This window comes from Brachycentrus maculatus, unplaced genomic scaffold, assembly GCF_059751285.1.
Source record: "Brachycentrus maculatus isolate JH-2025_06_01 unplaced genomic scaffold, ASM5975128v1 h1tg000169l, whole genome shotgun sequence".
NCBI classification, from domain to species: domain Eukaryota; kingdom Metazoa; phylum Arthropoda; class Insecta; order Trichoptera; family Brachycentridae; genus Brachycentrus; species Brachycentrus maculatus.
Window position 1 is genome coordinate 943,286 of NW_028280922.1, and position 144,179 is coordinate 1,087,464.

Consider the following 144,179-nt stretch of genomic DNA (forward strand, 5'->3'; position numbering starts at 1 on the left):
TTAAATGCGTAGTCCACCTGACGAATGTTTAGTTACTATGTATTTACAAATATAATTTAGTTTTCTAGGGTTAAGTACCTTTATTTTGGAAGCTATGAAGAGTCGTTCCTCAATGGACTAAAATAATAAAATGAAAAGGATATTTTCTGGCGTTTCTCATTGTATGTGATTATGATCCAGGATTCTGACCCCACATACAAATGAAAAAGTTTCTTCTCAATAAAAAAGCATCTTTCATCTGACCAACAGATGTCTCTAGTGAAATTCTAGCGATTGGAGCACAATGTTTCGAAATTGGATGATATTCATATATATAGAACTTCCAAGAATTTCAGTGGTGTGGTTTTCAATCATGGTTAGAATTGGTGAATGTTACACATGTGTAAAATGATCATTTAAACCAGCCTATGACGGTCGTAAGATGTGTAAATGTCCAGACTTCCATATTCTTCTTCATCTACGTTTAGATGTCAAAAAATAAGATTAAATTTCATTCATTGTTTCAAAAACACAGTGCTCGACGATGGAAGTAATAAATATATATACCATATTTATATATTTCTTTTTTAAAACGTGAATTTGTGCAGATATTATTCCGATAAATATGTAAGTTCCACTGCAACGATATTTATTTATTTCCTTTAAATAAGTGCCAGGGTAACATTTATCTCAAAGGTAACAAAAACAACGAGTTAAGGTTGGTCGGTGTAAACAAAATTCTTACGAATCCAAAATGAGTCAGTTCCGAGAATTCTAATTTCTCGACGTGTTAACTAAAAACCGTGGTAGTTTTGCCTTAGGGTTAACGATCATAGGGAAAAATATACGTGTAACATACCTTTATGTATCGTTCGCCTTTTGCAAAGCCTGGCCAGTCGAGAACCTGTATCCTGCCGGTAAACAAGAAATCAACTAAACAACACGACACAAGACCGCGTTAGCAACAGGAGGGAGCAAAAAACTATTTGACATTCGCGGCCGGATAGGTAAAACTATCGTAAAACTTTATCAAACTCGATAATACTCAAAGATAAGCATCCAAATCTATCTGCTTTATTATTTGGATGTGTATTTCTTTCAGTTTGTACGAGTTTTTTTTGTTTTTTTTTTAGTGCACTCTTTCCTCGCAAGTCTCGCGAGCCACCCGCGCTCTACCGGCGAACACCTGTAACTGATCAACTATTGCGACCTGTGATAGACTGAACTACTCGTGATTTGTCATGAGGTAAATAACGGCTCCGAGCTAAAAAGACCAACAAATTCAAACAAAAATATATCAGTACCATATATTTGATTCGTATTTTTACAGTCACCCGCTTTACTGATGTTAGTAGTTATCTAAATGTAGACAGGTGCGAACGCTTGATCTTCGATGGGTTGATCTTTACTACTCAAGGCAATGCGTACTATTTCAATACCCTCATCAAAATGTTTAAATCGTCATTACTAATTTTTTTAAATAAACCGTATATTTGTATCGATTTGCTGTTGAGGTGTATTGAAAATGTTCTTTACGTTTTTGGCGTGCAGATTCGACCCGAGTTGTTGGTTATATTCTCGTTTAGCGGGATAGCCGGTTTTACATGTTGCGCTGAGAACTCGTACGTTTGGTATATATTATTTTGTGTTTTTTTGTGCATTCGTACGCTACTTAGAATTGCATTTAATTATTTCCTAGTGTGATGCAGGTTGTGTACCCCTTGTAAGTGCAATCTGATATCGTATATCACGATGCAACGCACACTTTATAATTTATAGCGAAGCAAGTAAATAGTACGTAGACTGGTAATATTATTTCTGATCGGAAACCATTTGTAGGGGAATATTCTCAGGGTTGAACTTCGCTATTCGTTTCTAGAAATCGTACGAATACCAAATCATGTTTAACACGTATACATGATGCAAATTCGAATAATTTGTTTCAGACCCCCATAACAATTTCATCAATTTTGAACCTGTATAATCAAAGTGAATAGTGTACCAATCCGAGTGCAATGGTCACAGCGCTTGGGCACCATACATGAGGTCGCAGGTTCGTTTCTCGGGGGTCATTATGAACGTACGTAATATTTCATCGTATATTTTTATTGAAAGTCTTCAGGGGGCTTTAGAATCTACTTACCGCTACGTATATTCACTTATCACGAAACTTGGCACGATCAGGTATGCCAAATACTTAAAAGCGGTCAGGTTACGAGTCGAAATAATCGGCGGGTATATATGAGGAGATGCATCAACGTGGAAGAGGCGAAGAATGTTTTCAAAGACAAAGTGGTATGGCGTTCTATTCCCTCTGCCTACCCTTGCGGGGAAGCGGCATGATGGTTAGTTAGTTAGTTAGTTATATTCACTCATCACATTTCTTAAAATAAAAGTTGTGTCGGGTTGTGGTCCCGTGGTTAGTGTCGCGGACTCTTGAGTTAGAGTTTCTCGATTCGAACCCACTCTACCACAATTTGATACCTATTTCTAATAACGAGCCGCTTAGGCTCACAGAAATAGTATGGAATTGAAGCATTTTTGTATATTGTAAAAACACAAATATCTATTTTTATTTGAAAGTTGTTTAGAATAAGGTATTTTTATGCTAGCTATGGAAACAAGGCGATGAAACAAATATAGAGGACATGGGAATCTGCCGCTATCGTAAGTTGTTGCATATCGCGCACTCCTTTCAAGATCAAAAAACTTGATATTTCAGGAGAACGTTTTTAAAGTTTAAAAATATAATACAATGTATTAAAAATAAACATCAAGCCGCTTATTGAACTTTTTACTGTGCAGCAGATATTTTTGGTAAACCTGAAGGTTTTTTTCTCCATTTGAAAAATATTTAGTATATTTAAAAAAAATTAACTAAACAATACATTTTCTTCAAAATGCAAAAACAACACTTTCTGCCCTGTAGCGGGTAAATATTAAGTTAAAAATATGCCTCTTTTGCTGGGATATAGTACATTTTCTGAAAATTGACGATTTTTGATTTATGACGTTCTTGAAAGGAGTGAGCGATATATGCAGATGTGTCTTGGACGGGTCGAACGACGAATGAAGAAATAATGGGGAATGTGGAGGGCAGAAGATGTACGGATAGGAAAAAGGAATTCCTTGCTCAGCAAAGGTATGTAAAAGTGAGGGGGTATATCGGGATTCGACGAGCTGATGACTCTCTGCCTTGACGAGGGATCGTTCAAGATACTCGTTCAGTATGACGGCCAACCTTCATTTATAGGAAAATAAGTAATAGAAGAAAAACAGGTGTATCCATTTAATTTTTTGCATCCAATATATTTGTTTATTTTAAAATTATTATATGCACAGTCATTATGGGTACAGTAGCCCTTATTATATTGTATATTTTTCAAAAATCAATTGAATGTCGATGAAAGGAATTCTTTTTTTGTTTTTGAATATGTTAAGGTGGATATTGACCGGAGCATTTCGTCGTAACATAACGTCGTAACATCGCTCGCGGCGAGCATCAGCGAGCATCTGAAACTATGGATGGAGCGCTCGGCTCGCTGTACTGACTGCCTGAATGCTCGCATCGTAACGTGTAACGTTACGACGAAATGCTCCGGTCAGTCTCCACCTTTACATATAATAGATTTAAGTTTTGGGGTGATACATTTTGGTGGAACTGCATTTTATACAATATAATAACAACTACATACTTATATAGTTTTTCCAAAAACATTTTATTTGACCAGTGACCGGGTTTCACCGTTACCGAAATAATCAGACTGGTGTGTGGCTAGACAAAATTCTTTATTATATACACAACAAGGCAGGGCTGAATGTCATGTCATCATTTTATATTTAAAAAAAATACATTAAATCATGGTTTTCAACCCTTGTTGTGTATTTAACATAGAATTTTATGTCGCCTCCCACCAGTCTTATGATGCCTGTAACGACGAAACCCGATCACTGGTCAAATAAAATATATGTGAAAAAAACTACAAAGTTATTATTTTATTATTTTTTTCAACTTTAAAAAATATATATACTTAATACATATATTTTTGTAAGTTGGAGATATCAACGCGCGGAAATTTGAGTAAAAACTGGTAAAAATAACTTTAAAACATTGTTAGACAATATGTTATCATTATCACACGTCAATAATTGAAACTAGGGATCCTCAAGTTCTATCGCGCTTTAAGTTATTTAGTAGGCTTTGTCTCGAAATAATACAAACAAATAAAAAAAATCGTATGACCATTGTTCTGTTTCTCTTATTTTGAGCACAGAAAAGATCTGATTTGCTTAAATTGTGTTATTATGATCTCCGAGAACAATACTTCATCTCGCGCTTAATATGGGAAATAGAAATGTAGAATATAATTATGTATTTTGTATCTATTTAGGAAAGCACAATGACCATTGAAATCATTTGAATTTTGGCTAGTGCGCAGTACTGTTGCAATATGCTTGGCAAGAAAGTACAGCTACCGCGTATATTGTCAGATGCTGCCAATTTGAAAGCGTCTTAGTGGATATTTATTGTAAAATGAAATGTGGGAATATGATGTACCTGTCAAACCTCTTTAATTTAGTCCTGGATCATCTGGATATTAAATTATCCTGATGGGAGAATATTACACGTTAAGGTATTGATTTGCATCTGGGTTGCGTTCTAGAAAAGTGAAGCGTATATCGAAATATTTTATCTAAATCGATCATATTTTCACAAAAGTTCTCAAGAGGTGCATACCTCGACCGTGGTCTTCTTCTCTGCTCGTTACCCTCATTGCTGAGGTTCGTGACCCCTCTGCTGACTTCCTCTGGAACTTCGGACAATACTCCGCCATTGGTCCCAGTATTGTGCAGCCGATAGATTTAGAGCTCCCGCAAGGGAGAGGCCTGTGGTCTTTTTATATTGTTTCAAATTTTCAATAAATTACGCAACTTAGTTTAAAAGAATTGCTTTGCAAGAGTAGATCTGTCAGGGAAGCCTATATGCTTCTGTATCAGATCTGGGCATGCGGTGGGACAGCTTTCAATGTGTTCTCTTTCACCTGGTCGGTCCATCGGGTCTCTAGCTCTCCGACCTTCTAGGCCGGAGGTTATGACAAACCTCTCCAGGTCGTCTGGTGGTCTACGAGCAATGTGGCCGAAAAACTGGATAACTCGTCTTCGGCAAAGAAGCGAAAGATGATCCGTGATTCTCATGATCTGCAAGATCGATGCGTTTGTTCTCTATATTATATCATATGAAAAGCTAATTTTTCTTCTTCCTTCTAATAAATCCTCGGATCTGTTTGTTCCATTATCCGTCTCTTGTGATGTAGACTGCCACATCGCTTTGGAGATCTTGCAAGTGGTCTTCTTCCGTCTGGGTTCTCTTGAAGAGCATTTGGACCAGTCTATTTTCTTGGATTCTATTGACATGGGGATTCCAGAATCGTGTTCCACATGTGACTAAAACCCCCGTATTATACATTTTCCCAATTTCCGTGTTCCTTATTTGGTATCTTAAGGTGTTTCCGGTTATGCACGGCAATGTCCTCATTTCTGAGGTTTTTAGAAGATATAAAAAGGAACAAAATAACCTAATATGCCATTAAAGTAAAAATCGTTTGAAAATTATAATTACTTACATATTTAAAAATGACTTTTTTAATGCACGTGACAAATATTCTTCTTCTTCTCTTGAACTTTATCTGCACCCAATTGTGCAAAGGGTACTGCATCGATTCGATGCAGTATCCCTGTAGTGATATATGAAGGCATATTTTTTAGTTTAGGTTCTAACGCACTCAATCAATCAATTGGATCGAACAACCTTCACTTTCCTATATATTTTGACCCCTAAGGAATCGAACCCAGGAGCTCATCCGCGATAGCTAAACGCTCTAAAATTTAATGATATACAAAATATTACACGTATGTAATAATAGCAAAAATAATAATAATAAATGACATTCTGTCGCAAAATCCCCGTCATCAGTGGCGTGCACAGAGAATTGATCAAGGTAGGCATTAATTTAATTTAATTTAAATCTACGACTGATATTGTTTTTAAGTGATAGAAGTAATAACTACCTTAAATTTGTATGTGTACTCGTATACATTATGTATTTTAATTTAAATTATAACAGCTTTTGTGCGGTTTATTGCAATATAGAAAACAATCCTTAGAGTACTTTTTGAATTCAGAGGCTGTTTATTTTACTGTAAATCCATAATTTTCTGCATTTTCTGATAATCCGACCGTTTTTGAGTTCCGACCCAATCAAAACGGTGGCGGATTAGAGGGGTTCTATAGTAAATAAGAATTTCGATAGATGTCAGTCCAATGCCACTAAAAATTATTATTGGTTTGCGTCTTCACTAATAAGAGTAACGAATTTTATCGCCAGATGTCATTTTTAATTTATATTTAAAAAAATATATATTTGTGTTTTTTTTATTATCATTTACACAAATATTTCCCTTCCATACTATTTCTGTGAGCCTAAGCGGTTCATTATTAGAAATAGGTACCAAATTGTGATAGAGTGGGTTCGAACCGAGAAAATCTGACTTAAGAATCTGCGACACTTACCACGACGGGACCACAACCCGATTATCAAACGAAACCTTGTGTTTTTTTGTAGCTTCTTACTTTCATTGTGAGTAATTTGCCTAGAATTTTCATTCATGAATTACATTAAATTATTCATTCGTTCATTCAAACCCTGAAAGGGACTGCAACATAGAAACGCAGTATTATCTTGATTTTTAACACATGAAGGAAATGTGATCAGCCCTCCATTTCAGGTACCAGTCCAGGGTAATAATGAATAAATGTTAGAGTGAAATAATCACTTTTATTTATTTGACCCACCTTTGGGAATCGAACTCGAAACCTCCAGAACGGTAGCCGAGAGTGCTGACCATTACACTACGGTGGTGGACATGAAATTATAGTAACTTTGAATATTAAGAGTAAATCCACTCACAAGTAGGCTTATGCCTAAGTAGTGTGAGTGGCATAGGCCCATGCTGTAAAACTTATAAAGTGGAAATCCAGTTGGAGCCATGATATGCGTGTTACACAAGCCACGGCTAGATTTCAGTCAGATTCTAGTTTCAGGACGTTATTATTAAACCATATCCGCTCCCTAGGTATGGAGTGAGCTCCACAAACTGTCTCCAGGCTTTTCTGTCGGCTGCCAGCTCCCTTGCATCCTCCCAAGTCAGATCCGCGTCCCGAAGTTCTGACGAGAACTGCCGACGAATTGTCAGCAGTGGTCATCCTGGGCGGCGCGAACCTGATGCCTTGTAAAAGAGGCAAGGTTGATTAAGGCTCTCAGGAGGCATGCGGAGTTCATGGCCTAGCCAACTGAATCACCTTTTCTTGACGACAGTTGTGACCAAGATTTGCTGCGTCCTACATTCCTCACAAAGTCAAAGCACCGCACGCCTAAAATTCTCCGCAGACACCTATTCTCAAAGATTAGTACACGGCTGCTCTGGGCCCTTGTAAGGTGCCATGTTCACAGCCGTATAAGAGAAGTTTCAGGATGTTAGGTAATTAAGTTAAAAGCTGCTTTCTTTGTTGTCGAAATCTCTAGATAGTGGATGGGGTTGGGTAGGCGAGTAGCATTTTGGTATACACTGGAGGTGGATAAAGTTCTGTCGCAAAATTTCATTTAAATCTCAGTATTCCTTCATTTTAACTTAATTTTCTCTCAATCCAGGTAACATTTTACATATTTTTTTTTATTCAAACACCATTTTTGCATTGAAAAAATAAGTTTTTTTCTAAATAATTATATGTTTTTGAAAAGACCTAAAAAACAAAAAAATTCCTTTTTAGTTTTATACTGACATTTGTTGGTGGAACTATACTATATAGAATAAAATAACAACTATTTCATTTTTTCCACGTGAACATTATTCATGTGCGGGTCGGTTGCTGGTTAAATGAAATTCATGTGGAAAAAATTAAACGGTTGTTATCTTATTCTATAAAAAAAATATCCAATATACACATTCTTTAAAAAAATCAGGCGTGAAAAGACGTGTTACCTCTTCGGCGGTTGGCCGGCAAATGAGATCTGTCTTTGCGAATATCCTCTTAACATGTGGTGTAGTTAGTCCGACTGCCAAACTGACTGGTTTTAATCCCTGTTAATTATTATTGCATGAGCAGGGTGTGCAGCGCTGAAGACTTTTTTTTATATCCTTAGGTTGCTGAAAATGATAGACTATTGTTTTTTTTGTTTTTCGTTTTTACAAATGTAATGCTGCATAGTATTGGATTCAGGAAAAGAATACCTTTGTTATTAGGAAGGTTTGAAGGGTGGGGGTTTGAATGAAAGTTCTGTAATTATATTTTGTTATGTACTGTGTTTTATTTGTCATTAACATAAAAACGTAATGCTTCTTTTGTAATACAATATAATGTTACTTTAATCATAATAGGTAAGTCACAGATTCTAGTTGTTGATCCAAACTACTAGTTGACATAACTATTGCCTCGGTAAGTTACGCACAAATGTTTAGCGACTCCGGAGTCGGAGAATCCTGATAACCTTCACATCGAGGCTCCTTGTTGAACAATTGTATAATTTTATTAAAAATGTCTATCAATGTCTAGCTCAGGATTGAATTGAACTCTTAATATATAATCCTGGACAGATCTTAGTCGGTTAATTTAGCTTTCTGTCGGCCTTTTCAACTATAATTTGACAAATTTACTTAATTTTTGTATCATTTAGAACATGTTTATTGGCCGCTCGGACCGGTCCAGTTTAAATATTACTAGCGATTAATTTATGGCTAAAAATGAAGAAAGGTCCCTTGGTAAAATCATGGTCACTTAACTAAGAACATAAACTGATGTTTAAATAATTTTCCAAACAGTATAAAATTTGTCGATGCATTTATAAAACGGTATAATAATGTAAATCCCAGACGTACAATTTGATCTATTATTGGTAAGGCTCTAGATAAACGGGAAACGGTTAAATGACCATGCCGGTTGTATTAGGTTCTTTGTATCACTATGCTAGAACCGCAACAGTTAAAGTATAGAATGAAAAGTGATAATAGTCGATGATTAATCACATTACATATACTCTAGATTAGAAGAGATTTCACGAAATGTTCATAGCGAGGAAACACTCCCGTGTCCAAATGTTTGCTACAAATACATCCGTTTCTAGAGACACGCGATGTTTGTATTTCAAAATAAGCGAATGGAAAACACGATACTTGTGAATTTATGGAAAATGACGAAGCGACTCGGGCGCTCCGGCTCGATGGGACGAGCCGGCCCGGAGCGGAGACATTACCTTACGTCGCATAATGCCCGAAGTAGGTGCACCCGCCGCGTGAGCGGATGTCGCGTCCTGAATGCGAGTGTCAGAATGTAATGATTGTGCGAGGCACACGCCACCGAACCGAGGCCGCGAGATGTGCGCAATCCGCCCGTCGCGTTGCCGAGGCACCGTTACATTATTAAAGTACACAAAAACAATGGGAAATGAACAGAAAGCGAGGATTACAGCACATCCCGGCAGCCGTCGGGTCGGTATCGTAAAGCTAAGTACTTTATATTCGATAACATTTTGGTTCCGACTGCTAAAACTATGGATTTATATTTTTATTTTGTTTTATATATATATATATAATCTTCCATAATATGTAATTTCTATATAAATTGATTTATTCATTAATAATACTAAACTAAACTGGCCATTTAATAAGTATCCGCCATGTTTTCTCTAATTATAATAGTATTCTTAGCTAGGAATAACTATATACAAATAATACAATTTTAATAATATTTTTGACAACGTCGCAAAATAATTTAAACCGAACCTTCGCACTTTGATATTTAAATAAGAAATATAATAATATTCGTTTCTAAGAACTCTCCAGCCTCGGCGAGGGCGAAGGAAGATGTACAGATTATTAGACTATGTCTTATAGGTATAAAATGCAAGTTCTTCAAACCCACGAGAATATCCACTTCACCACTCGTACAGTTCTCCCGGACACAGTTTAGGAACTATTATCCTTCCCCTTACGCTAGCGACGCTCGAGCCGACGCCGCCGCCTCCGTATGTACAGGTGCGAGTCGGGCGGAGCCGGGCCGAGGACTAAAGTACACGTCGGTTACTCTATCCTAGTTTGTTTAGAACGAACGACCCCGGGAACACTCGGGAGCGTTCTCTTCGCCTTCTGAGGAACTTTGTACGCGCGTAACATCTGTCTATGGCCACTGTTCACCGGGTCTTGCGCGCGGCGCTACATGAAGAGCGCGAGGATGTCGTCGCACTCGGCGTCGGAGATGGCCCGCGGCCTGCGCTGGTCCCGGAGCCCGGGCTTGGGACCCAGTCACTCGAAGAGCGCGAGGATGTCGTCCGAGGAGGGCGCGCGCAGCGGGTGCGAGTGCGCCGAGGAGGAGGAGGAGGGCGGCGTGGCCAGCAGCTCGCCCAGCCCCGCGCCCCCGGGCGGGTCCAGGTAGGACAGCAGCTCCATGGGGTCCACCACGTTGTCCGGCAGCAGCTGGGGACACAACCATCTTCTACATCGACCGTTCTACTTCTCTACTCCGCAGGACATATCATCTATCATAGAACATAAGTCCCGCTAATGAAAAATGTCAGCCTATCTCCATAAAAATATACCAATTTACATCCTTCAATAGAGTAGTACTTGTGATTTTATTATTTACAAAAATACTTCTATTTCATACTATTTCTGTGAGCCTAAGCGGTTCATTACTAGAAATAGGTATCAAATTGTAGTAGAGTGGGTTCGAACCGAGACGCTCGGACTCAAGAGTCCGCGACACTTATCACGGGACCACAACCCGACACTTCGATTTAACATTTTAAGGAGTTATACCTAAACATTTATTTCAGCTGATAACTCGTAATATACATATTTTGCATTACAAATATCTCAACTTTCCTGATGTAGGTATAGTTTAAAATGCTTATTCTTTGAATTGTCAAATTCGCAAGAATTTTATTTGTTGATGACAGTAAGCTGCTAAAATGTACTTGACTGAGGTAAATACAGCACATATGGTTAGGTTAGGTTATCAAAGTGTTTATCCTGTTCCATATGTACCAATGAAATTCTTTATTGAATAAATATTAATAACTGAGAGCATATATGTATTTGGCTTATATACCCATTATGTATTAACTCTCAAGAAATGTGAATTAAAGACTATGGTCCTAAAAGCATATATGTATTTGGCTTATATACCCATTATGTATTAACTCTCAAGAAATGTGAATTAAAGACTATGGAAATATGGCTCTATAGCAGTGTGTTGCATATATTCTCATGAATAAGAAAGAAATAGGTAAAAACTAGGCTGTTCCTTGAAATAAATAACTAACTAACTAACGAACCAACCATCACGCCGCTTCACCACCGCAGGGGTAGGCAGAGAGAATAGAACGCCACACCACTCTGTCTTTGCAAACATTCTTCGCCTCTTACACGTTCATGCATCTCCTCATACATACCCGCCGATTGTTACGACTCCTAACCTGACCACTTTCAAGTATTTGGCATACCTGATCGTGCCATCAAATAAATAACACATGTATGAACTTACATTCAACCCTTCATTGGTCCCCTCGCCGTCTATGACCGCAGCGGGGTCGAAGTTAAGGTCTGAGGGGATGTCCACGTCGGTGAGGGGGGCGGGGTCGGGCGGCCCCTGGGCAGGGGGCACGCTGGGGGGGCCCCCGGGCGTGTGCGCCGAGCCCGGCGTGTGCCCCCCGCCCCCGCCGCCCGGCGTGTGCGGCGTATGCGGCGTGTGGGGGGTATGCGGCATCTGGGAATACAAAGAAACATAAATACCTTTAAGACCAGAGGGAAAAAACCGAGGTAACTCGAAGAATTGCGGAACTAAAGTGGAACTGGGCAGGTCATATCGCACATATGGCTGAGGATAGATGGAGGAAAAAGGTGCTCGATTGGAGGCCTAGAACAGGACGCAGAAGCGTGGGTAGAGCCCAGACAAGATGGTCCGATGACATTAGGGAAGTGGAGGGCCTGCGCTGGAAGAGAGTCGCGTCCAACAGACAACTGTGCAAGTCCAAGAGGGACGTCTTTATTCAATACTGGACACAAGAAGCGTCCTTGAGGTAGTATTTTACGAAAATTGTACTATGTATTTTAATTATCCAAATGTATTATTATTATTATGAGAAGAAGGCTGAAGTAAGTTATTATGTAGTGAGAGATGTTTTCTAAGGGACATATGTAAATTATCTCTATTTTTAGGCTTCTTCTTCTTTTTCTTTATGAGCCCTCTGACCTCCACTGCTGGATATAGGCCTCTTTCCCTTCTTTCCATTTCCTCCAGTTGGTTGCTGCTTGCAGATAGTTTCTAACCCCCGCAGCGACTATATCGTCGGACCGTCTCTTTTGGGGTCTTCCGACACCTCTTTTGTTCTCCCAAGGTCTCCATCGTAGAATTCTCGAGTCCATCTTGTAGGCTACAGAATAATAATCTGTAGAGGTTCGCAGCATTTCTGTGACTTTTGTCATTATGATTAGTATTGACATACGGCACGGAAACAAGAGCCGACACCGCGAGAACAAAAAGCCTTCTTAGGACATCCGAAATGAAGACTCTACGACCCATTGCAGGCCTAACACTTCGCGATAGAGTTAGAAACTCCGAAATAAGAAAAATCTGCGACGTTGAAGATGTTGTGCGATGGGGAAGAGAAAGAAGATGTTTCTGGAGAAATCATGTTGGAAGAGCGAATTCGGATCGAGTGGTGAGGATAGCAGCGGACAGCAGCATAAGCGGGATCAGACCCCCAGGAAGACCACCTAAACGATGGAGGGATTAGTATTGGTTGTTACCTGTTCATTGAGACTCTTCTCCATGGCGTTGAGCGGGTCGAGGGAGTTGACACTGTCACTGAGGTGCGACAGCGGCCCCCCTCCCCCCGAGTACTCGTTGCTGCCCGGCCCCGAGTTGCCGAACTCGTAGCCGCTCTGCCCGTTGCGGTGCTGCTGTTGCTGGTTGTAGGAGGAGCTCATCATGGAGCCGCTGGCGATGGTGTTCATGTCGGGCGGCAGGTACGGAGACAGGGCTTGGTTCATCTCCCAGTTGTTCATGGTGGGCAGGGTCATGGAGCCGGGAGAGATCGCCTTGCCGCGCTTGCTTATGCACATGTCATTGTCATCTTCCTGCTGCGAGTATCAAAATTAAAAAATATTAACACACTTAGCGGGAAAGATATTTCTAACTGTCTGGTCGATTGATGCTTAACGGCGGGAAGGGTAATTTTACCTCCTGCGCCGGCCTCATTTCAAAGGCAGAAAAGAAGGAATTATCCAATGTTTTAATATGAATATTATATTAATTATTTATTAAAAATTAAACACTTGTAATAAACCAATTAATGAGTTTTATTTTTACACACTGTGTAAAAATAAAACTCATTAAGTGGTTTATTACAAGTGTTTAATTTATAAAAAATAAAAAACATGTCATTCCACAATGTTAATGCCGAATCAATAAATTCGCCAGCAGTCCGCCGGCATAAAAAATAACCACCTGAAATGGTTATATTTTCATTATAAAACGGATAGCCCACCGAGATGGGCCATACTAGTATGATCTAGTATTTCAAACGGTAAGAAGATAAAAAATTTATACCGCAATAATAATTGAATAAAATGTGATGCGTTGAAGTTTGATCTTTACCTTAATGCCAGAAGTAGCGGGGTTCTTAGCTGCTTTCCAGTTGGCTCCGCTGTCTATCGTGACTTCCTCAACATCCGAGTTATTCAACGTGTTGAGGATCCCCCACATATACTGGTCCACTTCTAAGCCTTCTAATTGGGCGGGTTTACTGAAACAAGAATACGTTTATTGTAGCAACCAATGAAATGTGGAAATACACATGTCGAGAGACCAAAACTAAGTCATTGATAGATAGAATAGAAGGTTTTGTATCTATGCCACGCTTCAGTAATACATGATACTGCTACGAGTATTTAAAAGAGCTGCGTATTCTAGACAAATTGGATCATTGATAGATGGAATAGAAGGTTTTGTATCTATGCCATGCTTCAGTAATACATGATATTGCTACGAGTATTTAAAAGAGCTGCGTATTCTAGACAAATTGGATCATTGATAGATGGAATAGAAGGTTTAGTATCTATGCCATGCTTCAGTAATACATGATACTGCTACGAGTATTTAAAAGAGCTGCGTATTCTAGACAAATTGGATGAAAGACGTTTAACGCTTTGGCTACAACAACTGCCATGGGTAAGTGATCTTACAACCTAGCAACTAGCGCACTAAATTTGACAACCGTGTATTTGCTGTTACAAGTCTGATAGCGTGTAATACACTTCCACCGGCAGTTAGAAACAGTGAGAGTGAAGTGATATTTAAAAAAATAAAAATGCATTTCTTTGTTTATCATTTTGCCAATTTCCTTTTCCCCACTTTGATCACAGTGAAGCTCCCTTGAGGTAGTATCTGACGAAAATTAGCTATATGAATTACTGAAAATCTCCGTGAGTGGTTATATACTACCATCACTAACATTTTTGTGAAAATCTAAAAGTGTCTAACCACAAATTAAATGCTTTTAAGGCCCAGTATTTATTAAATCGCAACATAATTTTCTCTAAATCCAGGTAACATTTTACGTAACTAACTTTTTTCTTAAAACATAATTTTTGCATTGAATAAATAAATTTTCTTCGAAATAATTATGTGGTTTTGAAAAAAAAAAGAGTTATTGAAAGTTCAGGAGTTAAATAAAATTATAAAAATACTTTTTCCATATTTAAATATTTTTTACATATTCTAAAAAATAAAAAAAATATCTAATATACATTCTTTAAAACAATTGGGCGTGAAGAGACGAGTTTCCTCTCCGGCGGTCAGCCGCTGATTGAATTCTATGTTTGCGAGTAAGGCCTCAATATTGCAAATTATTAATATTAGAAAACTTGACGGGATGTATGCGTGACACGTATCAGCCCTGCCCAGCAAATTGCCTATACAAGCTGACTCCAGAGAAAGCGTTAAAAATCCGACTTACTTGCAAACGGGACACCTCCATGAACCTCTTTCGCAGTTGAGCTGCAGGTAGGATTCCAGATCGAAGCACTGTATGTGCTTGCAGTCGTGGCCTCGCGCGGGCAGGGTTATCCGCTTGAAGGTGATGGGGCACTTGAGGGAGACCTTGAGCGCGGTCTGCTCCACCGCGTCCCGGTCGCGCTCCTGCATGCCCGGCCCGCTGGCCCCGTTGGAGCTGGTCTGGCTGAAGTTGCGCTTGATCTTGGCGATGCAGTGGTCCGCCGTGAGCAGCCGCTTGCGCAGCAGCCCCTGCAGCACGCTCCGCACGCTCGGCCTGTGGACCAGTTGCAGGACAAACAGGTGGGACTGGAACAAAAATATTAAGCCATATTGAAACTCACCGTCATAATTCTTCTTCTCCGTCTTATTCCTCATTGATGAGGGTGTGACCCTTGCAGAACCAATAACTCTTCTCCAGTTATCCCTTGACTGCGCTGCACGTAGCGCTCCAACCACCGGGGTGCCTGCTGCTGCCTTAATTTGATCGGTCCATCGTGTGGGGGATCTTTCTCTCCCTCTCTTCCCCTCCAGGCTACCGATCACAACTAGTCGTTCCAGGCTATCCTCGTTGCCACGCGCAACGTGTCCAAAGAACTGGAGAATCCGTCGAATACAGATATTGGCCAGCGTCAAGCCATCCAAGCGTAGCATCCACCGTCATAATAAAATGCGTAATATTTTAACCCTTTCCACTCTGACCATTTTTTCTCATAACTGATCAGCTACTCTGATCAAAAAAATGCAACATTTGTCTACCATAAAAATAAATATTTTGGTTCCCTTATTTTGGGACACTCTGTCTGGCAATTCGTATGACCATGTAGATATACTTGGGTGATGGAGAAATCAGTGATTAAAGTTATACCTGCGCCGGGCCAGACATTGTGGCCCACGGAGCTGCCTACTAGAATCATATGGGCCAGAATGTCTGGCCTACAGAGTGGTATGAGTTAAAATTAAAATATAACTTTGTTTTAAAATCACTATGATATTTTGTCGGCCTCCATACTGTAGTGGTCAGGTTATGCTGGAGGTCCCGGTTCGGTTCCCAAAATAAATATTAGTGATTTTTCAGTCTAATATTTATTTAGTATGACCCTGGACTGGTACCTGAAGCGGGAGGCTGATCACCTTTCCTTCGTGTATTTAACGATCAAGATAACTCTGCTTCTATACGGTGCAGTGCCCTATGCACCATTGGGTGTGGATAACGGTTAGAAGTAGAATTAATATTTTATTACAACTCAATTATAATGTCCAATTTAATGCCTAACGGCCAAAATATTTTGAATTTTGTTAAATAGATAGTGTTTTAGTATTAATCGGCTTCGAAACCGGTAGACATTATAATTAAGTAATATTATAATTTAATCAAATAATAAAATATTTATAGTGATTTTAAGACAAAGTTATATTTGAATTATAAAATGGAAAATCACAAAGTTATTGCTTCAAATATAAATTATATGCATAATATTTTGTTTAGACAGATGTCGCGCAACGCAGCAAAACAAAATTGTTGAATGTCACGGAATAACCGATATCAACAATAAACTGTTTAATCAGTCAGAATATATAATTACTCAAATATTTTTCAACTTATTACACATATTAGTAGTACAGCCTTACACAAGCAAACAAGAGTACGAGTATGTAAGTCCGATTTCCCTAACCATTGCTACTATTCTCCTTTTTCTATATACTTTTCCTCATCCATCTCCTTTCCAACATCCCAGTAATGTCCTTCCCCCTGAGCTCCTTAACTTTCGTTGCCTGTATCCCATCAAATTTAACGATTGCATCCCTCAAAAGCAGAATTTTGGAAAACAAATAGAGAACAAATTATATGTATACAAAAGGAGAATAGCAGTGATAGTTAGGGGCTTCGGGGTTACATACCCGTACTAGCCTGTGTAACTTACACAATGCTAACACATGTACGAGTAAATTGATGCCAAATGATATTCATACAAATGGATTCACAAGTAACATTGGGTTTCTGCACAAAACTACCGAAAACCAGACAAATATTCTTGGTTACTTATTACGATTAGTATATAAGTGATTTTTTCATTCTACTATTAATTCAATATTATCCTGGACTGGTCCCTTAAGCGGAAGGCTGATGACCTTTTCTTCAAGTGTTAACTATCAAGATAACACTGAGTTTATATGATGCAGTGCCCTATGCATCGGGTGCGGATAAGGATTTGAAGAATCTTCTTCTTAAAACCCTTATCCACACCCCAATGGTGCATAGGGCACTGCATCATATAAACGCAGTGTTATCCTGATCGTCAACACATGACGGAAAGGTGATCAGCCCTCCGCTTCGGGTACCAGTCCTGGGTAAAATTGAAAAAATATTAGAGTGAAAAAAATCACCTATATTCATTTGACCTCCCCTGGGAATCGAACCCGGGACCTCCAGAACGGTAGCCGAGCGTGCTGACCATTTCACTACGGAGGCAGACATTGAAGAATAGTATGAATAAATATTTTGAAGAGAGCTATAGCCATTTTGTTGTAATATCTTCTTCTTTAAACCCTTATCTGCACCCGATGGTGCATAGGGCACTGCATCATATAAACGCAGTGTTATCTCGATCGTTAACACAAGGGAAGGTGATCAGCCCTCCGCTTCAGGTACCAGTCCAGAGTATTGTTGAATAAGCATTAGGGTAATCTTGTAATTTCAGGGGCTGGGTACTCACACAACAGCAGGCGGACACGGTGATCTGGATGGTGTTTCTGCCGGGCTGGCAGACGTCCTTCAGGTAGAGGGGCTTATGCGAGGTCTTGTTCTCCCCTCGGTCGATGATGAGGGGAGTTGCGTTGACCGAGACTTGAACACTGGCGGGCCAGTTGGTGTTCATTTGCCGGTCTTCGTGGTGGAAGCATTTCAGTTGTAACTCCAGGTCCGACCTGCGAGGAATATCAAGTGTTGGTTATGAAAAGAACAGGACAACAAAAACGGAGTCTGAAGAAGAAGAAAACAAGGATTTAGATGTATAGAAATCTAAATTTGTTCATAAATTTTTTAGAAGACCCGATCAGTGTAAATGAATCATTTCATTAATTGATTCGGCAGTCACTTTGTGGTTATATCTATTTTACTTGCGGTATTTGAAAATTATGTGGAATGCATCAAAACACGTGACACAATGGATTTTAAGAAATAGTGGTATTTACCAAGTAAAACTTTAATTTAAAATGCATACATATTACCACAGTTACTGCTGAATCAATTAATGAAATAATTAAATTACATTGAATTTGTATCATCAAGGGTAACGATGATTGCCACAATGTGATGACTGTCATGCTGGCGAAAAACTTAAAATCCTAGTGTCGGGTTGTGGTCCCGTGGTTAGTGTCGCAGACTCAAGTCAGAGTTTCTCGGTTTGAACCCACTCTACCACAATTTGATACCTATTTCTTATAATGAGCCGCTTAGGCTCACAGAAATACTGTGAAATTAAATTATTTGTGTAAATAACAAAAACACAAATATTTCTCTTTTTAAAAAAAACAATAAAAAAAGTAGAACTTAAATTATAATGTACATTCTTAATTATTTTAGTGTAAAATTTAAAACACTTAAAAGCATATTTTTGGGTTTATTAATGTAAACACAATTAGTTTCGACAACTGCAGATGTTCTCAGAACAGTTGTGTAATAATAAATTCAAAAAGTGGTCGTATACAAGTGTTTTATATTTTATATTTAGATCATCTGTTATTTTACAAAGTTAATGGCAAACCAATCAATCATATAACTCCATCACTGATTACTTGACGTTGAAAAATGTGGTAAAAGAAAATATTTAGTCAAGTTGAGTGGCCTGAAATATTGGGTTGATGCAAAAGTAATGACCGTTTTTTATGATCCCAGGTAAAAAATTTTTTTTTCATAAATTATGAAAAGTATCTTCTTTTTTATGATTCCATTGTAAAAAGGATGCTTTCCCTCTCCTTTCTATTCAGTTTTGGCCTGGCCAGAGTCCAGTAATAACCCCTTGTATTTTTTCAAAATGTCGTTCGATAAAGTGCATTTACGTCATTGTTTACTTTATGAATTCCGTAAAGACAATACCGCGAGTGTGGCAACCAAAAACATTTGTGAAGTGTATGGAGCAGATGTCATCAAAGTTCGACAGGTACGAAGATGGTTTGCAAAATTCCGATCTGGAGATTTTTCACTCATTGATAAACTACGTACCGGGCGGCCATTGAAGTCTGATGACGACGAATTAAAAGTCATAATTGACACCAATCCACGTCTAACCATCAGGGAGATTGTGTCAATGATGGGAGTCAACCAAACAATCGCATTAAGACATTTGAAGCGTATGGAAATGGTTTCGCGGTACGACGTTTGGATACCTCATCAATTGTCGGCTGCCAATTTATTGGATCGTGTTTCAACGCGCGTTGCTTTGAGTGCGAGACAAAAACATGAACCTTTTTTGCATCGTTTGGTGACGGGAGATGAGAAATGGGTCGTGTACAACAACGTGACAAGAAAAAGACATTGGACTATACCTGGACAAGCCCCATTAACAACTTCGAAGGCCGAAATCCATAAAAAAAGTTATACTTTGTGTTTGGTGGAATAATAAGGGTATTGTGTATTTTGAACTCTTGGAACACGATAAGACAAGTACAGCAGAACGATATTGTCAGCAATTATCCAAATTGAACATGGTCCTTCAAAAGGATAGACCAGAATTGGTAAACAGAAAAGGGGCAGTGTTTCATCACGACAACGCGCGACCACATGTGGCTATGATGACCCAACACAAGCTAAATGAGTTAAATTGGGATGTTATCAAGCATCCACTGTATTCTCCAGATCTTGCTCTTTCTGATTTTTATTTATTCCAATCACTGCAAAAAAATTTAAATGATGAAAAAAATTATTCAATAGAGCAGGTAAAAACATCCCTTACTTCATTTTTCGCATTAAAATCCACGGAATTTTATACTACTGGTATTAATAAGTTTATAGAAAGATGGGAGAAGGTTATAAGAACTGATGGAAATTATATAATTTATTAAATAAATAAAACATAAGAAAAAAAATTAAGAAAAAAATATATGTAAAAAACGGTCAAAACTTTTGCATCAACCCAATAGTTTCAGTTAGCATTATTGGTAACAGGAGTGTGACCAAAGTGAGATGATGCATTTCTTTGTCATAAATATGCAGTACGGAGAATGATATACTAACCTCCACATCAAAGTTTGATGAACCGTGGGTTTCAACTGAAACACGTGATTACTAACAGCGAGATTGTGTTCTAGTCTAAAGGGAGGTAGAATGATGCCATCTCTAACTGGGAATGTTAAGCGCAGCTCGTCATCTGAAATGAAAATCAACAAAATAATGAACAAATGTATCGGACTCGGTTACGTACAACAAAAATACAGCGAGAACAATAAAATAAACTGCAAACAATGAACAAGAAACTGTTATGATCTTGGCAATGGCTTTCCCAAGAATCATTGTCAGACTACCAGACAATAACACCTGTGGGAACTAGCGACTAACAAGAAACGAGACAAGCCTACGTACGACACTTCCACTATGTCCTACGGACGTTTTGCTTCCGACTCGCGACGAGAATTTTATTTGTCCATTGTTAATGACAAGTACAAACGAACGCGAATGATAAAAATGAATCGGTGACCTTTTTCAATGTATTTTTGCTATTGCAAATGTGAGAAAACTCTATCAACAAGATAAAATTATATCTATTTACACACTGCGACACAATAACCGAACTTGTTTCAAGAGCGTAGCAACTAGTGACTAACGCTTCATTTAGATAAAAGTAAAATTACATTTGACAGTCATTCTTACTACATAATTGAAATAAACAAATATTTCGACGTAGGACATACTTTTGATGGCAGATTATCATCTCGCAAATATGAAATAATTATATTGCAGAAAAAAATAAGCGTCTACTTTAGTCTGTTATATTCAGATTGAGAGGCGACATTGGCCGGACAGGCCTGCCAATATGTATAATATTACGGATGGGGAGGTACTCACTCTGCATGGGGAGCGGAGGCTTGAGCTCGCTGAAGTTGGGCTTGACGTCGGCGTTGGGGCTGATGTAGGGGGGCATGCTGCCGGCGGGCGTGAGCGGCGGCGTGGGGTTGCCGGGCACCGGGCTGTGCTGGTAGGACACGCCGCGCACCTCGCCGTACTGCGCGCCGCCCGCGTAGCCCTGCCCAGCGGGGTAGGCGCCGCCGTTGGTCTGGTGGTGGCCCGCGAAGCCGCCGCCCATCCCGTTGCCGAAGTACTGGCCTTGCGCCGGGTAGGGCGGCGTGCCCTGGCGCGCGCCGGCGCGCATGGCGGGTCCGAAGGCGCCCGGCCCCAGCGCCTGCTGCGGCGGGTACTGGCCCTGGAACGGGCGCGCGCCCCCGTAGCCCGCGGGGTACTGCGCGGCGCCCGGACTCATGTAGCCCTGCTGCCGCTTCTGGCCCATGTGCATGGCCGGCGACGGGTAGGGCGCCAGCCGCCGCGGGTACGACCCCATCTTGCCCATCTGCCCCAGCTGGCCCTGCATCATGCCGCCCGCGTGCATGCCGCCCATGCCCATGTTGGCCATCTGCGCCATCGGGTTCATGCCGGGCCCGGGCCCGATCCCGTTCTGGCCCATGGACCCCATGTTGCCCATGCCCCCCATGCCGCCCATGCCGCCCATGGAGCTCGCGTTGGGGTTGTGGCCGCGCTGCTGCCCGTAACCGTTCATGTTGCCGTACTGCGGGTTGCCCATCCCCATGTTATTCTGCATCTGGAAGAGAGACACGGTCAGTGGGGAGCTCCTTCGGCCGACGGCGCGCGCTGCTAGGCGAGAGCGAGGATAGGTAGTTACCTGGTTGAAGGATTGCGTGTCCTGCATGGTGAGGCCTGCGGGGGAAGCGGCGGCCACCATGGCCGAGGGCGCGGAGGCGGGGGGGGCGGGGCCGGCGCCGTACTGCGTCTCCCCGCCCGCGTTCATGCCGCCCGCCGCGGGCATGCCGCCATACCTGGGGACAGAAAGCGCACGGTCAGGCAAGGCGAGAGATCGCTGTCACCAGGAGCGGAGGACGCTCAGGAGACATACATGTACACTAGTAGAGCGTATTTATCGATTCTTATCCGATTAACTAATAAGAGACAAAGCGGGCAGAATCGATCGGCAAAGAGACGCATTACCATAGCAGCTAACCAAACACCCGCGGCTTCGAGTTCCGCGGGCCCTCGCTCTCCAGCCACCGAGTATTAATAGCCGGAGCGGGTATGTAAACCGACGGCATGCGCGAGGTGTTCTAGAAGAGATGCGCGTAATTAATATAGCTAATAATATACGCGACTTATTACCACCTCCCCGAGTGCAGTCGGTACCGTGTCGCTTCAATGTCGCGAACTATCAACCGATCGGTAGCAGTTTTCTCGAGGTCTACAAGAACCTCGCGGCCTATCCTTGCCAGTACGGCTAGGTAGCTCTCGACAACGGGAGATTTAAAAAAATACAATCCGTCGCACGGCTGTGTAGGAATAACGACTATTTTGACAGATGGAACGACATAAAATATCGGAGAATGGTAATTACGCGAGGTTTTGTGTACATAATGTCCGTCGGAAAGCTCCGTGGCGGATTGAAGGTTAATGAAGCGCTGTGCCGTCTAGCGGACGCGATGCACCTACTGCTCGCGCGGTGCCACCAATATGAAATCGGAATAATTTATAGATACAGAAATCTAGCGACTCAAACTGCGGAAAGAATAATTTACTTTATCATCGGAGCATTCGTGTTTTTTACCCAGCGCTGCATAACATAAAGGCAGCGTCAACAATCAACACAAGAGATATTTTTGCATTTTGCTCTATTTTATAAACTGAGTTAGCCTATCGGAGAACTCACTACTCGCTAGTATAATATGTTAAATCTACGGCCGATTTTTTGGTACATTATCGTTTACGCTACCTGAACCTTATTCGAAGAATGGCGAACAATGATAGGCACCCAAAGTGCGGTAGTATTACACATACATAGATGAGCTGAGAAATTCACAAAAAAGAGTACGTTTAGCTATAAAAAAATATCTTTGAATGAATTCGGTATGTACCGCAGGTAAATGTCGGACGTTCTGTTTTGGTTTCGATTGTGCGGTGAATGGTCGCGTCACAATTTCTGCCGATTTGAAGCCTTTCGATCAGTCCGCGATTGAAAGTCTAGGAAGTTACGTAACGGACGAGTAATGATACAAATAATGAAACAGTTATCGCCGCTGCTCCGAGTCGTGTCGCTCTATGCGCTTTCTATCTGTTTATCATAGAGCCGAGCGACAATTTGTACGTTCGCTCTTCGGTCGCTTTACGTCATGTTTGGTCTGCTTCGGCGGGCAAAAAGAAATTGTGTTCCACATTCGAATTGTGGCGTAATGGCGTCGATTCTCTATCGGCCACTCGGCTGGTCTGTTCGTTCCTGCAACGGAATACTCGGCACTTATCGCGAGTCTAAAGACAAATCAATTTCTCGGGATAACTAACTTACGTAACATATACGAACAGTTCGGTTCTCACGCTCGCGCCGAATTTTTATCGCGAACCGTTTTATACTTCATATAGTCCGGTGTTTTTTTTCTTGACCGTTGCGTTAATGGTCGATTTTAATCGATATTTACCACTCAAATTAAAACCACACCTCTGTTAGCACAGAAAAGGACTTACGCGTACAATGGTGTTCGGAAAGATGCTACCTTATTCATTTTGAACGTTGCATTTACTAGTACATTTCTCTTTTCTGTAATGGATTCACTGGATCCAAACAAAATTGGAGCATTAGTAACATAAGATAATAAAATTATCTTATGTTACTAATGCCGCTATCGTCAAATAATCTGGAATTGAAGTCTCGAGAAAACGTGAGGTTTTATCACCAAAAATTGTAAGAGAACAACCGGTGTCGCGCATTAACGCAAAATGGTGTCATTTCATCTCGTCGCTCGCTTATTGCTTAGTGCAAGTGCCCGAGCCGTCGCCGTATGCACTTTGGTAATTTATCAGCTCGCCTTGACGGAGTAAAAATGCCATAAATACGGTATTTTTTGCCGAAACAAAAAGGCGATATTTGGGACACGGTCACGTCGGCAGGACAGATATTTAGTGTATGCTCTCGACACGTACACACAACCGTAATACACATTAAACTACATTTTCTATATTCATCTACCGCGGTACTCCTCTCTCTTTTACACTCGTGGAAACCGCGCGGAGAAATCAGAGCGGGAAAGAGGAATGTCAAAGTCATTTATAAATTGTTTAATACTTAGCCAGTGCAACTGCGAGCACGTTAATAAAAAAATACAAAAATATCATTTCAGAAAATTGTTTATATAACGTTTAAAAAAAAAACTCAATTCAAACATAGAATACGCCTTAAAACCTTGTAGTGCTTACGTATCTACTGAATCCTAAATAGATGCAGAAGAATAGAAGAGACCTTTGTCAAAAATCTACGTCAGTTGTTTTCGAGTGAGCCATTAAAATTTAACTAAATAACTTCTGCTTTTTAACTATGTGTGATTAAATATCAATTAATCAAAAATAATTATTCTGGTGAAAAAAGTCGTCTTTGTAAACCACATGAAGGTACAACAACCCTTCAAACTAAAAAAAACTCTCGGTAATATTAATACTTATAGGAAGTAAGTAAGAACCAAGAACGGACCAAATATTATTTTGGTCAAAATACACATTGATATATGGCGTATATTCTCTGAACGTCTGAAAGTTACATAAATAACCAAAAAGTGTTGACATTCATTACTGTTCTTCGTCAAAGGGTATGTTTAATTTTCTTTTCATTTTATTTACAAATTACACCTTTTAAAGCGATCGGGAAATCAGCGGAGTGGTTAAGTTTGACGTTCGAACGCGCTCAGTTTTCGATTTCCACGGCGCGGGCTTTTGCAGGAAAAATGCACCGCGCACGCGCGTAGGTACCCACACTATGTATTGTACGGAGGTACCCGTGTAGCTGTCACTCGAGATTTCTTTTCTGCGAAAGGCGATTCTTCGATTTTCACCCATGTGCATTGCAAAAACAGTTGCGATTGTATGGTACACCCACAATACGTGTGTGTATGAGGCAGAAAGTATTGTCGCAAATTCGAAGTGGCCAATACTTCACTATCTACTTATTTTTAGTGTTAAAATAATTTTGATTTGACGAGCGGTAAAGAAAGAAACTCGAAAATTGTCTGTTCAATTTCCCTATGCTCCTAAATATAAATTTTAATTTTAAAACCGCCTGAGTCAAAATAAAGTATTAATAGCAATATAATGGAGTCGTATACATAATAACTTTAGTTTTTCTAATAGAAATTGCGTTGGAAATCATGAAATAAACATGAATAAATAATAAAATGAACGGAAAACCAAATTGCATCGCGGTATGCGAGATATTTTATTTACTTCAATAAGAACGCGTCCAAAATTTATACGAGAATATCGATATTGACTTTTGAACTACATGTTGGTAAGTAGGTTCATATCATAAAGGTCGTGTAGAATATTACGGTCCGAGTCGTAATAATACGAAACTAATAATTAACGATATTGAAACGTGTTTTTCAATCGCAGTCCGTAATGTTGGGCCACCATTTTGTATCTTCGTGAAAGATACAATGAATTTTCAAGCCTAGAAATGTGATCTGGATTATTTTTTGATGATTGTATCCATATTACTTGAATTAGGTACCTACGTATGGTATTTATCTGTGAAGAAGGTATGTTTATTTGTATTTTTGTCTTTGACTTGAGCTTTGATCTTTCGCTTTTCCCCTTTTCCCCTTTTCCTCCCTCCCGTCCCTCTTCAAGGTATTTATAATAAATGACATATGTGAAATCTTGTAAATGGAATGTTACAAATACCTGTTTTTTGTTACTCATTATTGTAAGTGTATTAATGTAACTATTCTGTAAAATTTCCAAATAAAATAAAAATATTGCTAATAATTTTGCTCAATGGAGTCTTAATAAATATATTTTTTGCCAATTTATAAAGTACTAATTGGTGCTAAATATTACCTAAAAAGGCCTTTGATAAAGATGAATACTGAAATGATTGAAGTTAGTTGAAAGAAACCGAAATATCAGCGCTGGCAATACTGAAATGCACGTGTAACGCACACATAGTTGTACTACCTACCCCGTTTCTATTAATGTGAGTAATTATCGACCGAGCACGCGATGTGAACCGACCTTAAAGCGTCGCCGTTCTAATTTAGAAATGCCAGGAAGCGACGAAGTCAGAAAAAATGGGATACCATCGACAAAAAAATATTTACCCCAGAAAACATCGGTACATAAGGCTAATTCTGTAAATATCTTCTATCATCCAGTTAGGGGCGAGTTTTTGTGCTCTAAAAAGCGATACATAAAAAATGGAGACAGTCTGACATTCTGAAAATCGGTGTTAGTAAACGATTATAGATTTGGGTATATTTAAGGATGGAAGGAGAAAACTTGAAAATATAGTGTGGGGTAGTGGTTAGCGCGTTTGGCTGTCAACCTGGTGGTCCCGAATTCAATTTCCGGGGGAGGGGTTAAAACAAATATAAGTGATTTTTCACATTGATATGTTAGCGCAATTATGATAAAATTGCCTACATGTGATTAACAATCAAGATCACATATATTCGATTCTGTGCGGTGCCCTATGCACTATTGGGTGCGGATAGGGGTAAGAATAAGAAAAAGAAAAAAATTGTGTTATTGGGTCCATCTAAGAAAACTTACATTCAGACTGGTCCATTAACAAATGATATCGAAAATTTGGGTTGTGGTCCCGTGGGTATGTCAGAAGCTCTAGGTTCGAATCCCTCTTTGCTACAACTTAATTCCTACTTTCAAATATTATCCATTAGGCTTAGTAAAAATATTTGTGTGTATCACAAAAACAAGTATAATATTTCTTGAATTAAAAATCAATAAAAGTATTGTCGATTGACACTGTTTATAAATAGAACCGACCGTTTAAAACAGTCAGGCGTTGTACAATTAACTTCAATCTAATTATCGATAATTATATAGACTTGTAATAGTAATAATTGTTTAGAGACAGGACTGCTTCGCGTTGCGAGGGTGAATGTGTCGTTTTAAGTCTCCTCTAAGGTTTCCCGGTCGACGAGACGATACGACTTAGTATCATAATGGTTGAAAGTGGTCGTTCCATGTACCTATTATTTGGTTATTTGGGTACAGGATCGTTCCAAAGTGGGTATATCTGCAGACGAAACAACAAAAAGTAGTCGGATTTTTACCTGATGTCTTTGGACCATATAACTGTATACGGCTGGGATCGTCAACATTTTAAATTGTATATAATTTATATTTGAATCACCAACTTTGTGATTTTCCATTTTATAATTTAAAAAAAGTTACTTTTAATTATAATATTTAAAATACTGTTTTTTAAAGAACATTCACAAGAAGGGTTCAAGATAACATCAAAACATACAATATTACGTTTTCTTAGATTTTCACGACCACTTGATAATCTTGAGTTTTGTAAAGGATTGCAGATAGAAATGGTTTTAAAAAAGTGAAACTGTTACATTAATATAGGATTTTTTTCGAAACAGTTCTTTACTTTTTTTGGTTGTTAGTTATTGTCCATTGTCGTCGATTCAATTTGCAATGAAAATTCTAGCCCTCATCTCCAGCAATGCGTTTTTGAATTCAGCTATGCAAAGTGCATAAAGATCAGGTATTGTCATGCCAGTTACAAAATAAAAGTTCTAAATTGTTGGCCAGTGTTATTTTACAATAATGTTGATGATTTCTTGTAATAAAAATATGTGTTTGCGTTCTCAGTTCGACAGTTAGGTACCTCAGAAAGAAGGGATGTTGTCATGTATTTGTACATTTGCCTGCTATATGAAAGGAGGACGGCACAGGACCCGAAACTCCGGAAGGGCAGATCAAACAAAAAATATTATTATGAAGATGTGTTCACTGAGAAGGCGTAAAAGAAAATATTATTAAATAATAAGAAGAAACGACACGGTGCTCTGTTTCATTAGTTCGTATTAATATCGGGAAAACTGTTAATTCGATTTCTATCGATACAAAAATATGTTTATAATAAAGATGTTACTAATCGATAATTGTTACTTTTTCGTCATCCGATTGGGATGGTATTCATTACTTTTTCTCGGCTTGTATTTCTTTCCAGCTAACATTTTTGACGTCAAATTGTCTAACATATTAGAAGGTAGAAATATGCAATGCACGATCCAAGAACCGAATGAACGACTTCTTTTAAATAAGTCGTTGTGTAATTCGGTTTCTTAATTCGATCTCCTGATCTAGTCTATAACAAACAAACAATCGTAGGAGTGATAAGTTTCAAAATATCTTCTAACCCTTATCCGCACCCATTCATGCATAGGCCACTGCATCGTATAGAAGCAGTGTTATCTTAGTCATTAAATACACGAAGGAAAGGTCATCAGGAGTGATATATTTCAAAATATCTTCTAACCCTTATACGCGTCCAATGATGCATAGGCCACTGCATCGTATAGAAGCAGTGTCATCTTGATCGTTAAATACATAAAGGAAAGGTCATCAGCCTTGCATTTCAGGTACCAGTTCAGGGTAATATTATATAAACATTGAGCTGAAAAATCACAAATATTTATTTTGACCCTCTTGGTAATCGAACCCGGGACCTCCAGCATGGTAGTCTAGGGCGCTAATCACTACACAATAAATGGGTAATAACAGTAATAGATTGTCAAAGGTTGATAAGAAAATAAAGTTATCCTAAAACATGGAGACAGACTAAAGTATGATTTACAACGTTTTCTCAATTATCTTATGGCGCAATAGATACGTATTACGTGACTAATTTGATGCAAATATCAATCAAAGTAATAGAATCAGTTACACAAGGCGACCGGAAGTAACAAGAAGACAAGGAAACGTAAATCTACTACCGGTAGAAGGTAACATTTAGCCTTACCGCACACGGGTGAAAATGAATCAAATCGAATGGAAAATATGTATTCCGAACTCGAGGTTGGTTCACACAGAATATGATTTTATTACATATTGACAAAGTATTACTATTTTTTTACTAGGCGAACTTTGTAAATAAAAATGATGAATGAAATAATAGATTTTTTTGGAATTAAACAAGTACAAAGAGAAACTAAAAAAAAAACTTTATTTGTAGAATGTGTTACACACTGGGCCAGGAGTCGAAATAATCGGTAGGTATGTATGACAAGATGCATAATGTGGAAGAGGCGAATAATGTTTGCAAATACAGGGTGGTATAGCGTTCTTTTCTCTCTGCCTACCCTCGCGGAGAAGCGGCGTGATGGTAAGTTAGTTAGTATGTGTTACGTAGGATATTCCTCCCTAAATGAAAATACGTTATTCCGAATTCGGAATACGGGAGTTTTCCGCGTGCGGCAAGACTAACGCTAAACAATTTCCGCACAGTTGCAGAAAGACAAATAAGGAAATTATCGAGAAATATTGTAATCAATGGAAATATAGAAGCACTTCAGTGTAACACTATATGTCGACACTAAAAGCCAAATGCGACAAATTTATGCAAAATAACATAATATTTTTTTAATGAAGGTTGTGTAAAAATTTATGAATTATTTAGGTTAATAAGATCCACGTTTGAATATATTTATTATCCCAGTTAAGGTCAGTGTCTTCTTCTAATTATTGAGAACCTTGGGTGGATGTGATTATCACAAAACTATGCGATGTCAAACTAGTCGTGGTTGGCGCTAACGATTAATTAACCAACTATTTCGGCGCTTTGCTAAATGTATGGGTTATGAAGAAAGTCATTTTGATAACTGATAAGAACTGATGTACAAAATCGAAAAAAAATCAGGTGTTTCCTAATACTTAAAATGATTCAGGAAATATAATACGTAAGTAAATAAAGTAAATAATTATACAAAAGTTTATAAAATTACTATGTTGCGATGCGATGCGAAGATTTACATTTCAATTTGAAAAAATCCACAAGTGGTTTGATTGGAAACATTTAAGCACTAGGCCCTCGTTTTCATTAAATATGTCAAATTTATATTTAAAATATTATGTGTATTTTTTATCAATTTGCCACATTTTGAGAGTTAAACATTTTTCTCACAATATAATAATAGCTCCGGCCTCCAGAATACAATGGAAACCGACAATAGGTTACAATCCCTAATATTTAAACAGGCCGACAAGCCAAAATGAGACATAAAAACGCGGAGGATAAAGCCTATTTCGGCGTAGACTAAATACCTGCCAACCAAACAAATCAACAAGCCAAAACGACTCTTAAATACGCACAGAATAAGGCCTAATTTGGAGTGCGTTGTGAGGTCTTGTACTCGATAAAAATCGAGGAGCGAAAATGACACTTGGGATCATGACGCGTAAGGGATTTTTTAGCGTGGGATCGGGAGAAAAAAAATCAATATAATGTTACGCTACCCCTATTTTAGGCGGGAAGTGGTAGTTTTTTTATATTATTTTATTTTGTTGTATTTAGCATCATGTGAACTCGGTAGTTCTTGTATTCCCGTAGAATGTAGGGTGGGATAATCAAAAAGCCCTTCATAACTGTAAACATACACAAATATATTAAATACTTTATGTTTTCATTAATTGATTCGGCCGTCACTTTCTTGAAATATCTATCAATTTTAAATTTAAATTTTACTTGGCTTATACCACTATTTCTTAAAATCTATTGAGAGACGTGTTTCGATGCATTTTGCAGCATTTTCAAACACCGCATGTGAAACTAAGTACCTATAAATTTTAGCTAAATTAAATATGTGTCCTTCAGACTTTGAAGGATGAAGAGGAGGTAGGACATGTTCCTTACGTTTATTCATTTGTTATTTTTTATCAGTGGGAATAGTTACAGTATATAAAGTAATAATTAGCCAATACATTATGAATTGCGTTAAAAAGATAAACATTTAAAATTAAAATTTTATTATTTCCTTCACTTTACGACCGAAAATATACTGGCAAAAAGCATTTTACATAAAATTTGCTTAAGTTTATAGAAAGTAGACTGATTATATCAATATATTTTTTAAAAACAAAGTACATTTCAAACAATTCTTTCATCAAAACCATTAAAAAAAAAAACACTTAGACTAGACGAAATACCTGTTACCTTTTTTAAAATAATATAATTAAAGTGTAACTTTGTTTTAAAATCACTCTAAATATTTTATTATAACTTAATTATAATGTCTACCGGTTTCGAAGCTAACCGCTTCTTTATCAAGACTGAAAAATTAAGTATTAATCAGTCTTGATAAAGAAGCGTTGGACATTATTATTAAGTTTTAATAAAATATTTATAGTGATTTTAAAGCACAGTTACATTTTAATTATAAAATGGAAAATCACTAAGTCAGTGCTTCAAATGTAATTTTCATTTATATTTTTTAAAATTGATAACATGATAATATCTCGAGACTATGGATCGACAAACTGTCTCAAAACGACAGATATAAGTATTTTCAAGACTATTTTAAGAATATTTTCAAGACTATATTAATCCGCCTCCGTTGTGTAATGGTCAGCACGCTCGGCTACCGTTCTGGGGGTCCCGGGTTCGATTCCCAGGGGGGGTAAAAATAAATATGAGTGATTTTTTCACTGTAATATTTATTCAATATTACCCTGGACTGGTACCTGAAGCGGAGGGCTGATCACCTTTCATTAATGTGTAAACGATCAAGATAACACTGCGTTTATATGACGCAGTGCCCTATGCACCATTGGGGTGCGGATAAGGGTTTTATTATTATTATTATTTTAAGAAGTATAGTTAAATTTTTCTACATGGATGGATATAGCGTTCAGGATCGACATACACATTTCAAAGAGATTTAGATAATTAAAAGAGTGTTCAAATTTGTAGGCACTTTGTTACGATTGCAAGATTGTGTGTTATTTTTAGTTACACTGGCTGAGTTTATTATTTTATGTAAGGCTTTAGTTGAATGTTTGTTTAAAAGCATAGATATACAAATCTGGAGTAATCTGGAACATTCGATGATAACGGAGCACATGAAATATAATGAAACGTTTCGTAATGTACAGGTACAAAGTACAAACATCAAAGAAAATGCTTTTTTTCAAGTCTTATCAACCGCGTTGATCCGGACCGGTGTTATTTGCATTATATGGGTGCGAATAGATTTTTAAAGAAGAAAAATTATATTAAACAGAAAACTGGCATCTTAAATTTGTACAATTTATGATAAATTTCTTTATTGGGACAATATTTTGTGTAAAATAAAAAAATATCGACGCTTCTGGGATAATTTCGTAAATTATTTTAGTATTTACTGTCTGCAAATCTAGCCTATTTTTCTTCCTGGCTCATCCTAGCTTATCGTCTTTGTAGTATGTTGGTGTCAGCCCTTCTCGTCCTCAGGTTATAGGTCCTTCTATAATGGAAAACATCACCTAGGCCATGCCTTCCAATCATGTTATCTTTACAGAAAGAATCCACGATTTTTTTGGTCTTCGTGATGTCTTTCGAGGAAGATCCATGGCGATCACCTGGTTCACAATATGTTCAGGTTCTCTGCGTCCTATGTACCCATACCATCTCAATTGCCTTTCCTCTACCTTACTATTGATGCCTGTTACATCCAGGCCTCCACGAATGCGAACTCTTTATTTTGTCTCTAAGGGACACTCCAGCTGACCATCTTTTTTCTATTATATCACTATCTAGGCTGATATGATAGAAAATAATTATTTGTATATTTAATATAACGCCTCCGTAGTGTAATGGTAAGCATGCTCGCCTACCGTTCTGGAGGTCCCGGGTTCGATTCCCAGGGGGGTTTGATAAATATAAGTGATTTTTTTCACTCTAATATTTATTCAATATTACACTGGACTGGTACCTGAAGTGGAGGGCTGATCACCTTTCCTACATGTGTAATCGATCGAGATAACACTGCGTTTGTATGAAGCAGTGCCCTATGCACCATTGGGGTGCGGTAAGGGATTTATTATATTATAATTATATTTAATATATATTTTAGGATTTTGTGATTGAGGAGCTGACCTTTAATTCATCGGTTTTGTACTACAGTGCGATGGTTATGTATTGTATGTATAATTCATACGTCATAGATAAGCCAGGGGGGTTCTGAGAGTTAGGGGAACAAAATTAACCAAATAAAGGATCAATTGGTTTCCCTTAGATGTGACGCTAATAGGGTGGTGTAGTTTATAGTCGACCTACGCCAGAATAATACTTAATAAAACACACCGATTTGCTCAACGATAAACAACAAACTGTTTTATACTTATAGACATTTCAAAAGTGTAAAACCAAAACTAATACAATCTTATCCGTCTCACCAATAGATGTCACTGGCGTAAATTTTAGTGATTATTGTACAAAGTTTAAAAATCGGATCATATTTATAAAACTTAATACGAATAATATAAGTAATAAAATTAAAAGGATATTTTCTGGCTTTTCTCATGAATGTAATTATAATCCAGGATTCGAACCCCACATACAAATGAAAAAGTTTTTTCTCAATAAAAAAGCATCTTTTATCTCACCAATAGATGTCTCTAGTGAAATTCTAGTGTTTCGCACAATGTTTCGAAATTGGATCATATATATAGAGTTTTCAAGCATGGGTAGATTGATGAATGTTACACGTGTGTAAAGTGATCACTTAAACCAGCCTATGACGGTCGTTAGCCCCGTAAATGCCCAGACTTCCATATTCTTATAGACTATAGTAATAGAAGCAGAGGAAGGCAGGGTAAAACCTCATGATAAAGTATTTCAGATACTTGAAAGTGGTCAGGTCAGGATTCGGAATAATCGGCAAGTATTATGAAGAGATGACCTCATGTGGAAGAGGCGAAAATTGTTTGCAAAGACATATTGGTGTGGCGTTCTATTCTCTCTGCCTACCCCAGAGCGGCGTGATGGGAATAGTAGGTACTATAGAACAAAAGAAGAAGATCAGCATGATGAAAAGATCATCATTAGATGGCAAGGGCGTTCGGTGCTACACACTCGTACGCGTTTCAGCTTGCATTAAATTATCACTGCCCATGTATAATATAAACAAGACCGCGTAAAAGTATGCAGTGATATTTTAATTTTAAAAAGTATTTATTTGTTTATAATATGAGAATATTATGATTCTTTATAAACAAACATTAGTTTGACGTTTTTTGTTGGTGTTTTTAAAATGCTCCTGAGCACAAATGCGTGTGTGAGCGTCGCTCACCATTGTGTGAAGGCGCACACATTTACAAAACTTAAAAAACACAAACAATGCAGGCATATATGTATACACAATACACAATAAGCATGTATACGTGTGTTGACGAAACGAGGGGGGCTCGAATAGTCAACGGGTCTCCCGACGATATGGTCCGCCGCTCTAATAAAGGATAATTAAAAGGAATTGAATTAATTAAACTTTGAAGACTGGGCAATGACTTTCAAACGCACCCTAAATCTCAATGAACCCGATTATCAAAAAAATATATAAATGAAAAATCCAACGTTATTTATTGCTTGCATTTTATTGCGCGCATTAATATTTAACAACGTAAATAATAAGCCCAAAAGCATCAACAAAACTTACGAGGCGATGACTTTGAATTACGGATTTGATAAAAAAAATATTTAAAAAACTAACCATCACCCCGCTTCCCCGCAGGGGTAGGTAGAACGCCAGACCAATCCGTCAATTGAAAAAAATTTAACACTTGTATAATTCCACTTATTGAGTGTTATATCACTTATTTGTCATTTTTTAATCTAAAGGTGAATAGTAAAACTAGCGAGAAAAAATGATATTCAAATGCCAAGTTTTCCTCTGTCTTCCTCTGCTTCTTTTACCAACCACATGCGCCTCATAAATTTGATAATAAAAGTATAAATTTAATGCATTGTCGTGAAGCATTTTATTTTCAAATATTTGTTTATATTATATTATAATTTAGAATAGGATGATAGGTCAGGAGTCAAAATAATCGGCGGGTATGTATGAGGAGATGCATGAACGTGGAAGAGGAGAAGAATGTATGCAAGACAGAGTGGGGTTGTATTCTCTCTGCCTACCCCTGGGAGGAAGCGGCGTAGTGGTTACTTAGTTACAATAGGATAACGCTACATCAATTCAAAACGTTACTCTATGGTAGAACCAGCAAAGAGCAAATGCTGAGTAGTTCTTGATTGGCCCACACTAGATTATGCCTCCTGTTCCCAACACAGATTTAAATAAAATATCTTATTTAGTTAGTGATCTATAAACCTTGTAAATAATAAGCAAGGTAAATAATAAATGCAATTCCCATCTAAAAAAAAAACTCCATGATAAAAAGACATATCGCTTACACCTTTCAAGAACGTCATAAATCAAAAATCGTCAATTTTCAGTTCTGCATGTTTTCTGAATGCCCAGAAAATGTTCTATATCCCAGAAAAGAGGCATATTTTTAACTTAATATCTACCCGCGACAGGGCAGAAAGTGTTGTTTTTGCATTTTGAAGAAAAGGTATTGTTTAATTATTTTTTTAAATAAACCCCATATTTTTTAAATGGAGAAAAAAACTGCAGGTTTTACCTAAAAAGATCTGTTGCACAGTAAAAGTTCAATAACTGGCTTGATATTTATTTTTAATACATTCTATTATATTTTAAAACTTTAAAAACGTTCTCCTGTAAAATCAAGTTTTTTTGATTTATGACGTTCTTGAAAGGAGTGAGCGATATGACTGTCGTCTGAATTTTGATTGCCAGTAATGTCGTTGAAATAGGTGCTCAGTATCTACCCTAAAATTTGTTTTGTTTTTTAATATCCATATCCGAAATGTTTACAATGAAAACACTTCACGGATACGGGAGTTAAAAAATGTTTACACGCCAGTTGTTACCATGTGCTTATTAGTAACAAATTACACTAACCATAGCTAACGTACTGCCACCCGGTAACCGTGAACTGGCGCTACAGTCAACGCGACTAGAGTACGTGCTCTTATCAACCAGAGATGTGTGTTAACGTTTTGTTGATGTGTGTTAAATTTTCACTCATGAATAGCATGAAATCATAGTAACTTTAAACATAAAGAGCAAATCCACTCACAAGTAGGCATAGGCTGTGAAACTTATAAAGTTGAAGCCTGAGTAGGGACATGATAAACGGTATTGCATAAGCCGTAGCTAGATTTCAGAGTCACTTGGACGTTAGGTAAAAAAAAAATTATCAAATTTTGGGGTACTCACTACCAAAAGGTAACTTTTTCGAGTTTGACTGTAAAAATATATCTTTATTTTCATTCTGATTTATGATTATCATATGGCATTCATATCATCAATATTTTTTTATGACGATTTTTGTATTTAAAAATATTAAAACTGATATCGCTCACTCCTTTCAAGAACGTCATAAATAATAAAAAAAACTTGATATTTCAGGGGGAACGTTTTTAAAGTTTAAAAATATAATACAATGTATTGAAAATAAATATCAAGCCACTTATTGAACTTTTTACTGTGCAACAGATCTTTTTAGGTAAAACCTGAAGGTTTTTTCTCCATTTGAAAAATATTTAGTATATTTAAAAAAATACTTAAACAATACCTTTTCTTCAAAATGCAAAAACAACACTTTCTGCCCTGTAGCGGGTAAATATTAAGTAAAAAATATGCCTCTTTTGCTGGGATATAATACATTTTCTGTGCATTCCAAAAATATAATATGCACAACTGAAAATTGACGATTTTTTGATTTATGACGTTCTTGAAAGGAGTGAGCGAAATGAACTGTCTAGATTCAGACTGGCATCTAAAAAATACGACTCATAACGCGTAATTGACGATCAAGTCAACACTGGATTAATCCAACGAAGTGCAGAAAGCAACATTAGGCGTCGATAGGGGTCGGAAGAATGCCGAAGTTATCGCATTAATTGAAGTTACGATATTTATTTTGGTAAAAATTAAACGTAACGGGTTGCATAGGGGAAAATCGTCCCGAGCTGTGTGTCTGGAGAGGGGAGAGGTCCTGTGAATCCAGACCCGACACATGTGCGTCGCAGCACGATGTGTGCAGCGAGCAGTATGCTGTATGCAGTATGGGGGACCGGCGGTGGTGTGCTAAGCTGTGGCACATGCTACTCACTGCGCAGCGGTCGGCAACCCGCCGGCTAGAGAGCCAATCGGAAGACGTGGACCAAAGAGAGAAAATCGGCAAACATAAGTCGAATCCGGCTCGAAGGACCAATATTCACGTTAACACATTTGTTTATTATATATACTCACGTATTTATGCGTTTCAGAAACCTTGTGTACCGATGGTGTGCACATTTTTGTGCACTTCGATTACCTTCAACTAACTACTACTACCATCTTACCGTTTATCCGCAGGGGTAGGCAGAGAGGATGGAACGCTTCACTCTTCTGTCCTGACAAACACTCCTCGCTTACTTCACATCCATACATCAGTCATACATGCCCTCCGATTACGCAGACTTTTGACACCACCAGATTTTAGGTTATGATTACTCTATTCGTCAATTCTTGTTCTATTGTCCCGTTTACAATTGCCAAATACGCTTTCTTAATATATTAATTATTTTCTTTCTCTCGTTATCCATTCGCTCCACATGTCTCTTCTTAATCTTTTAAATTATCCCTAGTTCAGCTTTAAATTCCTTTCTTATATCTTCGTTTTTAGTTCTGCCATACAATGATTTCATATAATTCTGACATACCTTCAACTTCATTTACAAAAAATACGTCTAAAACGTCTCATTTCATGTCTTGCTTTGCTGTGTAGAGGATGTGTGTCACTATAATACAAACATATTATCGATTATTTTCTTTCATCATTCCCTCGATGCGATCTAATATTGCCCGCGTTAAAATTACATTTCTTTAACAAATTTCACCAATGTGTTAATATATCACATATTTAACAGCTTGTGAACTTTAAAAATGTGATAAAAATATGTAAGCTAATAAAATAAATGGCAAAAAATGAGTCGCTGTACGAATTTTTATAAAATGATTTTACTATGTGGATAATTCTATTTTAAAGTTGTGGGAGATTTGATGGACCAATAACGTATTTTATTACCGATGTTTAATTACTAATAGTAATTATGAGTCGGGTTGTAATCCCGCAGGAGGAAATCGAGTTTAACGGGAACAAGGGATCTAATTAATACAGGAGTTTTACGTGGTTTCCTCTCAGCAATGAGCAAATGCTACAGCAAAAGTTCCTGATTGGCCCACACTAGATTATCCCTTCTGTTCCCGAAACAGATTTTAAAAAAATTGTTAGAAGAAATAAAAATCCACAAACTTGTACATAATAAGAAAAAATGCAATTCCCACCTTTAAAAAAACTAATTAATGCAGGCATTTCGAAATTATACGAGTACTGCGTCAATATGAAGATGCTCATTATGTTTTTCGTTTAAGTTGTACTTTGAGTGAAGGGAAAGATTATCCACCCCAAATAGTCAATACCGCAGAGCGGATATATCCGAATCGGAAGGGGGAACTAAATATAAATTTAGTTCAACGCGTTTCAGGACGCCACAAACGTCAATCTCCTTCGCGTGAGGTCGACTCGTTCCCGCGAGGTCAAGATTCCAATACTAGGCGCAAATAACTTAAAAATCAAACATATCCGCCGAGGCTGAGTTAATATTTCGACTAATATCGAGCACAATGTTTATCGGTTGGATTGTAACGATTTTGAATGAGGCTATTTCGATCTGCGAAGAATGGGCAGTCGTCCAAATCTAAGGACTTCAGAAATATGTTATTAATTGTTGCGACGCATTCATCGGACTATTGGGTGTTGAAGGCGATGGGCTGACGGAATTTATTCTTCACGTTTTGGATAGTAACAAAAAACGCGCTTATAGTGTCAGAAATGAAGACTCTAAGGAGCATATCTGGCGAGAATCTACGAAATCGAATAAGGAATACCAGAATGAGAGAAATATGCGAGATCGAATATGTCGTTAGGTGGGGAAGGCAACGAAGACAATGGTACGCGCATGTGAGGAGAATGAAACCATCCAAACTCCCCCAAATTACACTACACGGCTAATCTCAAGGTTATCATCCAGACTCCCTGGAAGACCACTAAAGAGATGGATCGACAGCTGGGAATCGACATCCCAGGAGCCTATCCCTATTAAAAGCAGCCCGCAAGGCCTACACCAAGAAGACGACGTTTTGGACGGCAGCGCCTACAATGAGAAAATCGAGTGTTTAAACTACTACGCGAGACCCGAGTACGCGCGAGCAAGTATCAGACTGACAGCTGGTTCTGATTTGATTAATTCACGATTGTGTTGATGTGTCAAGTCATGATCATGACAGGCCGTGAATTCCGATACCCGGTAGCTGTCGACTGGTTCGTCAGCACACGGGTCTTGCCTACATCATCCGATAAGAACAATTTTGATTAAACTGCCGATTGAGCACTCGAACGGCTTGACAGTCTACTAACCTTTTGCGACTATCAAGATACACGCTCGGGACTCGAAACGAGGTTAGGCTGTTGCACAAAACATTCAAATTACGATCATATAAGAGCGATTCGCATCTGAATGAAATCACACGTCAAAATATTAGACGAAGATTGCGCAAACCTTATTATTACAAATCGGCCGATACGAAATTAATGGAAACTTCGCAAACTCGAACATCGGTCCGACGGTATTGAGTATTGGAAAAAAAATCTTATCGACGAACGCCGCTGAACTAAAGACCCTGCTCCAGTTTAGCGATAAACATATTATAATATAAGTAATAAAAACGCGAGTTTAGCAGCGAGACGAAATAATGTCGATAATGTGCACCGAGTCAACTTCTGAGGTAAAAAAATTGAATGCAAGTGTCACGTGACGGGGCATGTTAACACAATTGTATCCGATGATACTCCCGGCTAGAGGTATAAACAAAAATTGTTGATGTTTCACGCGATTCTTGTTTAACAAGTAATGGATTGCACATCGCAACACGGGCTACTGTATCTGTACTGAATCGTTCAGCTTTTTTATCGTGTCATTAGCGTGCTATTTATAGTAGTAATTTGGACTAAATCGAGTGTGGTCACTTTGTACGCTCTATTTTGATGTGAACCAACCCAATATCGGTACGCCGAGTACTTTGTAACATTCTATCGGTCATTCGCCAAAACGTGGGAGTCTGAATAATTGATAAAACAAATATTTTGAACAGATTTTCCAGTATGCGGCACAGTTGAATACACCCATCTCGAAGGTCGTAAATATTCCTTTCGAGATTTTTGTTTGGCGCGCTGACAAAAGGGCCCAACCGGGACCGACACGGCGGACCGGGAGAGGATCAAAATATTTGTGCTCGCTTCGGGACTGGTGGTCCTTTGTCCCTATTCTGGGAAAATGGGATCACTCGCTCCGCCCGGGAAGCGAAACGTCGCATGTCCCTTCCTCTGCCGACGAGACACTGAGCCGTACTCGCCAGATCGATAAAGATTAGTTCGGCGTCAAAGGAGATGGTCCGCGAGTAGAAAGTACACGGAAATTAGGGACGCGTCCTCGGTATCGAAGCCAGAAGCGAAGGAAGCTTCGATACCTTTTGATAATGTGCAGCGATAAACGGGTTTTTAAAACCTCGACTGGATGTCATTCATGAAGCTCGATGAACCATGTGTGTGTATAATGGTATGGTACAAACGTTTTGTTCGAGTATTTGAACAGAAAAGGATGAATTCACATTCTCACAGACCCTTGTGAAACCGTGGCGCGATGGAGACTTACTTAAAAGCTCGAAACGCTTAGCTTGTTATAACACAAACAAATAATAAATTCGACAGAATCGATTATTGAAATTTCTCGGGAAGTCCAGGAGCAAAAATAAAAGTCACGGAACAAGGTTGACTAAATGTCACGAACTCTGAAGGATCGGGTCGAGGCTTGAAGGCAATAGAATCAGTTGTACTCAGTAGTGATCGGTGATGATGAATAATGCTCGTACTAAACGAACCGAATGCATTAAGTGCTGATTCGAGAAGGCCGATACTATCACTCAATTACAATTAGAAATAATAAACAATAAGAGATAAGAGTGCCCCAAATACCGAGACAAGGTGAAGTGGGTTTAGGCTGTATCGAATTCGAGTAAAACTGATTCAAATGTAACGAGAATGATAGTACCAGGTATTGCGAAATGGTCAGATTTTTACAATTATTATAAATTTAGTATGAAGATCCTGACATGCACAATATTGATAATAATTATATTTGGCTAATTTAAAGTGCCATTTTTACAAAATGTCGTCTCACATCCTCTCCTTGCCACCTTCACATCCATACATCAAGCCATACATGCTCTCTGATTACGTAGATTTTTGACAAGATGCTGGGTTCTTATTGATCTAGTCGTGCCTTTTCTTTTTCGTCCTTTCGTCTTTTTCGGCCGTCTTCGTCCAGAGAATCTATTTTCTACATGGATTTATATGAGTTTTAATTTTAACAGAATTTGAGATTACGCATAATAAATAATATGTAATGTATCCTACAAAAAATATTGTTTTTAATAGGACATTAATAAGCGGATCGCATTACGCTCATTGTCTGGGGATCATCAAATCGAAATGCGACCGCATCAAAGTTCTCTGAAATAAATTGGATTAAATCAGCACCCTTTGTCTACACGTCTACAGTAAACTTTAAGTGACATCGAGTGGAACGGAGCAAGACAGGTGATGCGGAGTCCAGGAGTGAAAAGGGCAGATCATTTACTAGGATTTGATCAAATTGAAAATTGGAGCCAATAAACAAATCACACCTTTTTTAGTATCTCAAACAAACCTGATCTTCTGCGAACAAGTAGCGAAGATGTACAAAGCAAATAAGACAAGCGATAGAGAAAGGTGCGAGGCTGTTGTAGGCCGTTTAAGTCATAAATGAGGTAATGAATGTATACTTTTATTAGGTGCCAGGTCCCTCGAAGGAATGCACCTGAATTATGTATTAGTGCAGCCAAGCAAGACGCCCTCGCACCTCCCTGCATTTGAACCCATTTAAATAATAAAAAGCTCCTCAAGACGGAATTCTCAATATGGGAACGATACGTTTATTAATATTAGACCCATGGAACAATCAAATAGGACCGTGTGAACACAATTGTTAAAGAAACTCAAAACCGTCGATGTTAATCAAAATTTTCTCAATATACTAACCATCTCAGGGGCGCTTTAATTTTTTAAAACTTATGGATAAACTTAAAAATAAAAAAATACTACGCTTTATCAGTCTTTTCTAGAGTATAGGATTATTGGGGTGATACGAATATGTAATGCATTATTAAATAGTATAATTTTTCCTCAAAAATGAAAAATTAAAATAATACTTAAATTTACGAGGTGGACTCTCACAAAGGAAATATTTACCCAATTACATTTTTTGGCAGTCAAACATATAATTTTGTATTAATTATTTTTATTATTATCTATAATTATTTTGTTTGTAAATAAAAATAATACTTGACACTGGCAGAAACATCCCATCACTGGGGCGAGTAAACAAAAAATAAACTACATATTTATAGATTTCGCGTTTAATTTGTAGAGCTCCATTTTAATGTGTATATTAAACGTTAAAATAAAACAGTGATTTTTGGAGTCATTGATAAATAAAATTTGTGACAATTGTTTCGCCTCGTATTTCGGCATTCTCAAACAAGACGGAAAAATTGTCACAAATTTACTATTCTGTAAAATTCCCAAATAAAAAAATTAGCATAATTAAATTAATATGATTCCTTGAATGTTTTTCGCAGATACTTTGTGGCACATTTTATAAATTTTATAAAATAATATCTTTTAAATCACATTTTCATATGGTGTACGCAGTGCGTGGAAGTTTTTGGTATCGTAATAGAAGGGTAATTAACTATAACCTAAGTATGAGTATTTCAATGTTTTAGAATTAGTACATAAACCCTGATGATGACAAGGTTCTTGTCGAGACCGGTTGGAAAAAGTGTACCAATAAAAAGGATTAAAACAAAGTATTTCCATAAATATTGTATCCCTTAAATTAAAAATGAAATATTATCTGTTAAAACTTATTTATCCTCTCGGTATTTATTGTTACTTGTCACGTACGACATCGGCAAATTGTCACAAAGGACCCCCAATCATCGTGCGCTTCGCAGAAGTCCCGCCAAAGAATGGCCTCAGAGTCTGGAGAGGTCAGCCCTGCGGACGCAAACGGACAAGAACGACTACCTGATGTGCTTTGACATACTATTTGACAGATCTTACCGCGCGTCACAATGCCGTCCCACGGAAACTTACCAGGACTGAGAGAAGGGACGCATTGTCGGAACATGTGCGCTTACGTGCAATTTTAAGAAAAAAAAACCTACCTACCCAGAAAGACACTCCGTCTAGATGTTTAGACTAACGCGCACAAAAAATTTGACAAAATTATTTTAATGATATTTTCAACGGAGATGTTCAAGGGGTGTTTTAAGGTTTGTAGGTACTGACAATATACAGTACTTATAAAGTAATGTATTTTTTCACTCATTTATTTATGAAATGGGCTGCTCACCTTTCCTTCATGTGTAAACGATTAATATAACACTGCGTTTATGTGATGCAGTGCCCTATGCACCATTGGGTGTGGATAAGTGTTAGAAGAAGAATTGTGTATAGTTTTTTTTCCACTTTTATTTTATTTGACCAGTGACCGGGTTTGATGTCGGTAACGACGAAACCAGGTTTTAAGTCAAATGAAATAAAAATGAAAAAAAAACTATGTATGTAGTAGTTGTTTTTTTATATAATGGGTTATTTAGATATATATTGAAGTCTGGGTATTCACAGGTAATGACTTGTCATAGTCGGGATTAAGTGATCACTTTGCGCATTTTGGATCATTCACCATGAAAGAAACTTTATGCTATTTAAAGAGTCAGAGTATAGTCCCGTGGTTAGTGTCGCGAACTCTTATTCAGAATTTTTGGGTTCAAACTCAAAATAATATGATTCCTATTTGTAATAACGGGACGCTTAGGTCAATGAATATAGTTTATATACACAGATATTGAAATATCTGTGAATATAGAACAAAAAAATCCATATATTACCATATATTACTACTTTAATTAACTCGCATATATAACATGACAAATAAACTTACGTATTTATTTAATTTTTGTATAAATGTAAGATTTTGGTCAAATTATTTGAAATATTTTTTAATACTTAAATTTAAACTCAAATCCGTTATTTGTACGAATATTTAAACACACTTGAAACGTTGTTGGTGTAACGATGCATTGAGAAAAATATCAGTAAGTCTCGATTTATAGTTAGTAGACGAAATTTAATTACTTAGACCCTGAACGATCTGGAATTGAATTGAGAAATATATAAAAACAAATCATTGACAAACATTTGAATAACATCATTCATGCCCAAGGTATCATTGCGGAATACGAGTGTATATGAGGAACGTCTTCTTCGTACCAAATAAAATGTATTTCATTGAAAGTAAATTTGAATAATATAGTAATCGAGTATAGGCAGCACGGCTGTCCAAACTTACAACACAGTAAGAGACATTTTTTATTTGAAAAACGTTTTTTTTGCATTTTTGGACTAAGTAGACGTACCCCCATAACCTGCTGAAGCAAAAAAAATCGTTAAAATACAGCTAAATCCTAAGATAGCAATTCTTAAAAAACGCAGTAAGTACACTTTAGTAATCAAAAGTCTACTTAAATAAAATTTTAAAACCAAGTAAGTCGAATCGCCAAAATTAAAACGTGGTAAGTGTTTGTCCCTTATTGTGTTTTGAAATTGTCAATGTAATAAAATTGTAGAATTACCCTATTCAACCTAACAAAACAAACAAAACTGCATTAATCGCTGCCTAACGTTCAATGATAAAGATTGAATAATATAAAATATTAAATATGATGATATATCGCATCTTTTGAGCTAATTTTCATTAAGCTCACTCTTATAGTTTTCTTAGGGCACGCTTTTAAAGTGGTGAACACGTTTTTTGGCTCTCCTGTACAATTTGTCTCGTGTCCCTTACTGTGTTTTGATGTGGGACAGCCGAGCAGTTGGGTGCGTGACATGATATCGGTAATGGAATGCGAGAGAAATTAATGTATTCACTCTGTGGTTGCTTTCAAAGTGAAAGAATATTGTCCAGTGGAGATTATTACATATCATGTATGAATGATATGGAAATAAATTAAACACAAGATGATTTGGCCATTCTCCTCGCGGGTTACCACTCTAAAAGGTACAAATTGGCTTCGGTAGTGACTGTACTGTATGCCAACACACAACATAAGTACTATACACACTCGATCTGGTAAAAAAATAAGGAAAATCGTAAAGTTTCGACGTCTCGAAAGGGTTGCCCGAATGAATCACGAGAGAATTATCAGGTATATCGCTCACTCCTTTCAACAACGTCATATTTCAAAAAACTTGATATTTCAGGAGATCGTTTTTAGAGTTTAAGAATATAATAAAATGTATTGAAAATAAATATCAAACCACTTATTCAACCTTTTACTGTGCAACAGATCTTTTTAGGTAAAACCTGAAGGTTTTTTCTCCATTTGAAAAATATTTAGTATTAAAAAAAAATTCATTAATACAACACTTTCTGCCATGTAGCGGGTAAATATTAAGTTAAAAATATGCCGCTGTTGCTAAGATATAGTGCATTTTCTGGGCATTCCGAAACTGAAATTTGACGATTTTTGATATACTTATGACGTTGTTGAAAGGAGTGAGCGATATAGTGCTTATTTTAGATGGGAGTTGCATTTATTATTACTTTGTTTATTATGTACAAGGTTTATAGATCATTAAGTGGATTTTTCTTTCTTCTAGCTAAGAACATGTTTTATTTCAATATGTGTTGGATAAACCAATGTGGGCCAATCAGGAACTTCTCAGCATTTGCTCATTCCTGGGAGAAAACCACGTAAAACTCCTCAGGAGAAGCCTGTCTGCTGACTGTGGTCATCAGTCCTTCCATTCCACTAAAAGAGGGTTCGGCATTTTGTATCATAGCTTGGTTTATAGTACCAATGTCCTCCACTATTTTTATCATATTAATATAAGTATACAGTGATTAATATTAACGTGAAACATGTTTGATAATAATGCTGAGGACATCGAAACACGTGTCACAATAAAGTATAATAAAAGTGGTATTTACCAAGTCAAAAAAAAGACGTATACTTGTATTAACACAAAGTGACTACCGAATCGATTAATGAAAATATACTAATATCGAAATAATAATAATCCATTTATTTTTTGTATATCATTATCATCATCATCCTATTATTATTATTAGTATTCATGTCTTTATAAGCGCCCTTGAGGTAGTATTTTACGAAAATGGCGCTAAACAAATTATTATTATTATTACTGTTACTACTACCATCACACCGTTTAGTTGCAGGGTAGGGAGAGATGATGGAACGCCACACTCTTCAGTCCTAACTAACACTCCTAGCCAGAAATATATTTTATTGGGTATAAAATTTATTTTACTAGACAGTATATTTTACTCTAAAATTTTATATTGGCGTAATTTTCTTTAATTCTGACCCTAATAATACTAAAAATAATAAATTTGGAAAATTTATATAGCGCCATTTTCGTAAAATACTACCTCAAGGGCGCTTCACTGTGAATGAATTGGGGAAAAGAAGATGGTGGAAATGATTAGCAAACTAATGTGTTTTTAGTTTTTTTTCTAAAGATCATCTCACGCTTACTATTTCTAAGGCATGAGACAATTCAAAAGGAAAAAAAGTAAAAATAAACATTTCAAAAACCATTGAAGTTCATTTAAATCGATGGAGAGACGGATTCACAAGTCAGTGGTTAAGTGTTTGTTTGGAGATTGTGTGCAGGGTTCAATTACGTCGACCATGGAGCTGCCATGACGAAATTAGACACAGGCAATGTAACTATGTTGGTTGTTCAGGATTGTGTTTGAGGTGATGCGACAGTCTGTGTGCTCAGGGTGGAGGGGAGGGGCGGATCGATGGGGGAAATTACACACAATAGACATAACCCCTAATCTATGGCTAAAGTGAAGGGAACTCGATGAGATGAATCTATTCTACTACTTATAAGTTTTATTGTTTCATAAATTTTTATACATTTTTTCAAAAGCTCATTTTAGCCATTATAAATCTTGATTAATACGAGATATTGAATCCATTGTATCTCTTGTATTGTATTGTTTTTGGAGATCAAACTTAATAATTTAATATTAATTATCTTCTTCTTCTAATCCGCACCCAATGGTGCATAGGGCACTGCATCGCATTGACGCAGTGTTATCTTAATCGTTACTTATATGAAGGCAAGGTGATCCCTCCGGCGCTTCAAAGACCAGTCCGGAGTAATATTAAATAAGTATTAGAGTATAAAATCACTATTTTTTAAATATTTATTTTGTATACATATTCTAAAAAACAAAAAATGCAATATACACCTACATTCTTTGAAAAAATCGGGCGTGGACACACGTGCAGCCCTGACCGCGGCTGGACGGATTCTGATTTGATCGATTGAGACAAGCTTGAGCCTTAAAAAGAAGCGGTTAGCTTCGAAACCGGTAGACATTATTATTAAGTTATAATAAAATATTTAGAGTGATTTTAAAAGAAAGTTTCAAAACGCTTCAAATATAAATTAAAAATAATATCCCGTTACGTGCATTACTAAAATACATCGAAATAAGAAAAAAAAAAATAATAACATAAGCGGTAAAATAATGAATAATTTTGGAATAGAAGGTTGTATTACAAAGGTTTAGGATCCCCGGTAGTCGAACGGGTCCCTCCCATATTACAGAGTCATTGACAACCCCCGGGAAAGCTACCCTCGAATAATGAAGGGCTCGCACTATATCCGTGATCAATACTCGCCTAGCGCTGCATACAATGCTCGTTCCGTCGACAAAACCGTGATTCTTCAATCTGTTGTATCGAATAATGTACCCTTTAGAGTACTATAGTAGAGCATTATATCCAAAAGGGCCAATTCAACCCCTGTCGGCTTGCCGTACGAGCGGCCGACCAAATCTGCCTTTTGCCCCATTCTCTCGCTCGGGTATCAAGTCTATCCGGTAATAAGGCTCGCAATGAACTAAATAGGGGATGAAAAGATGCATTCAGCAATTAAGGGGTGAATTCTGTGTTTACTCTGCGATCTCACACTACTGATACTTATTTAGTTTTATTATTATTGAAGTTAAATTATTTATGATTTTCATATAAATAAAAAAAGCTTCACTAAATTAATATTACATATAATTATTATTAACTCCTCATTAACTTTTGAGCCTTATCCACTTAGATCTAGGAGTGAAAAATATTTTATAGGATACAAAACTCGAAAGTGAAGGAGTTCTGAAATGCTTAAGGAAATTACTGCTATATGGGGAAGGAAATGAAGGAGGAATAATATAAACTACACGAGAGGAAAATGAGAATTACAATAATGGCTATGACACTCAAGGTTGCATACCAGTAAGTGTAGCCTTTGAAAGTTGCAAAGATAATTAATTATAATTAAGAGAATAAAAGTTTTACTGTTTCTAAAAATCTTTTATGACACGTGTTTCGATGCAGTCCGCATAATTTTCAAACACAGTATGTAAATGGTGCGGAATGCATCGAAACACGTGTCGCAATGGATTTTAAGAAATACTGGTATTTACCAAGTAAAAATTTAATTTAAAATGGATACATATTACCACAAAGTGACCGAATCAATAAATGAAATAATTAAATTACTTGAAAATTTTATCTATATCATCAGGAGTAATGATGATTGCCAAGATGCAAAAAATGCCAACTACACAGGGCATAATAATCTTATTTTAACCCTTTATTATCAATTTTACTAAAACGCCATTACATGTCGCTCACTCCTTTCAAGAACGTCATAAATAAAAAAACGTGAATTTTGAGTTGGGCATGTTTTCGGAATGCCCAGAAAATGTATTATACCCCAGCAAAAGAGGCATATTTTAAACTTAATATTTACCCACTACAGGGCAGAAAGTGTTGTTTTTGCATTTTGATGAAAAGGTAATGTTTAAATATTTTTTTTAAATATAATAAATATTTTTCAAATGGAGAAAAAACCTTCAGATTTTACCTAAAAAGATCTGTTGCATAGTAAAAAGTTCAGTAATTGGCTTCATATTTATTTTTAATACATTGTATTATATTTTTCAACTTTAAAAAGTTCTCCTTAAAAATCATGTTTTTTGATTTACGACGTTCTTGAAACGATGTATGAAAACCAAACATGAATCAAGAATACAAACATATTTCAATGAATGTTTAACCGCATTTCAGACACCCTAATAAAATGTTTTCGTGTTTTTTTTTCACAGATAAGTAAGTACCTACCCTAAGAAGTTAAAAAGGTATTCACGGATGGAATTAAGAGCTCTTAAGCGTGAAATACAAAACAAACAGATTACAATATTTATCAAGTAAAGAGGGGAAGGTGTGCTGCAGGAACTACGTTTACATTATTAGGAAGTATCAAGTTCAGGTAAAGTAAGCCGAATATTATTGTAACTACAGCAAGACTGTGGAGAATTGTGTATAATGGATATGTACTTGCTTCAAGAAGCATTAAGTGCTCGATTTGCGGAACACAACGATACTTATCAATTTTACGCGGTGTCACAAAATTCACGGTTCCAGCATCTTTTTATCTGTCACAAAAAGGTACATCAATCTATCAAAGTGTTGCATGAACAAACATGATTTTAACAATAGAAAATACACGTTGTCTGTTTATAATGTACTGCTGTTTTTAAGAAAAGTATTACGTACTGTGTTTAAGCATTATCGCTACAATTAAAAACGTGTGTTGAGATGGTTTGGGCACGTGAATCGAATGAGTGAAGAACGAAGAGAACCAAACAAATTTATGAGGCGAATGTGGTTGGTAATAAAAGCAGGGGAAGACCGAAGAAAACTTGGCATGATCGAGTATTTCAAATACTTGAAAGTGGTCAGGTCAGGAGCTGGAATAACCGGCGGTATGTATGAGAGATGCATGAATATGGAAAAGGCGAACGTTTGTTTGCAGTAAGAGATGGTGTAGCGTTCTATTCTCTCTGCTTACCTCTTCGGGAAAGCAGCGTGATGTTTTTTTACTATTTTTAAGTATACAAAAATTATAAACTTTTAGAAAAATAATTGTTTAAAATATGATAAATTAAAACAAAATTAATTCAGAAAACGTTCTATCCAAACTCTTGTACTGTCTCTGTATCAACAAGTCAAAAAGAAAATTAATATATAATGAAAAATATTTTTCAAAAAGTAATATAATATTTATAATCGTGTATGAAGATCTTAACTGTGAGTGTTATTCTGAAGCTCTAGTTTAATTTCTGTCGATAGTAAACACGGGCCCAAATTCACCTAACGATATTCACTTTTCAGTAAGGCTCCTGTCGGAATAAGGGGTTCGAATGTTTACCGGAGGATGCAATAATAGGGCGAGTTCACACTGGCGGCCTTTCGATGGGAAAAAAATGCAGCGCGAACGATTCTCGACTTAACCCTCAATCTTTGTTGCCAGTAATACGAAACTGTTTTGAACTGGGGTGATTAACTTTGTGCTACATTGTGTGCATTTAAAACCCCTTTTAACATGTAATAAAATGCTACAAATTGAATTATAACACACATAATATATATCAGCGATATACATCTTTATACACTTGTTATAAAATTTAAAACATTAGACTGCATATAAACATTAAATTATTTTTTATATTATGGAATATAAAAATATACACACGAGCGAGGGATAAGTAAATAAACAATCAAACGATTTTTTTAGCTATACATCATAAATGATTCAATTATATAAGTGAAACCTTAAAATAATTTTATTGATCTATAAAAGGATTTTCCACGATTTCATGTGACATTACTTTATATATAATATGTTATCCTGGACTGGCATCTGTAACGTAAGACTCAATTCAATAAAAGTTTTGATGTAAATTAGGCGATATACGAGTACACAGGTAGCAACACAGTATTATACTATTTTTATTTGGGAGGAATATGTTTAGTATATTATACAAATTAAACTGATTTTTAAGATAGCTATTACTAATACTCAAAATACAATCTTACTTTAAACATTTTAATTATTTTTGTTTAAATACACCATTCATAAGGTAAATGAAATATTTGTGAAAATACTCTGTCACGATGCCCCTTAAAAACAAACGTGATAATAGCCTATTGATGATGACAATCAGTATAACAAAACGTAAAGTACAGATCCCACAGTTGGCCACCCCTGGCTTAAGCTCGTACGAGAACAAGAGGAACAAGCCACGCTATAGAGAGCAGGGGGGATAAACTTGGGGCTCGTGCTCTTCTATTGTCCCAATTTAGGTATTCAAATTGTTACCCAGACACATCACCTGCCCTCTCAAAGCAAACCCACCGTTAAAAATATTATGTAGCGCTAAATAATGGTATTCAAAATATTGTGTTCAAACAAGCTGACACATATGCGTACATTTTTATTCATTGCCTCATTTTCTGTTAGACAATCTATAATCGATAATAATCGTCAAAAACAATCAGTAATTTCAAATTTGACTTTGTGAGGAATGCAGGTATAAGACGTAAGACGCAGCAAATCTTGGTCACAACAGTCGTTAAGAAAATGCGATACAGTTGGCTTAGCCATATACTCCGCATGCCTCCTGAGAGCCTTAATCAAGCTTGCCTCTTTTACAAGGCATCAGGTTGGCGCCGCCCAGGACGACCACCGCTGACAATTCGTCGGCAGTTCTTGTCAGAACTTCATTTCTTCCAACGGAAAAGCCCGGAGACAGTTAGTGGATTCCATACGCTCCACATAGGGAGGGGATATGGCTTGATAATATAATTATAATTACAAATCTCAAAAAAAAAATTGGATGACTAAACGACATCTTAACAGTTAGTTTGGTAACTTGGTATAGATTCAAACGTATAAAGAAATATATAGAAATTCTGAGTTTATTTCTGACCCATTTCATGAATTGAATTGATAAATTTCAAATAAAAGTCATGGAAATCATTACATACATACTTAATATTATTATAACTAGGTTTATTGTAGATCAAGCAATAATTCACAAAAAAGGTGAGCGTCGTTTTGTTGGCATTATCGAAAATGGCGGTAAACATCGCCGATACAAAAGTTCGGAATTGAATAATGCAGGGCGACAAAAGCCGCGTATTATTAATAATAATAATAATTAGGGCTCACGCACATGGCGGCGAGGGGGGCGATTTTTTACCCCTTCACTTTGCGAGAGCTCCTTACTACACTCTGTCGCTTTAGGGTTGCGTGAATGAGTGCACACGATGGGAATCGGAATCGATACAAACTATTGATTGCGTTCTCACAAAGTAATCGCTTAGCAAATTTACAAAACTAATAACGGAAAATTGCTACGGTCATATCGATGTTGGTTCTGTAAGAGATCCTAACTAGCTAACCATCACGCCTCTTCCCCGAAGGGGTAGGCAGAGATAATTGAACGTCTTTGTTGACAACTTTCGCTTCTTCAAAATTCATGCATATCCTCATATATACCCGCCGATTATTTCGACTTCTGACCTGATTAATTCATTCAAGTAATTGACTTACCTTATCTTGCCAATTTTTCCTCGGTCTTCCTATGCTTCTTTTTGAAACAGCATTCGCCTAATATATTTATTTTATCGTTCTTTCCTCACTCATTCGTTCCACATGTCCAAATCATCTCAACACACCTTTCTTAATTTAATCGATAATGCTTACCTCAGATTTACATTCATTCCTTATTTCACCGTTCGAATAGCTATGGATCTATTTGTGATTTTGTGTAGAAAATAAAACAAGATTTTAAAAACGAAAATAGGCAGCAAAGCTTTTGGTGACATCAGCGCGTCAAATTTGTCACAATTGACAAATAAGATCTTATGCAAAACTGATGCTACGATTACATAGTGTTATATACTGACAAAGTGTTGATATTATATGTAATTACAAAAGTAGCAATTTTCTTATTGAATATTGACAAGCTAGACAAAATTTAAGATTAGCGGGCTAAAAGTGTAAAAATTGTCGCAATAATAGAAAATACAAGTCACCGAGATTGTTTTACGCGACGTTATGGCATTATATGTATGGTAAAAGCGGGCAATATATAAAAATCGATAAATTATGTTGTATACCAGTCCGATGAGAGTATTCACTATTTATTCATCATATACGATTACAGAGCTTACTGGCAGTGCCTAAAAATACAAATTTAATCACACAATCGATAAGATACTATCAACCCAAAAGCTTATCAAATGATGATATATATTTACGTTGAGTGTTGCGAGGTATAATCATATTATATAAACTAGCTAATCAGTGTTAAAAATACAAAAAGAGAAATGGTCGACCCTAAATTTCGCCATAATTAACGAACCAAATAATAAAGGAATTATTTTACTTACTTACTTACGTATAACCCTTATCCGCACGCAATGGTGCATAGGGCACTGCATCGAATTGATGCAGTGTTATCTTGATCATTACTTACATGAAGGCAAGGTGATCACTCTTGCGCTTCAGGAACCAGTCCAGGGTAATATTAAATAAATATAACAGTGTAAAATGACTAATATTTATTTTCACCCCCCCTGGGAATCGAACCCGGGACCTCCAGCACGGCAGCTAAACACGCTGACCATTACACCACGGAGGCGGACAAAATTATTTTAGACGTGTAAATACACCTAATTCAATTCTTGCATCGTCTTTATGATGTAATATTTTGAATAACGCGAGCCATGACAAGAATATAATATATGTATTTTTATTTATTGAATATGGTAACAAAACTAAAAAAAAATCATTTTCTAGACATTTCTACTTTTACAGTCTACTAAGTTGTATTTTATTGTTTAAAAAACGCATAAAAATCAATTTTGTGACGGTTGTTTTGCCTAGCTATGGCATTTTAAAAAAATGAAGAAATGAAAGAATGATTGAAAAAAAACCTGATGTTTTTTTAACAATAAAATACAACTTAGTAGACTCAAAAAATCAGTTTTTGATTTAACATTTAATAAATAATTCATATGTACACTCACACCCACCCACCCTCTTCTTCTCTTTTCTCTCTTAATTACAACACTATTCGTAACATATATGTGAAATTATTTAATTGTAAAACGTCAGAAAATATCATTTTCATTTTTATTATTAAGCTTATAATTTGACCAGATAATTTATTAACAACATTGTGAGTGTGTCCAAATACTTAATAAAAATGAGTATGGTATTTCCTGGCGTTTTTCATGTGTGTGATTATAATCCAGGATTCGGACCTCACATATTTAATTGGCGTTTATCATTCTCAATCTAACAATTTTTTGTTTATGTAAAAGCTGCAAACAAATAAAATAAAATAAATAATTGTCAAGATCGATCGATGTCCTTTTCCGTATGTCATGATCCTTTCAATAAAAAGTGAGATTACGTCATCGCCAGATATGAGCAGAGGGCGGCCACGCATAAGGGTGTTTACAATATCGAACGAGAGGGGTTGCCTTTGCTTTCCGTTCTGCGGCAGTTGTCCTGACGAACAGTTAGCCGGGCGTGCGTGTTGCCGACAGGGTCAAGCGCGAAGCCAACAAACAAATCGGCGTAAACCATTAATGCGCGGAGATCTGACGTTTCGTGCACGAAAAACGTGTTTATACGTTGTTTTTTTTCCTTACTCAATTACTGTAAATTTGACCACATTTGCGCGTAACACGAGCAAAACATACATAGGCCTATTATGTAATTACGTATATCGTGTAAATATAATAATTCATTCAGTTCATGTGAAAGACCACACCCTTTTAATAAGTAAAAGATTTCAAAGCATGTTTTATATTTTTATCAATATTTGAGGCACTAATGTGCAAGTACCTGTCCGCCTCCGCAGTGTAATGGTCAGCACGCTCGGCTACCGTACTGGAGGTCCCAGGTTCGATTCCCAGTGGGGGGGTCAAATAAATATAAATGATTTTTTCATCTAATTACCCTGGACTAGTGCCTGAAGCGGAGGGCTTATCACCTTTCCTTCATGTGTCGATGATCAAGATAACACTGCGTTTATATGATGCAGTGCCCTATACACCATCGGCTGCGGATGAGGGTTTGAAAAACAGTAGTATGCCAAAAAGAGTTAAAATGCATATTATTTTTTAACATCTCAACATAGATGAAAAAGAATATGAAAGTCTGAGAATTAACCGGCCTTACGACCGTCATAGACTGGTTTAAGTGATCACTTACGTGTGTAACATTCACCAATTCTACCCATGATTGACAACAACACTACTGAAATTTGTGGAAGTTCTCTATACTGTATGTATATATATATATGATCCAATTTCGAAACATTGTACTTGAATCACTTCTATTGGTGAGATGAAAGAAGCTTTTTATTTTTAAGCTTTTATTTATTTACATTGAGATGTCAAAAAATAATATGAAAAATAACTCCTATAATTGCAGATGATCCAGATTTCTGAACGAGTATTTGGACACACTCAAAATGTTGTTATACTTAATTATTATTTTTCGGTGTAGTTTGGTGGTTGGCAGCCCTGTTATTCAGGTTAGGGCATATGCAGGCTGTGGACATGTTAATTCCCCCAACGGTGGACACGGTGTGCTCCGAGGGTCTGAGTGTTGGTTACAAGAGGGTAGCACGCGGTCGATAACTGGGCTATCCGCGGCTCGAAACCCGAAACGACGATCGCTCGATAAAACCAGTCGTGTGGCGGGGACTAATTGAATGCACTAAAGAGGCGATAGTGATCTATTGCACGGTAATTCAACAAAGTCACCGAATCGAGCAAAAACAATAATTGTCACGAAAATTATAAATTAAAAAATGCGATTGTAAAAAGCGCTGATAAGATAAAACGCCATCTTTATAACGAATTCGAAAACCAAAACAATAAATCACCGATTTGTTCTAGCAATTTATTAAACTGAAAAAGTTCACACGAAAAGCAATTTACTACAATTTTACAAGCCAAACTACCTTTCTTCATCTTATGAGGAGATGCATGCATGTAGAAGAGGCGAAGACTGTTTGCAAAGACAGTGGTGTGGCGTTCGATTCTCTCTGCCTACCCCTGCGGCGAAGCGGCGTGATGGTTAGTTAACAGAGCCTAGAGTTTTGTAGAGTAGGCAGAGAGAATAGAACGCCATAGCGCTCTGCCTTCGCAAACATTCTTCACCTCTTCCACATTCAGATATCTCAGAATAAATATTTGTTTTCTTTCAATTTTTTTTATAAATGTCAGACCGTAATTAGTTCATTTAAATGACCTGTTGACGGAATGCTTATTCCGAAACCGGTAGTCACGAGTTGGTGTTTATTAAAGAATGCTAAGGAGTTTTAAATAAATATTAGACTGAGGATTGAACCACTTTAATTAAATTCTACTCCCTGAGAATCGAACTCGAGACCTCCAGCGCGGTAACCAGAGGCGGACAATATTATCGAATTAGAAAAATAGCAGTACCAGGGGTGGACTGAGATATATTGGTCAGACATTGTCTGTACAACGAGAAACAATTAGCTCTCTCTAACGGAACCGGCGAGTGAGTGGCCGAGGCGAGTCACGTTCGTACTACACTCGTTTACTCGGACCGCCTACGCGTCTCATTCACGCCCGTGTAGAGCACGTGAGGAGGAACGAGACGATGATGCACACTGTGGCAGTATGGACACCGAGGAAATGGACCCTATTAGCGTCTAACTTGATCCAAATTACGGATCAAAAATGATGATCCAAAGGTGTAACGTTATGATCTTTAGGTCAATATACTTATGTGTTTTTTTTTGTAGGCAGAGAGAAAAGAACGCTATACCACCCTGTCTTTACAAACATTTATCGCCTCTTCCACATTCATGCATCTCCTCAACATACCCGCCGATTATTTCGACTCCAGACCCGGTCGCTTTCAAGTATTTGACATACCTGGTTTTCTCAGTCCTTTCCTTTGATTATTTTTCCAACTACATTTGCCTTATACATTACTTTAACTCACTCATACGTTCCACATGTCCAAACCATCTCAACTCACCTTTCTTATAATCTAAGTAAACATCCGAAGGTTTGTGCGTGTGTGTGTGTTGTCTCCACATGCCCACAGCAGCGCGGTGCAAGCGGACAAGAAAGATGGACGATAAACAAAATGACAAGCTATGCGTGAAGGCGGAACGGAGCTCGGGATAGTGACTAGAACAGCGCGGGAGGTAACTGATCTGCGGTTTCGGGTAATTCTAGATTAATCCATTGTCTTGTCGCGTACCTACGAACGAAATATGATAACTTCCACTGCGACCGTTCGCATGAATAACTCTCCACTGTCGCAACTGTTCTGTACCTCTTGTCACGGTCGCGAAGCAAACGCGGATAAACGGAATCTTTGACTCGATTACAAGGTGTTATTACTCCACGCTTTTCATACGTCGACAACTCGATTGATATTACTCCACGCTTTTCATACGTCGACAACTCGATTGATATTACTCTACGCTTTTCGTACGTCGATGACTCATTTGGTATTACTCTACGCTTTTCTTACTTCGATGACTCGAATGCTATTACTCTACGCTTTTCGTTCTTCGATGACTCGAATGATATTACTCTACGCTTTTCGTTCTTCGATGACTCGAATGCTATTACTCTACGCTTTTCGTTCTTCGATGACTCGAATGATATTACTCTACGCTTTTCGTTCTTCGATGACTCGAATGCTATTACTCTACGCTTTTCGTTCTTCGATGACTCGATTGCTATTACTCTAAGCTTTTCGTTCTTCGATGACTCGAATGATATTACTCTACGCTTTTCGATGACTCGATTGCAAGGTGTCATTACTCTACTCTTATAACATACTTCGATAACTCGATTGATATTACTCTAAGCTTTTCGTTCTTTGACGACTCGAATGCTATTACTCTAAGCTTTTCGATGACTCGATTGCAAGGTGTTATAACTCTACGCTTATAACATATTTCGATGACTCGATTGCATATATAATCAAAGAGAAATTTCTCAAATGTATAAATAATAAAAATCCTTAAATGAAAAGATCTACATCTCTTAGTGAAAGAACGCAAGGGAATAGGGTGTAGGAAAAGGAGAAGTAACAGTAATGGCTTGGGCACTCAGGGTTGCATACCCTTATTTGTACTAGCTTGTGTAACGTATATACTGCTAATGCGTACGAGTTTTTGTATTTCGGAGGAAAATGTGATACAGATGAAGTAAGTGAAAAAGAAGAATACCAGCGATAGATAAGGCACTCAGGGTTGCATATCTCGTACTTATCAACTCATTAATTGGGAATATTTTAATTCGTCATATTGTGTATCTAAATGATTAAATTTGAGTCGCTACTTACAAGTCACATATTATGCTTTCAAATTCAAAGCGACTGCGGTCAAGCATTGTTTTTAAAACGAGTAAAATATCGAATTCCGTCAAATAATGTCAATATTGACATTGTACAACCGCGACCGGAAAACTTATTATCCAAAACAAACCACAAGCCGAGCGCGGAGGTGGAAAAATCATTAATTATGTATTTAGAATTCAACACCAGCAAGCGATACGAACGGCAAATACAAATGGTCGTCTCGTGCTGCCACCGGTCGCCGCTAGATGGCGCTAGTGCGGCGCTACGGAGATGAGCGCGGGAAACCAACTGTCAAAAAATGAAAATCTGACTTCACAACAAAAACGCGCGGTTTACAAGAAAGAATCTTGGATAGTTTTCACGATTGTGTTACAAAATGAATACGATATACTTGCTTTTAGAAAAAAAAAAATACAATTTCGAAATTTGTATATGGTATTATATTAATTTCTAGGAGTGCTATTCTTTTTCGGAAAATAATAAATATACATACTTGTATATGTACATATATCTCTAAATATACTCGTAAAGCGTAGTTAAAGTTTGTTTTAATATTTTCTATTCTCTTTCAACCTTATCCGCACCCGATGGTGCATAGGGCACTGCATCGTATCGATGCAGTGTTATTTTGTCGAAAATTACACGAAGGCAATGTGACCAGTCTTGCACGTCAGGCTTTTACCAGTCGAAGGTGATAATAAATAAAAATGAGAGTGAAATTCAAATTTCGTGCATTAAAATAATTGTTAAAAAAAATATAGAAATTGTGAAAAAATTATGTTTTTTATCGCTCATTTTTTTCTACAACGTCATATATGAAAAATCGTCAATTTTCAGTTGTGCATGTTTTCGGAATGCACAGAAAATGTACTATATCCCAGCAAAAGCGGCATATTTTTAACTCCAATATTTACCCGCTACAGGGCAGAAAGTGTTGTTTTTGCATTTTGAAGAAAAGGTATTTTTTTTAAATATACTTAATATCTTTCAAATGGAGAAAAAACCTTCAGGTTTTACCTAAAAAGATCTGTTGCACAGTAAAAAGTTCAATAAGTGGCTTGATATTTATTTTAAATGCATTTTATTATATTCTTAAACTTTAAAAACGATGTCCTGAAAAATCAAGTTTTTTGATATATGACGTTGTTGAAAGGAGTGTGCGATTTATGTATTTTTCGTTATAGTATCAATCTTGCTTTCTTGGTGCATAAATGTGTTTTTATATGCAGCCATGTAAGGTCTCGTAAGGGACAGATGAGAAGAATATGTCAATTAATATTATTTACAAATGCGACATTCAAACGGTCGATTCTAGCACAAACACACGCGATTTCCAATTGCAATAGAGGCAGAATGCACATGCAACAACAATACCGATTCAACCTTCACAACACGTCGCACTTCCTCAATTCCCCTATCAATAACTGTTAACACAGCCAACTGTAAACTGTACAATCACTCGCAAAACTAAACCAATGGAAATTACGTTCAGTACTGTTTGTTTATTTATTTGGAAATTTAACAGAACAGTTACATTTACAATAATGATAAACAAGAAAAACAGGTAGTTGTATAATTCCATTTACAAAATTTCACATATGTCGTTAAATATTATACCTGGAAGAGGGAGGAAGGAAAACGGGAAAAGGGAATAATCAAAGCTTAAGACAAATTATGTTAAAATTCGGACACGCCACGATATAAATATCGACTTATTAGTACTATGTACACGATCGCAGTGCTGACAATGTCTAGTAGAACATCAAAATTCCCATATTCATCTTTGACCAATTTTGACTTACATACATGGGAGTATTACGTCTGTGAATGAAAAACCATATAGTGAGATATTTTCGCTAAGGTCTTCGGCAATAATCTATCGAGGCGTGGAAAAGAAATAATCCAGGAAAAATTCGATGCTTTTACATTATATTTTCAGAAACACAGTACAAATTGAAGCATTATCTTTTTAAATATACGAGTATTTACTACTACAAGACTTATCAACAGCGTATTTTTTTAATTGATCGATTCGGCAGTCATTTGCTGGAATATTATCCATTATCTTTTACTATGTAAATACCACTACTAATAAAACTGTATTATGACACGTGTTTCGATACATTCAAAATCACTATCGGCGAATAAATGTTAAGAAATCGTTCACGACTTACTCAAGGTTTTATTTTTAATTTTTATTATTAAACTTGTACTTGGTAAATATATTTTTTAATCACAAATTTATTGCGACACGTTTTTCGACGGATTCAATATCATTACAGTGTTTTATAATAATGTTGAATGCATCGAAACAAGTGTCACAATAGATTTTAGTAAGAAAATAACACGATTTTTTATTGATGTGAAATCTGATGTTTTCAAAACACCCACTGCATTAAGAAAATAGATCAGTTTTACAAGAAACGATCTCTTGTATATTATATTTTAGGGGTAAAAAAGTATCACTTGTCAGGTAAGTTAGTTGAACCTATGATTTATAGTATTTTCGTCAGATATGTGTTTTTTTTTCAATTTAAATCCAACCACGGTAAAAATTGACAACCTTGTGATGTCAAAGAACGTGAAATTATGATGCTTTCACACGATACAAAATTGAAAAATACAGAATTTGTATAGGAAATCTACGGGAATCCAAAAATGATATTTCCTTTCTTGCTCAACAATCGAGGCGTGGATTTGGGTCAATATCGAACAATATCAATGAAATATTAGCTAGTAGTTTGCCGTATTAAACGACACGAATTATCAAGTGCCCGTAGATAAGCTTATCTTAGCATTTTTAGATAATGTGTATACAATAATACATACTTATATACGTAAGGAACAAGGCGATATCAGAGTCGTAGCTGTGCCTTATCTCGACTCGCTTATTAGGTGCTGTATAAATCACACCGATTCTAACTCGGAGAACTATTTTGCTCGGTTAGTTTTTTAAAAATGAATGCATAAAAATCAATAGATAATACATATTTATCACTTTTTCAAATCTACGAGAGAGATTACGAACAAAAGCGTTTTTTAAAAATGTACTTAATATCTTCAAAGATTCTCAGAAGTGCTTTTACGCACTAAGACCAATTAATTTTGGCTAATTTAGGGTCTAGAACAAGCGAGTGAATTCGATCGGATTCATACCTTGTGACTTCAGGGAAATTATTTAACTTCAAACATGTATATACTTTTTAGGCGTTATATTATTTATTATTATTACAGTTAAAACAAATATTTGTTGTAATATGATAAGTATATAAAAAAAAATATTTCAGTTCAATCCTATTAAAAGGTAAGTCTAAGCGGTTTGTATTTGAGAACAGGAATCAGGTTGTAGAATGAACAGGTCCGTTTTTCTTTCTATATTTGCGATTTTCCTACATAATATCCTCAAATCCAAAATTTCCAATGCTTTTATTCAGAATTTATATTTTTTTAAATGGTCAGATTACGAAGGGATATATTATGCTTAGTAAGCGTTCGAAATACATTATAAAGCGTTTTAATAAAGACGTCAAGGAATTTTGTATTAGCATTAATCCGAATATCAAATGTTTAATGCGTCATATCTCGCGTATTTATTTATATAGAGAAATATGGAATTGTATCGATAGTCGTGTGATTTTCTTCGCTGATTAAACAACGATAATACGCTATTGAAATGATATGTCAAATTCAATATGCCTTATCGGGAGAGTTGGAAAATCCAAGAGAACGTACGAGTGTGTGGAGGAACGGTATCAGGTAGCGATCCCCGAACTGCGCGTCGTAGTACACTACACGGAGTACTGCAAACACGCCGCGAACCATGACGGGGCTCTGAGCGCAGCAGATAACGATAAGCCCGCCAAGGTGGAATTTTATTTTGCACTTGTCACGACCGCTCGTTGGATGTGACAAAAAGCCTAATAAAACGTCACCATTAGAATCAAAACTTCCGTTAGAAGTGGAAAACATTTACCGCAAAACGAATTATACACTCCGCACTCTCGGTAACAGTAACTTAGAAGAAAAAAAAACCTGCCCGTGCGAATTTAAAAAACAAATACGAGCGAACGAAAACAACAATTAATAACCATTTAATGTTTATTGATAAACTGTAAACTCGTTATTCTTATCAGCAAATGTGAAACTAAGGTGAAAAATGAGTGCGCTAGGAGTAAATTGCAATATGTATGTGGCAATAGCAAAGATGAAATAATACTATAAGACGGTAAAAGGGGAACAGAAGATCAATATCAATCATATTCAGCTTCGATATTTTAAAGTAAAGGTTACAGGTAAAAGGATGAAGATAAATTCAAACATTACGTTATCTGTTTGAAAAATTGGAGCGTTCTGATAGCCATCAGGTCATAATGCAACGAAAGTGCATCCATATAAGTCTACAAGGTCTAATATTTAAGACGAATGATAGAGGATATCACGAACATCACAAAATTGGTATTGCTCAGATTGAAGCAAGAGATTGAGCAGTTTAATGACATGGTGAGCAAGTGATTGAGAGTAGTACAATTTTAGGCAGGATGCGAAATATGAAAGGAAGAATAAAGTCAGATTGCATGTAAATCACAATTCGGAAGAAAACAAAAGAAATTCAAGGTGAAAATTGAGGTGAATTTTTTTATCCAGTATTTTCATTAACTGATTTGACAGTCGCTTTGTGGTCGCATCTATCCATTTTTTATTTAAATTTTACTTAATAAATACGATTATTAAAAAAAATCTATTGTGATACGTGTTGCATGCATTCAGCATCATTTTCAAACACCGTATGACGTATACGGTGTTTGCTAATGATCCTGAATGTATCGAAACACGAGTCACAATAGATTTTAAGAAATGGTGGTATTTAAATCTAGTGTTTTGTTAAATAAATACAATTAATTAAGAATACTCTCGAGAGATAGTCGACATCGTAGAACCTGACATGGCATATAAAGAAGAAGGAAAGGTGTATCTTTGTTTTGTCCTCCAGCAAATAGTAGCAGAAGTAAAACTTAAATAGTTATACATACATGCTCATTGTATATCAAAATCCAACACAATTTGAGGATTAAAAGGCTAAATAAGTTTGCGGATTGGCTGTATCCTGTCGAGACGAGTTAAAGATCCGTAGGAGACGAGAGCCAGCGCTATGCGGTGCAGGTATGGAAGAGTCGAGTTCAAGACGGGGAGGTACTCACCCGGGCTGCGCGAGCCTGTAGCCCCCAGGAAGGTGGTGGTGGTGGTGCGAGGGGGTGGGGGCGGCCTGAGAGGGCGCCGTGAGCCCCCAGACTGTGGTCACCACACCGGCCCCCTGCTGTGTCCCGCCGCTAGCGCCGCCACCCGACCAATCCCTGCAATCACAACACCACCTGTTTAGAGAGTGGACATCACAGAACTAGAGATACTGCACATAAGACACAAACAATACACAAATACCACTCTTACACTTTACTAAGAGAGATATACAGACCAGAAAGCTGGAAGTAAATATACCCAAAGGAGTGATCATCACGTCAAAAAGAGTCTACGATAATAAGTGATTAAATTATTTGAAATACAAAAATATTTCCATAAATATTGTACTATTTTTTACAATATTTGACGACTTCTTTCGGTAGACTTATCATTACATTTGAAGTTAAGGGTATGATTTGTTTAAGAGGCTGAAAGTTTCAGGCTCAGATGTTGAAAACATGATAGTGTAACAAAAACTATACAGGTACGTTTATATGATTAGCTTTGTTTTAGAGTAGGTACATAGATAGTTTCTAAAATACATAATGGAAAGAAAAGCTTTTTTAAACACATCAACGCGGTTACTCGTTTGCGTCTAGTCAGACTTAAAACTTAACAAAAAGGTTAGATGATACGAGCAGGGTTATATCCACATATCGCTCACTCCTTTCAAGGACGTCATAAATCAAAAATCGTCAATTTCCAGTTGTGCACGTTTTCGCAATGCCCAGAAAATATACTATATCTCAGCAAAAGAGGCATATTTTAAACTTAATATTTACCCGCTACAGGGCAGAAAATGTTGTTTTTGCAATTTGAAGAAAAGGTTTTGTTTCATAATTTTTTTAAAATAAACTAGTTATTTTTCAAAAAAACCTTTAGGTTTAACCTAAAAATATATGTTGCACAGTAGAAAGTTCAATAAGTGGCTTGATATTTATTTTTAATACATTGTGTTATATTTTTAAACTTTAAAAACGTTTTCCTGAAAAATCAAGTTTTTTTATTTATGACGTTCTTGAAAGGAGTGAGCGATATGTGATGTGGTTATTGACGTTTTGCTAAGATGCAAGAAATCACCGGGTCCGATTCATGACTGAGTCAAAATTAGTGGATACGAAATTTAATATCATTTGATTAAAACACGTATCTAGAGCAAATTAAGATGTAACTAATGGGTAACTGCTAGTTCTCCATTTACCCGACTGGGATGGTATTCCTCACTTTATCGTTGTAGCTTAATTATTTCAAGTATTTTTTATTATATTCGGAGCTAGGTACGAAATACGTCAAACCTACTTTGTGAAGCGTCTGACGGGATGAGAAAAAAACTAAAAACACATATATTTGCTAAATCATTTCCACCATAATATTTTCCCCAATTCATTAACAGTAAACCGCCCTTGAGGTAATATTTTACGAAAATGGCGCTATATAAGTTATCTAAATTTATTATTATTAATATTAACTTTAAATATTCTAATCTGAAACCAAATTAAGCAGCTTCTTCTCTTAAATACTTCGTATTTCAATGTTTTTTTTAAAATTCGATCACCTGTCTTCACAAGACTTTTATTAAAAGCGTTTAATAAATATCCATAATAATGTTGCTTCTAGTGCATTAATTTTTAATCGTTGTAAATAAAACAAATACTAAAAAAATATATTTATTACATTTTTTAATCACATTTTTCTTTCTTTGATGATGGTCATTAGATTATTTATTTACAACATTTTTAGGGGTGCCCAAATCCTTTTTTACAAATTCAAGTCTCTCCACTTAGTTATTTCTGCATTTCGACATCTCAACATAGATCAAAGAGAATATGGAAGTCTAAGCATTTACAGGAATTATGACCTGTCATAGGCTGGTTATGATAGGTCATAATCCATGTAAATGCCCAGACTTACATATTCTTCTTCATCTATGTTGAGATATCAAAACGAAAATATACGTATAATTGGAAACGTTATTTTTGGTGCCCGAGAACATCGCACAATAAACGAAAGAATTTGATAATTAAACTATTCACTCATTCATTTAGACCCTTATCCGCACCCAATGGTGCATAGGGCACTACATAGTATCGACGCAGTGTTATCTTGATCTTTACGTGAAGGCAAGCTGATCATTCCTGCGCTTCAGGGACCAGTCCAGAGTAAAAGTCTGTTAAAATCACTAATATTTATTTTCACCCCCCCTTTGGTACCGAACCCAGGACCTCCAGCACGGTAGCTCAACATTCTAACCATTACACCACGGAGGCGGGCAGATAAATAATTAACACTCTCCTTATCATTCATAGTTGACTTTGTATAATACCACTTCAATAAACTTTAGAGTGTTATATTACCATACCACAAAGTTAACAATGCTTTTAAAATACAAAATAAATTAAACAAATAATTAAACTAAGCGAATGACATTGTTTTTTTTAGATTCTGGAAGTCTTAAACCGTAATGCACAAAGAGCGAACAACACAACTAGAAATGCCTGTAAACTAATTATGTATCTTCATAAAAAAAAATGGTCTTGATGCGTTTTGATCGATAATGCATATAACCTCGAAAGCACAGACGAAAAGGAGGAAAAGATACGAAGAAACGAGCTCTATACACGTGGGTGTTGACCCAATGGTCTTCCCAGAAGAGACTAGAGGAACAAGAGAGATGCTGGATGTACACAAACAACACAAGGCGTGATCAGAAATAAAGCTTTTTGAAAACTTGCTTTCGCGTGGGCGGAAATTTTGCACTTCACATGTTATTTTCTTTGTGTGTCAATGCCGTTTGAAATATAACACGAGATATTTGAAATCAGTATTGAAATATAATTTGACCGGAGTTGAAAAATGTTGAACGCCAAAAGTAATATTACCCATTTTGAACAGAGAAATTCATCATTATAATACACGAGAACGTAATAAAATACATGCGGAGCCGATACACACAACTTTGTTTGGAGTAAGGTCCTTGCAATATATTGCCTATATCCAAATTAACCAGCTTCTTGACATATATATGAAAAAAAGAAGCCAGCCAGGTATCCAAAATGAATTAACTGAAAAAAGCATGGAGTTGGCAAAATGATGCAAGTAGCCCGAATGCAGCCAAAACGCGATCTCTCAGACGAATGTGCGGCAAAACGATGTGTGATAGATGTTCGAATGGTGAAATAAGGAAGGAACTCAAAGCTGAGATAAGCATTATCGATAAAATAAAGAAAGGTGTGTTGAGATGGTTTGGACATGTGAAGTATGTATGAGGAGATTCGTGAAAGTCCACTTCTTCAGTCTTCCAAGATGCGAAAAATGTTTGCACAGACGTGTGTGGCGTTCTATTCTCTCTGCTTACCCCTGCGGAGAAGCGTTGTAATGGCTGTTAGTTATGTAGTTTGCTGATTCAATTTTGTTGGACTTTGAAAATGTTAAAGAATTTAAAAAATATATTTCGAGGTATTCCTGTTATCGCCCGATCTCTAAACGTTATTTTTTTAAGAACAAATTAATCAATTAAGTATGTATTTATTTTTACGTGTTAACTAAAACGTAGCCGTCATGTACGATTCAATGTCAATATGAAAATAGGGGCGTGTCTAAAAAAGTCATGTTTTTTTTCAATTTAAATGTTTCCAAGGCAATTAATGTTTTGACAACTACCCAGTATGTTTTTACTTCAATAAATACGTACAATTCAGTGAAAAAAAGATAAACCTGAGGTAATTAAATCTTTACTTTATTTTATAATTCCATAACTCAAATTTTTCGATTACCATTTTTTTATTAATAAAAATAAGAGATTATGCTTTTAGCAGATTTTTTTACAGTATTGCTTTGTCGGGAGTTTAAGAACTGTTTTCTAACTCAAATACAGTCAGTTTAATTTAAAAAATTGTCTTACATAGCGAAACAGCTGACAGAATAAATAAGATTTTTCCTGTGATTCTATCCATATAATCGTAACAATTATTTATTACATTAATTTCTCCCATGTCCTTAACAACTCCTTTCCCGCTCTTTTTTTATCTGCCCACTTATTGAACAGATATCCAATAAAAGGTGAAATAAGAAAATATTAAAACATGATTGTTTTGGTTAGAAGAAATTGCTTTGCAGCGATTAGCCTGCTAATGTGCTGTACAAGAAGCTAAAATAAGTCATAAAAAAATAGTAGCTCAATTATGCATAGGGCACTGCATTAGACAAACGAAATGTTAAGTAGATTGTAAAGTCCTGCGTCTTGGGGTGATATTAATATTACAGCGAAATATATCTAATATATATATTTTCAACCTCTCTGGGATCGAACCCGGGACTTCTAGTACGATAGTCAGACATACTAACCATTACACTAAAAGGCAGACAAAGTTAGGAGTAGCAATTCAACTAATGACGTTTCATTGCTAAAAACATTAAGAAATGTATATGGCTAGTTGTATTTCTAGTGGTGAAAGGGTTACGAAGAAAAGGAAGAAGAGCGATATCAATAAAAATATGGTAATTTTGCAAAGTTGGCCTAACAGTGGCATCTAGCATCGAATGTATGACTCTCACTCGAGTATGGAATTGTTTGTTGCGGAATGTTGCCGCTTTCTCCACTCGGATAACCATGTAACAGATCTCTTTACAGTGTTGAAATCACGAATATCGCCACAAACACAAATCATCCACATATTCCATTACGTCCACACCAATTCCGATCCAAATAGCAAATCGGCGAACAGGATATTCCACGAGGGCCTCGTGCTATCTGACTTCGACAATAGGGATGTGCACTTATCGCCCGATTAAACTACAAATCGATATTATCACTAAATTCGAAGCTATATTGTTGACAACCAAATTAGGAAGCTCCGACAATAGAGATGTGCCCTTATTGATTTTACTACGAATCGATATTATTCCTTAAGTAAACAATTATCAACGTATTTGCTATTATTGATATTGTTTGCAATTCAAACTTGTCCGTAAACAAGTGATTCACAAAAGGTCTAGTGTTATCTGACTTCAACGATGGGGATGTGCCTGTTATCGGTTAATTTTTACTACGAATCGGTTTAATTAGGTAAGTGAAGAATCAGTAGTTATCGACACATTTAGTATTGTTTACAATCTGAACGAAGATTACCAAATTGAAGACTACAGTATCTACTCAATGAATTAGGGCCACCCATTATTTTTTTGAATACTCTGAAATCTTTTGGATTATTATATTTATTTTACATAAATACTTTAAATTTTCTATTGACATCTAATATCATGTATATTACCTTCAATAATATGTAAAATATACCTGGATTATTTAAGCCTTTACAAAATTTCAAACCCTTTTTTTGAGAAAGGTCCCTAATTAGCACAGGTAGACAGATAGTTGAATGTTCAAAAAATAGTCCTATCTCATTTATTAGTGAAGTTTCTTGAGTTCTAGTTGTTGTTTTGTTCAGAGAGGTTATATAGTTATCGTGTCTTGTGAAAAAAACTTAATTTTTAATTTTAGTTCATAAAGTTTAAATTTTTTTTGTAAACACAAGTGTTTTTTTTGAAAAGGACAAAATGGGAAAAAGTAAAGACATTTCTGAGGAAAAAAAGTCTAGTGTTATAGTGCTACTGAAATTAGGAATACTATCTAATAGAGAAATTTCAAAAAAAGAAAACGTTTCTCGTCAAACAGTGGACAGAATTTCAAAATCAATAAAAAATCAGTCACCCGCCACCAGCAATCGGCGAAAGAACTGTCGTAGGATTAGAAAAACAACACCGAGGACTGATCGAAAAATCGTTCAAAGTGCCTTAGAAAACCGCAGTGCATCAGCAAAAACATTAAAAATAAAATTGGAAGAAGAGGGTATAAATATATCGGTATCAACACTGAGGCGACGTCTTTACGAAGTAAATCTGAAATGCAGGCGCCCTGTAAAAGTACCAAAATTGACACCACGAATGAAAGCGGATCGATTAAAATGGGCCAGGCTACATCGAAATTACTCGGTAGATGATTGGAAAAAGGTATTTATTTAAATTGAATTTTCAACATATCATTTTAGTAAATAAACTTATATATTTGAATTAAACTTAAATTTTCATTATTTTTCAGGTCATCTTTAGTGATGAGTGCCGGTTAGAAGCCGTGACAGAGAGCCGTCGATTCGTCAGGAGAACACCAATGGAACGTTACAATGAGGCCTGTGTGGTAAAAGTTATCAAACACCCCCCTGCAACAATGATATGGTCATGTATTATTAACAATTTACCTGTTCCGTTGTTTTTCGTGGAAGGAACAATGAACCAAAATTCCTATAAGCAGGTCCTCGAACGAATTTTATTGCCCTTCTACCATACACTCGACCCAACAGAAGGTCCATACACCTTCATGCAGGATGGGGCACCTTGCCACCGGGCTAAATCAATAATAAAATTTTTGTCTAACAAAAATCTGCCTTTGCTCCCCTGGCCTGGAAATTTTCCGGACCTTAATCCTATAGAAAACGTATGGAGCATGTTAAAAAATAAGGTATACTCATTTTTAAATCCGACAGTAGACTGTCTAAAAAAAATATTCAAAAAATATGGTCAGAAGACGAAGAAATAAAAAAATGATAAAACAGTGCATTTTAAGTATGCCAAAAAGAATTGAGGCAGTTATTTCTGCCAAAGGTGGAAATACTAAATACTAACTATATTTATACGAAAATATATGCATAATTTAAGCGTAATAAAGTGTTCATGTGTAAATAAAATTCAATGTTGTTTTATTCAAGGTTTTCTCTGAGTTATTCCTGTTTGAATTGAGAAAATGCGCGAAATTCTGCGTGGCCCTAATTCATTGAGTAGATACTGTAAAAGCACTAAGAAAATACTAATGGACTCGTGAATTAGAGAATAAATAAAGGGGTTTAGCGATATATATTTTTTAAATTACGTGGTGTGAATTTGTTGCTAATATTTAATACACATATTAAATGAAAACACGTGCAACGAAAGTGTCACATTATATTATTATGTCAAAATCAATTATCAATAATACACAATAACGTTTTTTTGACGATAAAATGAGGATATTACGCATTTAAATTTGTACTGCAAGACAAACAATAACAAATAAGTGATCTTTTATTACACCTTAATTTCCAATGCAATATAAGTATGTATATATTTTTAAATCATGTATTTATTTAAAAACATGTTAGTTTAAGTTCATTTAATTTTTGAAAGAGACAATATTGAAATGCTTCATTGGTGAGATTATAAAAAGAGAATAGTAGATCTGTTTACTTTCTTTTAGATGTTACGTAAGTCCGTAATGTAGGCATTTCCGATGCGCTATATTAGGAATATAGATCTAGCAACGAAGGTAAAAAAAGAGAAACTCGTGAAGAAATGAAGGCCAACGGCAGTAAACGTTGCCGAACACGCTTCGGACAGTGATACGAACATTCAGAGATGATACTCAACAAGTACGAGCAAAAGATAATTTAATTTATCATAGATAAATAGAAAGTAACACATCGCTGATTGAAAAAAAAACAGTGAAAATCAAGATATCGTTATTCGGTACCGTATGATAGGTTCATTAAAAATCTAGTACGTTGATTTATGGAAACGAACAATCGCTAAACGTTCTGGATCCCAAAAAGATTTAAATCGGTCGGATGAATCTTAATTTTGCAATAATAATAATCGATATTTATATGGCACCATATAAAGAACTGATAATTAATTTTTGTAAAGATAAATAGTAAAATATCGACCGATCTCAGGTCACGATTAACGAATTGATATAATAATGTAGCCCTGAACTTTTAAATGTCTTTGGTAAATAAAATACGTAGTGGAATGAAAGTAAAACTGAGAGATTTCGTCAGAAATGACAAATGTATAGCTGGAGGTGGTATATTCTTAATGCGGTGTGTTATGGAGGCTACGGGCAATGCGAGCAGCGAGCAGCGAGATGTTGGGAAACTGTTCTGTGGAGGTACAAGGCTTCGGGTGACCGAGAGGCAGAGGCAGTATGCACTGCGCTATTATCTCGACTTGACCCGCTCGCGTTCTCGATCCAATCAATAAAGAATATAGAATTGGAAAAAAAGATCTAAGGATACATTACGCGATCATCTCTAATTATGATCGGAATGGCATCACAGCCGAGGAAGACGAAATAAAATACCGCGAATACTAGACTGTTATATTAATAGTGGGAACAGAAATCGAAGTACTTAAGGAAGAAGCGTTCTGTGAACAGGTTATCTCGGATGCCTGCGACTGGTCGGGTCAAGAGCCTGAACAATAGACGAGCGTGGAAATGGTGTATAATACAAGTATCTCGTACATACCATATGTATGAATATTGTACAAATGCGGGAACACAAAGTCAGATTTATACAAGTAATTTTTCCAAGTAATCTATTATGAAAACAATATTTGCGATATTAATAAGTTTAATTAGGCAGACGGGTTCAAAACTGCTGGAAAAGATTATCTTCAATAATAATCTCTAGAATTATTTTGCGGCATTCTTTTATTGTCGCGTTCTTATCATACAGCGTTCTGAGAATGACAAGCACTCGATTTACATCGTATTAACCCATACCGCATATACTTAAGTAAGCACCTCATTACTGTACTTTTTTACTCGCGCGTTAAAATAAAAGGGTACTATCGAAATGACTGCAATGAAATCTCGTAAGCCCTAAATTCTGCGGCTCGGATAGTGACATTTGTAGCGCATGCGCGTTTCGGGAAATTTTCAATATTATTGTTTTTTCTTTTTTCGTAAATTTTTAGCGTACATTTGAAAAATATTTTCGTAATCAAAATTTATGGAAAAACGTGGTAACTGTTCTCGACTTACATCCAAAAGGGTATTCCCAGTTACATCACATTTGCGAAATACCTTTTCCTTTTATCGTGATTTCGTAATAATTCAGTAATTTTTTATGGCGACGGTTAATTAGGGTGAGAATTGACAAGTGTAGATATTCTACATGTCGATAGGCTGATAGTGTAGCGGCGTAGCGTGACGTAGGACACATGTATATATGTTTTTCATGGAAAACTCACTCGTCATCGACGATACGAGTGACAGTGCATTTTTTGCGAAGATGCCAGACCTGTTTTATTCGAAGCGTAAGGTTATTTTCAAGGTTCTACGGAAAATTTGCATAAATGTTTACGATATTCACGTTTCACGCTATTCTGCATCGTTCGATACGATGTTTATGGCTACCCGCAAACTCTGTCAGCGCGAATCAACATGAAACCTTCGTGGATTGTTGAAAGATTTGCTAAAGAAATTCGTATATTTGGGTTTCATTAACCTAGATCGAGGACTTATAACGCAAAACTGTAGCGGTATTCGAACGGAATATATTAATTACAAGTGGTATTAGTCGGTTTGGAAATAATTAGCCTGGCTGGTAACAAATCGGCTGCGGAGTAAATAGTCGGCGCGTGTGTACTCCACGAGGAAGCTCTCAGACCTTGTCACCGATCACAGCGCCGCATGCTAATTACTTCGATCGAACTAGAAAAGAGCTACTAAAACTAGTCGACGGAGTAAAAAGAATACTATCATTCATTTCCCGTCTAGACTAGAAGAAGTCGATACGAGTCACTCGGTGACGAGCCGCTGCGCCGAATGTCGGTCTCTGTCGGATCGCCAGTTATTAATCGTCGGTTTACGACATGGGATCGCGTGTCGCACACCGCACACCGACACACTACGGCATTACAGTCGCACACGAGCTCGCTGTTGTCAAGGATTATTTGCGAATAATGTACGAGTACTATATAAGCACGCGCGTATCCAGCTCGGCGTATTCTCATGACGGCGAGCGAGTTACCTACCACCGCGTAGGAAGAGACGGGCGTTTGACCGCCGTTTTTCGGTACATTACGATTTAAATCGAGCCATTTTGTAGAGTGGCTGATTGTTCGCGAGCACACCTGACGAAGGCGGTGAGCGGTGAGATCTGATTATAGTCGCCAGTGTTGAGCGCACTCCGCTGACTGAGTATTATTAATAAACGCATTCCACGCGTTGACACCGATGCGTTTAATATACTTATTTGTTACTATCAAATGCACCTTTAAAAGGTTCAAATTTATTTATGCAAATCTAATAAGTAAATACCGTCACTTCACTGCCTAATTTTTATCGTTTAAACTTAAATTTTCCCGTGTAGCAAAACGAGTTATCATTAAGTTCCGACCGATTGATCGGTCGTTTTTAACATCTTAAAAAAAGATACTTTACTACTTATCGTAGAATTCCACACACGATTATCCGTAATCGACGATAGTTTTGAGATTCTAAGATAACACGTCTATTCGACAATTTAATCATTACTTATCTATATTGAAATTAAAATCAGCGAACGAGGCTATTGTTTACATTTTCGGAGCGATGTTTTCATTTGATTTAAACTCGCGTAATGCTAATGTCGTAAGAAATACATTAAAACATCACATCAAATTACTAGGTCATATTTAATCAAAAACCTAACAAAAATATGCTACAAAACATTTGTAAATAATATTTAAAAAAACATAATTATTCAAACAAGAACAACATAAAAAGGCACTGAAATTCCAGGGTCACATTTTCTTGTTTTGAAACACTTAAAGCACTGTTCACTGTCACTAGCTGAAAAATGTAATTCACCATTGTTTTTCATAATCAGCATGCTAAAAAAATAAAGTAAATTAACTAAAACAATCGAAGCACCATAAAAATTATATCACTACTTTTACTCGCATGCAGAATGATTTGAAAGATCAATTAGAGACTATTTACTAGAACTCACTGGTAAATGACTACACTAAAAGGTGGAACTTTATTCAATAACCACAATTTAAAATATTACTTATATTTGTTTTGAAAAAAATATATACTTTCGACATTCCACATTTTGGAGGCGAAACGAACGAATCGCAACCAAATCGATATATCGATTTCACATTCACGTTCTCCCCATCCCTATTTCGAATCATAATTTGACAGATTGAGCTTTTAACATTCGAATGGGATGAAGGTTTATTTATTTATTTTAATCAACGTGCTTTATTTATGTAGACGTTAGATGATTTAAAAATAATTATATATTTATTCACCGATTAATTTTTGACAATTTCACTGAACCTCACTAAAAAAATAAACAATTATTTCTTCCGAATTTTTTAAACATAATTTTCATTGCATTGGATTGATAAATAAGGTTTTTTTTGACAGCTGCCAGTATTATTCTTGTAGTTACTGCAGATGGCGTTACCGATCAAAATACATATTAATTTGCAATGTTTTGAAAGCGTTCGCTGTTATTTATGAAGTTTTTTCTCTCGAGTTTGTCGTATCCACGTGCGATGGCAAAAAACAAAACAACTTTTGTTGCCTGTCGAAATATTAAAAACATTAAATAATATTTATTATAAACATTCTAAATAATAACTAATTTTTTTTAGTAACTTTGAAACCGGTGAAGTCATGTTTGTGTTTTTTTTTGTTATAAAAAGTTCAGTGTTTATTTTTCTGAATTAAATACAGAAATGATCGATTCTGTAACGAATTTCCAATTAACGAAACAGATTTTACTAGGACTCTTTGAGTTGCTAAGATTTCAACAGGTTATGGATATTTTTTATCAGCGAATGATAACGGTGTTTTGAGTGCTACTTTTTGCATAATAGGATTATCGCGGTTTATCTTTTACGTTTGTGAAACAAACTTGTATTATCTGTTTCACGTGTAAACTTTACACTCTGGAAAAATTTAAAGTGCATTATTTCAAGATTTCGTTTATTATTTTGTAAGCCATCAGTTTATTTGTTTGTAACTAGAAACGATTTTTAAACACTATTTATTCACGATATATTTTAAATTGTTGAATAAAATTCCACTTATTAAACGTATTTTTTTTAAACTCACACTCGCGCTAAAATCGTCGATCTGTGGGAACACCAACGGTGGATTATCCAACACTATGAAGATACACTGGAGTTAGCATTTACTACAACTGGAGATGTGTCAAGGAAGGAGGAAGGAGGAAGGAGGTGGGTTGTCAATGGAGATAATTCGGAAGGTGAATTGTTAACTTTTCGCAGTAATATTTACTCCGATTTAGGGTTTCTGGAGGGAGAAAGGATGGATCTATCGACGTATAAACACGACAGGCGCGACCCTAATATCGTCTCCCGTGACAGGTGGCGAGTGGTCGGAGGGAAGGCCGGTCGGACAGGAGCCCCCGGGACCGGGAGGGATGCGGAGGAACGGGTGGGTGCTGCGCCCCTTCAGCTCCGGGCAAGTTACTCCATATACCTGTAGGATGTATATCCCAGCATTTGAACACGCACATAAAGAAGTGGCGGTCGCTCCCGTCTCGGACATTAACGGGTCCAATATGAGTCCATTCGTATCACCGGCTCATCGCTCGCGGATATATTTTGACTCGTACACTTTTTGCGCTCGGGCTGACGAAGTATATCGCGATACGCGCTCCGGCGTGACGTGCGCACTGTACGCGAGCGAAGGTAAAACTGGCCGTCCGTCGGGTGCGGCGGGGCGGCGGGGCGCGGGGCCGCTGAGGGGGGAGGGACCCCGTTTCCCCTTCGCTCCATTCCGTCGCCGGCCACACAATATCGGTTATAGCGGGCGACGTTGCCGGCTCCGCGGCTCGCGGCCCGCGCCCCGCCCGCCGCCCCGCGCGCGCGCTCGGGCGCGCTCGGCCGTCTCCGGCACCCGCGCCCCGCGCCCCGCCCCGCGCCGCCGCCCCGGAGCCGCCACTGCCGAGTCGGCCGCGGCGGCTCGCGGCGGCCGCACGGGGGAGCCGCGGGTCGCGAGCCGCGAGCCCGGAGCGTGCGTGTGTGCGGCGCGCGTGGCTGTGTACGTGACACGGTGAAATTGCCGTGGCCGCGATGACAGGCGCCTGCCCCTACACGGAACGCGACTCCCGACTCCCGCACACCGTGCGTCTCCGTCTCGGCCCGAAGGGCGCACTCGGCCAATCCGAATGTTTCCTCCCGTTACGAAAATCCGCTCCAATTATTAATTCCGCTTGCCCATTCGACACCTGAACATCGGGGTCATCGTTCCCGAGACTGTCGCGGTTCGGACAGGACGCTCGCGGACTAGGAATGATGCCTTACAAGGCCGCGGCGAGTGGGAGGCCGGGTCCAGCCGTCAGGCAGCAGGCAGCAGCCACCGGCCGCGGATCCCACTCGCCTACGAGACTCATTTACAGAATGCCTTTTATTTGATTACCTTGACCAGATAACACTATGTAGGACGTAGGTGCACGTATTGATTCTATTGATCATGTAACAAATACCTGCCTCTCGAGATAATCGATTCGTCATCATCCTACCTACCTGGTGATGATATTGGTGAAACATCGCTCGCCGAGTACCCACAGCCCTGGGAGATACCTGAAGCTAATACCTTCGCAGAAAGGTGTCTGAACTTGAAAGTCTGCCCTCCGAAAGACCAAAAATTATCTCGAGTAATGGCTCGTGGTATTTAGCGCTTTCATAAACCATTTACGTCTTCGAAAGTCCCAAAGGTTATTGGAATCGTTTTCTGAATGCCTATGAAGCAAGACCATGGCTCTGAAACCTTCAACTGCGTCTAAGCGTTTCTATAAGCTACCAAACGACTACAAGTATCCCTACCAGCAACCATCATACTTCAGAAGCTATATATACCTTTTCGAGACTGAAATTCAAGTATTTTTTTCCTATTCCTCCTCTCGCACCTTTTGATGAATGGAAGCTTCAAATGCAAATCAAATTTGTTTGATATTATTTTTCGCATCTCGATTTCAAACCTCAGAGATGAGAACACTTCTTTACCTAACCGGAAACACGTTACGAAATCGCGGAAGATACGGAAGATATCATGAGGTGGAGACGATAACGAAAGCGATGCTGAATGAGCAAGTAAGTAGAATGTCAGAAGACAGACTTTCACGTATCGCCCTTCAAGGAAACCCCGGAGAACGTAGGTCTTCGGATAAACCCCCGAAAAGGTGGAGAGATAACTGGCAGTCGTTGTCCTAAGAGCAACAAGCGGCAGCACAGACAGATTCCCAGGATATATTATATAGAAAGATGAAGAACAGAATCTCATCCATTTTGATAAATTTTCAATTGAATGCTTCTATTGTCTTTGGGATCTTTAGTTTTCCCAGTCCAGACCATCTGGCGATCAGTCTCTGTAATTTGATGACTGTACTTTCACTACTACTATTACTGTCACGCCGTTTGCTGAAGGGAAAGGCAGAAATTATGGAACTCCACACTCGTCTTTCCCGATATACACTGCTAACTTCCTCTACATCCATGCATCTAGTCGAAAATCGTGCCAGATTTTATGCTTTGATTGATTTGGTCATGCTGAGTCTTTCATAAGTTCCGATCCGTGACGGGTGTCCTTTGTGACCCCAAAAATACCAGCCAAGCTTAAGGGAAAAGTCTACCAAGCATTTGTCAGACCCGCACTACTCTATGACTCCGAATGCTGGTCTATGTATAACACCTACTCTAGGCAACTAGAGTCTGCTGAAATACGAATGCTTATATGGTCAGCTGGAGTGTCCTTTAGAGACAAAATAAAGATATATTATTTCGAGAAATAAAAATACGGTGTGTTCTGATCCACTCACATTAGTGATAATGTGAACATATCGTTAACGAGGCGATTGTCATGGATCTTCCTCGAAAGACCAAATAATTCATGGATGCGACAGAGAGATAACATGATTCGATGGCATGACCTAGGTGACGTTGTACTCGTATTTGATAAAAAGATCAGAAAAGAGAGAAAAGTTAAAGACACCGTATAGAAAACTCTATAGTACTTTGGCCATTTTAGTGGGGAAAATGAGAAATAATAAGCTTTATATTACAAGGCAAAGTCGATAGTACGTCTACGTAGCATTGGAAGAAAACGTATTTCTTGGCTTCAAAACTTAAGGGAGCGTTCGACTGTTGGACAAAGTCGATGTCCGGAGCGGCTGTAGACAAAGAGAAAATTGCCATGATGATTGCCAACCTTCAGCGTGGAATCACACAGTAAAAACATGAAAAAGTAAAGCTCAACTATTAGATCACACATAACAATCATTCCAAGAAGTTACAAATAAAGTACTGCAACAGTATTTTAGAAAATTTTACATATAATGATTATAAATAAAATGTAATTATCTATATAAATCTATGTAATAATCTATGTAAATAAAAATGTATTAAGTTATTAAGAAGTCTCAGAGTAAGCTATGTATATAGGTACTTCATAAATTTCTCAATTGATGCCACCACAATCAGTCGTACTCCAAAAGCCCGGCCAAATGCCAGGTGGTGAACCCTGGGATGCTCAGACGCCATCTTCATTCGTATATAGATGAGGAATATTTCATTTCAAGTTGGGACCTATAAAAAAAACTTTGAACAAAACAATGTAACCCTTTGTCAAGTTGGTCTGTTATGTTATACACAACATACCGACATTTAAGATCACACTGTAATATACTCGTAAATCACAAATGAATAAACAAGACTCTGGTCATTGTTTGGTATGAGAATTAGAACCAGAGGCAGTCGAATCGGAGCTGGTGACATTGACCTTATAAAACTTACGCATGTAATCACAACCGGTTTAAATCGAACAGCCTGAACTCCCGGCGTCTCCACCTCCACCGCTGGGTCTCCGTTGCAATCATCACAATTATCACCATTTGATTCTCGTTTTAGCAAATTGGATACACAGGTGTTGGGAGAATTCTAAAATTAATTGTTTGTGATTAAGTCATCTCGGATGCCCACCTCTTCTTGCTCGCTGCCGGACGCGGGCGCTGGTTGTCGCATATTTAACAAAGTATTTCTGAAACACCACAAGTTTGGAGAATTAGATGAGTTGAATGAACCGCTGCTAATTCTCTCTCGTTGACAGATGACTGGCCCATGAAAAATATTAACAGTAATCTCTGTAGCTAGTTTAAATGGCCACTTGAAATGTGAACGCAAAACAAAAATATACATTTAAATAAATCAAAATATTTGAATTTTTACTTTAATTCCTTTATTTTAAACATAAATTTTGATGAATCAGTTGGACATCCATTTTATTATTTAATCTATTCAAAAATTAAAATTCTTGTTAATCAATAAAAACAAACATCAAGATAAGAGAAATGTGCGAGATCAAAGATGAGAAAGGCAAATGATTTGCGCATGTGTATGCAATTTTGATTTGCATATTGAAACCATGTGAAGATGCACCAAACCCTAATAAAGCATTTGACATTTGCTTTGGACTGACATAATTTAAGCAACGATCAGAGCCTTCACGACCTTTACGATTTGGCATATTAATTACATAAAGTACCTACCTATGGCTTTACCAGTATGATTATGTACTGGCCGATGAAGCAATACTATTACCTATTACTATTAATAACTCTTGAACCTAATTGTCTATCCACGCGTTAATGCACAGTCTTAATATTGCCCTTGTCTTCCAATGTAATCATGACACAGTTATAACTTGCCTACTTACTTTATGCTTCGCCATTGTAAAACGTAATTTCACAAACTAATGCTAATAAATAATAATAGAATATCAAGAAGATCATTCAACGTTAAGAATAGTCGTGACGAAGATGTTGTTTAAAAAATACATATTATCAGAGTTCTTCCCGCAAAAGTTGTAGGAAATTGTTGGGATTTAAGTATTTAAAGTAAAAATTATTATCATCTCCAATAACGAGCTTTGAATTCTCAAATATTGTTATAATTTATTCTATGCTTAATAAATGTCAAGTTTGCAATTTATTGTTTATATCATTATGTTCTCTTACGTGTATGTATTTTTGTGTTGTTAGTGTCCTTGTCTAGATCTCCGCATGTGGCATTGTAATGTTCTCTTGGTATCTCATTAACCGCACAACAATATCGGTATCGTAGTGATTCGAGATATTGCGAACAATTCGAGTCATTTGGATTTTGAAGCATGAGCGACCATTGTTTTTGTCGTGTAGTTTAGTAGGAGGGCTAGAATAGAATCCGAAAGATTGTTAAAAAATCTGAAGCTATTATTTAGAATTTAGACGATGGGAACCGAATTTCCGAAGGTAAGAGAAGTGAATAATTTAAATCAGCCGAAGATTCCGTTGATGATTGTAGCTAATTTTCGTCAACGTCTCGAGAAACAGAAGTTTAACACAATAGCCGAGAGTTTTCTCAGGGCATTCAACGCGTCGCTACCAATAGTGTTGTCCAAAAATGAATAAGAAACATTCTCATCATAACCGCTCTATATATCCCAAATTGACGCTGCATGTTTTATCCGACTGCGTCTCTTTATATTCTAATTCTATATTTCTTTTTTTCTTTTATTCGTCTCCCGGTCACACAGAGTAATGAGTTCCCGCGCAATTTTACGGCTCCATTGTGAATATTGTGAACCGTTGTCTGTTACTGGTTTCTGTTGTCGTCTCTTGTTTGTGACTCGATCCGTTATGTATGCTAATCGGACGGATGGCGGATGGCGGATCACCGACGGCCGAGAAGAGAAGAATCGCTTCGTCAATATGGAGCGATACACCACAGCCGAAGTGTTTAGGAAACCTTCAAATCTGCGACGTATGTAGACCACTGTTCCACCAGATACTATACTGTAACCACCAAACAGTAATGATAACCCGTTACTTTCATAAATAACAGGCTTTGTTTGTTTTGCTACTCTCTCTATTTCTGTCCGTAACGCGATTCTTTTAATCAATTTCTTCTTCCTGTGTCTTATCGTCAATTGATGTTAGTGGCATTGGTGTTCGTTCACTACGGTACGCAGTCATTAACGAGTTTTTACTTTTTTCATATCGAACAAAGTAATGTGTACAAAATTTATCTCTTCTTATCAAAAAAAGCTTGATTCAATTTCTTTTAGATACGTCATGTATACTATTAAATTGATTACATTGGATAATACTCGAACACAACGTATTTGTCAATTTACAAAAAGAAAGACCGAACATTGTTCTTGTTAATTGATTGTAGTTTTTTATTTGATTTTTAATCAGGACTTCGGACACTTGACTTCTTCCTTGAAGGTGATCGCTGTTATGTCTGTAATTAATTAACTCTCTTTGTTATAATATGAGTAGGTACTATTATTATTATTGTATAAATTGTTTCTTCACTTACGTAGTTGGTTTTCAATACATTATGTTAATTTACAATAGCTGTTCTCCGTCGTCAAGTTTTCGAGAGTAAACTAAGCGCACTTGACAAGATGAATTACAAATTATAATAAATTAGGTTGTTTGGACATGTGGAACAGATACGTTCTGACGGAATGGATACAGAGATAATGTGGAGAAATGGTGAGGGGAAAAGAGTCATGGAATCGTCATTTGAATGGAGATAAAATAATGAACAGTTACCGATACACTTACGAAGTCCACTGGTACAGATCAATGACGTGTATGCAAACTGGGCTGATAATATACGATTGTCGTTATTATAATTTTGAGAGAATTTGATTTTAACAAGTTCATACAAGTACATCCATTTTTTAAGTGAATTTTTTCCTTAGATGGCGATTCGATAATCGATAATTAAAAATGCAATTTCAAGAAGTGTCGGAATTAAGTGTCGGGTTGTGGTCCCGTGGTTAAAGTCGCGGACTCTTAAGTCAGAGTTTCTCGGTTCGAATCCACTCTACCATAATTTGATACCTATTCGTAATAATGAGCCGCTTAGGCACACAGAACTATTATGAAATTGAAATAATTGTGTAAATAATAAAAAAACACAAATATTAAAAAAAATAAGAGACTTTATATTGAAATTTCAGAACGCGTCACGTTTAATAGTCACATTTCGTTACACGAGAGAGAATAAAGATACAACGCAATAAAACATTGCATTATATTGCTGAAAGCTCCTGATATCTTGCATTGACAATTCCTGGCGTCTTGCATAATGACGAGCTTTTTTATGTAAGTCCCGATTATTTTCATAATAGCACTGAAAACTCTTGAAATCTTTCATAATAACGTTAAAAATTAATGATCTTTTACATAATAACACTTACAATAGTAGACTATTTGAAAAATATTTTTTCAAAAATTCCTTGAACTTTGCAATATGATGCTGAAAAGTCCCGATACCTTTTGATTTTCACTCTAATATTTATTCAATATTATCCTGGACTGGTACCTGAAGCGGAGGGGAATAACCTTTCCTTCGTGTGTTAAGATAACACTGCGTTTATCTGATGCAGTGCCCTATGCACTATCGGGTGCGGATAAGGGTTGTGAAAATCAGCTTTTGCTCGTTCTGATTGTCAGTTTTCATAGTACGAACCCGGTTCATACGCATTTCATAGTATGAAAGGGAAAAATTTGCACGAAAAAAAACATTATTGCCAAAAAAGATTCATTTTTTAAATGTGCGAAATATCAAATTGTGCGAAAGTCGAATGTGCGAAAGATGGGGTCTGCCTGTATATATAATTTTAATAACTACGATATGTTTCTAGATTAAATCACAATACGACACTTTTTGTTCATAATTTCAACTACCACTTGTTCATCATAAATATTATTTTACGACTTCGAGTGAGGGCAATCTTACGTCGTGATTTTTCATCAAAAAAATCATAATAATCGAACGATTAATACAGAAATTATGAATGTTTTTGTTAAAATGTGTATTTTTGCTAGTAGTACAAATTTGTATGGTTTTTCAGGAAAGTCTTTAAAAAATTGTAAGTAAATAATGTTTTAATAATAGTCGACTTAGCCGATGGTTCGCATTAAAAATAGCTGATTAGTCGATCGAACCAGAAGTCGATGCATCTTTAGTAATGACTTTCTGTCTTGCAGTAGCTGTAAACAAATTTCTGCTTCCGTTGAAACTTAATTTGCGTCTGTTCCCGGAATTTCATCTACGAGTATTTAGTATCTAGGCATTCGTCAACAAAATTCCCATAGTAACAAATCATTGAAATTTCTCAGAAACAATTACAATTTCAAAGTTATATAACAAGGGTGCAAGGAAAATGACAAAAAATATTAAAACCAAATAATAGTTATTTCGATACATTTTAAAATTATATTTATAATTATGTATTCTTATGCCCGTTTTCTGAAATCTCGTGACGAAAAGTGCATTTAAAAAGATAAAGTGCATTTAATAAGCCTATTCTCATCCCCTGCATCCGACTCAGTAGTGTAATGGTTCTGGAGGTCCCGGGTTCGATTCCCAGGGGGGGTCAAATAAATATAAGTGATTTTTTCACTGTAATATTTATTCAATATTACCCTGGACTGGTACCTGAAGTGGAGGGCTGATCACCTTTCCTTCATGTGTAAACGATCGAGATAACGCTGCGTTTATATGAAGCAGTGCCGTATGCACCATTGGGGTGCGGATAAGGGTTTTATTATTATTATATTCTCATCCCCTGCATACTACCGCCACACAGTTGAAATTGTAGTTTTTCTAGTAAATCAACGTTGCTCTTAATCACAATTGTTCTTAAAATCATAGTTTTTTTACACGAAAAGAAATTTTCAAACAAAATAAGTGGAAAACTAGAATATTTTTTTATCTCTCGCATTTCCTCTATGTTTTCGTACAGTCAAGAAACGCCACTTTGACAGTAACTTTTGTTTTAAGTGTCAATAATTCATATTTATTAAACTTATTTTAAATTATATTTCCTTTAACTGATTTCAGTACACCATTCACTCTGTTTCAAGATTTCACTCTCCTTTCTATGTCTTTATCAAGTTTTCCTTCCTTAGAACATATACTTCCCAAATATACGAATTCATCCACCTGTTCCAAAATTATCCCATTTAATACTAATATATTTTACACCCAAGTCTACTTGTCTCTTTCAAAAACCTTCAATTTTGATTTTCAGCATTCATTTCAGCAAATCATTTTCCTTGCACACATTATACACCGTTGTGAACTGCGCCCGCAGGTCTTCTATACTATCAACAAGAAGCACACCATCGTCAGGATACAAAAAGCAACAGACAGTCAAATTGATAATTTCAGCTTCAATATTTAAACCTTTCTGAGGAATGGTGACAAGTTAGTGAATCTAATTGAATTGTGAAATGTAGGAACAGATTTTAAGCTGAATCAAGACATATCGCTCACTCCTTTCAAGAACGTCTAAAATCAAAAATCGTAAATTTTGAGTTGTGCATGTTTTCGTAATGCCCAGAAAATGTACTATATCCCAGCAAAAGCGGCATATTTTTAACATAATATTTACCCGCTACAGGGCAGAAAGTGTTATTTTTGCATTTTGAACAAAATGTATTGTTTAATTATTTTTTTAAATAAATTTAATATTTTTCAAATGGAGAAAAAATATTCAGGTTTTACCTAAAAAGATCTATTGCACAGTAAAAAGTTAAATAAGTGGCTTGATATTTATTTTTAATACATTGTATTTTATGTTTGAACGTTCTGAAAAATCAAGTTTTTTGATTTATGACGTTCTTGAAAGGAGTGAGCGATATGTACCGTGAAGTATCGAAGGAAGGAAAGAACGTGCGAATCAATAACGAAAAAGTCATTTAATGCAATGTTATCAATAATAATACAACACGGAAATAAAATTGTATAAAAAATGCTTGTCAGAAAAAAGTCACTTAATTGTTGTATCTATTTGTATGAATAACAAAACAAAATAAAATAATGGTTTTAATATGTTATTGTTGTTAACCCTTTAGCATATAGTTGATCTAATTGTTGTGCTCTACATACTTTAAAGCATACAGCAATCATCCAAAAAAAATCAACGTATTTCAGCTACTAATTTATTTTCCTGATATTTTAACATCAAATCTGACGCTAAAAAGTCCGAATATTTGGTACAACGTGCTAAAAACTCCCACCTTGAGTAAAAACTAATATTTTCTTATAGCTTGCATAGTGAAATTTAATATTTGAAAAGTTCTTCAAGGTATGGACATGTGGAACGAATGGATAACGAGAGAATGACTATATATTAAGCAAATAGGAAAGGGACAACAGTACGAGGACGTACTGTTGAAAAAAAAGACTTTGGTAGTATGGTACATGCTGTGGTAGTGATTGTCCTGACGGAGAGACGGGTACGTCTCGAAACCGGTAGACGGTGAGTGGTTATATAGTAAAAAATAAATAAGTAAAAGTAAAGTTGATATTTAACGGATGTAGTATGCCAAAAAGGATTGTTCGAATATTTGTCCTTCTAATTTTGATGTTTTAAATTTTTGTTCCGAAAAGTTAAGACAGCAAATATGATCCATCTAATTTTTAATTTCTTAGAAGCAAATACGTGTTGCTCGAATATCGCTCACTCCTTTCAAGAACGTCATAAATCAAAAGTCGTCAATTTTCAGTTGTGCATGTTTTCGGAATGCCCAGAAAATGTACTATATCCCAGCAAAAGCGGCATATTTTCAACTTAATATTTACCAGCTACAGAATTTTGAAGAAAAGGTGTTGTTATTTTTATTATTTTTTTTAAATATTTTAAATAATTTTCAAATGGAGAAAAAACCTTCAGGTTTTACCTAAAAAGATCTGTTGCACAGTAAAAAGTTCAATAATTAGCTTGATATTTATTTTTAATACATTGTGTTATATTTTTAAACATTAAAAACGTTCTCCTGAAAAATCAAGTTTTTTTTTATTTATGACATTCTTGAAAGGAGTGAGCGATATGTGGTCTTTCTAATTTTTAAGTCTTAAATTTTGGTCGGAAAGGTTAAGAAAGCAAAAAAGTGTTGCTCGAATATTTGATTACACCTGCATAAATTATTACGTGTGTATGCAAAACACAAAACAACTGTTTAGTGCAAATAATATGGCAACTGGCAACATTCCGTTAATATAATAATACGGCGTTGTCGATCAGTCGGCTGATTGAAAATATACCGCGCAGTTGGCAACACCGCTAGATACGTGATGTACCTACATTTTGATATTTTTCCATTGACTTGTAAATGGTTACGTTTCTCGTATCTCGTTTATTCGCGATAATGAATTCTTTCTCTACGCTGACAGTGCTCAATTTCCAGCAAAACAACGCCAACAGTTGCATATACGTACTCTAAACATTCAATAGGGTATTATCACTCGGGAGGAATATCTAATTTAACATCCTCAACCTATAAAGGATTGTATAAGACTCGTTTTGAGTTTATAACAGCTGACATAATAAATATTTTCATTCATAATTTTCTATTGCAAAATTCGCCTTCGATAAAACGTTGTTTTCGTAAGTTGGTAACGAATGACGTCACAGAAACGAATCCACACTACTACTATTACAGCTCAATAAAGCAGATACATAAAGGGATACGCCCCATAACACACCCGATGACGTAAAATTTGATGACGTATAGCGGTGTTCGTTTTTCGTTTTATTCAAATATCTAAAGTTTTGACCTTAATATCTCCCTTACTTCCCTACAGATTTCATTAAAAAAGATAGCGATAGTCTTGTGATTAGCCGATAATAAAACATGAAATTGATCCATTTATTATATGATGGATTTTTTTGTTGTTATTCTGACATTAATAATTTCTAAAAATGGCGGTCAGGAAATGTTGGCATCGTAGAATTTTTTTTCTTTTCAAATTTGTACTAATTAGTGACCCAGCGATCGAATCAACGAGAGACTCGTTCACCGAATATATTGATCAACTGATCCAAGTATCATTTTTCCTGAACAAGAGTTACTCGAATCTGAGATCCATACATTCCTCCCTCTCGATTCATTTATACAATATAATAAATAATACAGAATAAAACATTTATTCAACAAAAAACGTGCTAAGAGACTCTAAGTAGCATTTCTGGCAAGAGTCTACGAGATAGAATAAGGAACACCAGGATAAGAGATATGCAGATCAAAGATGTCGTTAGGTGGGTAGGGCAACGAATAAGACGATGGTATGTGCATGTGAGGAGAATGGAATCATCCAGGCTCCCCCACATTGTATTGCACGGCCAACCATAAGTTAGATGACTCCCGGGCAGACCATTAAAGAGATGGATTGACAGCTGGGATTTGACATCGCAGAAGGCTGATGCCTCTCAAAAACAGGCCACAAAAAAGAAGAAGAAGAAGAATATGAAGGAGAAGATTATTTTATGTATTAATTTTTAAATCAAACACAGATTTTTTGAGTCTGCTAAGTTAGTAGACTTAAAAAATCTAAACTCAAAAAATCTGTGTTTGATTTAAAAATTAACACATAAATTAAAATGGAGTTTTACAAATTAAACGCCAAATTAATAATAGAAGATTACTTTTTGTGTTAAAATGTAGTTAATAATTAAAGAAAATAAGTGAGTTTTGCTGTTTTTTTTAAATCATGATTTTATATGCATCTCATTTACAAGGCAATTTCACAGTACCACTTATTTTTATTCATAACGTCTATAATAGGCAAAGTTTGTATGATAAACTATTCAATAATAAAATGATTAAATTAAATTAAAAAGGGCATTATAAACTATCGGTTCGCTCTTTTGATTGATGAAAAAATCGTGTTTCTTTTTGTAAAGTCGCCTTATTTTATTCGCCAGTTAACGAGTTTTAGGACAACTGGTTTTTGACGAGCTAACATGCTGTCAGCAAGTAGTACAACATAAATATCTAACTGTTTACTGTAAAACAAATTTTTATATTGCAGTAGGTTAATTCCAAACACGGCAATAACGACTACGTTTCGAGTTCAAATTTCTGCACAAGCAAATACCGTATTTACACTCTCAGGGTATTGATTTCATAACAATTTAGTAGACTTTAAAAATCAGTGGTTGAATTGGTGTTTAACATATAAATTATCAATTTTATATTAGCTTTTTTTAATTACGTAAAATACAGATATCTTTAATTTCATTGATTAATTCGTCACTTTGAAGCAATATCTATCCATTTATAATTTAAATTTACTTGGTAAATACCACTGTTTCTTGAAATCTATTGTGACACGTGTTTCGATACATACCCTATCATTTTATACTGTATTTGAAATGATTGGAAACATGTTTGAAAGTGATGCGGAATGCATTGAACCATGTGTCACAATACATTAAAAAAAAATAGTGGTATTTCCCAAGTAAAATGAAAATGAAAATTGGATAAATCTCTGGCAAATATCTAATAAGTTTCGAATTTTTGGACCAGTACTGTCAGTAATATAAAGTTACCGATAAAAAATAGTTTTTTTAAAAGTAGAAATGAAAATTCCTCATGCAATCGACGACCAGGTGGAATTATAATGAAAAGATAACATGTTTATGTCGTATGCTTTCGTATGAAATTCTAACCCTGGTGGATAAAAATTAGAAACTTAAATTGCAAGTAAAATATTTTAAACTAAGTTCTGAGACTTCCACAGAGAAAATATTCAACAAATCACAACTAATGATAGTCAAATAAATATATCTTAAAACAATTCTTACAAATAAGACTAACTTTCATATAACACAAGAAAGCACCTCCCAGCAAAGCACCCACATCACAATCCACACACTTTATGGAAACGTACATAGAACCTCAACATATCAATCAAATCACAGAAACACATCAAACAAAACCTTATTTGGTCAAAAGAACTTTGATTATTACACAGTAAAGTTTTAAAACCTGCTTCCATTATCCATGAAGTCGTTAAATACCGAATGTAAGTATAAAATAGCTGTTCCTGTGGGTAGATCTGAAATATATCGCATCATACAGCCATGTCGTATATGATTGCATGTCATATAAACATAACAAGTATTGTAAAATGTGCCCTCGGCACGGCAACTCATTAAAGGCACATTATTGTAATTGTAATCAGTAATTAGCTGTGCGATGAAATATACAATAAATCAAATAAATTTGGAATTTTTCAATTAGTTGTCACGCCGCTTTCCCGCAGGGGTAGGCAGAGAGAATAGAACGCCAAACCACTCTGTCTTTGCAAACATTCTCTCCACGTTCATGCATCTCCTCATACATACCCGCCGATGATTACGACTCCATGTTTTTCTCGGTATTTCTCTGCTCCATTTTCCAATTACATTCGCCTCATAAATTTGTTTTACCGTTCTTTCCTCACTCATTCGTTCTACATGTCCAAACCATCTCAATAGATCTTTCTTAATTTTATCGATAATGCTTATCTCAGCTTTGCATCCCTTCCTTATTTCACTATTCGAACATCTATCATACATAGTTTTGTCGCACATTCTTCTGAGAGATCGCATTTCAACTGCATTCAGTCTACTTTCATCCTTCTTTTGCCAACTCCATGTTTCACTTCCATACATTAGAGTTGGAACCAGGACTCCGCTGTGCACTGCCAGTTTAGCTTCCGCTGATGGGTTTTGAAATCAGTCATGGCAAATAAAAATATTTGATTTTTGAATATATGTAAATTTAGAGTTCTCTTCACTACATAAGTAAAGCCTTAACTTTGGTTTGGAATCGAACCTCTGGGACCATTAACAATATCATTTGTAAGCTGCGATTTACTAACTAATATCTCGATATTATGTAGTCTCTTTATAAGCCTTATAAATTAGACTGATCATTTCTGAAAATTTTGATCATAGCGGGGTTTAAAAAACCCCCCTCATTCTGACTCCCATCGCTGCAAGTATTGGCAGTAAATTAAATTTACTAAAGTAAATTTTAGGCACTTCGCTGAAAATGACAAAACACTTAATGGCGCTGTATTTGAATTGGTACAATTAGATTGTCATTTTTGATTCGGTGGCTGAATTCAGTAATTGCTGAAGGTTATGCTCGTTTTCAAATAATATTGCCTATTTGAGAAGATAATGCTGCTATAGAAATTATACCTATATACATAAATTAATAAAATTATAAATCGTTTTTATACGTTTAAATAGACATGATATCACTTCTCTATTGTATATTTTTGGTAAAATCCATCATTTTTCATCCAAAATTTTATTTATTTATTTTTATTGATTTCATAATGCAAATAATAAGGTATTAATTGCTGCTATTATCCTTTCTACCCCTATATTCATCCTTCATTTCCTTTCCCAAATAATGTCCGTCACCTAGAGCTCCTTGGCTTATTTTATCTTAGTCCCATTACACATATTCGTTAATAATAATAAAACCCTTATCCGCACCCCAATGGTGCATAGGGCACTGCGTCATATAAACGCAGTGTTATCTTGATCGTTTACACATGAAGGAAAGGTGATCAGCCCTCCGCTTCAGGTACCACTCCAGGGTAATATTGAATAAATATGACGGTGAAAAAATCACTTATATTTATTTTACCCCCCTTGGGAATCGAACCCGGGACCTTCAGAACGGTAGCCGAGCGTGCTGACCATTACACTACGGATGCGGATATTCGTTAGTATAAAAAAATCAACATTTAATTATAATACAATATTTAAAATCATTTAATTTAAATTCATTTTGTCAGAAAAAATTGAATTATGGTTTTCAACCCCTGTCTTGTTGTGTATATGTATGACATTTTGTCTTACCAGTATGATGATGTCGGTTACGACGAAAATATGTGGAAAAAACCATACATGTGGTTGTTATTTTATTGTATAAATAAAATCATAGCTGTAAAATTGATATGCATAGCATATTATTTATTTTAATAATTTTCAATACTTGATGGTGCTTTGGGCACTGCATTGTATCAACGTAGCGTTTTTATTTTATTTATTGATAATTATATAGAGGCAGGATATTATTCCCTCTTAGGAATTGAACCCGCGATCTCCAGCAGAAGCCTAACAAGGCGGACATGTAAGAATATAAAAGCATGGTTATGTAAAAATGTAGTTTGGTATTAAATAACACGTATGCATGTAACCTTCAATTTGACAATTCACGCTAGTATAAACGTCTAATGGAATTGATTATTTCCAAATATTTGCTCAACGCACACATGTAAACCTATTTAAAACAGTACCCATACTCAACACATACAAAGCCATATAACGTATCAGAATTACAGTACATTTAAAACACTATGGTTATGAAAACAAAATTATAAATAAGAATGTTTGTAAATATTGTAGTAAAAAGGTTTAAATTAGGCCTAGGTGATTAAAGTTCTACCAAACAGTTTGCTGGTGCCTTTTTCTCAACAAGCGATTTTCCGAACCGCTTAAGTGATTTTTTCACTCTCTGCGGATAAAGCCTTATGTTTATAGCGGGTGCATTTGGCGTTATAGATGAATATTTTAGTAGTATATCACCGTCTCGCACCGGGGCCTTGGTGACCCGAACGCGCGACAGAGACAAAGCGTATCATGAACGTATTGAACCTGTCTGACGTCACGGATGAATATTTCAGAAGTCTAATTAACCGTCTCTTTCTCTCTCGCGAAACTCGGCGGGCGCGGTCGAGACGGAGCGATTACGTAAATCGAGCGGGAAAAGTATACAATGCGACGCTCTCTTAGCCGAGTTTTTCCGGAGACCTCCGACCATTTATGATTGTACCTGTCTCGTTCTACCGCGAGGAAAAGTATGACATTAAAACGAAAGGGGGATATGTAAGCAATGTGTTGTGAGAGTTACTGACAGATATTGGCAACCATCAAATCTTTGCCGATTTCAGCGATAGGAAAAGTATCAAGGAAATTGACGTACTAATTCAATAAGCGCAAAATCAACCAAATTAAAATTTGTACCTTTTTGAAAATGATTTACCTTTTTCTACTAATTGGTTACAGCTGTGGACATTTGGCGTTTATTTGGCAACGAGTTGAAATGGCATTATGTATTTAGTAATTGTTTACTTGATGATAAAGTTGCCTTTGTGAACTATTTGTATGTGATTATTAATATGTACATGCAATATACATTTCAATAATTGCTTGCATTTTTTTGTGCACATTATATGGTGCATATGTTACTAACATTTTTGAACAAACATTTAGATACACTCAAAACATTGTGAAAAACATTTATTTTTAACTATTCAACTAAATATTATTAACTAAATAATAATTGATATATTTAAAAAAAAATACTACCTGTACCTGGCCACGGGTTTCTGTGGCTCAGTCTAGTTAAATAGAAATAGAAAACACACATTTCGAATGCATATTTTTGCATTCCATGTTGCTTGTGAATTACAACAATTCAATCGAAAAAAATTAAAATCACAGCAGCTGTCAAGATGAACGTCAATGAGTTTAATACTGCGTGTGTTTTCATTATGTTTAACGGATGGCGCTGCCATTGAGAAAAGAAGCGTTTTTGTTTACAATTTAGATAAAAACAACAATTTTTACTATCAATTTACATAAAAATACGTCCGAAGTACAACTTTTAGAATATACTGCAGTAATTTTCCCTTCTTTTAATACAAAATACGTCTACAGGGTACGTAATCAGCCCGGTAGCGAAATTTTTTTCTTGCTATTATTTAATAGTATTAACCTATTCAAATCAGAAAAGTTCTAGTTGTCTTGTCATTGTATATCTTAGTTTATTAATACCTGATTTCTGATACCAACCCTAATATGTGAATGTGTAGCATGAAATTGGCAATAAAATATATGAATGTAAACTTTAAGCAGTCAAAATCCGATCTCTCAGTGAATGAGGGGCAAAACGATGTATGGTAGATGTTCAAATGTTGGAATTAGGATAGAAGCATTATCGATAAAATTAAGAAGGGTGTCTTGAAATTGTTTGGACATGTGGAAAGTGTGAATGAAATGAAATGAGTGAAAGATAGAGCAGTAATACAAATTTATGAGGCGAAAGTAGTGAGATCGAAATAGGAGCAGAGGGAAGATATTTGATAATTTAACTAATATATTAAAAATAATAATTTTTATAGATCCCATAGGTATGAACATTTTTTTCTTCGGTATTTTTAAAAATTAAATCAGCGGTTTTTTCTTTTGAAAACCATGCATTTCATATAATAATTAATGAATTTAAAATAATTGTGAGAAATTTTTAACATCAAGTAAAACACAAAATGAGAGAAAAAGATGAGAGAATTATTATTTTTTAGATTATTATTAGATTATTATTTACAACATTTTGAGTGTGTCCAAATACTTGGTCACAAATCTGGATTATCTCCAATTATAGGAGTAATTTTTCACATAACGTTTTGACATCTCATCAAAGATGAAGAAGAATATGGAAGTCTGGGCATTTACGGGGCTGAAATGCCCAGACTTCCATATTCTTCTTCATCTTTGATGAGATGTCAAAAAATAATACGAAATTATAATTATCCATAAGAAATCAATAAATAAGAATATTACCAACAAAAAAATATAGGAGAGATCTGATACAAACATCTTTTTGATTAGAAATGTCCATATTTAGCATCACAATTTTTATTCAGTGATAATATAATACATATTTTGTTATGGATCATTCCCGCGATGTATTATTAATGGCTACTAAATTAATATGAAAAATCACAAGACTATCGGTCACATTCTTTTTGAAATCTTTAGAAAACTAAGGGAGATATGAAGGTTTAAGCTATAGATGTTTTAATAAAACGAAAAACGGACACCGCTATACGTCATCAAATTTTACGTCATCGGGTGTGTTATGGGGCGTATCCCTTTATGTATCTGCTTAAGTGAGCCGTAATAGTAGTATTGTTGATACGTTTCTGTGACGTCATTCGTTGCCAACTTACGAAAACAAAGTATTTACGAAGGCGAATTTTGCAAAAGAAAATGATGAATGAAAATATTGATTATATCGGCTGTTGTAAACACAAAACGAGTGTTACATAATCCTTTTTACATTGAGTATGTTAAATTCGATATTCCTCCCGTCTGAAAGTGATCCATTATACTAATATGTATTTTAATAATAATAATTTCCATTGATCTCAAAGGTATAAACTTTTTTTTCTTCGGATTTTTTAAAAATGAAATCAGCAGTTTTTTCTTTTGAAAAACATGCATTTCATATCTCAACTAACGAATTCAAAATAATTTTATGAAATTTTCAACATTGTATTAAGTAAAACACAAAATAAGAGAAATAGATGAGATAAATTACTATTATTCATTACAAATCAATTATTAAGAATATTACCAGCAATTCTTTTAGGAGAGATCTGATACAAACATCTATGTGATTATATATGTCCATATTTAGTAACATAATTTTTAATCAGTGATAAAATAATACATATAAATTGTTTTATATATAAACGGTAAGGTGTGGATAGATCCCCTACAATTCTTTGTATGGCTACAAACCTCGGTGACCTGTTAATTATCTGTAAGTTGCCATCAAAATTTGATTTCCATACAATTACGAAAAACAGGTTAGGCCAGTTTTCATCCCCTCATTAAGTTGAAATCAACTTATTCTATAGTAAATTATTTTTGCTATAGAGCCTAGATAAATGTGCCATTAGAGAAAACATATTTGAACTAGATGAGGGTAGATTACAGGAGGTGGGGACAGGCTTACATTTTATAATGTTTTGTTACAAGGTCAAATTTTAACAGTATTTGTGAATATGGATAATTCTACACCCTAAATATTACTGAAACCTTTAGCATACATGTGATACATATCTCTCTCTTACACTTATCCATACCCCAATGGTGCATAGGGCACTGCATCATTTATACGCAGTGTTTTCTTGATCGTAAAGATATGAAGGAAAGGTGATCAACCCTCCACTTCAGGTACCAGTGCAGTGTAATATTTAATATATTTATTATATACAGTGAAAAAATCCCTTTTATTTATTTGACTCCCCCCTTGGGAATCGAACCCGGGACCTCCAGAACGGTAGCCGAGCGTGTTGACCATTACACTACGGAGGTGGACAATATGTTATATAATTAATGGTGATTTAAAAACCAATTAGTATATGTGTAGTCAATTCAGCACTCATTTAATTTTGATAAAATTTTCTCATCAAATTTTCATAATGTCTGAATGCCTGCTAAAGCCAATCGAGAATATCTATTCGAAGATCCATTGGCACCGCCTGATGATAAATTTGAGTAATACTGTTGGGGCGTGTTTCCCCGGAGGCGTCTATCCTCACTTTACTCTAACTACGCATACGTAGTTTGTTATTCAACGATAACTGAGCAGTAAGTGAACTCGGAGACGACACTTAACTAGTAACAGGGTTGTCACTAACTCGGTTTAAAAAATATTCTCTGTTTGTCACACATGTGCGTCAAATGCTTAACATTTAAAAAATTGCTTTATTCTCATTTGAATTTATATAAATAAATTTCATGTGATTTTTGTTTTCCAAAGATTTTTTTTCAATACATTTTTAAAAGGTATTCCTTGATACATATATTTTATTTGTATTTTGATTTTAGGTTCAAAATTAATTATTATTTAAGACTATGTTAAATTATTTTACATTGTATAATACCACACTTTACCAATTGTAAAAAGAAAATTTAAATATGGCTTCACCGCAGAATGTTTCATATTCCCTAGGTGGATAGGGTTGCATTTGGTCCGCCTCCGTAGTATGATGGTCAGCACGCTGGGCTACCGTACTGGATATCCCGGTTTGATTCCCAGGGGGGGGGGTCAAATAAATAAAAGCAATTTTTTCTCTCTAATATTTATTCAATATTACCTTGGACTGGTACCTGAAGCGGAGGGCTGATCACCTTTCCTTCATGTGTTTAAGATCAAAATAACACTGCGTTTATATGATCCAGTGCCCTATGCACCATTGGGGTGCGGATAAGGGTTTGTAGAAGAAGAACACTACGGAGGCGGATGAGTTTTCAATAACTGAAATAAATTTTCGTATGTTGATATAGCAGTTGGCATGGCGTCAGCGGCAATATCACAACTTGTGTCAGCCCTGGCGGGGCCGACCTCGACACTTCCGCGACTCGCCAGTGTCCCACCTTGAGCGGATGACCGGAATGGAGACGCAAGGGTAGCCCGCCCGAGATCTGCCGACGATCGGACGAGATCGGACGGACGATGGCACATACCGTCTGTATTTATCAACTCATTCATTGCTCATAACGCGACAGAACAGCGAGATCTATTGATATGTATGAATTAACATGCGAGAATAACATGGACAAATAAGGTAACATTTTAGCTCAAATATCGGCGTCGGGCGACTGATACAGGCGCCGAGACCACTCCATGATCGCGACAGGATTATTGACAAATAAATTAATACAACTAACCAATCATTTAGTACGCCTCTGTAGTGTAATGGTCAGAACGCTTGGCTATACAGAATTGGAGTTCCCGGGTTCGATTCCCAGAGGGGATTTCAAATAAATATAAGTTTTTCAGTAATTTCATTGATTGATTCAGCAGTCACTTTGTGGTAAAATCTAACTATTTGGTACGCAACTATCTGGTGTTTTAAATTAATGTTTTACATAGTAAATACCACTATTTCTTAAAATCTACTATGACACGTATTTCGATGCATTCCGCATCATTTTCAAACATTTTTATTTATTGTATTTACTAAGTAAAACATAAATATAAAAAAGAAGTTTTTCATTCTAATATTTATTCAATATTACCCTGAACTGGTACCTGAAGCGGAGGGCTGATCACCTTTCCTTTATGAGTTAACGATGAAGATAACACTGCCTTTATATGATGCAGTGCCCTATGCACCATTGGGTGCGGATGAGGGTTTGAAGAACTAATCATTACGCCGCTTTCGCGTAGGGGTAGGCAGAGATAATAAAACCCCACATCACTCAAAAATCTTTTTTTAAAAATCTTTGCCTCTTCTACATTCATGCATCTATCTCCTCATACGTACCAGCCGATTATTTCGACTCCTGACCTGACCACTTTCAATGATTTTTTTTTTTTTTTTTTTTAAAAAGGATTTTCGGAATATATGTTTTTTTCTCCCTTTCGTTAAAATAAATAACAAACCATCAGGGTGTTTGGCGCAGAGGAAGGCAGAGAGGATATAACGCCATACAACTGTTACGTATTTATGCATCTAATTATATATATTTTTCCTACTGTACACATTTAAGTATTTAATGTGCTTGAGTATGCACAGTCTTTCTCGTCTTTTAATTGCACGCACATTCAGCTAGTAGATTTGTTTTATCTTATGTATATGTGCGCTGTTGTAGGATTCCATTCGTATATTAGTTGTAATTTTGATAGGTGTGGAGTTATGACGGACGGTGCATCTGATTACTTGAGAATTTGTGAGGTTTATAGCTTCCCCCAAATCGCATGTCTTCTTTCGAATAAAAAAAGATACTTCTACTCTGTTAAGATATGTGTAATAAATATATTGGGAAATCATTCGTAGGGGATAATATCTAGTGTCTGATAAAAATCAATATTTTTATTTTTAAAAAAAACTGACCACACATCGCTCACTCCTTTCAAGAACATCATAAATCAAAAAACTTGATTTTTCAGAAGAACGTTTTTAAAGTTTAAAAATATAATACAATGTATTAAAAATAAACATCAAGCCACTTATTGAACTTTTTACTGTGCAACAGATCTTGTTAGGTAAAACATGAAGGTTTTTTCTCCATTTGAAAAATATCAAGTATATTTAAAAAAATAATTAAACAATACCATTTCTTCAAAATGCAAAAACAGCACTTTCTGCCCTGTAGCGGGTAAATATTAAGCTAAAAAAAGCCGCTTTTGCTGGGATATAGAACATTTTCTTGGCATTCCGAAAACATGCACAACTAAAAATTATCGATTTATGATTGATGACGTTCTTGAAAAGAATGAGCGACATGTTTGAATGGAGAACTACTTCTTCTTCCTGGCTACATCTCAGCTTATTGTCCTTGTAGACTGCTGAAGTCAGCTCTCCTTGTCTTCAGGTTATATGTCCTTCTGTCTGGATAACGTCACCTAGGCCATGTCTTCGAATCATGTTATCTTTCTGCTTCATCCATGAATTCCTTGGTCTTCCTCTAGATAACTTTCGAGGAAGATCCATTTCTATTGCCTGGTTAACTTCATGTTCGGGTACTCTGCGTCCTATATACCCATACCATCTCAATTGTCTTTCTTCTATCTTCTTATTGATCTGTAACGCCCATGACTGGAGATCTACTGTGTAAACAAAAACTATTAACAACATAATTTCTGTCGATGGCTATGGTAAGGGTGACATAACCGCAAACCAGTTGAGTAATACATACATCATACATCATACATGGTGATGAACCAATTTGTCCGGAGGAGTAGAAGCCAAGAAATCCGGATTCCGCCGTGGAACACCAGCGGAGTGGTACTGGATCCGCAAGACACACCAGACCATATTCATCAGACGTACGTACAGGGTGACACAAAACTAATCACCCAATCAGAAGATGTTTTAATTTTTACAAATGGTGTCGTATGTCAATAATATTTTATTTATAGTTTCGGCATTCACTTTGTGGTAAGACATGAGGAAATTGTAAAAGAAAAACAATAGTTTTTTACCACTTGAGTAAAAAACAAATGTTTTTCTTTTATAATAATATTTGACATTTCACTCACTCCTTTCAACAATACCATATATAAAAATCGTAAATTTTCAGTTGTGCATGTTTTCAGAATGTCCAGAAAATGTACTATATCCCAGCAAAACCGGCAAATTTTTAACTTAACATTTACCCGCTACAGGGCAGAAAGTGTTGTTTTTGCATTTTGAAGGAAATGTATTGTTTAATTATTTTTTAAAACATACTAAATATATTACAAATGGAAAAAAACAGGTTTTTCCTAAAAAGATCTGTTGCACAGTATTAATTTTTTTAACTGGCTTAATAATTATTTTTAATACATTGTATTATATTCTTAAAGCTTAAAAACGATCTCCTGAAAAATCTTTTTTTTTATATATATGGCGTTGTTGAAAGGAGTGAGCAATTTGTGAACTAGATAGCTGCAGTATACAGATTTAAGGTGGCGCAAAATTAATCATCAGATTTTGTTTTCCTATGACTTTTTTTTACTGAATAAAATAAAAATATTTTAAAGTTATGGAAATCTTTATTTGTAATGTGGAGAAGATAATATCCGTCAAGTGGCTGCCACCAAATTGCCCGTTTTATCAATCTGTTTGTAAACTTCAGCTGTCTAGGTTCACAAACGTCAAATATGATTGACGTACGACGCCATTTGCAAAAATTATAGCATCTTCCGATTGCGCGATAATTTTGTGCCACCCTGTGCAATATCATGCTGTTGCATCTTTTTTCAGTCGACTTTCTCATAAATCATTCTGCCGGTGTTGTTTTTGCGCTAGTGTGACTTTATTAATCAATTAGATTGCCATTAACTGCAACCGAGAGGGAAACTGGATTGGGTTCCCCATTATCCATAGAATTTAGAAAGGTGTGAACCATTACACACGTGGAAACAATGATTGAGGAAGACCAGTTGACAGTTGGTCTTTATAGAAGAAAATCTTTCCTTTATAAAATCTTAAACAATCATGTAGATTGCCCAGAGCTTTTATTACTTATTAATTTTAGAGTTCTAGTACCATAGACTAGAAACAAAACGTTATTCAAAACAAAATCCCTATAATGCATACCAAGTCCTACCAAAATTAATTTTTAAGTAGAGCCGGCGATTTGCGCAGTAAAATGCTTAATCAAATAGACATAAATAATATTTATTTTAAGAGAAATATTGTTGATGTCTATTCGATTCAGAAATGTTATTTATTTATCGAACAACTGTCTTTAACATAATACATTTATACATATCGCTCACTCCTTTCAAGAACGTCATAAATCAAAAATCATCAATTTTCAGTTGTGCACGTTTTTGGAATGCCCAGAAAATGTACTATATCCCAGCAAAAGCGGCATATTTTAAACTTAATATTTACCCGCTACAGGGCAGAAAGTGTTGTTTTTGTATTTTGAAAAAAATGTATGTTTTAGTTATTTTTTTGAATATAATAAATATTTTTCATATGGAGAAAAAACCTTCAGGTTTTACCTAAAAAGACCTGTTGCACAGTAAAAAGTTCAAAAAGTGGCTTGATATTTATTTTTAATACATTGTATTATATTTTTAAACTTTAAAAACATTCTCCTAAAAAATCAAGTTTTTTGATTTATGACGTTCTTGAAAGGAGTGAGCGATATATACATAATACATATATCTAATATAAAAATACACTAATGAATACACTAACAGATTTAAAAAAATCTTAAACATAAAATAAAAATAAAGTAACAAATAGTAAGCACTGGTAAATGCACGTCTTCTTCACACACTATCAGCGAGCAGCGAGAAAGAGTGAAACACAACGTTTAAATTTATCCATTATAACATGGAGAAGAAATGCTGAAAAAGTGCAGACTTCAAGGGGGATCACAATATATTAAATAAATCTTTACTTTCAAAAGCATTGGCTAACATGTGAAGCCTCGGAATCGGAGAGAACATGGCATAGTTTACATTATGTAAAAAATTTGCGAATATAGATTTTTGCCTAGTACCTCTTCGACGCACACTAAGCTTCATTTGATTTAGAAGGTCAGGGCTGTTCAAAAAATTGTTAAGAATTTTATATAACAGAATATAAGTTATAATATAACAGAGTTATACTTATTTACACAACAGTTTTTTCAGGTTAATAAGTGGAAACCAGTAATAGGATTATTACTATTTTTTCTATGTTTTGTTACTTTTAAAAATCTTGGTCGTCCAATAAATAAATGCAGTCGAAATCACTAAGACAAATTAGCGGAAAAATTTTGTTTGGTAGATTTTGGAATGGTGAAATAAGAAAAGAATGCAAAGATGAGATAAAAATTATCGATATAATTAAGAATGGTGTGTTGAGATGGTTTAGACATCGCTCACTCCTTTCAAGAACGTCATAAATCAAAAAACTTGATTTTTCAGGAGAACGTTTTTAAAGTTAAAAAATATAATACAATGTATTAAAAATAAATATCAAGCCACTTATTGAACTTTTTCCTGTGCAACAGATATTTTTAGGTTAAACCTGAGTATTTTTTCTCCATTTGAAAAATATTAAGTATATTTAAAAAAATAATTAAACAATACCTTTTCTTCAAAATGCAAAAACAACATTTTTTGCCCTGTAGCTGGTAAATATTAAGTTAAAAATATGCCGATTTTGCTGGGATATAGTATATTTTCTGGGCATTCCGAAAACATGCACAACTAAAAATTTACGAATTTTGATTTATGACGTTCTTGAAAGGAGTGAGCGACATGTGAAACGATAATCGAAGAAAAAACACAACAAAAATCTGATCAGTAGACTAAATGCAGTCGAAATGCGATTACAAGATCCCACCACTGCAAACAATGTATCCAAAGACATAGTGTTATGGCGTTCTATCCTCTCCACCTGCTTCTGCGAAGAAGCAACCTGATGGGAATCTGTTAGTTTTGTATAAAATTTATAAATACATTAAAAAAAATCGAAATTCTCAAAAATCTTTTTTTAAGTGACATTAGTAAATAAATTCAATACTTCCTTTTGTATTGGTTCAAAAGATTATATTTTTACTATCAATAATAAATAGTGTCAAAAAAAAATGTTATTGTATATTTTTTTGTCTATTTTTATTGATTTTATGACTGTAACCACGTTTTGTACCTGAAATACAACCGAGCTAAATAATGTACTAACGCTTTTGTTTATATTGCAATAATTAATGTTGAAAGATTTAATTTGAACTTTGTCCATACATAAAAACGCTGCGCCTTCCTCAATGACAGACACATGTGTGTACGTTTTGTGCAAACAATATTATTGTATGTACATCACTAGCTGATTGGAAGAACAAATAGCAGGACTGTGGAGCTACATATCAAAACCAGGTAAAACAATTTTAATGAATTTGTTTCATGAAGGAAACACACATACTCGTTTAGTGTATAAAGATAAATTAATGAAAATTGTTATCATCTAAAACAAAAACTCAGAGTTTCTCAAAGTCTTATGATTTTGAGAAATTAACGGTAATAGATTTTAGTCACGATGTTGGTTGGTTGGCTAATAAATTAATATGAAAAATCACAAGACTACCACATTAACATTATTATTGACATCTGTAGAGAACTAAGGGAGATGTGAAGATTTAAACTTTAGATATTTGAATAAAACGAAAAACGTGCGTTCGCATACGTCTTCAAATTTCCGTCATCGAACGTTTTATGACGTCATATGGTTTATTGTTTATGGTTTATATAGACAACAACAAATAGAGCCGCCATTAATTTAGCAATGTTAACAATATTTACCAATACAATACGATATAGTTACCAATATCTCTTCTTTGACGTCGTTCATTACCAACTTACGAAAACAACGTATTAAGGCAGGCGAATTTTCCACAAGAAAATGATGAAAGAAAATATTGATTAAATGATTAAATGCTGTTCTAAACACAAAACGAGTATAATACGATCCTTTATAGGTGAGTATGTTACATTAGATATTCCTCCCGTCTGATAATGATCCATTACTGAAAAACAAAAAAAACGCACTCTTGTAAAATTTGTCGCTGGAAGTCCAAGAATACGGCTTCCCCTAGGAACATACACCACCCAGCTTTTGAAAATTTTACTAATTTAATTCTTACCCTGTTTTCAAATAGAACATCAATTGTATTATAAATATTATGCACATACTCGTACGTATTTGGTACGTAGATACAATGCTTTATGAAAAACGTATGTTTGTATTAGTGCCGTGTTTATTCTATTTGTGACAAAAATATGCTAATTTGAAATCCCTCACTTCCTCGAAAGATTTCTAGTATGGGTGAAGTATTAGGCATGCCCAATTATATTTTTGTTTATATAATGATATAGAGGACACTATGGTTAACAGCCAAAACATCGTAACTTTAAAAACATGTGTAGCTTTAGAAGTGGCATATATAGGAGCAACACGTTACGTAAATGGTTATATCATTATTAGAGTCTTCTTCTTCCTGGCTCCACTAATCGTCTTTGTAGACTGTTGGGATCAGCTCCCCTTGTCCTCAGGTTGTAGGTCCTTCTATCATATACAACGTCACCTAGGCCATGCCATCGAATCATATTATCATTCTGTAGCCTCCATAAATTTTTTGGTCTTTTTCTAGATGTGTTCGAGGAAGATCCATAGCGATTGCTTAGTTCACACTATGTTCAGGTTCTCTTCGCCATAAGTGCCCATACTATGTACTATGTAATACCTTACGACATTTTATACACTTACATTATTAACATTGTATTATTAACATTAAAAAAAACACTTATTAACCATCACGCCAGTTCACCGCAGGGGTAGGCAGATAGATTAGAACGAAACATCCGTCGGTCTTTGCAAGCAATCTTCTACTCTTCCACGTTCATGCACGCCGGTAATTCGATTATATTATTGATATCTTGAATACTATTTTGTGTAAAAAAATCAATTAGAAACTATTTAGGGTTGACAGAGTTAAAAAATTAAACATAATATTATAATTTATTTAAATACTACAGAGATTGAAGAATTTATATACGTAATTCTATTATTTATTGATTTGGCATTAACTCTGTGAAATGACGTTGGTTATTGAAAATTTAACGCTTGTATTAGACCACTAATTAAATTTTATTTCACACGATCACCATCGCTTTTGTGATCACCTGTCTATGAAAACATCTGGAGTTTTCGAAACTAGTCGTGTGAAATAAAATTCAATTAATGGTCTGATGGAGACCTTGGGAGAACAAATGAGGTGTCGGAAGACCCCAAAAGAGATGGTCCGACGACATAGTCGCTGTGGGGGGTAGAAACTAGCTGCCAGCAGAAACCGACCAGAGGAAATGGAAAGACGGGGAAGAGGCCTATATCTAGCAGTGGAGGTCAAAGAGGAAAGAAGAAGAAGAAATGGACTGATAAAATTCTCATTAGCAATAGAGTTATGATGTTCTAAGTGCGAGGCAGGTACATGCGTGTAGCCGTACTACAGTCATGCATGTACAAACTTTATAATCTGTAATTTGTAAGCACAGGAAGTTGTTGGTAGTATCTGTCGTACGTACTATACAATTTTAGTCTTCCATGGGTCACTATTGAGAATGATTATTCAATATCGACCGTCGAATATCTGCTCATTCGTTAACTTCGAACCAAAGCTACTTTTCGCTTAGTCTTTCTTTCTTCTCTCTTTCCTTTTTTCTCTTCTACGTCTTAGTCCTCATAACTGAGGGTTGTGACGCTTGTGGAAGCAATGAATCTTCTCCAGTTATCCTGAGGTGCCTGCTGCTGTCTTCACTTGATCGGTCCATAGTGTGGGGATCTTTCTCTCCCTCTCTTCTCCTCTAGACTAGCGATCATAACCAGTCGTTCCATGCTCTCCTCATTGCCACGTGCAACGTGTCCAATCAAGATTTTTTTTTATTATTTACTAGTAATTAGAAAACAATATTTTTTACAACGTTTTGAGTGTGTCCAAATACTTGTTCACAAATCTGGATTATCTTCAAAAAGGAGTTATTTTTTACATTATTTTTTTGACATCTCAACATATATGGATGAAATATGGAAGTCTGAGCAATTAAGGGGCTTACGACCGTCATAGGCTGGTTTAAATGATTACTTTACACACGTGTAACATTCATGGGTTGTCAATCATAGGTAGAATTGGTGTCCATATTCTTCTTCATCTATGTTGAGATGTCAAAAAACAATGTAAAATAATTTATAATTAAAATGTAACTTCGTTTGAAAATAATTAGAAATAATTTATAATATCTTAATTAAAATGTCTACCGGTTTCGAGACATTCTAATTAAGTTATAATAAAATATTCATAGTGGTTTTAAAACAATGTTACATTTTAATTATAAAATGGAAAAGCACAAAGTTAGTTCTTCAAATATAAATTATATGTAAAATAATTTATTTGTATTATTTGCTTTTGTAACGTAGGAGTTTTAAAAACTTCGTAGAAGTGACATGAAGGGATAATAAATTTTAGATATTTTTCCTTGTAGCGTAGGTTTGACATGGTCCCAACACCATACCTTTATTAACAGTGTGTCCCGACGCCATGACCACTTATGAAAAAAACGATGGATTAAATTTTCAAGGATTTTTTTCTTGTTTTTACTTTGACCTCTGTTCGTGCCTCGATGGTGTACATGACATCGCATAGGATCGATGCGGTGTTAACTTGATAAATAATAGAAGGTCCTTCTCATTAGAAAAATATTTAAAACCTTTAAACGTAAAATAATATTTTTTTTGACATCTCATTGAAGATGAAGAAGAATATAGAAGTCTAGGCATATCTCTAGTGAAGTTCTAGTGATTCAAGAACAATGTCCATATTCTTCTTCATCTTTGATGAGATGTCAAAAAATAATATGAAAATAACTCAAGTTTAGTCGAAGCCCTCTACCGCAATTTGATACCTATTTCTAATAATGAGCCGCTTAGGCTTACAGAAATAGTATGAAATTGAAATATTTGTGTAAATAATAAAAACATAAATATTTCACTTTAAAAAAAATCAATGTTTGGGAATATACAGCGCTTATTATGACCTGCTATAGGCTGGTTAAGTGATCACTTTTCACACGCATATATATATATATATATATATATATATATATATATATATATATATATATATATATATATATATATATATATATATATATATATATATATATGTATATATATATATTGTTCATATGTATGGATATCATAACACTCCTGTACGTTTGTGTCACTGGAACGCTTCAGGCGTGTGACAGTATTGGAGGTGCGCAAAGCCTTCATTGTGCAGTGCGCAGAGCTCGGTGGCCGGGTCGCGTAGTGCGCAGGTACCCAAACCGGTTGTGTATTCTCAATATCCACTAATGGTTAAATAAAATAAAATATATTAACGCGCACGCGACCATTGCGCATCGAGACTTGAATCTCCACCTCGGAGCTTCAAGTGTGAGCCAATAATAATATTGGCTCCGTTGCAGCGCAGTGGTTAGAGTGTTGTTCTGCTGAAAACGATCCTAGATTTAATCCCTTGAAACTGCAATACTACACAATAATATATAGTAAAAATAAGTATTTTTCCCGATACAGTGCTTTGCAGGATTTATGAAATATATCAAGCTTTATAGTATTTACCATAGCAATAATTCTATAATGGTTACCTTGGCAAGCTGAGAATAAAATAATTAAAAAAAGTAATAAATAGATTAAAAATGGATTATTTGTGTCGTTTTTACAGAATAATCGGACTACTACGCCACTTTCCCCACAGAGGTAGGCAGAGAGAATAGAACGCCACACCAATCTTCGCTTGTTTCACATTTATACATACACGCTGATTATTCTGACTCCTGATCTGACCACTTTCGAGCGTTTAAAATACTTGATCATACCAAATTTTCCTGTAATTTCTAAATCTCATATGAAAAATCTCATCAAAACAGGTGTATTTTAATAACTAAATTAGTAGAAATATATCTGAATTTGCTTTCCATTTATTTATGTATTAAGTATCGATATAATTTTTTTAAATGTCGATATTAAAGAAAAAATATCAACGTTTCGATGAAATGAATTCGATGTTACAGACGTGTAACCTAAAATTATTCACAGCTCGAACTTAAAGGGTATAAATATACACATATTAACATTTTTAACAAATGCAAAATACGTGTAAACATCCCATAATGGTTTAGCATATCATTATATTTTAAAGACGCTATCCTCAATTTTATTTTATGTATACCAATTACAACCCCTTTACGATGTGTAAATAATTAGCGTTCTTTGTATCTCGATGTCTAGTCGAGAACTGGACAGAGAGTTTTCGTAGCTAAATTGAAGCTTTGTAATTTACTTCGACGTTTTATAGGTAAGGATATTTAATATGTATGCCAGGGGGATGAAATTAAAATAATTTCAGAATGATATTAAAACATCTACTAGAGAATTTCAATTATCTTTCAGAACATGGTCTATCACTTCGATCGTTGCACGAGAGAATACTCTGAATTCTTCGTCATCGTACATTATTTTTCAGGTTTATTTTCAATTTTACTGCAAGCCGCTAGACTTTGGAATCATCCACCTCTGCCTATAAAAGAAACTTCACATATTTTACGTCAGAAAGATTACTGCCATTTTATATCAACTCATTTATTTTCTAAAGGTAACTCTTTACTTGATCCAATTAATTTTTATTATCATTGTGAGATGTATGAATTTATTTATTTTATTAAATTTGTCTATGTGTTGAAAAAGGCTAGCAAGTTTGGTTACTATACATCTCTGGTGAGATCACTAATAATATTAAAAGGTCCATTCTATGATGCAATAGTTGCTATTTTATTTATTGTTTCGGCATTTACTTTGTAATAAGACATGAAGATATTATTAAAGAAAACACTTGTTTTTTTACCACTTGAGTTTATTATACGACGACTAGTTTCAGAAGCTAAGCTTCCATCTTCAGGTCCAAATGTAATAAAATAAAATAATTAATTGTTCTATAAATCAGGAGAGGGGTAAGTTAGGGGGAGGGAGGGTTAGTCAAGGGGGTGGAGTTTCAAAATAAAGGAAAAATGGAAAGCAAAGGTGAAGAATTCTGAAACAATATATAATTCATGAAATTATTTTTAGAATTTACGTTTTTTTGAATTTCAACATTTTCTAAATAATCCATAATTTGGCCTTTCTGTGGTACTAGGTGTAATAATTGTACATAAGTCACACAGTGCCCTATGCACCATTGGGTGCGGATGAAGGTTAGAAGAATATTTTAGAAATAACTCCCAGTATATGAAGTAAAAAAAAAACTCCTATGTGGAGAAACCCAGCTTTGTGAACGAGGATTCGAAAACACACCCAAAAAGGTGGCGAATATAATTCCCGTTTGAAGAAATGCCGATGATTTTTAACAATATAAATTTATAATGATGTGCGAATTAGAAAATAACCGATTTCTCTTCCACCTCGCAATGCGCAATGCCATCCAGCGTCGTTCCGCCAAGGTCTTCGCGGGAACATTTCCCAAACAATCGGAGACAAAGGCAATCGCAACAGCCGATGCAATTGTTTGCTTTTCGCCATCATCCTTGGTCGCTTCCTCGCCGTGCTTACACATCCATGAAACTATGTATCAATCTATCTGTTCAAGGCGCCACGCCAGGATGGAAAACGGAATCGTGCGTACCACTGCTTGATATTAAACGCGATTTAAAAACAGATGCAGGGTGGAGTGTTGGGTCTTCTTCTTCTGGTTCTTTTCCGTATGACTCCACAGCGGATTTTGATCCCTTTGATTGTACATGCTCGGTGGATGGCTTCTTAAGAGAATGTGGAAAGAGAGGGTGTCCGGTAATGAGACTTCTGTGACACTCTTGATGAGATCGTTTCATCTTGTCTTCAGTCTTAATCACGTTTGTTTTTCTTCCACGCATCCCACCGGTGACCCAATGTTCTTCTTCTTCTTCTTTTACCCTCTGTCCTCTACTGCTGGATAAAGTTATCTTCTTTGTCTATCCATTTTTTTGGTTGGTAGCTGCTTGCAGCCAGTTATTACCACCCACAGCTTTGTTGTAGGATCATCTTTTTAGAGGTTTCCATTACCCCTTTTATTCTCCCATTGTTGAGAGCCTCAAGTTGTTATTTTTTTACAATTTGTTATCATTCCTCTTTTTTACTCCTTAGACATATTACTTAGCATCGTAGTTTCTACATCAGCTCTAGAGAACTAGCCATTTGTATCCATTCTTTACTTTCCTTGGTATTTTTAATCCATCTTATTGTATTCTGATATTATGTTAATTTTAAGTGATCACTAATATTTGTACACTACAAAATAGTAGTTAAATTGAAATGCTTAGTGCCCTGATGAAATTAAAATGAATAAAGTACTCTCCAAACAATCAATGATTCTAGGATAAGATTACTAACACGCAATGAAAATCGATACACCAATATAAATTTGAAGCTTGGAGTATTAAACAGAAAATTTGTAGAAGATAAGTATTTGAAATGTTGGGTCTGTTGAGGTACAAACAAATAAACCCCAGGAACTCATGATTACCATTAAGACGATGAAAATTCCGATATGTTGAGTGTGTTACAATTAGTAATTTAATGATGTGAAAAAAAATGAGATAAGATAAAGGTGGAAGGAAAAAGAAAGTATTAGGTCAGAATCACCACAGAATGGACATGCATAAAAGCTTTACAACATTTTGAGTGTGTCCATATACTTGTTCACGAAATCTGGATTATCTCCAATTATAGGAGTTATTTTCATATTATTTTTTGACATCTCATCAAAAATGAAGAAGAATATGGAAGTCTGGCCATTTACGGGGCTGACGACCGTCATAGGTTGGTTTAAGTGATCACTTTACACACGTGATCCCGGTCATTCCAGGTTTTGTCTAGCTTGGCATGACACTTGGCGATGGCGATACGAGCATTAGGAGTTTGTGTTTTCTTTTAACCGACTGAGCCACAAGAATGCTTGGCCAGGTACAGCTAGTATGTAAAATATTCATATTATTTTTAACATCTCATCAAAGATGAAGAAGAATATGGAAGTCTGGGCATTTACGGGGCTGACGACCGTCGTAGGCTAAGTGATCACTTTACACACGTATAACATTCACCAATTCTACCCATTATTGACAACCACACTAATCAAATTCTTGGAAGTTATATGTATGAACCAATTTAGAAACCTTGTTCTTGAATCACTAGAACTTCACTAGAGACATATAAAATAACTCCTGTAATTGGAGATAATCCAGATTTTGTGAACGAGTATTTGGACACATTAAAAATGTTGTAAATAAATTATCTGGTCAAACAACAAACAAACAAACAAGTTCTAGTGATTTTTGATTAACGTTTGTTAATCGAAAATCTGTTTCAAATGTTACAAAGCCAAAATATCTAAGGTTCATTTCGTGTTAGAACCAAAACGTCCTATTTACTCGAGACATTTTCAGTGCACAAGGCCACCGATCGACACATCGAGCATGTGAATCAGGTGGATTGATTTCTCTTAATTAAATCAGCGCAATGTATTTTAAAAGTACGAATGGCTGTCCGAGCGGTCACGGGCCGCCGGTTGTAAACTTCTGGTCGTCCGACAAAACCGCCATGCGTGAAATGCCGGCACACATAGTAAATACATATATCGACCAGGGAGACTCAACTAGACAGAAAAATAATTCATGTTATTTTTAATAATTAATTGAGTATTAGACTCTTACTATTATATTAAGCTCTTGTGCTTGGCGAGGAACTTAAATTCATTCTTCAATGTTTTTACTTATGACAGAATATTTTTTTTTGTATTATTTTCGATTAATATGTATAAAAAGCAACATATATATATATATATATATATATATATATATATATATATATATATATATATATATATATATATATATATATATATATATATATATATATATATATATATATATATATATATATATATATATATATTTATATATATATATATATATATATATATATATATATATATATATATATATATATATATATATATGTATATATATTTAATTTAAATATATTCTTTTTTATATCTGTAGGAACATTGTTGAAATATTTGAAGTTCTGTTGGAATTGTTTGGTATTGCATTTTGCGATTGAGATGGTATGGGCACATAGGACGCAGAGAATCTGATCATATTGTGAACCAGACATCACCATGTATCTTCCTCGAAAGATATTGAAAACCAAAAAATTCATGGATTCTACAGAAAGATTACATGATTCGACATGGCCAGGTGAGGTTGTCAATGACAGAAGGACTTACAATCTGAGGATGAGGAGAGCTGTCCCCAACAGTCTACAAAGACGATACGTTAGGATGAGCCAGGAAGACGAATTTTATTACGATTTTTTTTACTTTTTTTTTATGCGCACTGTTAAAAAATATTTTAAGGATTTTTTTTATTATTAAAACATGAAACTGCGAATTGAAAGACTCCCCTTTCACGTAGATATTACGTGAAAATCTCATGACTCGGTGACTGACAGCGTGTGAAGTTGACGGACAGATCTGTCACGTTGATTATCGCGTTATCGTCAACTTGTTGTTTTAATGACGTGCGGATCTACGAGTACGATAGCATTAATACGTGTTTAGAATGAGGGAGTACGAGGAATGATTATGTCATTTATATAAAATATATTACGTTTGAACTTCTACACAGCGAAGATTTGCATATAACGAATACTTTTATTACATACGAATTGGAATTTCAAGGATATTCTTAAACTAACTAACAAACTAACCATCATTCTATTTCACTGCAGGGGAAGGCAGAGAGAATAGAACGCCACACCGATCTGTCTTTGCAAACAAAGTTATTTCTTTCTTCGCCCTACTAAGTCATCACGACCATTAGAGCTACAGCAGGATGGATACATGGCATACAAAATGAGCAATACAAAAGAAATATTTTTAAAGATTATGCATAGGCATTGGATCGATGCAGTGATATTCAAATTAAATCCAGACTCCTCCACATTATACTGCATGGTCAACCCAAAGGTAGACGATTCTCGGGCAAACCACCAAAGGTATGGATTGACAGCTGGGAATCGACATCGCAGGAGGTTAATCCCTCTTAAAACAGGACACAAGGCCTACACCAAGAAGAAGAAATTACTGTTACATATTAAAGAGTTGTAATCGGTGTGGTGTAGTCCGCAGATATTGTATGTAAATTAAAATTTCAAAAGATTATACCTAATATTAATGCTAATATAACTTTACCAGGTACAAAATTCAAAAGCTCCCGCCTGTTGGCGAAATGCTCTAATTATTTTTTACTTTTATTAGTTTATTTGATACCGTGTCGCAGTCGCATAGAAACAGAAAATTTTGTTGGTACGACAACGAGTCCGTTCGTCTCTCGTGAGATATTCCGAAGACATCAGTCAGAGCACGATTCAATATGAGGGCGATCGGAGTGATCACAAAATAACCGGATTTGTGGATACTATGCTAATTGGAATGTCGCTTTAATGTCACATCGAGGCTTCTCAATCTTTCCAACGCGCATATAATAAGTCATTTTATTGGTAGCGTAATAATTTATCATGGTCACTGTAGAAAATGTGACTTGACGGTGATGAGATGGTATTTTCCTATTGCAGTCGTCTTGAAGCATAAGAACAAAATGATAAGTAAGACGTATTCTGTAAAGAAAAGTCGAGGCAAAAATATATTTAGTATCCTCACCTCCTGCATATGACTCTCATCCATTTTAAATCATTATTTTACCCAGTGAATTGTCGCCACAGAATTCGTTGCGTTTAAGGAAATTACACAATATTTTGAGCTTGTCCAAATATTTGTTCACAATTTCTGGGCTTGTCTCCAATTAAGAGTTATTTTTATCTCAACATCGTTGAAAAATATGGAAGTCAAATACTACCTTCGACTTCCATATTCTGTTTAATCTATTTTGAGATATCGAAATCTTCAACGATAAAAGTTGAATTTTGGACACATCATAACTTCTACATTTTTCTACATCATAGCGCTTTATTTCGTTCAATTAACGTCAATTCGATAATTTTCTGAAATTGACACTTATTTATATTTAAAAAAAGTCAAATATAAGATGGTGGAAACCGTTTTGCTTTCTATGAGTGTCAAATATATACGATACCTGTAAGAAAAATTGGAAAAATTTAGACAATAATGACAATTGACAGATTTTTTTTTGGAATAGGGCGGCATGTCCAGCCGATTTTTCAAAGGAATAATTAGCAAAACGTATACTTTTAGAGTCTTGTCAGTAATATCGAAAATATAGGGTATGTTGAAGTGAGGTAAGGTCAAGGTTAAAGTAAATTAAGTCAAGGTAAGATTAATAAACAGCCAAAGCATTTTATTTTGAATTGGCGGTAATCGAACTCGAGACGCCAGTTTCGTAGTCGAACGTCTACCCAACTACGCCACGGCGACTGCCTACTTAGTATTAGGTTTAGTTTTAAATGGTTTCAAGATTTTTTTTAAATTATAATTATAACCAATGAGGCTGCCCCTCATTTTTGGTTTTCTACATATGATTTGTATGTTCGATTTATAGTTTGAGCATCACTGGACGAACATTAGACATATACGCGTATTTAAAACCATCACCTTAAGTATGTAGAGTGATACAGGATTAGTTTTGTATTCTGTCTTCAGTGGATGACCGTGAAATGGTCGGATTCGGCAATTTTTATATCAAACATGATTTTAATTGATTCTGATACGTTTCTAGCACTGTTTGTATAATAAACACCTTCGACTCGAGTCACGCTGTCATGAAAGATCGTTACTGAATGATATATTTTATTACAATGACGTCAGGCAGTTTTTTGTGCAAAAAAATGCTTATTTCATCTTATTAATCTAATTGTCCTAACAAAATTAATTCTTCTTTGACCCCTATCTGCATCCAACGGTGCATAAGACACTGTATTCCAACGACGATAGATGTTTCATATCAAGTTGAGGCATCTTTGGTATTTATTTATTTTATTTATTTATTTCATAATACATAGATACATTCAAATGTACATATTCATTTCATATATACATTTATTATACGTATTACGGTATATGAATAACCTATAAATGATATCCATTTGCAACTAAAAGTGTCAAGAATGTATGATGTATGTATGGAATATGATCTGGCAATGAATGAAAGTAAGTCAAAGGACATGGTATTTTAAAGAGAGAAAGATATGGCAGAACGCAAGATTATCGTACATAATGAATCCCTGGAACAGGAGAATTTTTTACATCTAGGAAGCATGTTCACAAGGGATGGAAAAGTGGATAAAGACATTGAAAGAAGAATGAATGCAGGGAATAGAATAAATGGAGCTTTAAACAGATTGAAAATAAAAATATGTCCATTGAAGCCAAGCTAGCGGTTCACTACGGAGTGCTGGTACCGACACTGATGTATGGAACGAAACATGGAACTGGCAAAGGAAGGATGAAAGCAGAATGAACGCTGTTGAAATATGCTCCCTAAGACAAATGTGTTAAAAATCGTAGTATGACCGAATTAAAAACGAAGATATAAGAAAGGAATATAAGAATGAAAAAGGAATAATTGAAATGATTAAGGAAGAGTTTTTTAAAGTGATATGGACATGTGGAACAAATAGATAACAAGAATATGAGTAAGAAAATATATCTGGGGAATGTGACTTGGCACGATCAGATCAGTCAGAACCTAAAATATGGTGGTGTCAAAAGTCTAGGTATTCGGAGGGCATGTATGACTAGATGTATAGATGTGAAGGAAGCGAGGAGTGTACGTCAGGACAGAAGAGTGTGGCGTTCCATTCTCTCTAGCTACCCCTGCGGGGAAACGGTATGATGGTAGAAGTAGTTGCATAAATTATATGATTTAATAAAAAAGAACGCACTGTCACTAGTACTCAGTATTGTCATGCGCGAATTTCATAACCTTCGCATTATATTGTACAATTGTGAAGTGTCGAAATCGGTTGAAATATTCACCAGACGCTCCAAAGTGTTAAAAACTTGATGGTTTTTCTGAAGCAGATTAATGTATAATAATTTTTTATTTTATAAGGATATAAGTCTCGAGTTACGTCATTTTTCGAGGTCGTTGTTTGAATGTTTTGTTTACATTCAACGTATTGCCAATTACAAAACTGTCGCGATCGAAATTCAATATCCATTATTGCACCACAATAAATTCCTTTAACCAATGATATTATTTGAATGTCTTATAGAGTCGATAAAAAATATGGAAAAGGAATAAGGAAGCCAGCCGATGACAGGACGCCTTCTTCTTCTTCTTCTTCTTGTAAATCGAATCACTATGGCAACTAACACATTACCGCTCCCACGATTAGAATAAACTCTGAACAAAGTTCCTATATTTATCGTTCATCAAAATTGGTTGATGATGAATATTGGTGTTAGTTTTCAATATTCAATTAGTTAGCAATATTCATTTGTTTACTATTTTTAAAAAATTAAGTAAAATTAATATATATTTTTTAAATGTACAAAATCATTTCATTTTATACCTTTTTAAGTCTAAGCGGCTTATCATTAAAAATATGTTATAAATTATGCTATAAAGGGGGTTTGAACCCAGAATCCTTGACTGACTTAATTTTACGTAAGTAGGTTCGTTGTTGTTTTTTTTTAATTATTTTAATTATTTTGATTTTCTGCTTCATCAACCCAATATAACGAAACCTTGTACATTATAAGCATGGTAAAAAATAAACGCATCTAAAAAAACGATATGACGATTGCCTTATATAGGTACTTAACATATGCATACATTAGTGATGCATCGCATAATATGATAACTCGGTAGTGTAAAGGCAAAGGGGTATATCTGTCTCAGACCAAATTTTACAGGAGAGCAAAAACAAACTTGTGAAATTAAATATTGTCATTTGTTTTGTGTATTTTTATATGTACATATCTCAAAAAAACTAAATGAGTATTGAAACTACAGCTATATCCTTTTGCTAGATAATGGAATACACAATTTGTGGAATAAACTTAGAAAATGAAAAATTTGACAGATATACCTCTTTGCCATTACACTGCCGAACTGTAGTATGATATTTATTTAAACTTCAGAAAAGTAATCAAGTGATTTCTTATTTACTCTCACTTATTAGTTATTTCCTTAACTATGGATAATAATTCTGAGGTGTCTGAGATTCTGTAAATTTGTTCAACTCGACATTTTCAGCTCTGAGATCATTAAACATTCTAAGTCGAGATTCATATCGTGGTTTGTCTCTCGTTTCGAACAATTTGTCTTCTACTTGATCCTTTCCTCTTCCAGGTATTTTTCCAGCGTAGAATTTTGTTATTGGAAAAGTGCATGTATTTGTTTTGTAGTATATGTATGGCTTGATATAATTCTTCTTCTTCCTGGCTCCATACAAACTTATCGTCATTGTAGGCTGTTGGGGTCAGGTCTTCAGGTTGTAGGCGCTTCTTTCATATATAACGTCACCTAGGCCATGCCTTCGAATCAAGTTATCTTTTTGTGGCATCCATGAAATTTTTGGTCTTCCTTGTTGGTGCGTCTAGCTGTCCTTGGAATTCGGAGCATATGCTTCCAACACCACATTTCGAAAGCATAATTTTTTCTCCTTTCTGCTGTTTTTATGGTCCATGTTTCAGCAGCATAGAGAAAAATGGAGTGGACCAAGCTCCTGACAAGATTTATCTTGGTGTTGTTACTCACACCCCGGTCTTTCCAGGTTTTGTCTAGCTTGGCATGACACTTGGCGATGGCGATACGAGCATTAGGAGTTTGTGTTTTCTTTTAACCGACTGAGCCACAAGAATGCGTGGCCAGGTACAGCTAGTATGTAAAATATTCATATTATTTTTAACATCTCATCAAAGATGAAGAAGAATATGGAAGTCTGGGCATTTACGGGGCTGACGACCGTCATAGGCTGGTTTAACTGATCACTTTACACACGTGTAAAATTCACCAATTCTACCCATTATTGACAACCACACTACTCAAATTCTTGGAAGTTCTATACATATGAACCAATTTTGAAACATTGTTCTTGAATCACTAGAACTTCACTAGAGACGTCTATTGGTGAGATGAAAAGTTGCTTTTTATTGAGAAGAATCTCTTTTATTAGTATGTGAGGTCCGAATCCTGGATTATAATCACACACATGAGAAACGCCAGAAAATATAATTTTAATTTTTATTATTTAAGCTTATAATTTGACCAGATAATTTATTCACAACATTTTGAGTGTGTCCAAATACTTTTCCACAAAATCTGGATTATCTCCTATTACAGGAGTTATTTTCATATTATTTTCTAAAATAAAATAACTCCTGTAATTGGAGATAATCCAGAATTTGGACACACTCAAAATGTTGTGTAAAATATTATTTTATTATTAACATTTGTAAGATACGTTGCTCTGCGAGTAATCCCTCTTCACGGTAAAATGCAATTGCATATATAAAACAGAGTAAATTGATTGGTCGTGATAGTAAATAAACTGCAACTCGATGTACAATCGAATCGTAAGTACCTACCCACCTAATTGGAATGAGTTCGGAGCTTCTCACTCCGTAATTAGGCGAAATCATAGAGTCATGCTAACCGCTAGCTTTCTAAAAACCAACAAAATAACCATCACGCCGGTTCCCCGCAGGGGTAGGCAGAGAGAATAGAACGCCAAACCAATCTGTCTTTGCAAATAATCTTCGCCTCTTCCACATTCATGCATATTATTCCGACTCCTGACCTGACCTAATTAATTGAACTAATTAATCATGCTAAGTTTTCAATGGTCTTCCTCTGCTTCTATTTCCAAACACATAAATTTCTCACCTCTAAATTTGTTTTACCATTCATTCGATTTACATGCCCAAACCATCTCAACACGCCTTAATTTTATCGATAATATTTATCTCAGCCTTGCATTTTTTCTTAAATCACCATTTGAACACCTATCATACAACGTTTCGCCGCACATTTTTTTGAGAGAACGCATTTCGACTGCATTCAATCTACCTTCATCTTTCTTTTGCCATCTTCACGCTTCACTTCCATACATGCTTCGTTTCCATGCACCAGTTTAGTTAGCCATTATATTTTTAGTTATGTCAACGTTGCATCAATCAGGAAATAAAGTATCTAATCAAATTTCTAAATGAAAACCAACAGCATTTTCCCCGATCTTGACGAATACGAAAATTCGCATAAGTAACAGGCACTTTAAAAAAAGTTTTTGGATATTTCTCATCTGATATAAATCCATGCACTTTCTTATATTTATATTTCAAAGATAAGAGCAGTAGGCGCTTTGCAGGAGCCTGGGTGAGGACCTATCCGACATCGGATCCGTGTTAGTTCATAAGGAACTCTCACGAGAGGTAGTATCATATATGATAAAAATTGTGAAGGACATTGGTACCATAAACCAAGCTAGGACACAAAATGCCGAAACCTCTTCTAGTGGAACGGAAGGCCTGTTGACGACAGTCAACAGTCCGGCTTCTCCTGAGGAGTTTTACGTGGTCTTCTCCCAGCAATGATATGCTGATTGGCCCACACTAGATTATCCTTCCTGTTCCCAACACAGATTACAATAAAACATCTTTTTAGCTAGAAGAAACAAAAATCCATTATTTCTTGGATGCTTTTCGCAGATGTGGCACATTTTATAAACTTTATAAAATTAAACAACTTTGTTTTAACCACTTTTTATTATTAGTAGGTACCCTTTAACCTACCGGTTTCGACAACAACCTTGTCATCATCATCTTAAACATTAAAAACATTAAAATACTCATAATTAATTACATTCCCTTACCAAAAACATCCACACACTCCGTAAAAAAATCATAAATGTTATTATAACATTTAGGATTTTTTACGGAGTGTGTGGAAGTTTTTGATAAGGGAATGTAATTGAGTATTTTAATGTTTTAGCATTTACTTAACCCTGATGATGACAAGGTTCTTGTCGAAAACGGTAGGTTAAAGTGTGCTAATAAAAAAAGTGGTTGAAACAAAGTTTTTTAATTTTTTAAAGTTTATAAAAATCCATTGATTGATCTATAAACTTTGTGCATAATAAGTAAGGTAAATAATAAATGCAACTCCTATTTAATACACTTCAAAAATCATCCACCGTTTTACTCAGGGCCTGTAAAATAAATCAAATTACAGTTTACGTTGACAGGCCGCGACAAAATTGAGGTCTTTCACGACTGAATTATTGTCGTAACAGAAATTGGTACAGGTTAAAAATGTTAGTATGATCAAACGAGGAACGTAGAACAAATTGAAATCCCCGCGTGAAAAAGTATAGAGTATTATCAAAAGGATTTGAGTGGTTTGAGTTGGTTTTTTGCTAGGTGTCCCACAGCTGAACTAGAAAGTAGTTCCTGCGTTAATCAAATTATTTGCATCACGCTGCATCGATTGCTTTCGAATGAGATTAGAACTTGCATAATGGTATTATTTCGGTATCAGCCTTATTCTGAGCGACGCGTTTATTTTTAACACTAAGATCGAATACTATAATTACAAACCAAAACATGCACCCGGATACAATATTTTTTTTTTTACAGTATTCAAAACACCAAAAAAAAATTGTTTGTGTAATGTTTTCCACTATCTTCTTTTACACAATTTATTCAGAATGAAGCGCCCTTGAGGTAGTATTTTACGAAAATGGCGTTATTTAAATTATCCAAATTTATTATTATTATTATTCGGTCATTAATAAATTAATTACTCGCATAGCTAGCGACGCAGGCATGGCGCATATTTAAGCTTTTGAGTGCAAACTACAGTACATATATATATTTTTTTTGTAAAAAGGGTTTATTTATACAACGGTGTAATAAATGTTAAGGACTAGTTTCATTCTATAAAAATAAACTGACTAACTAACCATCACGTCGCTTCGCCGCAGGTGTAGGCAGAGAGACTAAAATGCTACGCCAATCTATCTTTTGACGTCGCCTCGGTCACATTCATGCATCTCCTCATACTTACCCGCCGATTCCTGACCCGACCACTTTATATTTGAAATATTTGAAGCAGCAAAGTGATAACTTGGACCGAGGATACTCGGTCTTCCTCTGCTTCTATTACTTACACATTCACCAATAAGAAAGAACAGTAAAAATTTATAATATTTACTGTTCTTTCTTCACTCATTCGTATCAACTCACAAATCTCTTAACAAACTAATTCTAATCCAAAAATTTGGATTATTATTAATAATAATAATAATAAAACCCTTATCCGCACCCCAATGGTGCATAGGGCACTGCTTCTTATGAACACAGTGTTATCTTGATCGTTTACACACGAAGGAAAGGTGATCAGCCCTCCGCTTCAGGTACCAGGGTAATATTGAATAAATATTACAGTGAAAAAATCACTTATATTTATTTGACCCTCCTGGGAATCGAACCCGGGACCTCCAGAACGGTAGCCGAGCGTGCTGACCATTACACTACAGAGGCTGACATTAGGTGGATTATTAGCCCGCCTTTATATATTCAACACTACAGTGCAGTGACCTATGTACCATGTGTGGTGCATAGGTCACTTCACTTTCTTACTTCTATCCGTATGCGGATAGAAGCAAGAAAATATGCGTGTATACTGGCATGGGTCTCTAAGGGAGAAATACATAAAAACTCCTTTGTAAAATAATAAGTAAATGTTTTTTTCAATTCGTAAAAAGAAACTTTTTAACTAAAGAGGCATCCGGTTTAATCAAAACAAAAATATGATTGATTGAAATTTTCATGGTACGAATATGACAGTTAGGTTTTGACCCAATTAAACAAAACATCAATTCGAAAACGATATCATACGTTAATTTATTTTTCTACTGTTTTGATTAATTGTAAAAATAATCGTCCTTATAACCGTTAAAATTCTGTACCAATGAAAATAGGTAGGTATAAATAATTCATAAACAATATTTTCTGACGGTCAGATCATTCAGAATTAATAATTTTTATGCATAAGTCTCTTTTACGTCACAACATTATTCTAACCCTTATCCACACCCCAATGGTGCATAGGGCACTGCATCGTCTAGAAGCAGTGTTATCTTGATCGTTAAATACACGAAGGAAAGGTGATCAGCCTTCCGCTTCAGGTACCAGTCCAGGGTCTTATTAAATAAATATTAGACCGAAAAAATCACTAATATTTATTTTGACCCTCTTAGGAATTGAACCCGGGACCTCCAGCACTTCACAACATTATAACCACCAACCATTTGAAAATTTTCCCCCTTTTTTAATGGTGTTTTATGTGCTTCCTTTTAGTTTTCAATAACTTTTTTGAAGAACATAGTAAATGGTAGTGTGAACACTCATCCCGATGCATCCGACACGTCACCGTTATTGACGTTTGTATCCAAATATAACACTAATCTTCTTTCTTTTTCTTCTTCTTTTGGCCTGTTTTTAAGATGGATTATCCTTCTGCGATGTTGATTCCCAGCTGTCAATTCATCTCCTTGGTGGTCTACCCGGGAGTCATGTATCTTGGGTTGGCTATGCATTGCAATATGGTAGCAATGCAGTGCAATAGTAATCGTATTTATGAATTAGGACTTTAAATCATTTTTGTAATTATAAAATACATTTTTATTTTATTTTTTTATTATTTACATTTTTCTACAAAGTGTGAACCACTCACCACACACTTAATAACTAAATTTGATAAAAGTTTTTGTGATCACCTGTCGATGAAAACATCTGTAGTTTTCTAAACTAGTGCGAAATAAAACTCAATTATTGGACTAATACAGTTGTAAAATTTGTAATTATGAACATATCATTCCACAAAGTGATGCCAAATAAATAAATAATATAACATCTAACATTTGTCCGCCTCCGTAGTGTAATTAATGGTCAGCACGCTCGGCTACCGTTCTGAAGTTGCCGGGTTCGATTCCCAAGGGGGGTAAAATAAATATAAGTGATTTTTTCAATGTAATATTTATTCAATATTACCGTGGACTGGTACCTGAAGCGAAGGGCTGATCACCTTTCCGTCATGTGTAAACGATCAAGATAACATGCGTTTATGTGACGCAGTGCTCTATGCACCATTGAGGTGCGGACAAGGGTTTTTTTAACATCTTACTAAAAATTACGCTCTTACACCTCAGGGGTAGAGGATAAAACGCCACAATACACCTATGCTGTGCGTCTAACATCATGGATAGAACGTAATTTATTGTTTGCAATGAAATTAAGGCTAAATGATTGAGAAAAAATAACTCGGATTTGCATGTAAATGTCGGCACTAAATCAATCTGCCGATTTTTCAAGCGCGGCCTCATTCCGGTGACGTCACACTCTGTTATGCAATCCGTACTTAGAGATGGTATGTCATTTAACTATCGTTATGCAATACTAGCACTATTAACGGTACTATACTACCATGTAATTAGCTTCTTTGGTGGCCACGACGAATCCACCAATAAAGTAAGTATGGATAGATAAATTATATTCTTTTTTACCTATGTTCGCACTCTTATGGTTTATAAGCAGGGGCGTGCATTCCATGTAGGCAGAAAAGCAGTGCATATCTTACCCGCGTGATATATACTCGAAAAAACGCAACCAGTATCTATCCTACCTTACTTAGCAGTACCTAGCTTACCTTACTACCTACCTCAACTGCCTATCCTAATTAATTCTTTGTGCACGCCACTGTGCATAGGGTACCGCATCAGATCGACGCGGTGTTTATAAAGCAAAGGCGATCACTTCTGCACTCAAGATCTGAGAACAGTGGAATATATATTTTTGGGGTAAGATGCTGGTGAAAAAAAATACTCCTTTACGGAGAAGGTAGGAAAAACATAATGAATTCTTTCTTTCTTCTTCTTCTCCTTGGTGTAGGCCCTGTGGCCTGTTATAAAGAGGGATTTAGCCACCTGCGATATCGATTCTCAGATGTCAATCCATCCCTTTGGTGGTCTGCACGGAAGTCGTCTACCTTGGGGTTGGCCGTGCAGTGCAATGTGAGGGAGTCTGGGTGGTTCTATTCTCCTCACATGAGCATATTATTGTCTTCTTCGTTGCCTTCCCCACCTAACAACGTCTAGGACATAGTAAATGTTTTAAACATATAATATTTTATGGTAAGGAGAATTTTTATATATTTTTAAATATGTTATGAACTTTCGAAGCCTGTGCACTTCACCACAAGGTTTGAGATAGTAATAAATTAATAAAACATATGTAATTATTCTAAAACTGCACAAGGTGTGTAAATATCAAATAAATTAATTACCATCTTTGTACACGACTCATGTATGCTGTCACACACTAATGACGTCATTTAGCCCTCTGGCCTTTTCTTCTTCTTTAGTCCTCTTTCCTCCTCTGCTGGATATAGGCCTCATTCGTATCTTTTCGTCGTTATGTCGTCGGACCATCTTTTTTGAGGTTTTCCGAAGCCTCTTTTATTCTCCCAAGTTTCCATCTTAGAATTTAAGGGGTCCATCTTATGGGGTATTGTTCCGCAGAGTCTTGCTACGCGATCCATGATATCCGCTATTCTGTTATTGCTCCTAATTTCTTCCTTTCTTATTTAATCTCTTAGGCTTTTATCAAGCATGAATTTTTCCATGGATCGCTGTGTGCATTTGAAATTTTCTGCATTTCTTTTGGTCAAAGCTTGTAGGTTGTAAAAGAGGCAAGTTTGATGGCGGCTCTCGGGAGGCATGGGGAGTACATGGCCAAGCCAACTGAATCGTCTTTTCTTGACGACAGTTGTGACCAAGATCTCTTCATTCCTCGCAAAGTCAAATCACCGCACGTCTAAAATTCTCCGCAGACACCTATTCTCAACGCTCAGTACACAACTGCTCTGGGCCCTTGTAAGGTACCATGTTTCACAGCCGTATAAGAGAACAGGAGCAATGCAGGTATTGTATAGGCGGCATTTGATCTCTAATTCACACGTAGTCACTGGCAGTATCCATGATTTATGTATGCTTTTCTCTTCAGACAAGTCTGTCTTTCTTTTTACGTCACTGATATTACATAATTTTATTTATTGTTTCGGCATTAACTTTGTGGTAAGACATGTTACAATAATTAAAGAAAACACTTCGTTTTTTACCACTTGAGTTTAATTATAGACTACATGTTTCAGAGGCTAAACTTCCATCATTCAGGTCTGTATAATAACTAAAATATAAAATATAAAATTGTTCTATAAATAAGGATAGGGGGAAAGTAAGGGGAAGGGGTTAGTCAAGGAACGGAGTTTGAAAACAAAGGAAAAATTGAAAGCAATGGCGAAGAATTTTGAAACAATATATTATTTAATAAATCTTGGCGAAAAATTTTATATACGGGTTCAATAACTAAAAATATTTCGAAAATCTTACCCTCCCATATCCAACCTGCATATTATACAAATAATAATTTACATAAAATCCTCGATAACTCAAAATCTAAAATTGATTTATTACAAAAAAGTGGTGTTTATGAAATTTCGTGTGGAGATTGTGATAGAAAATATATTGGCCAAACTGCGAGAAATTTAAAGATTAGAATTAAAGAACATCAAAGCGGTCTTGTTAGTAATTATTTTTCGGAATTTGCAAATCATATAATAGATACTAATCACTCATTTCACTCCCATAAATTAAAATTATTACACCTTGTTCCATATAAAGGCCAAATTATGAATTATCTTGAAAATTTAGAAATACAAAAAAACCTGAATTCTAATAATAATTTATTAAATAATATATTGTTTCAAAATTCTTCGCCATTGCTTTCAATTTTTCCTTTGTTTTCAAACTCCGTTCCTTGACTAACCCCTTCCCCTTACTTTCCCCCTATCCTTATTTATAGAACAATTTTATATTTTATATTTTAGTTATTATACAGACCTGAATGATGGAAGTTTAGCTTCTGAAACATGTAGTCTATAATTAAACTCAAATGGTAAAAAACGAAGTGTTTTCTTTAATTATTATTACATAATTTAATGATATTTCTATACATAATTAATTATCAATTGCTGAAATTGCTGACAAAACAACATCTGTCACTCACCAGGGTTTGCATTCACATAATGAATTACACGATACAGTGTCATGAATGTATGTAAGCATTGTTGCTTTGAGGTGATACCTACTATTGCAGCCATTGTAATAATTAACGAGAAATATTGTTATTGGCAATAGCTGGACGTATAGTTTGGCTATTTTTAAGAAACAGTAATGGCGGATCACGAACTATAATAGGTAATAGGCACCCTTTCACTTTTCTAAAGAATGTATTTATTAACAGTTGTTCTCAACCTTTGACCGCTCAGTAGATACTTTTTAAATACAGATGTACCTTTTTATATAAAAAAGAAATAAAAAAAGGTTTTTTTATTTAATTCAACGACTTTCACCCCTTTATTTATCCCTGGTATAGTATATAGTATGTGGGTATAAAAAATGCATCCAAAATACTTTTTATGTGTTTACTGCCTCCTCGATACAATATTAGCATTTAAATATTTTTAATTTAAGTTATTTGGTAAATATCACTATTTCTTGAAATCTATTGTGACACGTATTTCGATGCATTCCGCATCATTTACAAACGAGGTATATATGTGAAGCCAAGTCTAAAATCAATTACCAAACAAAACATAAATTAAAAATGGGTTGATATTAACACAGAAAGCCTGCTGAATCAATTAATGAAATTAATAATTATATATTTACAGACTTTGGTTTGCCCTGAGCTTTTTATTAACGTCATTTTTATTTTACTCATAGAAAAGGATAAGAAACATAAAATATAATGAGCGGTATGAGAGATAGTTGAGTGATTGAAATAATTGAAATACTGTATATTTGTAAAAATAAAATCAAAGTATATGAGGAAACCAAGGGATTGAGATAAAAGTTAAGGGTAGAGAAGTGGAGAAATCGAGGAAGGCATTATATTTTTTTATATTATTTTATTTTATTTACATAAATTATTAACATAAATTCGTTAACATTAATAAGTACCACAAAACAGGTGTTTGTAATTAAGTGAAAATACCTGGAAGATGGACGGTAGGGAGGAAAAGGGGAAAAGGGAAAGATCAAAGCTCAAAGTCAAAGACAAAATATATGACAATAGGGACACACCACTATATGAATGTCAGCTTACAATGTCAGAGATCTCAGTGCTGACAATGTCGAGTAGAATTAAAATTCCTATATTCATCGTTGACCAATTTTGATGAACGATAAATATAGGAACTTTGTTTAGAGTTTGTTCTACAAAAGATACAATATAAACAGTTATAGTTCCAACAAATATTCAATTTGTTTTTAGATCTAGTAGATGAACGTCAAGTTGACTAAAGGTTGAGAACAGCTGAATCATTGAGATGTAGAACGTTTAAGTGTGCAGATTACAGATCACTGGGCACTATGAGTAGAAAAGAGAAATACAGTTTACTGTTTACAACATCGGTTCAACTAATGGCCACAATCACATTCATTCTCAGCTCAACTTCTGATCTCGAATTAAAACTGTTTTACAAATACCAGAAACTAAAGAAAAAATACCAGTGAGACTTTATTAAAATAAATGGTTATAGGAACAATTATATAATGGAATCTGTTATAAATATATCACTTGGTTCATTGTTATCTACTTTTTCATAAGTCAAATGTTACGCTTGTTTATTGACGACTGATTTAAATATTATCAGCACACATTGACGCTTTTTTTATCACTCTTCTTCATCGTCTCTTTCAAATAATACTTCAATATATAGAGATCTTCAGACATTGTTTAGTTACCACCATTGAAAATATGAAGGTAAGATGATCGAGGAGTTTTTGATACTAGTTCAGGGTAGTATTTGAGAATATTTATTGTATAAGACGATGGATTATTCAACCTAAGGATGACAATTAAATATTTTAGGTGTCTCGACTTGATATGAAACGTCCATCATTACTTTTATATGAAAGACGATGGAAGTCTGTGCATCCCAGGGCTTACGATCTGGCATGTGGCTAGCTTAAGACAGCCAAACGCCAGGTCGAAAACCCAGGGGTGCTCAGACTTTCACCTTCTTTCATATAAAAGAAACGATGGATGTTTCACACAGAGTTAAAACACGTATATTCTAAGTATTTTAAGATTATAAAAACTTTAGACTGATGTTATTACGATAAAAAACAGGACATTGCAGGATTGCTCTTAATTTTTGGACAGTTTTTATGATTCGTTCTCCCTTTTTCTGTGGTAGCTTTTCGTTCCATAGCAGAAACCAATAACGTGTACTGTTTGGTGAATATCTGTCTTTACATAATATATAGTCGTAGATACAAATAAACTTGCTCAGAAATCTAATCAGAGCAGTCGTAAGATAAAAGTTTCTCTTTTATTCAATAAATAAAACCTTGTTTCTGAGATACGAAGGAATCAGTATTAATATCTTCGTATAAAAAAGCTTACCCAATAATGTAACTAGATCACGGAAATAATGCACCGCGCATAACACCGCGTATCTGCTTATATAATATAGACAACTATTATTTATCGACAGTTTCTTTGTTTGGCGGTATAATTTGGCCAGGTGTTGCGTCACCCAGATCGATCCAGATCACACCAAACTTTCGCCTATTCCCCGCAACTGGAAGGTCACATGTCGACTTTTTACGCTAGCCACATCGGCGTTGGGAAATTCGTTAAGATGATCAGCTCGGATCACGACCGGAGCGATAATTATTCACAGCAAATCATTTTATCATCGGATGGTGCAAGACGGTGAAGAGCGGTCCGGAGCTGTCAGATTTGTGAAAGAAACACATTGGTCATGTCTGCTCTTTTGTTGGCTTCTCTTCGTAATCTCAATACTCGGTCCGCCAAATAATACAACAATTATTTCGAATATTGATTACTAGCACCTCTTAACCTTTTGCCGTGTTTTAAAATTCAAATTCAATCCATTAGAAAGAGATCTCATTAGCAACGTATTTAACCATCCGAACATCAATAGGACAACCTTTTGGATACATAATTAAAAATAATCAATATATAATATAATATATGGGTCGAAAAAGCCCAAACTAGAGAGCTTTGGAGGTCAATAGGAGAAGTCCACATCCAGCAGTGGAGAGACGGCTGAGTAAGCAGAAGAAATGTAAATTTGTGTGTTTTCCAACCAACCAAAAACTAGTGATACTCGACAAGGTATCACTAGTCTTTGGTTGACCTTATACAAACGTTTGAAATCAATGAGCGGATAGTGTTTGTACATTAATATAAAACAAAATACCGAATGTTGGTGTAACTTTGAAATGGATGCAAATGAAATAAAGGGAGTAGGATTAGTCAAGGAGATGATGGAAAATGCTAATTTACAACAGTTTCTGCAAAGTGTGTGCCGCGGCACACTGGTGTACCGTGGTGATTAGTTGGCTTGCCGCGGAAAAGTCTAGTTTTGTGAAGATAACGCACCTAGAAATATGTAGTTGATATCTATGCGAGAGAGGTGCTTTATTGAATTGGGTTTTTCGACTACTATTTTCGACTACTATTAAATAAAAAAAGAACTCCTGAGGACGATCAACGAAGAGGCGAGAGTAGCCTTATCAACAATTGCTCCAAATTTTTATCACCTGTGCTCAGTTAAGAAGACAATTCACATTAAACATCATATGTTATATATCGCTCACTCCTTTTAAGAACGTCATAAATCAAAAAACTTGATTTTTCAAGATAACGTTTTTAAAGTTTAAAAATATAATACAATGTATTAAAAATAAATATCAAGCCACTTATTGAACTTTTTACTGTGCAACAGATCTTTTTAGGTAAAACTTGAAAGTTTTTTCTCCATTTGAAAAATATTTAGTTTTTTTAAAACATAATTAAATAATACATTTTCTTCAAAATGCTAAAACAACACTTTCTGCCCTGTAGCGGGTAAATATTTAGTTAAAAATATGCCGCTTTTGCTGGGATATAGTACATTTTCTGGGCATTCCGAAAACATACACAACTGAAAATTGACGATTTTTGATATATGACGTTCTTGAAAGGAGTGAGCGATATGTTTTCAGAAATTATTAATTTATAAAATAAATCAATTTCAAATAAACTTTGTTTATTTTCTTTGGTGTAGGTACCTCTACAAATGCTTGATTTGGCAGGTGTAGCTTGAACAGAAAAAGTTTGCGGAACACTGATTTACAACATTTTAAATGTGTCCAAATACTTGTTCATAAATCTGGATTATCTTATTCTATATTTTTTCTTTTAAAATTGATCTCTAACGCTGATTCCATTCCACTAACTACAGCCCTCAATTGTGCAATATTACGGCATTCTGGATTTTTAAAAAAACACCATTGTTTCTGCTGAGACCGAATTAAAAATGTGTCTTCAGACATACGAGTAATATGCACAAGATTTTTTTATGAAACAAAACAGAAATAAATACACGTTCTATTGTTTATTACCTTACGAATCACGCTTGCTGTCGAAATTGTGATGATTTAAGAGGATTTCATTGATTTAAATGGTATATATTTAATTTTTAAAACTCCATATACATTATTGTAATTTGGACAATGTTGTTCAGAAACCACTCAACCCACAAATTAGCAAGCCAAGATATTTGCATTTAAAAAAAACTTAAACTAACTTACCATCACTTGCAGAGGTAGGCAGAGAGAATAGAATGCCACACCTATCTGTCTTTGCACACAATCTTCGCTTCTTCCATATTGATATATCATACAGACACGCCGATTATTCCGACTCTTGGCCTGACCACCTTCATGTATTTGAAATACTTGATCATGCCATGTTTTCCTCGGTCTTCTTCTGCTTTTAGTACCAACCACATTTAAATGTTTACTGAATTAGAAAAATATATCACTTTGTTAAATGGTAGAATTTAGGTTTGTTTTAATATTACCATAAACAAGCACTGTTTACTTTGTGTCATATTTAAAATTGTGATTATTTTCTCAACAAGTTCGCAGTTCGATATTTCAATGGTTGGTGGTTTCAGAAAAATTAAAAAAAAATTATGGAATAAACTCATCCAAACATCTTGGATGATCTAAACGAAATCGATTTGTTCTCCTTATAGTTCAAAGTCCAAAACATATGTTTTTTTCCTGCAATACTTTCATATTTGTAAATAATTTTGATTTGAAAAATACTGAAAGCTGTCAACCCACATGAATGTTTAAAAAAAATGATTTTTTTGGTTGTGGGCAAGAAAATAATTAATTTGCAGCATTTTGAGTGTGTCCAAATACTTTTTCACAAATCTGGATTATCTCCAATTACGGGAGTTATTTTTCATATTATTTTTTGACATCTCATCCAAGATGAATAAGAATATGGGAGTCTGGGCATTTACGGGACTGACGACGAAAGCCCCATTAAACCCGGACTTTCATATTATTCTTCATCTCTGATGAGATGTCAAAAAAAAAAGATAAAAAATCTCCAGAAAAATTGTGTTGATTTTTTTGTTTGGGTCTTCAGCAAAATTGAATTTCGATCAAGAATTGAATATTCATTAAAAAGTGAATTTTTGCAACTGCGGGTTGGATGGTTTCTGCACAGCATGGTCCAATTGATCCTGCAATTTAGGAAAATAAATCAAAAATAGATCTTAAGATCGCTATAAGTCGATCTTCACAATCATAAATTAAATTGTATGAATAGTTGCGTAATATGTAGCCTTAGATAAAAATTATGAAACTTTAGATTTTTACAACCGCAAAAAATTAAAAATTGAAACAACTCTGATATAATTTACCAGTATTTATTTGTATTATTAATATATTGATTTGGCGTTTAATTTGTAGAACTCCGTTTTAATTTTTTTATCAATTGTTAAATCAAACACAGATTTTTGAATTTACTAAGTTGTATTTTATTTTCATTAATTGTTTCGGCAGTCACTTTGTGGTAAAACCTATTCTTTTTTAATTAAGATTTTTACTTACTAAATACCACTGTTTCTTAAAATCTACTGTGTCACTTGTTTCGATGCATTCTGCAATATTTTCAAACACGGTGTTTGAAAATGATGCGGAATGCATCGAAACACGTGTCACAGTAGTAGATTTGATGAAATAGTGGTATTTACTAACCAAAATTTTAATTAAAAATTGTGTTTTATTGTTGAAAAACACATTAAAAATAGTATTGTGACAATTTTTCGCCTAGTTATGGCATTTTCAAACATTCGTTTGAGTGTTTTTTTTTTATTTAAAAGAGAAATATTCGTGTTTTTATTATTGACACAAATATTTTTAATTTCATACTATTTCCGTGAGCCTAAGCAGCTTATTATTAGAAATAGGTATCAAATCGTGGTAGAGTGGGTTCGAACCGGGAAACTCTGACTCAAGAGTCCGCGACACTAACCATCGGACCACAACCCGACACTTTATTAGTCATTTATTGTTATTTTGTATGAAATACGATACTTGATACCAAAGTTAATATATACCCGTAGAGTGTACTCGTTTATCTAAGAAAAGAGGATATGTATTTTTTTTATCTACATATTGTTCATTCCTGTCTCTTAGTCGTGGTTACAGATCGCGGGGGAATAGGGAATTTACCAGATGCGATTCCAGAAATAAAACACGTTCCAGAAATATAAAAACATCCCCAACACATTCAGAAATAGTGCCCAATCATCGCAGATAGCTGGAGAACTTGTCTATGTATATGTATAACCAAACACACGGCCAATTGGAAATATTTTACCTCAATACTTTAATTTATTTTGGTAATTTAAATAGATTTTATTTAGTATTTAGCGAATCGCTTGGAATTCGATATTTATCCGTATTGATATGTACCCAGACATGCGTTACTGTGGCTCAGTTAGTTAAATAGAAATTAAAAAGAATAGAAGTACACATTTCTAATATATTTATTTTCGCAATGAAAAAAAAACCATCAATGAAATTAAACACATTGAAACTTTTAAAGGACAGCTGCTGTCAACAAGCATGCTGTGCGTCATGAGTATTATTGGGAGTGTTGCTATTACGTTCAACAGGTGGCGCTGCCATTGCCTTAAAATAAAACGGTTTGACAAAAAATGTTTGAAATAATATCTGTCACAGGTAAAATCAAATGTCTTTTTTCAAAAGTGAGGAGTTTTTATATTTTGAACTAGATTTTTTTGACATCTCAACATAGATGAAGAAGAATGTAAACGTCAGGGCCTGACCTGTCATGGGCTTGTTTAGGACCAGCCTATGACATTTCGTAATTCCATATATGCTAACATGTCAAATAGTATAAATAAACATATGGAAAGTTATTTTTACCCTTTGAGTTACATAAGTGGTTACATGAAAAAAATATCTAGTAAAAATAAATGGAGAAACTCAGAATTGTGAACAAGGATTTGAACTCACCTAAAAATGTTGTTTTAACGTTATTATTTATTTCATTAATTGATTCGGCAGTCACTTTTTGGAAAAAATCTATCCATTTTTAATTAATGTTTTACTTAGTAAATACCACTATTTCTTAAAATCTACTGTGACACGTGTTTCGATGCATTCCGCATAATTTTCAAACACCGTATAAACATACGTGTTTGAAACATATCGCTCACTCCTTTCAGGAACGTCATAAAAAAAAATCGACAATTTTCAGTTGTGCATGTTTTCGGAATGCCCAGAAAATGTACTAAATCTAAGCAAAAGAGGCATATTTTAAAGTAAATATTTACCCGCTACAGGGCAGAAAATGTTGTTTTTGCATTTTGAAGAAAAGGTATTGTTTTATTATTTTTTTAAATAAACTAAATATTTTTCAAATGGAGAAAAAACCTTCAGGTTTTACCTAAAAAGATCTGTGGCATAGTAAAAAGTTCAATAAGTGACTAGATATTTATTTTTAATACATTGTGTTGTATTTTTAAACTTTAAAAACGTTCTCCTGAAAAATTAAGTTTTTTGATTTATGACGTTCTTGAAAGGAGTGAGCGATATATATTTACTAAGTAAAACATTAATTAATAAAGTTATTATTTATATTTAAAAAAGCTGGAAAAATATAGGAAAGTACACAAGTTCACCCCTCTTAAGAGACAAAGTGTCGGAAAATACATCGACCATATTATTTTGAAATGTCTGCATTGCAGGATATAAAAAGGATATTCGTCTGTCGCTATGAGAAAGTGATGGAAACATCTCTCTACATCTATTCTTGGCCCAGCAATTCCGTGGCCAACTTTCTTGGAAACTTATGATGACTGATTCGAGAGCGTCACACTCCGCGTTCATTGTCCTTACTCATTCACTAACTGCACACTTAGTTCCTTCTTCAATCTCACTTCCTGCCACCTTCAAATCCATGGATTTTGTTTATCTCAACATAGAATTTATAGGGCTTACGACCTGTCATTCAAGTACTGGTTTGTTTAAGTACTTGGAAAGCTCTCGCCATTCTAAACTCTGGTTTCTATTTGGACCCAAAATAAATCATTCAATTCATCCGCACTCGATGGTGCATAGGGCACTGCGTCAAATAAACGCTGTGTTATCTTAATCGTTGACTTATGAAGGAAAGGTGATCTCTCGTCTGCTTCTATGTAGTACTAGTCCAGAGTAATTGAATAAATATTAGAGTGAAAAAATTACTTGTATTTAATTGCAACCCCCCTCCCCTGGAAATCGAACACGGGATCTACAGTATGATAGCCGAGCGTGCTGACCATTACATAATAAATAGTAATCGATAATAAATAAACATGTGTAAAGTGATCACTTTTTTTTAATTAAAAGAGAAAAATTCTTGTTTTTATTATTTACACAAATATTTAAATTTCATACTATTTCTGTGAGCCTAAGCGGATCATTATCAGAAATAGGCATCAAATTGTGGTAGAGTGGGTTCGAACCGAGTAACTCTGACTTAAGAGTCAGCGACACTAACCACGGGACCACAACCCGACACTTAAACCAGCCCATGACGGTTGTAAGCCCTGTAAATGTCCAGGCTTCCATATTGTTCTTCATCTATGCTGAGATGTCAAAAAAATGTAGGTTTACAATTTTTTATTCATTCTTCGGTTTCATTCTACATACATATCGTAGTCGTACAGGAGAAAGTGACCAACTACCAAAACGAGAAATCGCTCACTCCTTTCAAGAACGTCATAAATTAAAAAACTAGATTTTTCAGGAGAGCGTTTTTAAAGTTTAAAAATATAATACTATGTATTAAAAATAAATATCAAGCCACTTATTGAACTTTTTACTGTGTAACACATCTTTTTAGGTAGAACCTGAAGGTTTTTTCTCCATTTGAAAAATATTTAGTGTGTTTAAAAAAATAGTTAAACTATACCTTTTCTTCAAAATGCAAAAACAACACTTTCTGCCCTGTAGCGGGTAAATATTAAGTTAAAAATATGCCACTTTTGCTGAGGTATGGTACATTTTCTGGGCATTCCAAAAACATGCACAACTGAAAATTGACGATTTTTGATTTATGACGTTCTTGAAAGGAGTGAGCGAAATGTTCATTAGGGCCACTTAAGGCACTTTTGCTTGGAAAAAAAATAAACACCAATGCAGTTAGTCATTTTTAACAAGTCAATATACACGTTTAAAATAAAAAATATAAAAATATCCAAGTTTAAAATCCTTTGGGATTTTTTCAGGGCAATATTAAGCTAGTAAGATATCAAATAGTCAATGATCACGTTTTTGTAAAACAATTCACTTGGTCACTTTCTTCTGTACGACTACGACATGTCGACATACATCTTGCTTGAATTTATTCGAGAAATCGCTCGTACTTAAATTTGAGGGCCATTTTCTTTATTATCTCGCAAGATTACGTTATTATTTTGTCATATCGCGTTCTCAAACTTCAGAACGCTGTACACAGTACCAGGACACAATAATTGAGGAGAGATGGAATTTTTATTCCTCACCCCATTGAGCGCGCGAATAATGGTTCCTTCCTGTGATATTCGAATATAATTTGAATCTCATTTTGAACTCCGCACGTGAGAGAATTTTACAATATACTATTTGCTTTCTTCGGATTCAAGCGTTTATGAACGATGCACGAAATATATATGTAAATATGGCTTCATGTAAAATGGTGGTGCAAAAAAAAATTATGACTGGCTGTATCCGACCGCGTGTTACTGTGGCGCAGTCTGGTTAAAGGCAGAATAAAGAAAATAGAAAGCATATATCGCTCACTCCTTTCAAGAACGTCATAAATCAAAAATCTCCAATTTTCAGTTGTGCATGTTTTCGCAATGCCCAGAAAATGTACTACATCCCAGCAAAAGAGGCATATTTTTAACTTAATATTTACCCGCTACGTGCAGAAAGTGTAGTTTTTGCATTTTGAAGAAAAGGTATTGTTTAATTATTTTTAATAAATAAATAAAATATTTTTCAAATGGAGAAAAAACATTCAGGTTTTACCTAAAAAGATCTGTTGCACAGTAAAAAGTTCAATAAGTGGCTTGATATTTATTTTTAATACATTGTATTATATTTTTTAACTTTAAAAACGATCTCCTGAAAAAATCAAGTTTTTTGATTTATGATGTTCTTGAAAGGAGTGAGCGATATATCCTCTCTTTTTTATCTTAGTCCTCATTACTGTGGATTGTGACCCTTGCGGAAGCAATGACTCTTCTCCAGTTATCCCTTGACTGCGCTGCACGTAGCGCTCCAACCACCGTGGTGCCTGCTGCTGCCTTAACTTGATCGGTCCATCCTGTGGGGACCTTCCTCTCCCTCTCTTCCAGGCTGCCGATCACAACTAGTCGTTCCAGGTTATCCTCATTGCCACGCGCAACGTGTCCAAAGTACTGAAGAATCTATCGTGTACACATATCCAATATGTTTAATTTCACAATGCTTGTAAAGTAATGAAAATATTAAAAATTCACAAAAAAACATTATGATGGAAAACATTGAAAAAGTGACAGTAGTGTCAAGAAGCACGCTGTCCTCCACGAGGAATGTGTAATTCTGCATGTGTTGCTGTTGCGTTCAACAGTTGACACTACCCAAAAATTTAAAGCAATCGTGATTTAAATTCAGAAGGTTTAAAATTTTTAGCAAAGAAACATATTTATTCATGTATATATGGTAGATAAAGTATTTGCCATATGAATTCTAAGGGTTTTATTTACAACGACCAAAAATATGGGAACTGAGAGAAAAATTGTTTTCGACATCTCAACAAAGATAAACAAGAATATGGATGTCTGGGTATTTATAGTGCTTACAATATCTTAGGATAGTAAAGTGATCACTTTACACACGACATACACCGTTCTACCCATTATTGATATCACACTACTCAAATTTTTGTAACTCATTTTTGGAACTCGAGAGATGTCAAAAATGTAAAAAATAACTGAACGGAGAAACCCAGATTTGTGAACAAGTATTGAGACACACTCGAAATGTTGTAAATAATTTTTGTTTTCTTATTCACCTTCGTAATTGAAAACGTATTCTTAAACATACCACGTTACAGCATCGGTCGGTATCGGAAAGCCATTAAGTTATCAATGATTTTCCCGCCAACGCAGGTACCTAATCTATATTCCAGATGGAAAATGGTATAAATAAATCCACAGTTGCCAGATGAGTCGATACAATGACCATCATTCTAAGAGGGGAGTCATTCCAATCGTGAACTAAAAGCCAGGATGTTTACAAACCTGGGTTCCTGCATTTCTTCTTCCTCTTCAAACCCTCATCCGCACCCGATGATGCATAGGGCACTGCGTTATATAAACGCAGTGTTATTTTGATCGTTAACACATGAAGGAAAGCTGATGGTACCAGTTCAGGGTAATATTGAATAAATATTAGAGTGAATTTTTTTTTTTATTCATTTGACCCCCCCCCTGGGAATCGAACACGGGACCTCCAGTATGGTAGCCGAGCGTGCTGTTCTTTTCATCTCACTAATAGATTATTTCTTTTCATCTCACCAATAGATGTCTCTAGTGAAGTTATAGTGATTCAAGAACAAAATTTGGAAATTGGTTCATATATATAGAACTTCCAAGAATTTGAGTAATGTGGTAATCAATAATGGGAAGAATTGGTGAATGTAACACGTATGTAAAGTGATCACTAAAACCAGCCTATGACGGATGTCAAAAAAATAATATTAACTCGAATGTTTATTATACCATTCTTTTCTCACTCACAAACCACCATTACCAAAATCGTCATAAATTGTTAGTTATAAATTGTTAAGCATATAATATCTGGTCAAATTATAAGATTATTAATAAAAATGAAAATGGTATTTTCTGGCGTTTCTCATGTGTGTGATTATAATCCAGAATTCGGACCTCACATACTAATATAAGAGTTTCTGCTTAGTAAAAAGCTTCTTTACATCTCACCAATAGATGTCTTTAGTGAAGTTCTAGTGATTCAAGAACAAGGTTTCTAAATTGGTTCATATATATAGAACTTCCAAGAATTTGAGTAGTGTGGTTGTCAATAATGGGTAGAATTGGTGAATGTTACACGTGTGTAAAGTGATCACTTAAATCAGCCTATGACGGTCGTCAGCCCCGTAAATGCCCAGACTTCCATATTCTTCTTCATCTTTGATGAGATGCTAAAAAATAATATAAATTGTTAGTTAGTTAGTTAGTTAGACATAAATTGTTGTTTATCATGAATAGAATAGCAAATGCTGTACAATATATAGTTATCACTTAAACCGGCCCTGTAAATACCCAGACTTCTATATTCATATTTCATTAAACTCCTTGATTCATGTTGCGATAGTAATCTTATTACCAAAAAATATAGGTAGTACTTCATACCCAAATGAAATGCTGGTTGTATAAAGCACTGCATTTTAGAAAATTGAAGAAAAATCCGTTGTAAAAGCATGTTTGTTTGCATAGAAATTCTATGTTCGACTCCCATCTTAATTACGGTCTTCAATAACAACTAAGTTTAACTTCAAACCATCGATAAAACCATTGAATTTCTACATAGTAGTCCCTAGTAAACGTTTACATAGCATAAATATTATTCTTTTAAACGTGAGCTTTCATATAACCAGTAGTTAAGTAGTCAAATATCCGTACTGGTTTCAGCCAGTTAAGGTTAACAACAAGTTCAGCGATATTCATTGGATTCACAGATCGGATATTTACGAACACGCTGAAATGGCGGGAAGTGCAATGACAGGAGGAATTCTCGGCGGGAAATGTTTAAAATAAGATATTTTTCCTTTCATCTATGGACTACAATGGCGCCTAAAACAAGAGAGTACCTACTTGTATAAACATACATATTTTATTGGCGTTTTTTTTTAAACTCGAAAAGTTAAGCTACACTATGAAAAATTTTAATTTTAAAGTATAACACAAATAAAAGTATTTTGACATCTCATAAAAGATGTATTAGATAAGGAAGTATCGTTAAGTGATCACTTAACACGCGTGTGACATTCACCATTCTACCCATGATTGACAACCGTACTACCTACACAAATTTTGTAGCATTAACAAAATTGTAAAATTACACCTATAATAGTGAAGAAACCCAGATTTAAGACGAAGTATTTGTACACGCTCTTGTGAATATATGAAAGCTTTGAAATTTGAACATCTAACAACAGAAAAAACTAACTAACCATCACGCCGCTTCTCTGCAGGGGTAGGCAGAGAGAATAGAACGCCTCACCACCCATCTTTGTCTTAGTCTTGTCCTTGCAAACATTCTATGCCTCTTCCACATTCGTACATTTCCTGACCCGGGGCCGCTTTCAAGTATTTGCCATACCTGATCGTGTCAAGTTTTCCGCGGTCTTCCTCTGCTCCTTTTTCCAACTTCATTCGCCTCATCAATTTCCTCACTCATACGTTCCACATGCCCAAACCATCTCAACACACCTTTCTTAATTTTATCGATAAAGCTTATCGTGGCCTTGCATTCATCTTTATTTCACCATTCGAACATCTGTCATGCATCGTTTTGCCACACATTCGTGTGAGGGATCGCATTTCCACTGCTTTTATCCTATATAAAAATAAAAATAACTATAAATACAGTTTTAACTCTTTAAGTGTTCAGACACGAAATGCAACCGCGCAATTCGAAAGGTTTTTCTGAATAATTCCTTGTCTCCGCCTCCGTAGTGTAATGGTCAGCATGCTCAGCTACCGTTCTGGAGGTCCCGGGTTCGATTCCCGGGTAGGTCAAATAAATAAAAGTAATTTTTTCACACTAATATTTATTCCATATTTCCCTGGACTGGTACCTGAAGCGGAAGGCTGATCACCTTTCTTTCATGTGTTAACGATCAAGATAACACTGCGTTTATATGATGCAGTGCCCTATGCACCATTGGGGTGCGGATAAGGGTTTGAATTTTTTTTCCTTGTTTTTGAGTTTTTTTTTTTAATTACCTAACGTCCAAGTGACTCTGAAATCTAGCTATGGCTTATGCAACACCGCTTATCATGTCCCTACTCAGGCGTCAACTTTATAAGCTTCATAGCCTATGCCTACTCGTGAGTGGATTTACTGTTTACGTTTAAAGTTACTATAATTTCAAGTAATCATAATTTCATGTCCGCCTCCGTGGTGTAATGGTCAGCGTGTTTAGCTACTGTGCTGGAGGTCCCAGGTTCGATTCCCAGGAGGGTGAAAATGAATATTAGTGATTTTACACTGTAATATTTATTTAATATTACGCTGGACTAGTTCCTGAAGCTCGAGAGTGATCACCTCGCCTTCATGTAAGTAATGATTAATAAAACACTGCGTCAATTCGATGCAGTGCCCTATGCACCATTGGGTGCGGATAAGGGTTATAAGTAAATAATTTCATGTAATTCATGAGTGAAAATTCTAGGCAAAAACACTCGCTTGTTTTGGTGAGTAATCCCGGGAGGTCAGTCGGCGCGCGGCATAGTGCCCCCCAAGGGACCTTGACCGCCTCGCGCGGGGCAGGTGGACACAAAAAACACACAAACCTCGTCCTCAGGTAGAAATGACCAGCCAAGTGCCCAAATTAGACGTTTGACATTTCATTACCCTTGTTTCACACAAAGCCATTCCAAGATTCACAAATAATACAAGAGTTAGGTTCGGGTATTGTAGAGGCATACTGCATTTTGTGTAGGTACTCAGGGCAAAACTGTCAAAACTTTGACTGTGCACATCCTACGAGGATATGACAAAACGGATAAACGATTTATTTTTCCTCATATCGCTCACTCCTTTCAAGAACGTCATAAATCAAAAAACTTAATTTTTCAGGAGAACGTTTTTAAAGTTTAAAAATATAACACAATGTATTAAAAATAAATATCAAGCCACTTATCAAACTTTTTACTGTACAACAGATCTTTTTAGGTAAAACCTGATGGTTTTTTCTCCATTTGAAAAATATTTAGTAAAGTTAAAAAAAAAATTAAAAAATACATTTTCTCCAAAATGCAAAAACAACACTTTCTGCCCTGTAGCGGGTAAATATTAAGTTAAAAATATGTCTCTTTTGCTGAGATATAGTACATTTTATAAGCATTCCGAAAACATGCACAACTGAAAATTGACGATTTTTTATTTATGACGTTCTTGAAAGGAGTGAGCGATATAACTCTTTAGTCATAGATCACAGACCTTGGCATAAAATATATGTATATATATATATTTATACACAATCAGTGTTGAATATCACATTGTTTACATACTTATTATTTAACTGTGCATAATGTTTAAATAGACTAGAGGACGTTACATAATACAGTAAATAAAATAAAAACAACTTTCAACCTGTTCATTAAATTAATGTAGATAGTACGAATAATTTCATATTATAATGAGTAAGTCAGTGGTAGGCAAACTTGCCAAATAGCCTAATATGCATATTCATTAAATTATAAGAAATTAGAAAAAACAATAAATATGGGAGTCGATCACTGGAATATATCGTTCCGAACATTTTTAATTTGTTGCCGACGGATGTTAGAGGTCAAAATAAAATATGGATAAAGGCAAAATAAATGAATGGGTAAATGATCAAGAGTTAACGTTATGAAAATTGTAAAATGTTTGTATTCTTAATTTTTTTCTTTTTTTTTGTCTATATTAGGTTAAAATCGTTAAAACAATAAAAAATATATTAAAAAAAGAACTCCACCGACAAGACACACAAGGTGGCTTGGTGGGTGTCTGCAAGAAAAAGTTCAAAATATGAATAAATTGTGATTTAAATAAATGTATACAAATAAAAAAAAATTTAATAAAAAAAATAGTCTTCAAACCCTTATCCGCACCCGATGGTGCATAGGGCACTGCATCATTTAAACGCAGTGTTACCTAGATCGTTAACACACGAAGGAAAGGTGATCAGCCCTCCGCTTCAGATACCAGTCTAGCGTAATAATGAATAAATATTTTAGTAAAAATCTTTTATATTTATTTGACCTTCCTCCCTGAGAAGTGCAGTGTTATCTTGATCGTTTTTTTAATATAATTTTTTTTTATATCAACATCAAGAAGAATATAAATATCTGGGTATTTAGGGCGTATGACCTGTTATGTTTAATGATATTTAATATACGGGTTAAACCAGTCTATGACAGGTCATAAGCTCTGGATACAACCACACTTCCATTTTCTTCTTCATCTATGTTGAGATGTCGAAAATAATATGGTAAATAACTCCTATACTTGGAGATAATACAGATTTGTTAACAAGTATGTGGACACACCCAAAATGTTACTTTTCTTATATGTGTCAAGAACTGCTCGCTAATGTCAGATTATATATTATTATAACTTTCTAAAGGTTTACTGTTTTTCCGACTTGGGGTGTCGTTTATGAAATTTTTCCCTTTCGTTATGTATGTAACACAATCGATAGTCTATGATTTATTTACCTGTGAAAGCCTTGTTAGGAAGGGCATTCGCTGTTTATGTGACATTCCCATATCGCTCACTCCTTTCAATAACGTCATATATCAAAAATCGAAAATTTTCAGTTGTGCATGTTTTCGGAATGCCCAGAAAATGTACTATATCCCAGCAAAAGCCGCATATTTTTAACTTAATATTTACCCGCTACAGGGCAGAAAGTGTTGTTTTTGCATTTTGAAGAAGGATTTTGTATAATTATTTTTTTAAATATTCTCACCCTTTTCCACACCTAATGGTGCATAGGGCACTGCATCATATAAACGCAGTGTTATCTTGATCTTTAACACATGAAGGAAAGGTGATCAGCCTTCCGCTTCAGGTACCAGTCCAGGGTAATATGGAATAAATATTAGTGTGAAAAACTCACTTATATTTATTTGACCCACCTGGGAATCGAACCCGGGACCTCCAGAATGGTAGCCGAGCGTGCTGGCCATTACACTACGGAGGCGGACATAAATAATTTTTTAAATATACTTAATATTTTTCAAATGAAGAAAAAATATTCAGGTTTTACCTTAAAAGATCTGTAGCACAGTGAAAAGTTCAATAAGTGGCTTGATATTTATTTTCAATACATTTAATTATATTTTTTAACTTTTAAAACGATCTCCTGAAAAATCAAGTTTTTTTTGTTAATGACGTTGTTGAAAGGAGTGAGCGATATGAGTACTTACTGCTCATGTGTTCTACCGTGCTAAGAACAGAGGGGGTATCTACACTCACTACCTATACGTTAAAAATATTTATAACTGGTAAAATTATAAGCTAAAATAAAAAAAAATTAAAAAAAATGTTTTCTAGCGTTTCTCGAGTACTTGAATATAATCCAGGATTTGGACCTCACATACAAATAAAAGAATTTCTGCGTAATAAAAAGCTTCTCTCTTCCCACCATTGATCTCTAGTGAAGTTCTAGTAAATTCAAGCACTATGTTTAGAGTTTGATCAATATACCAAGAATTTGAGTATTGTTTAATGTTACAATAGTGTATAGTGGTTAGGTTAGGTTAGGTTCCAAGAATTTGAGTAATGTGGTTGTCAATCATCGGTAGATTTGGTGAATGTTACACGTGTGTAAAGTGAATACTTAAACCAGCCTATGACGGCAGTTCGCCCTGCAAATGTCCAGACATCCATATTCTTCGTCATCTATGCTGAGTTGTCAAAAATAATTGACATGTACATTTTATCTACTTTTTGTCCGCCTCCGTGGTGTAATGGTGAGCATGTTTTGCTACAGTGCTGGAGGTCCCGGGTTCGATGGGGGTGACAATAATATTTAGTGATTTTACACTATAACATTTATTTAATATTACCCTGGACTGGTCCATGAAGCGCAGGAGTGATAGCCTTGCCTTCATGTATGCAACGATCAATATGATACTGCGTCAATACGGTGCAGTGCCCTATGCACCATTGGGTGTGGATAAAGGTTGGAAGAAGAATATATTGATCATCAGTCAAATTCAAGTAACTTATTCTTTAATTAATTGATTCAGCAATCACTTTGTAGTAATAATATCCATCCATTTTTATTTAAATTTTACTCGGTAAATAACACAATTTCTTGAAACCTATTGTGACACGTGTTTCGATGCATTACACATTAGTTTCAAATATCATCATAATATACCCACAAGA

The 144,179-nt window shown here is 35.5% G+C and overlaps 2 protein-coding genes and 1 long non-coding RNA gene across 5 annotated transcripts in view; 1 reads left to right on the forward strand and 2 right to left on the reverse strand.

The window, feature by feature from the left end:
• Positions 1-1,173, reverse strand: part of btsz (bitesize) — a 129,072-nt gene extending 127,899 nt beyond the window's left edge. For both annotated transcript variants that reach the window (XM_088261925.1, XM_088261921.1), the window contains exon 1: positions 839-1,173. The gene's annotated coding sequence lies outside the window, so the exon portion shown is untranslated. The remainder of the gene's footprint in view (positions 1-838) is intronic.
• A 7,153-nt stretch (positions 1,174-8,326) lies between these two features.
• On the reverse strand, positions 8,327-76,593 carry tna (Zinc finger MIZ domain-containing protein tonalli). 2 transcript variants are annotated; one of them, XM_088261919.1, is made up of 11 exons: positions 76,294-76,593; positions 63,947-64,117; positions 21,979-22,132; positions 21,150-21,897; positions 20,322-20,454; positions 17,803-18,013; positions 15,051-15,394; positions 13,691-13,838; positions 12,841-13,173; positions 11,576-11,797; positions 8,327-10,506 (listed from the first exon to the last, which is right to left on the reverse strand). In XM_088261919.1, exons 1-11 carry the CDS (start codon positions 76,314-76,316, stop codon positions 10,336-10,338), a joined length of 2,658 nt encoding a protein of 885 aa, XP_088118045.1. In that variant the 5' UTR covers positions 76,317-76,593; the 3' UTR covers positions 8,327-10,335. The 2 variants fall into 2 exon arrangements, with proteins under 2 accessions (XP_088118045.1, XP_088118046.1); XM_088261920.1 differs by having other exon boundaries at positions 63,947-64,099; positions 76,294-76,592.
• LOC148308343 (uncharacterized) lies at positions 69,140-70,720 on the forward strand. Its single transcript, XR_015837691.1, has 2 exons — positions 69,140-69,989; positions 70,078-70,720. It is a non-coding gene; the product is annotated as an uncharacterized LOC148308343 (long non-coding RNA).
• Positions 76,594-144,179: the final 67,586 nt, after the last annotated feature.

Bases quoted from the DNA above. Each gene is read 5' to 3' on its own strand.
- tna (XM_088261919.1), bottom strand. From the start codon at position 76,316: ATGCTGGGATATACATCCTACAG. The intron at 13,174-13,690 runs GTAAAGATCAAA...TGATACTCGCAG, and splicing joins CCGCTACTTCTGGCATTAAG to CAGGAAGATGACAATGACAT. The intron at 11,798-12,840 runs GTAACAACCAAT...TTGTATTCCCAG, and splicing joins AGAAGAGTCTCAATGAACAG to ATGCCGCATACCCCCCACAC.